General features: G+C 45.7%; 4 protein-coding genes across 5 annotated transcripts in view; all 4 read left to right on the top strand.

Annotated features, from left to right (window-relative positions):
- Positions 1 to 24,985: 24,985 nt before the first annotated feature.
- Positions 24,986 to 89,674, top strand: LOC144688434 (Na(+)/dicarboxylate cotransporter 3-like). Its single transcript, XM_078554958.1, has 13 exons — positions 24,986 to 25,676; positions 31,037 to 31,302; positions 40,062 to 40,210; positions 42,118 to 42,184; positions 44,013 to 44,195; positions 49,261 to 49,386; positions 52,826 to 52,915; positions 55,355 to 55,459; positions 64,431 to 64,528; positions 66,423 to 66,535; positions 74,260 to 74,421; positions 87,190 to 87,327; positions 88,120 to 89,674. Exons 1-13 carry the CDS (start codon positions 25,575 to 25,577, stop codon positions 88,297 to 88,299), a joined length of 1,779 nt encoding a protein of 592 aa, XP_078411084.1. The 5' UTR covers positions 24,986 to 25,574; the 3' UTR covers positions 88,300 to 89,674.
- Positions 89,675 to 115,941: 26,267 nt separating this feature from the next.
- Positions 115,942 to 122,028, top strand: ocstamp (osteoclast stimulatory transmembrane protein). The gene is made up of 2 exons (XM_078556241.1): positions 115,942 to 116,955; positions 121,609 to 122,028. The coding sequence occupies exons 1-2, from the start codon at positions 115,942 to 115,944 to the stop codon at positions 121,972 to 121,974; spliced, it is 1,380 nt and encodes a 459-aa protein (XP_078412367.1). The 3' UTR covers positions 121,975 to 122,028.
- An 8,054-nt stretch (positions 122,029 to 130,082) lies between these two features.
- On the top strand, positions 130,083 to 135,747 carry tp53rk (TP53 regulating kinase). Of its 2 annotated transcripts, none has more exons than XM_078554955.1 (3): positions 130,083 to 130,282; positions 133,575 to 133,849; positions 135,156 to 135,747. In XM_078554955.1, exons 1-3 carry the CDS (start codon positions 130,092 to 130,094, stop codon positions 135,632 to 135,634), a joined length of 945 nt encoding a protein of 314 aa, XP_078411081.1. In that variant the 5' UTR covers positions 130,083 to 130,091; the 3' UTR covers positions 135,635 to 135,747. The 2 variants fall into 2 exon arrangements, with proteins under 2 accessions (XP_078411081.1, XP_078411082.1); XM_078554956.1 differs by lacking the exon at positions 130,083 to 130,282 and adding an exon at positions 131,015 to 133,454.
- A 5,697-nt stretch (positions 135,748 to 141,444) lies between these two features.
- rab5if (RAB5 interacting factor) overlaps positions 141,445 to 144,179 on the top strand; it is a 15,165-nt gene continuing 12,430 nt past the window's right edge. Inside the window, exon 1 of the mRNA XM_078554957.1 lies at positions 141,445 to 141,662. Within this exon, the coding sequence (XP_078411083.1) occupies positions 141,456 to 141,662 (207 nt within the window). The 5' untranslated portion in view covers positions 141,445 to 141,455. The remainder of the gene's footprint in view (positions 141,663 to 144,179) is intronic.

The raw sequence follows: 144,179 nt of genomic DNA, 5'->3' as shown, positions 1-144,179 counted from the left end.
GGCCAAGCTCCTGCAGAGTCCGAGACAGATGACGAGCCTCTGGACCCAGCCTGAGCACAGATGTTGAATCTGCAAAGGCAGACACGGGAACATCAGGCAGGTTTGTCAGATACAGTCAGCTGATTACAACAGATGATGGAGGTGTCGGTCCGTGCCCAATCTGATGTCATTGCACTGACATGCCAATGCTCCAAAGTCAATACTGGTAGGATGGTGACCACCATGGAGACCTTGGTCCAGGGCATAGGGCCGGATGTGCACCAGGATTTGCACTCCGTCACTGTAGGCTTGGGTGGGATCCATCAGTTGCTGAGCAAGAGGGGAACGGAGCAACTCGACCTCACTCCAGTCGCCCCTTCTCCTCAGGGATTCAGCCAGGGGCCCTCGAGCACCTATAGGGACGAGGACCGACAGCTGGACGCCCAGGCGCCATCCACCCAGGTGACTCTGAGAGCGTCCTGCCGATCCCAATCCCCTCTGCCTGTGATCTCATCAGCTGCAGCTCCACAGGCCGAGGAGGGTGCACCTGGCCCTAGGCAGGAGACCACAAGCAGGCCGGGGCCCCTCCAGGCCTCAGCCCTCCACAGCACGCAAGCCAAGGTCATCGCAGAACAACAGGGCGCAGCAGGCAGCAGGCTGTCTCCACCTCTGCTGTGGATGTCGGAGAGGCGCCAAGATGTAGCGGTAGAGTACAGAAAATTAAGAAATACAAGGAGCACAAAGGTTGCACGGGTGTTCACAATCTGTCGGAAGTTTGCGGAAATGTAAGTACATTTCCATTCATTCCACTTCTCATGTTGTGTATGCCTCTTCTTTCTGGTGACATGCCCCGTGGTCATTCAAGTGTCTCATATTCCACCCCCCCACTCCCCACCACCCCCACCAACAGGTTTTCCATCATGTGCCTCAGCTCTATGGTGTGTAGAACCATCTCGTAACAGTCTCTGTCCATTCTCTGCTCAGTACCGACATGTCTGAAGTGTCAGCCTCAAAGATCTTTGTGGGTGGTCAAGGCGTCTCTGAGGGCTGCATCTGATGTTGAGTCTAGAGCCTGGGAGGCTGCTTTATTCCCCCGATGCTTCTGCATTGTAATGTGCTCGAGTGTGTAGTGTGTCCCAGATGATGAAACGTTGACGCACAAGGAGACAGGGCATCTATAATTGTCCTCACTGTACTTGCCGTCAGCCTTGAGTGTACTTTACACATGAACCCAAACTCTGAGCTATTACGCGCTCCTGTCTGCCTCCAGTGTTATCTCAGGCCTGCACGCACATCTGCACATCACCCCAAGATCAATGCCCACCTCCCCACCTCAATATTTTTGAGCTTTCAACACATGTTGGTCCTCGCATTACCTGCTAGAAGGTTAAAAGTGTGTGACCTAGGAGTTGGGCGCAGAAGCCCCAGATGGCTGCCATGGACATGGGCGGATGCAGTGCTGGGCCATAAGGCCTGGCTAGCATCCCCTGACATTAACCCTCTGCCAGCTCTCAGATGGTCAATCAAGATGTTTATGTGCAATTAACAATGGCATCGGTGTGCCTGGTTTCATGTGCACACGTCAAACTGTTGAGATGAAAATGTGTAGCCCTGAAATGATGTCGGGTGTGCGCCCCAACATTATCGCGCACGCACAAGCAATGTCGAGGTGGGCCTGGCACGCGCGTCGGAGTCGGAGCTGCGCCCGCCGACAGTTAAGGCCATTAAAAACCCTATTATCCACGATTTTACGTTGCCTGTGCGATTTCACGCTCATTGCACGGGCAGGCGAGCGGCCTGTTTTTAATGAAACCTCATCCAATGGCGGGATTGAAATGTCTGGGTTGAAATATGGTAAAAGGATATATCTGGGGATTGATGTTTTTTGAGCTCTGCTGTCAGGTGTTTGAATGTGCTGTGTAGACTCAGTGTGATGCATTTTTTTCCTTGTTGTTTAATCTGTCCCAGCCTGCAGCTCCCTGAGGCAGCTCCGCAGCAGCTATCTGCCTTCAGGGAGCTCGCTAGAAGCGCCCACCAGCACCATCACTTTTGCTGGCACCCGCCCTCTTCCCACCCCCTGAGGCGTTCTCAGCGCACGTTTTACGTTAGTTGGCCAGCCAGCATGAAACTGCCTTCAGGGACATTTCGCATCCACTTCTGGGCTCACCAACTTGGCGTGCACGCCAAGCATGAAATTCAGGCCTAAGAATACATAAATATGTGAAAAAGGATAGAAAAATACCTTGTAATCCATCAGGCCTGTCCACATCTAGCTATAAAGCAGCATCATAAACCATTCGCCCTGTGATCACACGACCTTGCCGGGGAAACAGAGGCAAAACACAGAAAAAGCTGTGGCCAATTTAGGAAAGCATTTCTGATAACTCCTTCCCACTCTTCACCGCATTAAAGCTAGCTCCAGCTACTCCTTAAGCGATCTTTCATGACTCAAGATATCCTCTTCCCTCATGAACTTACCCAGATTCCCTTGCGAAAGCAGACAGGAAACCCGTGCCACACTATAAACTATTCTAGTGGAAAATGACATTCTGTGGAAAACCACTTCCTGGCATCTTAACCCCTTTACTTACACATTTTGTACCCATGACATCTATTTCTCCAATCTATTAAACAAGCACAACTGGACAAAACCTATTCTTTTTAATAGTTTAAAACCCTGAAATCATATTTCCTTTCAAATGTGCCCTTATAATGAGAAAGGCCCCAACTCCTACAGCCCATTTTGATCATTAAGTGCCCCAAGCCTCGAGGCCAGGTTGGTAGCCTCTTATGTACTTTCTCTTGGGCCTCAATGTCTCCAACCTTGTGTGGGGACTAATACTCGACACATTACTCTGATTACAACCATTTCAAGGCTTTGTGCAGCAGAGGTTGTAGTATTCCTAGTTTTGTACTATATGTCCTAGCAATACAACATTCAAGCCTATTTGCTCCCCAAATGACCTCGTCAAATGACTTGGAGACTTTCAATGTTTTATCCAGTGTGATCTCTTAATCCCTTTCCTGTTCTGCAATTTTTAGTGCGCACCTTTACTTGATAACGATGTTTAAGAGATTGCATTGATTGGTTTCACCTACACTGAGAACCAAATAATATTCATGGGTCCATTCCTGTCAAAAACATTCTGTGCCCGAGTAATTTGACCTAAATTCCCAATCTGTGTGCACACTTTTATCTGTGACTCGTTCAATTAACCGTGGGTGATGAAGATGGTGAACTTGCTGTTCCATTTTACAAAATGGCCTACGCTTAAGAGAATTATTGGAGTGTACAGCGATCAGACAGGATCAGAGGATGGGATTAGGGCACTGGGGAGGGTAAGGCAGCATGAAATGAGGACTGGCTGTTGTAGTGGATAGAAAAGGGGGCATCAAAAAGGAACAGCGCACTCCTTCCAATATGTGCCCAACATTCAGAGACACTCCACTGTAAACTTTTGCAGTATAGATGCATAACGGGACAACATAGTGGCAGAAGCACATATTGCCAAGATTCGAGAGGATAGAATTATCAATGCATTATCTCCCTGCATGTAGAAGGAAAAATTACAACAGGATATTATTGTTAGATCTTTTTCCTGTAACCTCTAGTGTCCAGCCAAGCAGGGCACTGACAAAGGTCCCTTCAGAACAGATTCAAGAACAAGGCAGGAGGCAAGAACAACAGAAAGAAAATAAAGAAACCCATCCTTCTGAGGAGATTAAACACGACAACAACAAAATTAAGAATTTGCAGAGCGGCTTCCCAATATTACAATGGGTAAGTATACAATGTCGAGTGTGTCGCTGAGCCCTGGAGACCAGAAGGGTCCTAGGTTTAATCCCCAGTTTAATAGCATTAACTAATTTCAGTCAAGGTGATGGGAGGAGCACTATGGTTGGCCTCTAACCCTGATCCCTACCGCAGTGTGTGCATGCATAATTGTGTATGAGGTTCTTGCCAGTGTTTATGCTTCCGACAAGTTTCGTCCATCCCTCTTTGTCTAACTCCATCAACATAGCCTTCTATTCCTTTTTCCCTCATATTCTTGATCCATCTTGCCCTTCTCTGATTACAAATGCCAGTCTTCAGCCAATACAATTCACTCCACATGATATCAAGAAATGGCTGATGGCACTGGATACTGCAAAGGCTATGGGCCCTGACAATATTCCAGCAATAGTGCTGAAGACTTGTGCTCCAGAACTTGCTGCGCCTCTAGCCAAGCTGTTCCAGTACAGTTACAACACTGGCATCCACCCGGCAATGTGGAAAATTGCCTAGATATGTCCCGTTCACAAAAGACAGGCCAAATCCAACCAGGCAAATTACCGCCACATCAGTCTGCTCTCAATCATTAGTAAAGTGATGGAAGGGGTCATCAACAGTGCTATCAAGTGACACTTGCTTAGAAATAACCTACTCACTGATGCTCAGTTTGGGTTCCACCAGGGCCACTCAGCTTCTGACCTCATTACAGCCTTGGTTCAAATGGACAAAAGAGTTGAACTCAACGAGGTGAGGTGAGAGTGACTGCCCTTGACATCAAGACAGCGTTTGACCGAGTGTGGTATCAAGGAGCCCTAGCAAAACTGGAGTCAATGGGAATCGGGGGGAACGCCCTCTGCTGATTGGAGGTGGTTGTGGTTGTTGGAGGTCAATCATCTCAGTTCCAGGACATCACTGCAGGAGTTTTTCAGGGTAGTGTCCTAGGCCCAACCATCTTCAGCTGCTCCATCAAAGACTTTCCTTCCATCATAAGGTCAGAAGTGGAGATGTTCGCTGATAACTGCACAATGTTCAGCACCATTCACGACTCCTCAGATACTGAAGCAGTCCTTGTCCAAATGCAGCAAGACCTGGACAATATCCAGGCTTGGGCTGACAACTGGCAAGTAACATTCGTGCCACACAAGTGCCAGGCAATGACCACCTCCAACAAGACAGAATCCAACCTTTGGCCCTTCACATTCAATAGCATTACCATGGCTGAATTTCCCACTATCAACATCCTGGCGGTTACCATTAACCAGAAACGAACTGGACCAGCCATATAAATAATGTGGCTACAAGAGCAGGTCAGGAATCCTGTGGCGAGTAACTCACCTCCTGACTCCCCAAAGCATATCCACCATCTACAAGGCACAAAGTCAGGAGTATGATGGAATAGTCTCCACTTGCCTGGATGAATGCAGCTCCAACAACACTCCAGAAGCTCAACAAAATCCAGGACAAAGCAGTCCGCTTGATTAGCACCCCATCCACGAACATTCGCTCCCTCCACCACCAATGCGCAGTAGCAGCAGTGTGTACCATCTAAAAGATGCACTGCAGGAACTCACCAAGGCTCCTCAGACAGCACCTTCCAAAACCATGACCGCTACCATCGAGAAAGATAAGAGCAGCTGATGCATGGGCACACCACCACTTGGAAGTTCCTCTCCAAGCCACTCACCATTCTGACTTGGAAATATATCACCATTCCTTCATTGTCTCTGGGTCAAAATCCTGGAAATCCCTCCCTAACAACATTGTGGGTGTACCTACCACGTGAACTGCAGGAGTTCAAGAAGGCAGCTCACCACCACCTTCTCCAGGGCAATTAGGGATGGCCAATAAATTCTGGCCTAGCCAGCGATGCCCACATCCCATGAATGAATACAAAAAACTTATACTAGACTTCCCTTAAAGGCAACCATGTTATTCACCTCAACTAGTTCCTTTGATAGCGAGTTCCACATTGTTGCTGTTCTCTGGGTAAAGGAGTTTCTCCTAAATTCCTGATTGGATTTATTAGTGGCTATCTTATACTTTGGCCCCCCGTTCTGGCCTAGTGGAAAGAAACATCTCTCAATCTACCCTATCAAACTCTTTCATATTCTTAAGGACCTCAGTATGATTGAGGTCTTTTGTGATGCCCTTCCTCTTCCCCATGATAGAATCATTGAATCACAGAATGGTTATAGAAGGAGACCATTCAGCCTGTCAATCCCATGCCAGCTCTTTGGAAGAGCAGCACTGGTAGTCCTACTCACCCGTGGACCTGTAATTTTTTTCCCATCAGGGTTTTACCTAATTCCCTTTTGGAAGCCGCAGTTGAATGTGCCTCCACTACCCATTCAGGCATTCCAAATCATAAGCATTTGCTGCATAAACAGGGGTTCCATTATCGTCTTTGGTTCTTTTGCCAATCACCTTCAATCTATGCCCCCTGGTTATTGACCCTTCCGCTGTTGGAAGCGGTTTCTCTCTATCCACACTACCTAGGCCCCTAATGATTTTGAACACCTCAATCTAATCTCCTCTCAACCTTCTCTTTAAGAAGAACAGCTTCAGCTTATCCAGTCCATCCATGTAACTGAAGCCCTTTATCCTGGAATCATTCTTGTAAATCTTTTCTGCATTGTCCCTAAAGTCTTCACATTCTTTCTAAAGTGGAGGGCCCAGAATTGGACGTGATACTCCAGATGAGGCTAAATCAGTGTTTTCGAAATGTCCATCATAACCTCCTTGCTTTTGTACTCTATGCGTCTATCTTCAAAGCTAGAATCCCAAATGCCTTTTAAATCATCTTTTCAAACTGCCCTGCCACCATCAATGATTTGTGCATACTGTTATGGTAGTATAATTTTTATAATATTTTTCTGGTTTAGTGTGAAGTAGGTTTATGGGGGGGGGGGGGGGGGGGCGAGGGGGGGAAGGGGGGTTGTGTTGTTCTGCCTGTGTGGGCGATTTAATTACATCTTGTAGCCAAGCAGAAATTGAAGTTGAAGTTGAAGTTATCAAAAGAAGTGAGGTGTAGAAGTGTCTTTAATATGCTAATGAGTAATCATGGTTGGGGTCTTAGCTTGCAGGGTGTAAAGGGAACTTGCATTTTTAGATAAAAGGGGGGATTTGGTTTTCAAAGGCAACTCAGTCTGTTTACAAATAGCCAGAACAGCAAGTTAAGAAAGGTGTTAGTTTTCTGAAGGGTTATTGACAATATAGTGGTAACATGAAAAGATTTATAATATGAGAAAGGTAAAGTTCCAAAGAGATATGGACAATGGAATTTACACATTAAAGGAAGAAACAGGTATACAGGTGGAAGGCATTGTAAGATTTAACAGGAGCGTGAGATGTCTCCTGCTGTCTACAGAAACCGAAGCTGGGAAAAGACACTTTGAATTCCACTGTCCAGGGTATTGTGTTTAACTTGCTGGATCTGTTTAAAATCTATTTTCTTCTACTGTTGACTTAACGGGGGTGTAACTGGAAGTCAGATTAATTAGGGGTTTTAGGAGTTATTATAGTATTCTTGATGGGCATGAGTACCCAGGAATATGGATCAATGGAAGTGAGGTACACATTAGGTATGGTCAGACTGAATGATGGAGAAGCTTTGGAGGTTGACTGGCCTAGTCTTGTTCCTAATGTTCCTGGGCCACATTATCCTATTTTCTTTCACTGCCTGCCTAGAATCTCCCGCAAAACAGAGATGAGGAGAATTTTTTTTCTCTCAGAGGGTTGTTAACCTGTGGAATTCTCTTCCCCAGAGATCAGTGGAGGCTGGGTCGTTGAATTTATTCAAGACTGAGATTTTTCATCAACAAGGAGTCAAGGGTTTTGGGGAAGAGACAGGAGAGTGGAGTTGAGACCACAATCGGATTAGCCATGATCTTATCGAATGGCATAGAAAAGTCAGTTGCCACCAGTTGGGAAATCAAATTGCTCATATCTGATTTTTACCGGAATAACAGGTCACGACCGGCTTTAACTAAAATAATTGGGAACTATAACTGCACGCCAGCTGATCCCACTAATTGTCCAGTTGGATGTAACGTGGACATTGGAATCTTACTGGCACCAGTTGACTTGTTTAACTGCATACAACTGGAATAACTGGCATGTACAATGGAAAGCCTGTTGTGATTCCACTTGTGCAATTGATTTCAACAGTAACCATTTGAATCTTACTGGGACAAGTTGACGGGCATATTGGAACCCAGTGGAATTAAGTGGAGCCAGTTGCCATGTGGCTGTTTCAATAATTCTTTGTACTGGAAACCATACCAGTTGAAGCCAACTGGATTGACTTAAAAGACTACCTGACTAAGGCAAAAAGGCATTGGTGTGTAAGTACACATTTTCACATCAAGTTTTCAACGTCACAATGGCACAAAGAGCATAATAATATTTATGTCTTCACCTCACATATATGAATGCATTACACGTTGCAAGTTTATTAATGCTGTGCATTTAACCATTTCAAGATTTTTGATTCTTTTGAGTACAGTCACACACAAAGGGCCACAGAACAGCAGAACAAAAACTGTTTTATACTGAAAGCTTCTCAGGATAGGGGAAAAAAAAATCAAAAGAATTTTTCTCAATGAGGAGCATGAAAAAAGCCATTTTGGGAGTAACCATTGCCATAAGTACTTTGTTGTCATGATATAGCATCAATTATAACTCAGTGGTAGCATTCCTTACAACAAAGTGATTAGGAAATAACCTCACATTCTCCAACAAGCCCTGTCAAGAATGGATAATGGTAAAACCTACATGAACATCAATTAAGAACAAGTTGAAAAAGCAGCAGAGACATGTGGAACAATGTCTCCCCAGTACTCAATTTCTCCTTCCTGTTCCCGGCCACCCCAGTACTTATCTCACCCTCCCGAGTACTCAATGCCTACTTCTCCTCTTCATAATGGTTGCCTCCTGGCTGCCCCAATACACCCCTCAGCCTCCCGGCATTCGATGCCATGCTCCTGTCGCTTGCCGACCTGGCTGCGGTCATTGAATATCTTGTTGGGGTCATTCACGTTCCTTCTGATCACACCTCCCGAGCCCTGAGTGAGAATGAGCGGCTCGGGAGGTGCAATCGGAAGGAGGCCCAGTGGCCTCAACAAGAGGTATTTTTAAAAAATTTATTTACAGGATGTGGGTGTCGCTGGCTGGGCCAACATTTATTGCCCATCCCTAATTGCCCTTGAGAAGGCGGTGGTGAGCTGCCTTCTTGAACCACTGTAGGCCATGTGACCGGAGGTCAGGAAGCAGGGGGGGAGGGTGAGGCGAATACCAGGGCGGGTGGGGATGACCATAATGGAGAGCAGTAAGGAAGCATTCTGAGCTGGGGCGGGTAGGAGCGGCCATTACTGGGGAGGAGGAGAGAGCAGCTCTGAAGCTCCCTGGAGCCAGTGCAGGCAATAATGTGACCCACAGAAAGGAAGACGGAATGAAACCGGAGGAGGCTCCTCCAACTGCACCCTGATTGGCCATCTTTAACAAAAGCATTTTCTGATTGGCCGCAGTGTTTGTCAATCAGTAGTATGTATCCCAGCCTCTGTTGCACTCTGGGTGATTTGAATTTTCTCAATCGGGGGAGAGGGGAGTTGTGGGGTGTGAGGATTTGACAATTCCCCTGGAGACAGGTCTGAGGCTTAGGACAACAAAAACAGAAAATGCTGGAAAAACACAGCAGGTCTAACAATATCTGTGGAGGGAAAGACAGAGTTAATGTTTTGAGTCTGTATGGCTCTTCTTCAGAGACGTTATATCAGGCTCTAAGGAAGAGTCATACGGCTCGAAACGTTAACTCTGTCTTGCTGAGTTTTTCTAGCGTTTTCTGTTTTTGTTTCAGATTTCCAGCATCCGCAGTATTTTGCTTTTATCTGAGGCTAAAGAGCTGGTTCAATATCATTGCTTTAAACATTCAAATAACATCTTTGCTCTTTTTTTTACAGGTAATTCGCTTTTCTCGCTTAATTCTTCAATGCCTGTCAGAGCTTGCTTTAATTGTCTCCTTGATCAACAGTACATCTGTTTGAATTGTACAGCATCACATGAGCAACTTAAATCCCTTATGGTGCGATGGATCGTATCAAACAGCAGTGGACTACAAGAAGTAGAGTAGACAGCGCATTGCGAGTTCACAGCTCATCCTCATGCAGCCAATTGTTAATTCTCCTTGGAGTTTCACTCAATACTTTAGCAGAGAGGTCAGTGACTAGGGAGAATGATTGGAAGAATGATTAGAGGGGAGATGAGAAAATATTTTTCACCCAGAGGGCTGTGGGGGTCTGGAACTCTCTGCCTGAAAGGGGTGGTACAGGCAGAAGCTCTCAACCCATTTAAAAGTTGTCTGAATATTCATCTCAAGTGCTGTAACCTGCACGGCTATGGACCAAATACTGGAAAGTGGGGTTAGGCTGGGTGGCTTGTTTTTCAGCCAGCGCAGATACGATGGGCCAAGTGGCCTTTTTCTGTGCCATAAACTTCCTATGATTCTCACAGGTAGATTTCAAAGATACAAGGAAACTTTCTTTTCATCAAAAAGGGGCGAAGAGATTTGTGAATCATGGAAACCATTTGCCTGATATCATGTCCCAAACAACTAGACAGGTAAATCTAAAATGTGCCGTGTAGTGCTATTAAATTGTTCTTGATTCATAGACAGCTGTGAAGAGATTAGACGGAGAGTACAGAAAGGCCCAACACTTAGGGTGCCCAAGATTGTAAACAGCCCTGTCCAGGACAACAGCAGCGGTGGCAATACAGCCGTACTGGACAAAGAGAGCACTCAAAGATTAGCCAGGTTAAATAGCCTTTCTTCCATCATAAGGTCAGAAGTGGGGATGTTCACTAATGATTGCACAATGTTCAGCACCATTCGTGACCCCTCAGATACTGAAACAGTCCATGTCCAAATGCAGCAAGATCCAGGCAATGTCCAGGCTTTGGATGACAAGTGGCAAGTAACATTTGCGCCACACAAGCGCCAGTCAATGACCATTTCCAACAAGAGAGAATCTAACCATTACCTCATGACATTCAGTAGCATTACTATCGCTGTATCCCCCACTACCAACATCCTGGAGGTTACCATTGACCAGAAACTGAATTGGACTAGCCATACAAATACTGTGGCTACAAGAGCAAGTCAGAGGCTAGGAATCCTGCGGTGAATAACCCACCTCCTGACTCTCCAAAGCCTGTTCATCATCTACAAGGCACAAGTCAGGAGTGTAATGGAATACTCTCCACTTGCCTGGATGACTGCAGCTCCAACAACACTCAAGAAGCTTGACACCATCCAGGACAAAGCAGCCCACTTGATTGGCACCACATCCACAAACATTCACTTCCTCCGCCACCGATGAACCGTGGCAGCAGTGTGTACCATCTACAAGATGCACTGCAGAAACTCACCAAGGCTCCTTCGGCAGAACCTTCCAAGCCCACAATCGCTACCATTTAGAAGGACAAGGGCAGCAGATACCTGGGAACACTACCATCTGGAAGTTCCCCTTCAAGCCACACACCATCCTGACTTGGGAAATATATCACCGTTCCTTCACTGTCGCTGGGTCAAAATCCTAGAACTTCCTCCCTAACAGCACTGTGGGTGTACCTACACCACAGCGGTTCAAAAAGGCAGCTCACCACCAACTTCTCAAAGTCAATTGGGGATAGGTAATTAATGCTGGCCTAGCCAGCAAAATCCACATTCCATAAATGAATTTAAAAAAACCTTCTCATTGATTTCCGTTGCATATGTTTTATGAGACCTCAAATCAAAGCTAAATGATTTCAAACATAACTTCTCTCTGGCGGGATTAAGGAGAAGCCTGCCTGTGACAAAGGCCTGAGAACAACAATGGAAGAGAGAATGGCTGCAAAGAAGATCTGACAGTCTCCCAGTACAAGAAAAAGCAGCTGGAGGCTATGAGCCACAAGCTACAGGAAGAATCTGTGGAACTGTCAAATATAGGTGAGATAAAAATTTTATTTTAACGTTACATAGTACACCTCTTTCTGTGAGTAATGTAGCCCTGTTTAGTCAGAAACAGATGAAAGAGTGAATTGGATTTGTGCAATAGTCCCCCAGCATCATGAATGATGCAAATTATTTTTCATCATTTTGCTAATCGAGGTGATGCACCAGCAGTACACAAGGAAGGAGTGACGGAGACGCAACACCCAGGCAGAGTCAGCAAGCCCCCTGTATGAAGCACGAAGGGGCCAGTGAGCAGCTGCACGTTGTAGTAGATGGCAAGGTAATGATCCTTAGAATTAATTTTCAAAACATTTGATAATCAATGCTGCTTTCAGCAAAAAGTGATAGTTCATTAATGACGGTAGGCGCAATGTTAACTTTTTCCCATCGCTAATGATTTGCCATTCATTGAGACTGAATTGTTGAATAACCTCATGCAGAGTCTGTAGTTAATCTACCTTACCTGTGGGATATTGAGTATGTCCCTGATTTTACTTACAGATAAAACTGCCAGGTAGTATTGAGATGTGGGAGGGAACACAGCCAAAGGACGGATTCGTGGTTTGTCAAGTCTTTGACTGTTGGCACCTGTGAGTCCAATGAACAGGCCGGCTGTTTTATTGTAGGCAACATAGTGGATCCAACTTCTTGCAGCAGGCGGTTAGCTTGGAGACCTTTCGTCACCTGTTTTGGAAGTCCCCAACTAATTTCAAGCGTAAACTTCTTCTCTTACTTTACAGCATGTTTTACCCCACCACCCCCAGACCTCAGGGAAGAGGTTTTCAAGAACAGGGTTATATCCAAGAAGATTCAGGACCCCAATAAGAGATAAAACTCCAGTGAAGCATTCGACATATCAATGTAAACGCATAAGTTCAGTATTTTGATTAACTATTGCAATTTAACATTTCTGTGCTCTTAACTGTGTTTCTTTTTTACTCCTGCACTGTTCATTTGGTTTTTGTATCACGTGTTTTGTGTTTTTATGCATCACCATAAAATTTGAAACTTAGGATGGCATTTTCTGCACCCGCCCAGCGCTGGGATCTTCCAGTTCCCGCCACAAGTCAATGGGCTTCTGGCTGGGGGTCCACCTCACCCACAGGGGGTCCCGCCCATGACAAGGCCAGAAAATCCTGGCCTTCAAGTGCAGTCCAATCAAGTTATATTTCACTACAACACACATAGACACAGAATTGGTAGTTGTTTTCATTTTTAAGTGGTATTTATATGAATGGAATGAATTACTTTCCTAGATATTCCCGTTCGCAAGTTTTGAATACTGAGCTGCAGGGTGACTGGCTGTCCCATATTTTAAGGGATTGGCCATTAAAATGTTTGCCCCATAAGGGACGCGCCTTGCATCCTGTTTTTTTTCTAGGCTGGCCTGTGGAGACAGATCCTGGGACTCCGCAGGGTGAGTTTGAGTGATTCAAGTGGCACTGAAATTGAGTGGGTTGGCCAGCAGAAGGTTGTGGTCCCCACCCCTGGTCTCAATTAAAAGAACCCCCACCCCCCCTCCCCATACTTACCGAACCCCCATCCCCTGCTCTCAGGGTCAACAACACCCAGTCCCACTGTCAAATCGATCCTTTAAAAGAGTTGATCAACAAGGGCAGTTTACCCAGGCTTACTGGACACCACTAGAACCAGCTTGATGACTCAAGTGGAAATAATTCAATCGGGAGCACCTCAACTGACAACTACATTTTTTTATGCATTCGCAGGATGTGGGCTTTGCTGGCTGGGCCATCATTTATTGCCCATCCCTAGTTGCCCTTAAAAAGGTGGTGGTGAGCTGCCTTCTTGAACTGCTGTGGTTCTGATGGAGTGTAGCTCAACTGGACACCTGGGAGCAGCTCAACTGGCCAACTGGGAGCTGGTGGGCTGGGAATAGCTCAACTGGCTGACTGGGAGTAGCTCGACTGGCCAACTGGGAGCTGTTGGCTGGGAATAGCTCAACTGGCTGACTGGGAGTAGCTCGACTGGGACCTGTTCCAATTCCCATTTAAAGCTGGGCCCATTGACAACTGACTTTTCCACGAGACTCTAAGGGCCGAATGGCCTACTTCTGCTCTTAAGTCCAATGTTCCTAAAACAGGAGGAAAATCAAGGCCATCACTACAAAAGGAAGACTTGCATCCATATAGTACTTTACTCATCCTCAGGGCATCCCAGCATTTCATAACCAGTGAACTGAAAAGCCCAACACCTAACTCATGCACAACAGGATGGTAGAAACAATAATGAAGTGAATGACCAGTTAATCTGTTTTAGTGGCATTGGTTGAGGGATGAATATTGTTCAGGGCACTGGCTCTCTCTGCTCTTCTTTGAGACGGTATCAGGGGATCTTTTACGTCTGCTTCAATAGGCAAACAGGCCCTACTATCATCAGTAAACAAAAGGGAAGAAGTAGATAAACCTGCAGGGCTGTAGTAATATAGAAAATGCTTATCAAGTCCAGTGCACTTGGCGTCGTAGTGGGTGAGCTGCATGCCTGTGCAAGTTCGGAATACAAATTGCCATTGTTCATGCCATCCATTTTTTAAGTCCATGCCAATTGCACTTCCAGTACCTTGGCAGATCAGCAGATACTGCAAAGTTGTGTTGCATGAGATTTAGGTCCATGAAGGGAGGGCTCAGCACAAAATCTATAAGTAGTTTTTCTGCACATTTTATATCAATTTATAACTGAGTGCACTCGTTTACACATTCATGCACAGACATAACACCAAGGTCACAGTGGTGAAAGTAAAATACTGCAGATGCTGGAAATCTGAAATAAAAACAGAAAATGTTGGAAAAATTCAGCAGGTCTGGCAGCCTCTGAGGAGAGCGAATGGGGAGAGAGTCATATGGGCTCGAAATATTATCTCTGTTTCTCTCTCCACAGATGCTGCCAGACCGGCTGAGTTTTTCCAGCATTTTCTGTTTTTATTTCCAAGGCCACAATGATTCATAAGCTTCTTAAATGAAGGGAGTCGATGTATAAAAGTCTACTGAGCAATGCATCCTGTCAAATTCTATTGTTGTACCTCATAATTTCACTTTTTTTCTTCTGGTTTATATTAAAACAAAAGGATAAAAATAATAAATTTGTAACGTCTGACAGAAATTGTAGTGCGCTGCATCAATACTTATTGTTCTTCGTTCGAACAGGGCCCAGAGATGCATAAACCTCATCATCAAGGCAGCGAAAACTTGCATTTATATAGTGCCTTTAACATAGGAAAACATCTCAAAGTGCTTCGCGGGGTGTAATCAGACAAGAATAGACAACAAGCCAAAGAAGGAAACATTAGAATCGGTGACTAAAACCTTGGTTCAGAGGTATGCGTTAAGGAGGGTCTTGAAAGATGAGAGTGAGGCGGACACTGGAAGGTTTAGGAAGAATGAGGAATTCCAGACTTTTGGGCCTACATAGCTCAAGATACAGCCACCAATGGCAAGGTAAAGGAAGTGGGAGATGCACAAGGGACCAGAGTTGGAGGGACACAGAGTTCTTGTATGGCTGTAAGTCTGGACAAAGTTACAGTGACAGGGAGGGGCGAGGCCACAAAGTGACTTGAAGATATGAGAATGAGAACTTTGAAATCAAGGCATTGATGGATCAGGAACCAATGTAAGTCAGCGAGTACAAGGGAATAGATAAGTCATGTGATAATGTACTTGTTAATATGTAAAATATACTCATTTAAATATTTGATTATGTAAATAGTTATACTATTGCAGGGAGTGATACATTGCCATGTATACATTGCAACAGCCTTCTTAGTTAATCTCAGCCAAAGTTAATACAGAACAAGTCAGATCCCAGAGTGAAACCTGGCTTGGTAGCTCCTAACCTTATTTTTTTCAGAAACAATGGAGGTAAGTTACTGAACAAATTCACAGGAATCTGCTGATGAACTTTTAACACAAAGAATAAAATATTTATTAAACAAGAAAAATGAATTATATTAATCCAGACAAAAAGGTTGAAAAGATCTCAATACAAACACAAGAAAATGAATCAAATATTCACGATTCCTTCACCCCAGCTATCTCTTTCCAGACACATACAAATTTGAGAAGGTAAAACAATTCACCATATCTATCTGATACTTTAATATTCAGGGTAAGAATGCAGTACATGTGAATCAACTGTTGAACTGCGGACAGACACACCACACTCCAAAGTAAATGACAGATGCGACCAAAGCAGATTCTATGGGTTCATCAAGAACTCCCTCAGAAGCTTGTCACACCGTGAACCAACCAGTCTCACTGAAACTCTCTCTTTCTCACAAGGGTTTCCAATCTCCACATTTGAAGAACTCGCCTTGGAATTCTCTCCAAACATTGCTCCCACTCGGACAGCTTCAACAAAAATCCACCTCCAGGGTACCAATCTCGCCTTCCAAGATTCCCTCCCCCTGGATCTCCAAGTACACTCAAGCTCCACCTTCCAAGCACAATTTCAGATTTTCGGCAGTGCCACGCAGAGCTGCTCCAAAAGGAGTCACCAATCTTCAGCTGCCCTCTCGGATCTTCCGATAAAGATCTGTGTCCAATCTCTCTGGCTGCCTTCAGTTTCGTTTGTATTAGTCTAGAAAGAAATAAGGCAATAAATGGGACTTCATGCTGAATTTTAGATGAATTCAACGTGGAAGATGCAAAATAGGAGGCAGGCCGGGAAAGAATTTGGATAATCAAATTTGGAGGTATCAGGTCCATGGACATGGGTTTCAGCAGGAGATGGGATGAGGCAGGGTGGAAACAGGTGATGTTACAGAGGTGGAAATAGGCAGCTCTTTATAATGGTGAGCATATGAGATTGGAAGCTCAGCTCAGGGTCAAATAGAAAGCAACGGTTACAAACAATCTTGTTCAGCTTGAGACAGTAATCAGGTAGTGGGATGGAAATTTTTTTTATTCTTTCATGGGACGTGGGCATTACTGGTTACGTCAGCATTGTTATTGCCCATCCCTGACTGCACTTGAGAAGGTGGTGGTGAGCCGATTTCTTGAACTGCTGCAGTGCACCCGCAACGTTGTTTGGGAAGGAGTTCCAGGATTTTGACCCAGCGACAGTGAAGGAATGGTGATATACTTTCAAGTCAGGGTGTTGAGTGACTTGGGGGGGATCTTCCAGCTAGTGGGGTTCCCATGAATCTGCTGCCCTTGTTCTTCTAGGTGGTAGAGGTTACAGGTTTGGAAGGTGCTGTTGAAGGAGCCTTGGTGAGTTCCTGCAGTGCATCTTGTAGATGGTACACACTGCTGCTACTGTGCATCGTTGGTGGAGGGAACGGATGTTGGAGGTGGTGGATGGGGTGCCAATCAAGCGGGTTGCTTTATCTTGGATACTGTCGAGCTTCTTGGGTGCTTTTGGAGCTGCATTCATCTACGCAAGTGGAGAGTATTTCATCACACTCCTAACTTGTGCTTTGTAGAGGCTTTGGGGAGTAAGGAGGTGAGTCACTCGCTGCAGGATTCCTACCCTCTGACCTGCTGTTGTAGCTACAGGGTTTATATGGCAAGTCTAGTTCAGTTTCTGGTCAATGGTAACCCCCAGGATGTTGTTGTGGGGGGATTCAGTGATGGCAATGCCATTGAACATCAAGGTTCTCTCTTTTTGAAGATGGTCATTGCCTGGCATTTGTATGGCGCGAATGTTACTTGACACTTGTCAGCCCAAGCCTGGATATTGTCCAGGTCTTGCTGCATTTGGACACAGACTGCTTCAGTATCTGAGGAGTCCTGAATGGTGCTAAACATTGTGCAATCATCAGTGAACATCCCCACTTCTCACCTTGTGATGGAAGGAAAGGTTATTGATGAAGCAGCTGAAGATGGTTGGGCCTAGGACACTACCCTGAGGAACTCCTGCAATGATGTCCTGGAGCTGAGATGACTGACCTCCAACAACCACAGCCATTTTCCTTTGTGCTAGGTGTGACTCCAACCAACGGAGAATTTTCCCCCTGATTCCCATTGACTTCAGTTTTGCTAGGGCGTCTTGATGCCACACTTGGTCAAATGCTGCCTTGACTTCAAGGGCAGTCACTCTCACCTCACATCTTGAGTTCAACCCTTTTGTCCATGTTTGAACTAAGGCTGTAATGAGGTCAAGCGCTGAGTTGCCCTGGCGAAACCCAAACTGGCTGTCAGTGAGCAGGTTATTGAGGAGTGAATACACCTTCATAGCATTGCCGGTGACTTTTCTGTCACCTTGCTGATGGTCGAGAGTAGACTGATGGGGCGGTAATTGGCAGGGTTGGATTTATCCTGGTTTTTATGGATAGGGCATGCCTGGGCAGTTTTCCACATTACCAGTTGGATGCCAGTGTTGTAGCTGTACTAGAACAGCTTGGCTCCAGCTAGTTCTGGAGCACAAGTCTTCAGTACTATTGCTGGAATATTGTCAGGGCCCATAGCCTTTGCAGTATCCAGTGCCTTCAGCCATTTCTTGATATCATGTGGAGTGAATCAAACTGGCTGGAGACTGGCATCTGTGATGCTGGGGACCCCTGGAGGAGGATGATGAGGATAATGAATTTTGTGGTGGGAGCCACAAAGCTGAAGCCTTGGTCTTCCCAGTGCTTTACTGCAGAAAATTATAGCTCCTTCAGGACTAGGCAACACTGAGGCAGTGAAGGGATTAAGAGAGATGGTGTGAGTTACTGCTGGGTGTCACCAGTGCACAAGTGGAACCTAATGTCATGCCTTGGGATGATAGGGCTGAGGGGCAGGGTGTAGATGAGAAATAGACAGGGGCCAAGGGTAGATCCTTGAGGATTACAGGTGTAGAGGTGCGGAGGCGTGAAGAGAAGTCATTGCAGAAGATTCTCTGGCTACAACTGGACAGTTAAGAATGCAATGAGACAAAGGCAATCCCAGTCAGCTGGACGATGGAGGAGAGACAATGGAGGAGATGTCTAACTAGGAGTGGTTAAATAGCTTAGCTGAGCACAGATTACAATGGGGTAGTTAGAATATGGAATCCATTAGCTGAGCAGGTGGACATGTATAAATAATTACATTTTTCTGACACAGTGCAGATGGGAGAAGGACCCTTCAGCAAACCAGTTAGAAAAGAAAGATACAACTAAGGAAGCAAAAGTAGAAGAGAACTTGGCAGTCTATGATAAAGGGGAATCCCAAAGTCTTCTATAGGCACATAAATAGTGAAAGTGTGGTAAAAGAAGGAGTAGGGGTGATTAGTGGCCATAAAGATAATTTACATATGGACGAGGAGCCATGGCTGAGGTGTCAAATTAATATTTTTCATCCGCCTTTACCAAGCAGGTAGATGCTACCCAGGCCATGGTGACAGACGAGGAAACTCTGTCACTAGAAGGGTTCAAAATTGATCAGGAGGAAGTGTTGAATAGACTGTCGGTACTTAAAGCTGACAAGGCACTGTGACCGGATGAGGTGAATTCAAGGATATTGAAGGAAGTGAGAGTAGAAATTGCAGGGGCACTGGCCATAATTTTTCTGTCTTCCCTAGACTCGGGGGTGGTGCCAGAGGACTGGAGAATTGCAAACATTGTGCCCTTATTCAAAAAAGGTTGTAAGGATAAGCCCAGCAATTACAAACCAGTCAGTTTAACTTCAGTGGTGGGCAAGATTCTAGAAACAATTATTTGGGATAGATTAATAGTCACATGGAAAAATATGAGTCGATAAGGAAGAGTCAGCATGGATTTCTAAAGGGGAAATTGTGTTTAGCTAACTTGCTGGAGTTTTTTGAAGAGGTAACAGAAAAGGTCGATGAGGGTGATGTTGTTGATTTAGTGTACATGGACTTTGAAAAGGCATTTGACACAGTGCCACACAACCAGCTTGTGAGAAAAGTTATTGTTCATGGAATAAAAGGGACAGTAGCAACGTGGATACAAAATTGGCTGAAAAATAGGAAGCAGAGAGTAATGGTCAATGGATATTTTTCGGGCTGGAGGAAGGTTTGTAGTGGAGATCTTCAGGGGTCAGTATTGGGACCCTTGCTTTTTCTGATATATATTAATGATCTAGATCTTGGTGTGCAGGGGACAATTTCAAAGTTTGCGGATGATACGAAGATTAGGAGTGTTGTGAACTGCGAGGAGGATGGCGTGGAACTTCAAGAGGACATAGACAAGTTGGTGGAGTGGGCAGTTAGGTGGCAGATGAAGTTCAATGCAGAGAAGTGTGAGGTGATGCATTTTGGTAGGGAGAACATAGACAGACAATATAAAATGAGAGGTGAAATTTTGAAGGGGGTGCAGGAGCAGAAAGACTTGGATGTATATGTGCATAGATCATAAAAGTTGGCAGGACAGGTGGAGAGAACAGTTAATAAAACATATAGTATCCTGGGCTTTATCAATAGGGGTATAGAGTACAAGAGCAAGGAGGTTATGCTGAATTTATATAAGACCCTCGTTAGACCTCAGCTGGAATATTGTGTATAGTTCTGGGCACCATATTATAGGAAGGATGTGAACACATTGGAGAGAGTGCGGAAGAGGTTTACAAGAATGGTCCCAGGGATGAGAAACTTAAGCTATGAGGATAGATTGGAGAGGTTGGGACTGTTCTCCTTGGAGAGAAGAATGCTAAGAGGAGATATGATAGATATTTTCAAAATCATGAGGGGGCTGGAAGGAGTAGATAGGGAGAAGCTGTTCCCACTCATAAAAGAACGAGAGGGCACAGATTTAAAGTGATTTGCGAAAGAGGCAAGTATGACGTGAGAAAAAACTTTTTCACACACCGACTGGTTTGGGTCTGGAATGCACTGCCTGGAAGTGTGATGGAGGCAGGTTCAATCGAGGCTTTCAAGTGGACATTAGATGATTATTTGAATAGAAACAATGAGCAGGGGTACGGGGAAAAGGCAGGGAAATGGCACTAGGTCATAATGCTCATTTGGAGAGCCGGTGCAGACAGGATGGGCCGAGTGGCTTCTTTCTGTGCCGTTACGATTCTGTGATGATTAGACAAAATGTAAACTAAAGGTGGAATCATCCCAGATTCGCTCTAAGTGCGGTAGGGAGAGGGAGAAAGAACGTTTAACCTGCCAGCCGCAATGGCAGCTTTTCACACCGTATTCTCCCAATCCCGCCTCATTAATCATGCATTCCAGCGGAACACACCGTAACGATGGCAGGCTCCTTCGATTCGCTCACCTCGCCACTTCCTCACGCTGGGCGCCATTTTAAAGTGCAGCCGCATGCACATCTATCATTGTTTCCAGGGCTGCTGCCCAGAAGACATGGCCCTGAAAGGCAAAAAGACTGCAGCCCCCCCCAATTCAGTGATGCTTCCCTGGAACGTTTTTTGGACGCAGTGGAGGCCAGCTGTGCTGTCCTCTGCCCAGGCTCTGGTCACAGGAGGGGCAGCGACATCACTAATCCGGCTTGGGAAGCGGCGGCAGCGGTGGTCAGCGCCAACGCCCTGCAAAAGAGGACATCCACCCAGTGCTGAAAGAGGATGAATGATCTCCTCTTTTCTGCCAGGGTAAGTGACACTTCTCATCACTCTCAACTCTTACACTCACAAACCCATCGCTATATTGCGGGGCTCCACCAGACCGGTCCAGGCACCGGAGCCTCATTTTCAACATTCTGATGGTTTGCTCCACCAAGTTGCGAGTTGCAGCTTGAGCCTCGTTGTACCTTCTCTCTGCTGCTGTCTGAGGCCACTGCACGGGTGTCATCAGCCACGTCCTCTGCGGGTAGTGCTTCTCCCTGAGGAGCCAACCCTGCAGCCTCTGTGGACCCTGAAAGACGTCAGGGATCTGAGACCTACTGAGAATGTAGGAGTGGCGGACACTCCCTGGGAATCATGCACAGACCTGCAGGATGTCTTTGTGGTGGTTGCACACCAGCAGAGCATTCAGCGAATGGAAGCTCTTGGAGTTGACGTAGTTGACCACTTGTTGCCGCGGAGATCTGAGCGCCACGTGAGTGCAGTTGATGGCACCCTGCACCTGTGGAAAACCAGAGATCTGGACAAATCCCAGTGCTCTTGCATCCTCGCTTTCCTGATCCCGGGCGAAATGCACAAAGTTGACCTCAAAGATGCATTTATGCGTGGAGGCTTGCAATATCCCACAGAGGTCACTTATGGAGCCCTGAAAGGAGCCACTGGCATGAAGATTGAGCGCCGCAGTCACTTTCACAGCCACTGGCAGTGGATGCCCTCCATGTCCCCGTGGCACCAAATCCTGCAGCAGGTGGCAGATGTGACCAACCAGTTTCTTGGATACGCGCAGTCTTCGGCGACACTGGTTGTCGGTCATCTGCAGGTCAACAACAATGCCTCCACAACATCCTCCAGATTGAACGGGAGAACCATCGTACAAAGGCTAGTGTCTTTCTGGAAGCCAGGTGCACAAGCATTCAGGCAAAACTCGTCAAAACCAACTTTGATGGACTGGACATTATGTCCAGATGGCTGAAAAGCATCTCCCCCTTGAGGTCCTGTTTTCTCAATCTCAAATAGCTAACATTCCAGGGCAGGACAAAGAAAACACTTCAAAGACACTTGGAAGCTCTCCTTAAAGCCAGGCATCATTGGCATTAGTGACTGGGTTGAGCTTGCTACCAATCATTCAAAATGGTGACAACTTGTCAATCAAGCTGCAACATGAGTCACTAACACCTTAACGATGAGGCAGAGCGGCAGCAGAGAAGGAAAGAAAAGGAAGCAAATCCTGCACCCCGGATCCCACTACCTCGTGGGGCGTCCTGCCCCACCTGACCAAAGATCTGTGGGTCCGCAATTGGCCTGTTCAGTTACATGAAGACCCCATGGCAGAAACTCGCGACCCTGTGGAGACGTCATCCTCGAATCAAGAGGCAGCCGACAACGACAGCGGTGGTCAGTTTCAGGGCGAATTTGTCACCTGAGTGATGAGAGTCCTAAATTAAGACACGCTGTTACATCCTAGGCTTTGAGTTTCGGGAAGCTGCAATCGGTTAGGCCTGTAAAAGGAAAAGGTCTAGGCCTATATCAGCTCTTAAGTTGATTTTTTATTATAGGTACAGGAGATTAATTGGTGCAGAGTAATATAGAATCAAAAACAGACCTACAATTAAAGGGTTCACCTGTTGTAATAAAAATTTCCTTTAACACAAGCAAAACTTTTGATAATATAATAAAGCGAGAGAGTTACTTTGACCACGTTATCCCCATGGGAAAAGAATTTGTTAAGTGATGAAGCTAGTTTATCAATTAACCTTATTAAAAAGAGACAATTTCAATTAAATTCTCCTTATATGGAGTTTCATTTTGCCTATTGCATAACTATATAGTGCAGGAGCATGTGGCATGTCATATAGAGAATGAATCGAGAATAGAACGCGTACACGGTTTGGACTGAAATCTTGGATTTGAAATGTCAGATAACAGTTTGTATTTATATTTATGTACGTGCATATACAATGCAGTGTTATGTTCCAAGGTGATTCACAGAAACCTAGAAAAGTTACGGCACAGAAAGAGGCCATTCAGCCCATCGTGTCTGCGTTGGCCAAAAAAGGGAAAATAAAAAACTAGCCGTCCATTCTAATCCCACCTCCCAGCAGCTGGTTGCGGTTTACAGCACATCAGGTGCGTTACCAAACAAATCTGATATCGAGTCACGTCAGGAGATTTAAGGTCAGATGACCAAAAATACCTGATCCCAGGAGGTACGTTTTAAGGAGTAATTTAAAGGAGGAAAGAGAGGTAGAGAGATGGAGAGGTTTAGCAAGGGAATTCCAGAGCTTAGGGCCCAGGCAACTAAAAGTGCAGCCAACAATGGTGGAGCAAATATAATTGGGAATGCTCAAAAAGCCAGAACTAGAGGAGCGCAGGTCTCCTGGGGGGTTTTTTGGGGCAGGCTGAGATTACAGAGATAGGGAGGGTGATGAGGTCACGGAGGGATTTGAAAACAAGGAAAATAAATTTCAAAACCATGGGTGTTGTTTAACCGGGAGTCAATGCGGGTCAGTGAGCACAGGGGTGACGGTGAATGGGACTCGGTGTGAGTTGGCACACAGGCAGCAGAGTTTTAGATGAGCTCACGCTAATGGGAGGTAGAAAGTGGGAAACTAGCCAGGAGTGCTTTGGAATAGTCAGCGGATTAGCAGGGTCAGAGGCTGAGTCGGGCAAGATAGGGAGGTGGAAATAGGTGTCATAGTGATGGCACAGATAGGTGCCAGGATATATTAGCCTATATACCATGCTTGCAGCTGTAAAACGTTTGAGTCCCCTACCTGAGATTGCCCAGTGTTGTTAGCATGTGGGACTCACTATTGTATGGAGTAGTTCAGGCAAATAGTGTCGATGCATTTAAGGGGAATCTAGGTAAATAAATGAGGGATAAAGGAATAACAAGATATGCTGATAGGTTTAAATAATGTAGGTTTGGAGGAGGCTCACGTGGAGCACAGACAACTGGACAGACCGGCTTGTCCAATGGTCTGTTTCGTTCCTGTAATTTCTGTTGTAATTCTGCGAAACCTATCTATGCCCTGGCACGGGGGTTGTAAGTACTATTTGTTCAATACTTAGACTTAATAAATCATGATTTCTGAACTCAAAGGGCAAGAACCTTATTGATTTGTGTGGTTAGAACATCTAACCCTAAATTAAAAATACCTTCTAACCGAGGGTTGCCCTAGCATTGCGCAAATGCCAATCGCGTCGGTGGAAAAAAAAAGCAGGCAGCCCCAAAACCAACTCAATCGACACAAAGTGACTGAGTCCTTTATCCTCTGAAAGTGAAAAAAAACGAGACGGGGTAAACAGAAAATCTATCGAAGTGACATCAAACACATCACCCCCCCACCCCACCCCACCCCACTCCCTCCCCTGTCAGGATTCTGAAGGGATTGTTCCCTCCATGATGTCCTGGTCCACTTGTCACTCAACCCCCTTCCCATGTGATCTGAGGAGATGCAGCACCTGCCCTTTTACCCCACACCGCCCCCCCGCCGACTCTCTCTTCACCATCCAAGGCCCCGAAGACTCCTTTCAAGGTGAAGCAGTACTTCTTCCCATCTCTCTTCCACATTCGCTCCTTTCAATCTCTTCGTTCTACGCGCTGCTCTCAAATCCGCCCACTGGGCAAGAACGCCCGCGTTCAGTCCACGAGGCCCTTACCCCGAGTTTCCGTTGGCCGGGCCCACCTCAACTGCAGCTCTCGCGCCGACTCGACGTTGAGTTGAAGAATTTCGGACCCGTTTACCTCCGCCTGCCCCATTTTGCTTCCATTTCTTTGTACGTTTCGGTTTTTTTTCTCTCTCTCTCTCTCTCTCTCTCTGTCACGTGTTTTTTTTTTGTTTGTTGTTGGCTGGCGGTTGAAAGCACACCTGCTCTGGGCACACCTTTTGTTTCTTTGTTTCTTTTACCTCATCACCACTCCCTCTATCCCTGGAAGACAGAACTCTCTCCTGTCACTCAACCTCCACCGCCTTCCACCCCATCACGGGCCTCCCTTTTGCCCTTGTCCCACCCCACCCCCCACCCCGCTCAAAACCTATTACCCTCCCTAACCTTCTCCCCCCCCCCCCCCCCCCCGCCCAGCTCCGATGAGAGGTGGCAGGCCTGAGAATATCAACTCTTGTTTTCTCTTTTTCCCCCCACAGAGGCGGCCATAACTTGACGATTATTTTCGGCATTTTCTCCTTTTTTCTGTCGTTCATCGCAAAAGACGGTTGACAAGGTTTGTCGACCCTGTACCCGGGTCACAACTTTAGCGTCGGGAAGGGGCAACTTCTCCCTCACATCGGCAAAAAAAAAAGGGATCGGCCTGCCCGTGGAGTGAGTTGTTCATGTAGGAGTATTTGAGGGGACCTCACTCCTACTAACTGGGGTCATGATTGACGTCCTCCTAAGGTTATGGCTCCTTCGGCAACCACTCATCCTGATTTTAACGCCCCTTGTGTGTTTACCCGTCGTGTTTCTACTGCCTCCTAAGGTAGGTTCAGGTCTTCTATAAAAACAAAAAGCTACTGCGGATGCTGGAAATCCAAAACAAAAACAGAATTACCTGGAAAAACTCAGCAGGTCTGGCAGCATCTGCCGATGCTGCCAGACCTGCTGAGTTTTTCCAGGTAATTCTGTTTTTGTTCAGGTCTTCTATTCATTTTATGACGTCGGGGGGGGATGTTTGCTGGTCTTACAAATGTTGGCCGAGGGAGATTTAAGTCGGACATAAGAGCGAATTCACTGAAACTTAGAGCCATCCTCAACAGGGGCGATGTGTGATTTTTTTTTAAAAAAATAATATGCCCAAACTGTAAGGACAGAAAGTAGAATAGAATCACTAGGTAGAGGCCGGACTGTCAGGCAGAATTGCACAACCATTCAGCGGCTGGACCTCACGCCGTAAGGAGTCTGGAGCTACCGCACCCACTGCTCTTTGCTGTTTCTCCAGTGTCGCCTCTTCAGGCGTAAACCTCGCTGGGGTGTCCGGTTTTCTTGGGCAGGACCCCACCCTGGGCGACTGCTCTTTGCACCTTTTTGCTCTTAGACCCTTACACATGTAGCTACGGAGAGGAAAGAAAACGGCTAACATCTGAGTTACATTGGGGACTTCTGGCCGTTTTGGCCCCACCTCTAACCCAAACTACATGGAAAAAAAATTTGCTAAGGTTCCCTGGCTGATCTAGATATTTCTTTCTGCGCCTACAGCATTATTGCATTTACATTATGAAAACGTTGGTTCCCCCCCCCCCCCCCCCCCCGTGGTTGAGTATCTTTGTTTAGGGGAGTAATTTGCAGGGGGGGTGGAAACCAGGGGCTTGAAGAACTTTGGTTCCACTCACTGAACCTGCACCGATAACCAACAGTAATATTGGTAACACTCAGATTCCCTTCAATCAACAGTAACGCAGCAATAACCTATATGTAGCTGGTAGCAATAGAGGCAATATCTTCTTATCCTATCGAACTAGCCCCAATCTTATAACCCGCTGGTATTCATCCTGTAACTACAGCCAGAATCAACCAACACCACATGGTCCCAGTTTGCAGTTGAGCTGAGTGAAGCTCCCTGCAGTGAAAATTCAGGAATATCCAGGCTTGGGCTGACAAGTGGCAAGTAACACTTGCACCGCGCAAGTGCCAGGCAATGACCACCTCCAACTAGAGAGAATCCAACCATCGCCCCTTGATGTTCAATGGCATTACCATCACTGAATCCCCCACTATCAACATCCTGGAGGTTACCATTGACCCGAAACTGAACTGGACTAGTCACATAAATACTGTGGCTACAAGAGCAGGTCAGAGGCTAGGAATCCTACAGCAAGTGACTCACCTCCTGACTCCCCAAAGCCTTTCCACTATCTACAAAGCACAAGTCAGGAGTGTGGTGGAATACTCCCCACTTGCCTGGATGAGTGCAGCTCCCACAACAGTCAAGAAGTTTGACGCCAGCCAGGACAAAGCAGCCCTCTTGATTGGTACTATATCCACAAACATTCACTCCCTCCACCACCGATGCACTGTAGCAGCAGTGAGTACCATCCACAAGATGCACTGCAGGGATTCACCAAGGCTCCTTCGACAGCACCTTCCAAACCCACAACCACTACCATCTAGAAGGACAAGGGCAGCAGGTAGATGGGAACACCACTATCTGGAAGTTCCCCTCCAAGTGACTCAACATCCTGACTTGGAAATGTATCATTGTATGTTCCTTCACTGTCATTGGGTCAAAATCCTGGAACTCCCTCCCTAACAGCACTGTGGGTGTACTTACACCACATGGACTGCAGCGATTCAAGAAAGCAGCTCACCACCGCCTTCTCAAGGGCAACTAGGGATGGGCAATAAATGCTGGCCCAGCCAGCGAAGCCCACATCCCGTGAATGAATTTTTAAAAATTCATCCATGTGATGCCCTCCATGGTGAAATAGCTTCCTGACGTTCACTTCTCTGTTTCATTCTTATATAATGGTCGCCAGGGCACGCTAACCCCCAGCTTGGAGACTGTGTCGCAGTGTTAGGGTCAGCAGCTCCAAAGAGGAAGTGAGGGGAAAAATTGGAGAGTAGATTAGAAAAATGATTTCTTTTAGGACTGCAGGTTGGAACACAGAGCAATGAGGGATCAGTTCACACCCACAATGCTAATCTCAGTTGCCTCAATACAGGGTGGAACTGAATGGGACCTTGGAACAGAGGAGATGTAGAGAAGTTGGTGAATCGCCATTCAATTGTTTCCTGAAAGCTGCTTCAAAGGAACAGTCAAAGGGTGAAATTTACCAGTTCGGTCTCCTGGCTGTATATGTTGTACAGCCTAGGTTGACTTCCAAGGAGGAGAAAGTAGATTGGAAAGAAGGGAAGGGATCTATATCCATCCTTTATAATTCATGATCGTTGCTGAATAGGTGGTGGACATAGTTCAAGCACTGTATAAACAAGTAAATGGCTAGGCAGCTGAAGACAAGTCTACCAATGGTGGCACTCATCAACACACATTATTATTATTGTTATATTTGAGAGACTGAGCAATTTAGAGGTATTGGATTTTGGATTGCCTCTGTATTTTACTGTGTTTCTATATTGCTTAGTTACAGGAACCTTAAGGCAGATTTCCCGAGACCTCACTAAGGATGGGGTACCCGGTCTGCTATGAGTGCCATTCAGAAAATCAGGAGTCGCTCATCGCAATGTTTGTCAGGCAAGGGTATTAAGAATTTCAAAACCAAGGTGGGCAAATGGAGTTCTGATGCAGATCAGCATGGCATAATAGAATGGCAGAACATGGTGATAAACCTGCTGCTGCCCCTCTGTCCTGATCCACACTCAAGACGGGCCAGTTTTTATTCTATTATTCTTTCTTGGCATGTGGGTACCCACTGGCAAGGCCCACATTCATTGCCCATCCCTTGTTGCCATGAGAAGAGGGTGGGATGGTGGCAGAAGACGAGGGGTCCCCTCCTTGAACCTCTGCAGTCCTGTGGTCTTGTTATTTTTTTTTTGGTAGATGCTTAATGCAACGGAGTGGCTTGCTAAGCCATTTCAGAGGGCCATAAAAACTGGCATGGAATATCTAGCCTTGTATTAATACTCAAATTGAAATGAAAAATGACTTTTGTAACAATTTCCAAAATTTCTGAGTGAACACCCATGATGTCAACAAGAACCCAGCCACACTACATTACACTGAGTGTAACAGTGAGATCGTGACAGGGTCAGGTTATTGTTATCGATGTCACAATTACCCCCATTGTATCACCAGGAACACCCGCATGTCTTTGGGGAAAATTGCCCTTCATAAATGAATGGGAAGAAAGAATTTTCATTTAGCCTTTCACAAGCTTAGGATGTTCCAAAGCATTTTAGAGCCAACGAGGTACACTTGAGGTGCATCCACCGTCGTAATGCAGGAGACACAGCAGTCAATTTTCCAGCCGCTGTTCTTTCTTTATCTATTCATTACTGGGCGTCGCTGGCAAAGTCATCATTTATTGCCCATCCCTAGTTAATTGGGAAGATGGCAGTGTGTCTTCTTGATTTGACATGAAAGCGTGACTTGCTAAGCTGCTTCAGAGGGAAATCGGTAGTCGATCAAATTGATGTGCAACTGGAGTCACATTATAGGCCAGGCTGGATGAGGAGGGTTGGTTCAATTCCATACAGGACACCAGTGAACAAGTTGGGTTTCTACAACAATCAGACAGCTTAATGGTCACTTTTACTAATGCCAGCTTTTTATTTCTAGATTTTTTTTTTTTAAAAACTGAATTCAAATTCTCAGATGGCCATGATTGAATTCAACGTTCTCTGGATTAATAGTTATTATGGTCCAGATCACAGATTAACCATGAACAACACCACAGGTAGAACCACTGGCATTTTATTGTTAAACACTCCATAGTAATGTATTTCAGTGCATCTTGGCTGAATAAGAGGTCAGTTGGCATTCAGATACCATTGAAGTTTACAGTGCCATAAGACCATAAGATATAGGAGCAGAAGTAGGCCATTCGGCCCACCAAGTCTGCTCCATTATTCAATGAGATCATGGCTGATCTGATGACCCTCAACTCCACTTTCCTGTCTTTTCCCATAACCCTTGATTCCCTTACTGATTAAAAATCTGTCTATCTCAGCCTTGAATATACTTAACGAACCAGCCTCTACAGCCCTCGGTGGTAAAGAATTCCACAGATTCACTACCCTCTGAGAGGAGAAATTCCTCATTATCTCTGTCTTAAAGGGGTGATCCTTACTCTGAGATTATGCCCTCTGGTCCTAGACTGTCCCACAAGGGCAATCAACCTCTCAATATCTACCCTGTCAAGCCCCCTAAGAATCTTATATTTTTCAATAAGGTCACCTCTCATTCTTCTAAATTCCAATGAGTACAAACCCAATCCACTCAATCTCTCCTCATAAGATCTTCCCTCCATACCCAGCATCAACCTAGTGAACCTTCTCTGCCTCCAATGCCAGTATATCTTTCCTTTGATAAGGGAACCAAAACTATTCACAGTATTCTAGCTGTGGTCTAATTAGTGCCTCATATAGTTTTAGCAAGACTTCCCTATTTTTATATTCCATTCCCTTTGAAATAAAGGCCAACATTCCATTTGCCTTCCCTATTATCTGCTGAACTCGTATGCTAACTTTTTGTGATTCATGCACGAGGACTCCCAAATCCCTCTGTGCTGCAACTTTCTTCAGTCTTTCTCCATTAAATAATATTCAGCTCCTCTATTCTTCCTGCCAAAGTGCATAGCCTCACATTTTCCCACATTATATTCTATCTGTCATGTTTTTGCCCACTCACTTAACCTGTCTATATCCCTCTGTAGACTCTTTGTGTCAACCTCACCACTTGCCTTCCCGCCTGTTTTTGTGTCATTCGTAAATTTGACGATAGTACATTCAATTCCCTCACCCAAATCATCAATATATATTGTAAATAACTGTGGTCCCAACACTGATCCCTGTGGCACTTCAGTAGTTACAGGTTGCCATCCTGAAAATGACCGACCCCCTTATTCCAACTCTCTGTCTTCTATTAGTCAGCCAATCCTCTATCCATGCTAATATACTACCCCCAAGACCATGGGCTCTTATCTTATTAGGTAGCCTTATGTGCGGTACCTTATTGAACACCTTTTGGAAATCCAAATATATTATATCTGTGCCATTTTGAACCCTTCAGTGTGTTCCACTCTTGGGCAGTCTTTGTACAAAGTGTCTTGCTGTTCAATATCTAAGAGTACATGGACATCAATATTGAAATAAATCCTGGTAATTAGCCTAACTGACCTGCTTTATTGGTGTGTGCTTTTAAATTGATCTCTTTTTTTCCACCAGGAGGGAAAATGTCTCTATATAATTCTGATTATGGCTATACTCTGGTGCACCGAAGCATTGCCGATCGCAATAACTGCACTGCTCCCCATGAGCCTCTTCCCGCTTTTTGGAATTCTGCCTTCGTCAATGACCTGCCCTATGTATTTTCTTGACACGAGTGCTTTTTTCTTTGGTGGTTTGATCATGGCCATGACGATTGAAGATTGGAAGCTGCATCACAGAATAGCGCTCAACATCCTCAGATGTTTGGGGGTTAATCCTTTCATGTAAGCACAGAACAATGCAGCAACTTACCACTCTTCTGGAATTGAGTCTATAGGAAATAATCATTCAGGACCTAGCCAACTGGAAATAGCCCCCTATTGTTTTCCAAGGCATGTCTGTTCGTGAGTTATGTGGTACTAAGTTTCAGTCAATAATAGCCTTCAAAACCATTGCCATGTTGGCATTTAATATATCATGCCCCAAAGCATTTCTGAGAGGGTGAAACTGGATGCTGATCAGTCAAGGGAGATGAGTAATGCTCAAAGATGTGATCAGAGACGTAGTTTTAGACTAGGCTTTTGAAGGCAGATAGAGAGGTAGCAAAGCGGAGGGGTTTGGGATAAGGGCAGGGACTGATAGCACAGAACTTAATAACTGGAACTACAATGGAAAGGGAAAATTGCAGAAAAGTCAGAAGTGTGGACTGTGGTCACTGACACCTATAGCTTCAAAGGCTTTGATGCTTGTGGAACCATCTGCAAGGCTAATTTCAGAAATGTAGGGGAGAGAAACAAGAAATCAGAGGTTAGAAACAAAAAACAAAAATACCTGGAAAAACTCAGCAGGTCTGACAGCATCCACGGAGAGGAACACAGTTAACGTTTCGAGTCCGTATGACTCTTCACCAGAACTGTTCTGGTGAAGAGTCATACGGACCCGAAACGTTAACTGTGTTCCGCTCCGCAGATGCTGTCAGACCTGCTGAGTTTTTCCAGGTATTTTTGTTTTTGGTTTGGATTTCCAGCGTCCGCAGTTTTTTTGCTTTTAGTCAGAGGTTAGGCTCACACAACCATGGAAGCTGGCAACACAGGAGGCTATTCAGCTGATTGTTATTACGATGGCTCTTTGCTGGATCATTCTAAGGTTGCTCCCACTACCCTGCGCTCTCCCTGCAGACCTCTAGCCTCCTTTGATTCAAATAATTATCCAATTTTTCCTTAAAAGATGCAAATCTTTGGCTCAACCATTCCCTCTGACAATGCTCCAAACGAAAATCAGTCTTTGTGCTCAAATCCCTCCATGACCTCAGCTTCATCTCTGTGACTATCTCCAGTGCTGCGACCCTCCAAGAAATCTGTGTTCCGCTATTCTGGACTCTTGTGCATCCGCAATTTCTTTTGCCCCAACAACGATGACCGTGCATTCAGCTGACTGGACTCTAAGACTAGAATTTGCTCCATAGAACTTTCTGCCTCTCCAGCTTCCCTCTCCTCCTCTTAGAATGCACCTTAAAGCCCAGGACTTTGACATATGCCCTAATATCTCCTTAATTGGCTGGGTGTCAAATCTCATTTGATACCCTTCTGTGAAGCGCATGGGGGCATTTTACTATGTTAAAATATAAATGCAAGTTATCGTTGGCCTGAATATTTAGGATGGTGGGGGTTCGGAACACATGCCCGCCGACTCCAAAAGCCCCACTGCCATTTTACACTCTAACGCGCATTGATTGGCGTAAGGCGGGACTTCCGCCCCTCACTCGGAAGGAAGTCCCGCCTTGGAGAGCTGTTAGCCAATCAGATTGGCCGGCAGCTGTCCAGTCTCTCCAGCAACAGTGCTGCAGTGGCCGGAGGTGGCACTGCACGGAGCTGCCTGAGACTTAAAGGCAGAATTTTACACTGATCGGGCGGGTGGGTGCCCGAACCGATCGGAAGTGAAATCGCGTGAGATGACGTAGGCTGAGCATCCTGACGTCATCCAATGCTTGCACGATATTTCGGTCGGCAGGCGTGTGCGGGGGTTGGAGCTGCATCCGCCATCAAGGCCAGTTAAGGCCATTAAAAAGGCAGTTGACCAAGATTTCATGTTGCCTTTGCGATTTTGTGCTCTTCGCACGGGCAAAATGGGCAGGCGGGCAGCCAACATTTTGCAAAACCTCATCCAAGGGCAGGATAAAAAGGGTCTGCAGCATTGCCAGTGTGAGTAATGAGGAATCTTGGAGATAGTTGGCAGCCGGTTGCTTTTTGGTACTTGGCTTCATCTCTGTTTGGGGCTTCATTGTTAGCATTTCCAGCCTTCATTTCAGGACTCATTAGTGTCCCCAAGGACCCCAGAGGATTCAGATCGTATGGACCCATCCAGGTATCAGACAGCCTACTGTAACTCTGGTAATGGGGATTGTGGTCTCTGCTGAAGGCACCTCCTCTGAGGGGGAAGAGAGGGCAGGAGGGAGAGGAGGCCACGTGTTCCAATGCAGCTTCCAGGAGAGAGGCGCAAGCACAAGGGGCGCAGGGCCAGTAGGTACCCCAAGGTGGCAGGGGCCGGAGAAGATGCCACTATCCTGCTGCCAGGGTTTACATGTGGCGATGCAGCTACCTCAATATTTCTGAGGTCAATGCCGAAGGGGACTCCGCCTCTCCAGGGAGACTGTGACCTCCATTTGTCAGATGATTGGGCCTAAGATCAGCTCCAACTGTGTGGGTGGACACCCCATACCACTGGCTCTGAAGGTCACAGTGGCCCTCAACTTCTATTCAGTGAGGGATCTGTGTGGAATCTCCCAATCAGCTGTCCACAGTTGCGTCAAGAATGTGACAGAAGCTCTGTTCAGGTGGGTAATGACGTTTATTCATTTCCATATGGACGAGGCCAGCCAGGCAGAGTGAGTCAGAGGCTTTGCAGCGATTGCTGGGTTTCCCTGCATCCAGGGTGCAATCAACTGTACACATGTGGCCATCAAGGCGCCAGTGGGTCAGCCCAGTGCCTTCGTCAACAGGAAGGGATTCACTTCATGATAGTGTGTGATCAGAGGATGCAGATTCTGCAAGTCTGTGCAAGATACCCTGGCACCTCCCATGATGCTTACATCCTGAGACACTCCCAGGTGCTGAGGCTCTTCAGTGCTCCAACCCAACTGGATGGGTGGCTGCTGGGTTTTAAAGGCTATTCATTGAAAAGGTGGCTTGTGATGCCTCTCCGCCACCCAAGAACAGAGGCTGAGCAGTGTTATAATAGGAGCCATGCCTCCACAAGGGCGGTGGTAGAGAGGAGCATAGGTCTTCTGAAGATGCGCTTCCGATGCCAGAGGGTGCACTACAATACCCCCCAGAGCGGGTGTCACTGATGTGGTTGCATGCTGCATTCTCCACAACCTGGCACTGACAAAGGGGGGACCTACATGAGGAGGAGGATCTTGACACAGCTCCACAGGCCACAGAGGATGAATCCAGTAGTGTGTCAGAAGAGGAGCACGGTGAGGAGAACGCTGAGGGCGTGGAGGCAGACCTCTGTGACCTCCAGGGAGGCAGGGACACCAGGAACACCATGATCCAACGCTCCTTCAGCTAGGCTGCCAAAAAACAGCTCCCGCCTCATGCCAGGGCTAACGCCTCCATCCAGGATGTCCAAAATGCCCCTGTCATGTGAACCCAAAGTCCACTCAGTGCCTGTGCAATAAAGTTTAGAGCCACTCACATCCAGCATTACATACTGGCGTACCCTGCACCAAAAGTAAAAGGTGAAGCATACTCAGGCCATCACAACAAAAGCAACTTTAATGTTATTGTCACATTGAAATCACATTGACATGACCATTACTGGTGTTGATGTCTACACCAGTAGCCATATAAACCAAACATAACTGAACAGAAGATCACCCGTGAACAGACCCTCTTCTGCTCATGGTGCCTTAAACTTATGTTTGCGAGTGCTACATCATGGTGCCCCCCACCTATAGTTCACTGGCACCGGCATTGGAGCCAGCCTGCTGACTCTGCTGTCTTGTTGGCCTTGATGATCTTGGCGGTTGTCCTCTGGCCAGTGTAGCCTGTGTTGGTCCCGCCTGGGAGGGAGCAGCCAGTGCCACGGCTGGCATCTCCCCAGTGAGATGAGAGTGACTGCTCTTGACGTCAAGGCAGCATTTGACCGAGGAGCCCTAGCAAAACTGGAGTGAATGGGAATCAGGGCAAATTCTCCGCTGGTTGGAGTCATACCTAGCACAAAGGAAGATGGTTGTGGTTGTTCGAGGTCAGTCATCTCAGCTCCAGGACATCATTGCAGGAGTTCCTCAGGGTAGTGTCCCAGGTCCAACCATCTTCAGCTGCTTCATCAATGACCTTCCTTCCATCATAAGGTCAGAAGTGGGGATGTTTGCTGGTGATTGCACAATGTTCAGCACCATTCGTGACTCCTCAGATACTGGGGCAGTCCATGTCCAAATGCAACAAGACCTGGACAATATCCAGACTTGGCCTGACAAGTGGCAAGTAACATTCGTGCCACACGAGTGCCAGGCAATGACCATCTCCAACAAGAGAGAATCCAACTATCGCCCATTGATGTTCAATGGCATTACCATCACTGAATCCCCCACTATCAACATCCTGGGGGTTACCATTGACCAGAAACTGAACTGGTCTAGCCATATAAATACTGTGGCTACAAGAGCAGGACAGAGGCTAGGAATCGTGTGACGAGTAACTCACCTGACTCCCCAAAGCCTGTCCACCATCTACAAGGCACAAGTCAGGAATGTGATGGAATACTCTCCACTTGCCTGGATTGGTGCAGCTCCTACAACACTGAAGAAGCTGGACTCTATCCAGGACAAAGCAGCCCACTTGATTGGCACCACATCCACAAACATTCACTGCCTCCACCACTGATTCACAGTGGCAGCAGTGTGTACCATCTACAAGATGCACTGCAGGAATTCACCAAGGCTTCTCAGACAGCACCTTCCAAACCCACGACCACTACCACCTAGAAGGACAAGGGCAGTAGATAGATAGGAACGCCACCACCTGGAAGTTCCCCTCCAAGTCACACACCATCCTGACTTGGAAATATATCGCCGTTCCTTCACTGTCGTTGGGTCAACATCCAGGAACTCCCTTTCTAACAACACGGCGGGTGCACCTACACCACATGGACTGCAGCAGTTCAAGAAGGCAGCTCACCATCACCTTCTCAAGGGCAACTAGGGATGGGCAATAAATGCTAGCCCAGCTGGTGAAGCCAACACCCTGTGAATGAATTAAAAAAGCCATCGTAGCCTCATCAGATGCCATGGTCACTGGCAGAGGGGCGGAGGAGCTGCTGCCATCATCTACAGTGCCCTGAGATGAGCCCACAGAGAGGACAACCAACTAGTGTGCCAACGTGAGGTCACTCTGGATTTCCCTGTTCGCCACTGATGGATGGGCTAGGATATTGGGTGTCTCATCCAAATCGCACATTGGCACTGACCACCTGAGCTCAGTGCCTGTGTGAGGGCTTGCAGATCCAAGTGCAACCCCAGGAACCCCTGATTCAGTCCCTGGAGCTGCCACCACTCTCTCAGTGGAGGAAGCAGTACGCTCGGCCATGGGGGTCAACGCAGTGTTAATGCTCCACATGGACTCTTCCACAACAGAGACCATGGCACGCAGACCCTCATGGATCTCTGTCAGATTCTCCCACACATCTCACTGGACGTCCAGCATCTGCCGCCCAATGGATGACCCCGGAGGCTCATCATCTGTCTGCGACCCAGCATCGCCCTGGTCTCCAGCAGTCCTCCGACTGCTGGCGCCCTGGGCACTCTCTGCTTCCACCTGCACCTCAAGCGAGTGTGAAGTGCCCTTACCAATATACACTGACAATGTAACCGATGATCTAATGCCCACTGAGGTGCTGGTGTCTGCGCTGGTGTCTGGCTCATGGTGCAGGTGTGACGCAGATGCAAATGAAGCCTGGCAGTCCTCTGGCATCAGGGGTGGTCTTTTGGGGTCCTGCGATTGAGTGCGAGCTGGCGACTCTAAGGGAGAACAAGGACATGTCATTAGTTAAAGTCGTTGCACTGTCACTGTGAATGCCAGGCACCCTGGTGAGACAATGGAGATTTGCATCATGGTGCCATCGTCTTTCAATGATCAATGGGGACTCCAGGTTTGAGGCTCCCATCAATGAAGAGACTACATAGAATTGTTGCACGATAAACTCTCACCTCTGTGCACTGCGCTGTTACCTTCATCTGACGCCCCTCTCTCTCCGCGCCCTGTTGCATGGGGACCGTGTCGGCTCTCCAGCTCAAGGGCGTCCTGCTCGAACCTGGTCAGCAGCAGCAGGTTGGGCAGGTCTCCCCCTGTCTGTGACCTCTCCATTGGCTTATGACTTGTCTTCTCCGGAATGGATAGAGGAGCATTGATTAGTCCACTCTCTACCTACAGCAGCATTGCAGCCTGGCTGACTCCACCTTAAAAACACCTCGCAGGACACATCCGACTCGTGGCCCTCGAGCCACAAGGCACTCAGTCCAAGTGGCCAGGGCTCACCCACTTGGCCAGCTCTGGCGTCATTGACAGTTGGCACTCAGACTCTAACACCCCTGAGGTCCATGGGGGGATGGCCACACCTTAACACTTCTGCACACTGACCCATGCCAACACGGTACTCACCCTTCCTGAGTGCAGCAGGTCATTGAACCTCTTCCGGCACTGCACCCACGTGCGCCGCACCACGCCACGGCTGCTAACCTGTGCTGCCACCTCCCAGGCTTTCTTCCTCAGGTGTGTGTGGTGGCCTCCTCCTTCCATCCCTTGGTACGAGGGTGTCCCTCCTGGTAGCCACCTCCTCCGCGAGCACGTCGAGGCACTCGTCCGAAAAGCAGGGGGGGGGATGCCGAGTGCCCACCCGGCCTGCCCTCCCCATGGCGTCTCCAGCCGCTGCTGAGGCCATAGGTACCCTCTCCACAATGCAGACTGTGTGCTTCTTCGCCGGCGGCCTTCGAGGGACTGCCAGTGCTTCCCGACCATTGGGGATGCCGCGCTTAACGCTGGACGGGCCTCAATTGGCCAATCCCGGGCCCGCCGACCTGAAAATTCTGCCCTAAGCCCTGGGAACAGGGGAGAAAGGTCAGTGTCAGGCGATCCAAGGGTGGGGAGGCTGGGGAAGGCCTGTGGGATCACGAAGGGGTTTGGGGGGGTGGGGGTGGGGGGGGGGGGGGGCAATCGAGGTCCAGGGGGGATATTCTGGTGTGGGGGGAAGGAGGTCCAGGGGTCTTAAGAGAAGCATGCCCCCCAGTCAAAAGGGAGCTTCTGATGGAGGCGCCACCCCCCCACCTCACAACCCCGCCACCCCCCCACCAACCCAACAACCCACCCCTGCCCCCTCCTTCCTGCCTGAGATCCAACTACCTTTATTTCCAGGTTTCCGCCCCCTGAACTTTCATCCGCCAACCAGCCTAAAAATTGAGGCTGGGCGGGAGACGGCCCTTAAGTAGTCATTAATTGACCACTTAAGGAGGGCCTCAATCGGGGGGGGGCTTCCCACCCAAGGCCCTGCCCACCCCAGCGTAAAATTGTTGCGAGGTTGGGGCGAGCCATAACCCAGAGGAAATTCCGTCCGTGCAATTTCACGCTCCTCCCCCCCCCCCCACTCCGGGGAGTGGGAACAGCGTAAAATTCTGGCCACGTTCGGTTGTTTCTCTTAACTCGCGGAAGCTGCCTGCCCTCTTTTGTCCTGTTTCCTACCTCTGGCATTTACTGTCTTTGTTTCAGGTTTTCGGCACTGACGGTTCTGATGTTAGCGCAGTTGTTGTTTAGCCAATCAGTGCTGAGTGACCCGATACGGGTTTGCAGTTTAGGAGCTACAGCACAGATCCCCGCTCTCTGCAATTTCAGATGGGCCAGCGGGCGGGGGAACCGAATGGCTTCCTCCCTCAGGGCAGGAAAGGAAGCATCGATGTGAGCCACTCGGGTGCTTTTCTAACCTTCAAAAAGGGGAGAGGGAATGTTTCACCAGAGTTTTTTGTCATTGTTTCCTGGGATGCACACATCACTGGCCAGGCCAGCACTTATTGTCCTGGTTCAGAGAGCATGCTGTGGGTCTGGAGTTACAAGTAGGCCAGACTGGGTAAGGACAGCATGGCAAATTTCCTTCCCTAGAGGACATTAGTGAACCAGATGGGTTTTTACAACAGTCAACAATGGTTTCATGGCCATCACTAGACTTTTAATTCCGCATTTTTCATTGAATTCAAATTTCACTATCTGCCATGGTGGAATTTGTACCCAGGTCCCCAGAGCACTACCCTGGGTCTCTGGAATACCAGTCCAGTGACAATACCACTATGCCGCCCCCCTGATTTTGGGAGAGGTGGAAAAAAGAGGAAATGGGCACAATTGCCGCTCACCTTTCTCTGCAATGGACAATGCACCGTCTGACATGCTCGAGTGTACGTGGAAATGCTGTCATTTTTCTACCACTGAGAAGTTTGAGGTTGATCATCACTGTGCGTATTGCCAGATCGAGAGAAGGGAAAAATCATTCCGTGGTTTGAGAAAGCAGAAAGAAAGATGTAAAAAGAAATTGCTTAAGAGATTTGGGGTGGGGGAGGCTAGAGAAGTGAGCTTGTTCCCCTTATGGCAGAAAAGGTTAAGGCGGTGGGGGGGTGGGTAGTCATGAAGTATTTTGAAACAACAAATAAGGAGAAAGTCTTTCCAGTGGCAAAAATGTCATTAAGCAGAAGACTCAAGATTTAAGGTAATTGTCGAAAGAACCAGAGGCAAAATGAGGAAGATAAATTACACAGTGAGTTATGATGATCGGGAATGCAGTGCATGAAAGGTTGTTAGGAGCCGATTCAATAATAACTTTCAAAAGGAAATTGGATAAGTACTTGAAGGAGAAGAACCTGCAGGGCTGGGGGTGAAGGGCAGTGAAGTGGGACTAATTGGATAGCTCTTTCAAAGTGCCAGCTCAGACTCGATGGGCCGAATGGCTTTCTTCTGTGCTATATTGTTCCATGATTGGAATCCTAATATTTCGCTGTGTTCTTTAGGATTATACTGGGATTGATGCTGACCACTTCCCTCCTGTCTATGTGGCTGAGTAACACAGCCACTACCACCATGATGCTGCCTATAGCCTCTGCCATCCTTAAGAAGCTGCAAGGTGATGTTGAGGAAAAGGATGGGACCACTAACACAGGTACTCTTAAGCTCAATCCAATTTCAAATTTAAATGCTCTTTCTGTTCTACACATTGAAAATACAAAAAAAAGGCAGTAATACTGGAAAATAGAAAGGCTTCCATTGTCAGTAATTGGTTAACTGAAATGCAGAGAGGAAGCAAAACATTTTTGTTAAATAATTTTAGACTGGAAGCAGCTGTAATGCGTCCTGTCCAGTCTGAAGAAGGGCCACGGGTGACTGGTAACAGGAGAAGCAATGCGAAGGGAGGCGAGCGTCTGCACAGACTATTACAGCCTGAAAAAAGAAATGACCTCTGAAAAATCACTGCATCCTCCAAATGATCTTTGAGCCATAGGAATAGCTGGCTTGATCTTTATTTAGTTTGGCTGACATCAAACCAAAATGGTCACTTCTGATTTCTCATATTCCCTCCCCCTTAATAAAATGTAACTATATAGACCCGGTGCTTTGCATGTGTAGTTCAAAAGCTTTAAGCTCTATTTTCTTATGTTGCAGCTCCATTTGATCAAACTCCTAATTTCCTGATGAGTTCCAAATTTGGCCTAGTTCATTGCACCTGCTTATGCGTAGCTGATGATAAACCCTAATTTAATACAATGTGAAAGATCAAGAGGGAGGGGATGAGTAATAAATGAGTAATAAATAAATAAGTAATAATTAGCAAATTTAATAGATCACAATGATTCAGGGCACAGTGTGTCAGTTTGCGAGTGTTTTATTTCAAAGATTGTTATAAAATTGGCTCACCTCCATATATCATTGTCCGGTCATCCAGAGAAGTTCAGATCAGGGATGTGGCTACCGGCCACAGAATTGGGAAATTGGACGATGAGCTTCCATTTCCCGTTCCTGGTAAGTTATGTGATGACTATCACTTTAAGATCAGTTCAACCGAGCAGGGGTCACGTGATTTGTTCAACCAATGTGTGGCTAGCGTGGGGGAATAAATTCTAGGGCGGGGTTTCCTAGGGACAGAAGATGGCTGTTTGAAGGGCTGACTGGGTACAAGCAACCATGGAAGCTCTCATTTTGTTTGACTAAGAAGCCTCCCAGAGCGTGTTCCTACAAGTTGCATGTTAATTTTGTCAAGATGCAGGAAAAGTCTGACAGAATATATTACTTAAAAGCAAGACTGTTGAGGACCTATCACTGATCAGGACATTTAAAACAGATACTAGGAAGAACTTCTTCACTCAAAGAGTAGGGAAATGTTTTTAATAATCTACCAGTCAAGGTAGTAGACACAAAAATTGAGATTTTCCAATCAACCTTATTTTAATGGGCTACTATCATCCATGATAATAACACCAATAAGAACATTTGAGTTTAGGTATTGAATGATAGGGTGGGACAGTTAGGATATTTTTGAAGTTTATTCTTTCATGGGATGTGGGCACCACTGGCAAGGCCAGTGCCGCCGACCTGCTCTTGCCTTTGATGTCCTTCTTTCTGAGGGAGTACTGAGAGAGTGCTGAACCGTTGGAGATGCCATTCTCCAGCTGGTATGTTAAACCATTGTCCCATATGCCGTTTTAGCTGGAGGTAGAAGATCTCACACAACTACTAATCTAACAAGAACAGAGGGGTGCTCCCGATGCCCTTGTTAACATTTACCCCTCAAACCACAATGAAAACAAATGATCGAGGCATTCATTGCATTGCAGTCTATGGGATCTTTGCTGTGCACAAGTTAGCTGCCGTGCTTTCTACATATCAAAAACAGCGGTGACGCTTCATAAGGACTGAATTGGGGTAAAGCACTTTGGGACGTCTTGTGAAAGATGTTATATAAATGATAGTCTCTCTTTCTTTTTTAAGTTGTATATGTCATCTAAAGAGGCAGTGAGAGTACGAACTTTAAAACAAGGAAATAAATAATGATGAGGATTCTTTTCTTCTCAGAGGAACCACAAGACAAAGAATCAGCTGCCGAGGAGATTAATGATAATCAAGAAACAGAGGGTGAAAGGTAGGAATTAAGGAGCACTTTAAGGAGTGCTTAAAAAAAGGGAGCAAAATTCCTTTGATCACAGTGTGTTGTGACATTGTATATTTATGAAGATTTCCTTTTGCTACTGGCTAATGCCATGCTAAGCTGGGTAAGGCAAATCCAAAACAATACCTTGTGAGACCACATGGCAGCGAGACAAGAGGTTAGCGTCGTGAAGAACAAGCTTAAGACAAATGTCGTCAAGATGGCAATCAACAGCTGGGACAGGTTTTCAGAAAGTTTGGTGAAGGATACCAGACTCATTTGTGAAAAGACCAACTGCTGCAGCAAAGAAAATTTAGAATTATTCAGAAAGAATAAAATCAATGGGCTGCGTGAGTAAGAGTAAGCATCCAGCGGAAACCGTCAAACCTGTATCGCACCATTCATCGGCCCTGCCGTTTTTCACCATTGCGTCTCTTTGCAGCTTTTTGTTTCAGAGTTTGAAGGTTGATCATTGTTGTTGTATTTTCTGTAGAATTTATATTTAAGGGGTGAGAAAGGAAAATTGTTTCACAAGGTTGTAATATGCCCTCTCCGATGCGTGGTGTGACAGTGTAACTTACTAGGCCACGTGCGCTGGGAACTGAGCCTCTATCCTGACTTTAACTCCTGCTGCTACATGGGGACAGTTGCGCATGCCCACTCAGCACCCACTCCATCCACCAGCTTATGCGGTTCCTCCACTAGTTGTGCCCCGTTGTGAACCTCCGCTCACCTCCTCCCTGCTGGACCCTTTCCACCCCGCTCGCCACCTCCCTCCCAGCCCCCTCGCCGTCCCCCACTTGCCACGTTCTTCCCAGCCCCACCGGGTGCCAAGCGGGGTGCCGAGGCTGCCAGGAGAGGGATGGCGAGTGGGGTGGGTGAGGAGTCAGGCGAGCGGGATGCCTAACGAGGGGAGCTGGAGGGAGCAAGGCGGTGTGTGTTCCTTTCGGTCTTTGATAGACTTGCACCATGTTTGATGCAGGCATCTTGCCTGAGACATCACTGTCAGTGATCTGCATCCGCCATCCAATTGAGGATGTCAGGCCCAATCAGAGGCAGCACCACTAGCCTTGGCTGTGGCACCACTGATCCTGTGGCTCTGTTGAGGGAGGGAGGAACTAGAAGAGGCCTCGTGGAACACCCCACCACCTGACCCCCGACTTGCCCCCAGTTTGCCACCTTCAGACACCTGCCGGGCTTCAGCCTTAGCGAGGCTTCCCCAGCAGCATGCCCACAAATAGCCACTTAATTATTCAAATTGGCTATCCAGCTGGGTGGCCTTTGCCCATTTGACTCCGCCTCTGGTGAGATTGGCTGGGGGTGGGAGCGTGTCAGCCCGTCAGCCTTACACTGTCCTTAAACTTTCCTCCCAATTCCGCTTTCAAGCCAGTCTCCGGGGATGGGAAGATTCCGCCCAATGTAGGTGTCATACCGTTAGTGTCTCGCTGTCAAATTTGGTTTGATAATGCTCCGGTGAAGTGCTTTAGGACATTTTGCTACATTAAAGGCGCTATATAAATGCAATTTCCTGTTGTTGATAGTGGAGTATTATAAACTGAGTACCTTATGCTAGGGCTGGTAGCCATAATAATGTCAGCCCTATGCTAGGGTGAAATATAAAACTGGGAATGTTCATTTTTTTTAAGCAGCTTACACTGTTGGTTGGGCTATAAAGCTTAGTGTTATGACCAAGAGTCTTCTTATACAGAGATGAAGTATATCATTTAGGCAGTATTAGGTCTGAGGACCTGTCGCCAACTCCACAGAAGCCCTTGACTTCTGCAGGAAAAGGTAACGATATTTACTCTTTTTTTTACCCCAGGAAGAACGAGGTACAGGAACCTGAACCTGAAGGTCCAGCTCAGACAACTGAATGTGACGTGGTGCATGACAAGGACTTCGCCAAGGGTTTGCTTATTTCCGTCCCATATTCTGCCACTATCGGAGGGATAGCCACCTTAACAGGGACACCACCAAACATTATCCTTAAAGGTCAGGTGAAAAGGTAACAATACATTTCTAATGCTTGGGTTCAAAATAAGAGTCTTCAAATCGTTCAGAGTTTAAAATGGCGTAGGCGCAAAAACAGAGGCCCAGGCTCCCGGGACCAGGAATATCCCACATTTGAAGCCTGGTTTGTGTGGAGTGAACTACGTTCGGTTGAAGTGAACAGAAGGAGGGGGAAGAAATGAGCTAAGATTCCAATTCCGGATCGCTGTCCGGTGAAGCCTGTGTGCAAAGAGGCGGATTGAGGCCAGGATAGGGTTTTACTCTGATGTCCGAATTTTTTTTAATTCGCTCACGGGATGTGGGCTTCGCTGGCTGGGCCAGCATTTATTGCCCATCCCTAGTTGCCCTTGAGAAGGTGGTGGTGAGCTGCCTTCTTGAACCGCTGCAGCCCATGTGGTGCAGGTACACCCACAGTGCTATTAGGGAGGGAGTTCCAGGATGATCTGAGCCTTCCAGATGGTGGACATGCTTTGGGGAGTCAGGAGGTGGGATACTCGTTGCAGGATTCCTAGCCTCTGACCTGCTCTTATAGCCACAGTATTTATATGGCTAGACCAGTTCAGTTTCTGATCAATGGTAACCCCCAGGATTTTGATAGTGGGGGATTCAGTGATGGTAATGCCATTGAACATCAAGGGGTGATAGTTAGATTCTCTCTTGTTAGAGATGGTCATTGCCTGGCACTTGTGTGGCACGAATGTTACTTGCCACTTGTCAGCCCAAGCCTGGATATTGTCCAGGTTTGCTGCAATTGAACATGGATTGCATCAGCAAATGGTGCTGAACATTGAGCGATCATCAATGAACATCCCCACTTCTGACCTTATGAGGGAAGGAAGATCATTGATGAAGCAGCTGAAGATGGTTGGGCTGAGGACACGACCCTGAGGAACTCCTGCAGTGATATCCTGGAGCTGAGATGACTGACCTCCAACAACCACAACCATCTTCCTTTGTACTAGATATGACTCCAACCAGTGGAGAGTTTTTCCCCTGATTCCCATTGACTCCAGTTTTGCTAGGGTTCCTTGATGGTCAAATGCTACCTAGATAGGAGAACATAAGAACTAGGAGCAGGAGTAGGCAATTCAACCCCTCGAGCCTGCCCCACCATTCAATACGATCATGGCTGATCTCATTTCGGCCTCAACTCCAATTTCCCGCCCTCTCCCCATAACCTTTCAACCTGTTACTAATTAAAAATCTGTCTATCTCCTCCTTAAATTTATTCAGCGTCCCGGCATCCACTGCACTCTGAGGTAGTGAATTCCACAGATTCATGACCCTTTGAGAAAAGTAATTCCTCCTCATCTCTGATTTAAATCTACCACCCCTTAGCCTAAAACTATGGCCCCTCATTCTAGGATGTCCCACAAGGAGAAACATCCGCTCCACGTCTACTTTGTCTGTCCCCTTTGGCATCTTATATACCTCAATTAGATCTCCTCTCATCCTTCTAAACTTTAGTGAGTATAGGCCTAAACTGCTCAATCTCTCCTCATAAGACAAGCCCCGCATCTCTGGAATCAATCTAGTGAACCTCCTCTGAACCGCCTCCAGTGCAACTACATCCTTCCTCAAATAAGGGGACCAAAACTGTGCACAGTACTCCAGGTGCAGTCTCACCAATGCCTTGTACAATTGCAACAACACTTCCCTATTTTTATACTCTATTCCTTTAGCAATAAATGCCAAAATTCCATTTGCCTTCCTTATTACCTGCTGTACCTGCATTCTAGTTTTCAGTGATTCATGCAGAAGGACACCCAGATCCCTCTGCACTGAAGCATTCTGAAGTTTCTCTCCATTTAAATAATAAGTCACCTTTCTATTCTTCCGGCCAAAATGGATAACCTCACACTTATCTATGCTAAGCTCCATCTGCCAAATTTTGGCCCATTCACCTAACCTTCCATATCCATTTGTAATTTTTTTCTTTTTTCATTGCAATTTACTTTTCCACCTATTTTGGTGTCACCTGCAAATTTAGCTATAGTACCTTCCATCCCTGAATCCAAGTCATTAATATAGATTGTAAATAGTTGGGGCCCAAGAACCAAACCCTGTGGCACCCCACTAGTTACAGCTTGCCATCCAGAAAAAGACCCATTTGTCCCGACTCTCTGCTTTCTGCTGGTTAGCCAATCCTCTATCCAAGCTAATATGTTATCCCTAACTCCATGTGATCTTATCTTGTGTATTAATCTTTTGTGCGGCACCTTATCAAAGACCTTCTGGAAGTCCAGATATACTACATCTGCAGGATCCCCATTATCTACTTTGCTTGTCACATCTTCAAAGAATTCAAATTAGTCAAACATGATTTACTCTTCATAAAACCATGCTGACTCTGATGAATTGCATTTTGACTTTCCAAATGCCCCATTACTACTTCCTTAATAATGGATTCCAACAATTTCCCAACGACAGATGTTAAACTAACTGGTCTATAGTTTCCTACTTTCTGCCTCCACCCCCACCCCCCCCCCCCCCCCCTTTTTTTTTGAATATTAACATTTTTCCAATCCACTGGAACATTTCTAGAATCCAGGAAATTTTGGAATATTGTAGCCAATGCATCCACTATCTCCGCTGCCACTTCCTTTAAGACCCTGGGATGTAGGCCATCACGCCCTGGAGACTTGTCACCCTTTAATCCCAATAGTTTGCTCAGTACTTTTTCTCTAGTGATGGCGATTGTTCTAAGCTCCTCCTTCTCTGTCACTCTCACCTCGTCTCAGGGGTTCAGCTCTTTTGTCCATGTTTGAACCAAGGCTGTAATGAGGTCAGGAGCTGATTGGCTCTGGTGGAACCCAAACTGGGTGTCAGTGAGCAGGTTATTGCTAAGCAAATGCCGCTTGATAGCACTGTTGATGACCCCTCCCATTACTTTACTGATGATAGAGAGTAGATTGACGAGGCGGTAATTGGCTGGGTTGGATTTGTCCTGCTTTTTGTGTACAGGACATACTGGCCAATCTTCCACATTGCCAGGCAGATGCCTGTGTTGTAGCTGAGGCAGCTTGCCTAGGGGCGCGGCAAGATCTGGAGCACAAGCCTTCAGTACTATTGCCGAAATATTGTCAGGGCCCAAAGCCTTTTCAGTATCCAGTGCCTTCAGCCATTTCTTGATATCATGTGGCATGAATCGAATTGGCAGGAGACTGGCGTCTGTGATGCTGGGGACCTCTGGAGAAGGCCGAGATGGATCAACCACTCAGCACTTCTGGCTGAAGATTGTACCAAATGCTTCAGCCTTATCTTTTGCAGTGACGTGCTGGGCTCCCCCATCATTGAGGATGGGGATATTTGTGGAGCCTCCTCCTCCAGTGAGTTGTTTAATTGTCCACCACCATTCACAACTGGATGTGGCAGGACTGCAGAGCTTAGACTTGATCCTTTGGCTGTGGGATCACTTAGCTCTATCTATCACTTGCTGCTTATGCTGTTTGGCACGCAAGTAGTCCTGTTTTATAGCTTCACCAGGTTGACACCTCATTTTTAGGTGTGCCTGGTGCTGCTCCTGACATGCCCTCCTGCACTCTTCATTGAACCAGGGCTGATCCCCTGGCTTGATGGTAATGGTAGAGTGGGGGATGTGCTGGGCCATGAAGTTACAGATTGTGGTTGAGTACAATTCAGCTGCTGCTGATGGCCCACAGCACCTCATGGTTGCCCTGTCTTAAGTTGCTAGATCTGTTCGAAATCTATCCCATTTAGCACGGTGGTAGTGTCACACAACACGACTAATAATTGCATAACTGGCCAACATGTCATGTCCACAGCCTTATAGTTAGGCCATTCAGGAGTGAAATCAGGAAGCACTTTTTCACACAAAAATGGGTAGCAAAAATGCAGAATTCTCACCTCTCTCCACCTCAAACAGCCTGTGGACGGTGAAACAATTTGAGCTTTCCAGATTCTGATAGATTTTTATGAGGTAAAGGGTTATAAATCAAAGGTGGAGAAATCGAGTTGAGGTACAGATCAGCCTTGATCTAATTGAATGGTGGAACAGGCTTGAGATATTGAATGACCCACTGTTGTTTTTAATATAAGAATGGCTAGCTGTGGAGTAGCTGGCATTAATTAAAGAGCCTGCCTTTAGAGAATGAGATAAGAGAAGCGGTTAAATTGACAGAGTGGAAGAGAAACTCACTGAAGTATGCTGTATTACCTGACAGTAAAATAATTTAAGGTAAATGTCCAGCTACCTTATCCAACTCCTATTCAGAGGAGACAAAAGCAAAACGCTACAGATGCTGGAAATCCAAAATAAAAGCAGAAAATGCGGGAAATGCTCTGTGGGCCAGACAGCATCTGTGAAGAGAGTAACAGAACTAATGTTTCAGGTTGATGAGCTCTTGGGTGAAGAGATGAGATGAAACAGAGCTAATGTTTCAGGTTGATGAACTCTTGGGACCTGAGGACATTAACTCTGTTTCTCCTTCCACCGATACTGCCTGACCTGCTGAATGATTCCAGCATTTTCTGCTTTTATTTCCTATTCAGAGGAGCCTGATCGTCCGACATCCATAAAGCCAATGGAAATAGCGATTGAGGGAGATGTAAAGCAGGCTGGTAACTCGTTATTGCATGTTGCAAACAAGCGCTCGACGTTAGGATCGAACACAATGGCCGGGATTATCCGGCCCTAACCAGAAGCCCATTGACCTGCGGCGGGAACAGGAAGATCCCGGCAGCAGGCAGGTGTGGATAATCCCACCGAATGTTTTTTCCTGTCCTTCAATTTTTTTTTAAGTTTACAATTCTAGCGTGACGACCTTCGAGGTATGAGATTAGGTAGCCTCCCTAGCCTGAGTTTACACAATGGGCTGGGGTGGCGGTGGGGGGGTGGTAAGATGGGCAAAGAGAGGTAGTGGCACTAGGAAAATGCAAGAAAATGGATTTCCAGGATCACATCCTTATTTCTGCATGTGAGGAGTCTAAAATGAGTGGTCAGCAATTAAATGGTCTGCTCCTGTGCTGTAAATGCTATGTAATTAATCCTGAATAATTCTATCTTGTTGACGTATTTACAATTTGAGTTCTTTCGTCAGCACTTTCCCTGATTCGGACGATTTGAATTTTGGCTCCTGGTTCCTGTTTGCCTTCCCTATCTTTTTGGTATTCCTGGTACTTGCATGGCTCTGGATTTCCATCCTGTACGGAGGACTCAACCTAAGGTACAAGGTGGGATAGTGCACGCAGAACATCAATGTAGTAAACAACAAGTTTTACTTTTGCTATGTCTAATGAAATCGTGAATACATTCGGCAAGAACACATTTACAATTTTGCTTGAGGTGGCAATCATAGGGAATTTTTCTGCTCTGTTTATATTGCTATCCTGTCCAAGTAGAGGAAATGTTCCCCTCTCCCAAAAGACTAAATTCTCCTTTCCACAAGGTTCTGGTATTTAATTATGCTGCTTTCTGTCTTTGCCTCCAGATATTACCTGCCAACACTTAAATGTACATGTACACATTTGTGTATTTAAGGCAGTACAACATGAAAATCTGTAATGTTGGAATCATTAATTTCAAGTTATCAACTGTATAAGTCCTAGATAGAGCTCATGACAACAACAACAACAAAACTTAACATTTATATGGCATCTTTAACTGAGACTCTCCATTACGGTTGTCTTCATGGCCTCTGTCAATATTGCCGTGGAGTTGACAGTAGACCATTTCTGCACTTTCTCTCTGCTTTTCGAGTCTTCATGGAAGCTAGGTTGGAGATGGAGTCAGTTTGCAATGGCAGAGGGGTCCAATGCATTTTTTTTTGGGAAGGGGATGATGGTGCTAATTTTGAATGGAAGAGAGGGACAGTATCTGAGGAGAGGGAATAGGGTTCCGGATGGGAAACTGGGTGGTTAGTAGTAGCTTAGGAATGGGAAGTGGACAAAATGAGCTCATAGAGGACAATGGGTGATAGCAGGTTCAAGGCTAGGGCAGTGGGTGGGATGGAGGGGTAGGGGGGCACCCGAGGGCAGAATCCAGTTGAATGGGAAAGGGGGAAGAACAGTAAAGGCAGTTGAACGAATGATCTCAATCATGATAGAGCTACACAAGTTTCTCATGGTAATGCTCTGGGGACCTGGGTACAAATCCCACCACAGCAGATGGTGAAATTTGTATTCAATAAAAATCTGGAATTAAAAGTCTGATGATGACCACAAAACCATTGCCGATTGCCGTAAAAACCCATCTGGTTCACTAACGTCCTTTAGGGAAGGAAATCTGCTGACCTTACCTCGTCTGGCTTACATGTGACTCCAGACCCACAGCAACGTGGTTGTCTCTTAAATACCCTCTGAACACGGGCAATTAGGGATGGGTAGTAAATTCTGGCCTAGCCAGCGACCCCCACATCCCATGAATGAATACAAAAAAATCTCCAGGATGATCCTGCAGCACTAAACAGCTTTGGCAGAGGAAGGTGAGGCTTGATAGTGATTGATATGGTCCAGTCAGATCTGGTCATGAATGGCTAAACCAGTTGTACACCAGGTAAGCTGAAATTCCTGTACTGATTAAGCTTTATAATGTTAAATAAAAAGATAATAAAACATTTTTTTGAATGAGGGAAGCAGTTGTTGAGGGGCACCTAGCATTAGAAAATAAAGAAAGAACTTACATTTCTATAGCACCTTTAACAACTTTAGGACATCCCAAAGTGCACTGAGGTACAGCTGTTGAGATACTTTCGAAGTATAGTCATGTTGTAATGTAGGAAATACAGAAGCCAATTTGCGCACAGCAACCTCCCACAAACAGCAATGCAATAATGTCCAAATAATTTTTTTTGGCATTGTTGAAGCGATAAACATTGCCCATGACGGCAAGGATAACTCCCCTATTTTTCTTCAAAATAACGCCATGAGATCTTTCTCATTCACCTGAGAAGGAAGGCAGAGCCTCAATTTAATATTCCATCTGACAGTGCAGCACTGCTCCCTCAGTATAAGATTGGAGGGTTAGCCTGGATTTTTTGTGCTTAAGTCCTGGAGTGGGCTTGAACCCACAACCCTGTGATTCAGAGGTGAAAGTGCTAACAATCAAGCCACAGCTGACACCTTTTATCTGTGCCCCTTTTCTCTAATTTTGCCTCTCTTATGATGGTGAATCTACTGGTCTCCTCTGAGCACCTTTCCATAGACACATGGCTAAGGTTAGAAGTTCAGAATCATGGTGGGAGTTGGTGGGGAGCAGTGGTGAGGGTGTGGGAGTTAAATGCCCCACCACTCCTTGGCATGTTGGTACAACTAGCTCATTGCACAACCTCAAACTCAAAATAAAATAACACAAAATAAAAATATGTAAACAACTCATGTGTGCATCCAAAACCAAAGCGTTCAGAGTCCCAGACACTCAGAGAACCTTTTAATAAAATGGAAACACACGTTAGGCCTTTCATCACCTGAAAAACAAAGCAAAACGTACTAGCTGATGTTTCAGAACCTAGAGGTCTAATGAAAGGCACTCTTTCTTCATGCTGCGGCTTGTAGCTACTCCTGCCAGGAGATCTGCTGTCATGGTCTGTCACACTCGTCTGTCTTGCACCACCCTCACACACCCACTGTAGCTCGTTTGCGACCACAAACGAAGGAAATCTGCCATCCTTACCTGGTCTGACCTACATGTGACTCCAGACCCACAGCAATGTGGTTGACTCTTAACTGCCCTCTGAAATCACCTAGCAAGTCACTCAGTTCAAGGGCAATTAGGGATTGGCAATAAATACTGACCATGCCAGCGATGCCCACATCCCAAGAAAGATTTTTTTTAAAAACCTAATTCCATTTTCCATCTGTTGGCATAGGTTATGGCACTTCAGATGCATGAGTAGGTAGATAATTAGCTATTGTCCACAAGGGATCATGGTCATCTCTCTCTATTAGAGAGGAACAATTGATTATACAGCTTGAGGGACCCCCACCCTGCATTGAGCATGGGGTAGGCAAGGAGGCAGGCCCCATGTCTACCTCAGCTGGGACAGGAATTGAACTCAAGCTGTTGGTGTTATTCTGCGCCATGTGCTATCCAACTAAGATAACTGGCCCCCCTTTTAAATACATATCCACATCTTTTTCAAATGTGATGTGAGTTTTTACCTCAACCGCCTTTCAGGCAGTGAGTTCCAGATTCCCACCACTCTCAGGGTGAAAATTGTTCTCGTCAATTCCTACCATTTTTTTTTCAAATCTATGCCCCCTTTCTATTAACCTCTCTGCTAAGGGAAGTAGATTCTTCCTATTGACTCTACCTAGGCAGCTCATAATTTTATACATGGTAATTAAATCACCCCTCAGCCTCCTCTGCTTCAAAGAAAACATCCACAGGCTATCCAATCTTTCTTCATAGCTAAAATTCTCCAGTCTGGGCAACACCCTCATTATTCTCCCCTGCACCCTTTTGGGTGTGAGCACATCCTCCCTGTCATGTGAGTGACCAGAACTGTACGTAGTACTCTATCTGCAGTCTAACTAGCGTTTTATACAGTTCTGGCATAACATTTTCTCTTGTGCATTTCCAAAATGTTATATTTTAATTTCGGTTTTCTTAAATGGCCAACCACTTTTTGTTTGTAATCTCAATTTCAATGTTTTTTTATTCCTTAGATCATTGAAGAAGAGAAGAAAAAATAAGGAGGCAGAGGCTAGATTGAAGGCTGCAATCCATTCAGAATATACACAGCTGGGTCCTATGACGTGCGTATTTACTGCAGTGAATGTGCTTCAGCATTGGCTGTAGTAGTATGTGGCAATAAAGCAAAGACAGTAAAGCCAGCTGGCAACTGTTATATTTGGCAGTCCTTTTAGATCTAGGACTGCATAACTTGGGGGACTGCACCTCAAATACTGTGTGCAGTTTAGGAAGGATGTAAATGTGTTGGAGGTAGTTCAGAGGTGGTTTCTAGATTGATACCTGGAATGAGTGGGTTGTCTTTTGAGGAAAGGTTGGACAGACTGGGCCTGTTCACTTTGGCAGGAAGAATGAGTCAACCACATTGTTGTGGGTCTGGAGTCACATGTAGGTCAGACCAGGTAAAGATGGCAGATTTCCTTCCCTAAAGAGCATTAGTGAACCAGATGGGTTTTTACTACAGTCAGTGATAGTTGTTATGGTCACCATCACTGAGACCAGCTTTACAATTCCAGATGTATTAATTGATTCAATGTGCTTTAACCCACAATTTCAAATGAAAAGAAAAAAAAGGCCTTGCATTTATATGGCGCCTCTCATGATCATTAGACGTCCCAAAGCCCTTTACAGCCAATGAAGTATCTTTGAAGACTAGTCACTGTTGTAATGTGGGTAACACAGCAACAAATTTGTGCACAGCAATATCCCACAAACAGCAAGGTGATAATGTCCAGATAATCTCTTTAGTGTTGTTGGTTGTTACATTGAATGTCTGAATATTTGTGTCTGGAAAGCTCACCAGCTCACACAGTCTGGCCTCATACTGGGCCTTGAATGAGGTAATGGTAAGTTCCTAGTGCGTATTGAACCACACAGTGGGCAGAAACTTTTCTCACCCCAACTCCACTTTTTTCACAAATATCACCCCTCCTCCTCTATTGAGGCTGCTGACCTCTTCACGGAGCAGTTTCCTACTCGCTCATCACCTTCAGAAAGTGGCCACCATCACGATTAGCCAGGCAGTGAGTGTTAGCAGGCTATTGAACTATAGGTGGAGCCAAAATCAAGCCTAAGCCTACTCTCACCAACAGCCATACACACATGAACTTCCTGCAGGGGTTGTTTGAAACACAATCACGAACTGGAACCTAAGTCGACTCCCTTCACTCAATTTAGGGGGAAAAGAGACCAATGATAATACTATTGCCGTTGTCCCACCTAAGATAACCCAACTCAGCACAGACCAGGAATCAAGCTTAGATCTATCCTGTGTGCCTCTACTAGCTTTAAGTTAAGCCACGTAGGGGACAGGGAATGCAGTAAGTTATAAAGCAAAGCCTGATCATTGAAAAATTGCAATATTTGATTTTGTACCTCCACCCCATACCCTTGCCCCCACCACCGCCGCCCCGCCCACCCTCATCTCTGCAAAGGTGGAGCATGAAGTAACATGTAACTGGGCAAATGTAAAAGTTGTTCACTTTGACAGGAAGAATAAAAAAGCAGAGCATTACTAAAGAGGAGAACGGCTGCAGAATTCCGAGATGCAGAGGGATCTAGGTGTTCTAGTGCATGAGTCACAAAAAAGTTAGTATGCAGGTACAGCAAGTAATCAAGAAGGCTAATGGAACACTATTCTTTATTACGAGAGGAATTGGCCATAAAGTAAGGATGTTATGCTTCAATTATACAGGGCATTGGTGAGACCGCACCTCGAATACTGTGTGCAGTTTTGGTCTCCTTATTTAAGGAAGGTTGCAAATGTGTTGGAGGTAGTTCAGAGGTGGTTTCTATATTGATACCTGGAATGAGTGGGTTGTCTTATGAGGAAAGGTTGGACTGACTGGGCCTGTTTCCACTGGAGATTAGAAGAGTGAGGGGTGACTTGACTGAAATATGTAAGATCCTGAATGGTCTCGACAAGGTGGCTGTGGAAAGGATGTTTCCTCTTGTAGGTGAGTCCAGAACTAGAGGGCACTGTTTTAAAATTAGGGGTCACCCTTTTAGGACAGAGATGAGGAGAAATTTTTTTCTCTCACAGGGCTGTGCGACTTTGGAACTCTCTGCCTCAGAAGGCAGCGAAAGTCGGGTCACTAGATATTTTTAAGGCGGAGGTAGATAGATTCCTGTTAGGCAAGGGAATAGAAGGTTATCGGTGGTAGATGGGAATGTGGAACTGGAAACACAAAGAGATCAACCGCGATCTTATTGAATGACAGAGCAGGCTTGAGGGGCCGAATGGCCTACTTCTGCTCCTATTGCGTATGTTCGTAACATTCGGTTAGGCTGACAACTAGTGGGAAAACTTAATCTTTTGAGTATGAAAGGAAATTGAATCGCCTCATGTGATAGGCAGCCCTGGAACTTGAAAAGTGGCGACCAAGCTATTTGGGACTGTTGCCAGGTCATGTTGTTGAACCATTTGTTGTCTTCTTGCGTTTTCTGCTGGCCACTTGCATTTCACTCCTCAATATGTCGCTTACTGCCTCCAATTGTCTTTCCAGATTTGCTGAGGTTGCTGTGACTATATTCTTCTGCCTGTTTGTGATTCTTCTCTTCACAAGGGACCCCAAGCTCATACCAGGTTGGGCGCGAGGCTTTCAACCCAAGTAAGCTATAAGTTCTGGGCCGCGCTCCCGTACATTAAAGGCGGTATATAAATATAAGTTGTTGTTGTGAGCCCCAGTGGTGAAAGGGAATGCACCCCACCCCCCCGTCCCCAGGGCCTTGTTATCAGAATATTCTCGGCGTTCCTTTGAAGTACTTTCTCCAACACCCAATTGGATTCATTGTTTTGAAGAGAAAATGTTTTTGTCCTGGTACGTTATTAAAAAATCCCATGATCAGTGGTGGAAAAATGACAAGGGACCAAGGCAAAAAAATTAATCCTCGCTTGGTGTGTAAGCGTGGGTGAATAGTCAGCAGCTAGCGTAAGCATTTGTTGACAGTCCTTCAGGCCTGACTAAGCTCATTGTGCTCTTTGATGAAGTAACAGATGGTTTATTGAACGTTAATGTTGCACCCAAGGACTTTCACAAGGACTGGGATTTTCCAGTCCCAATATCGCCGTGAGACCGGAAATTCCCGCCCGGAGTCAAACCGCCCTTTGCCTGGTCCGTCAAATTTTCTGCCTTGCCCATGATGATTCCCACCACAGGCAGGACTGGAAAATCCCAGCCAAGGTGTTTGATAAAGTATCTCATAGCAGATTTATTTGGAATGTAGAGGCACGTGGGATTAAAGGAATGATAGGGTAACTTAGATATATAATCGTTGGGGGGTATTTAACGGAAGTGACAAGGTTGTCACCCACCTCCTGGAGAGCCGGTGAGAGTCCCACGCAGTCTCCTTTGGGGAAGGCCCACCGAATTAACTTAATTAGGGTCTTAAAAGAGATAGCTAATGAGGTAGTAGATACATTGGTGTTAATTTTCCAAAATTCCCTAGATTCTGGGAAGGTTCCATCAGATTGGAAAGTAGCAAATATAGTCCCTCTCTTCAAGAAGGGGGGAAGGCAGAAAACAGGGCACTATGGGCCAGTTAGCTTGACATCTGTCGTGGAGAAGGTGATGGAATCGATCATTAAGGAGGTTATAACTGGGCACTTAGAAAAACTCAAGGTAATTGGGAAGAGTCAGCATGGTTTTGTGAAAGGGAAATCATGTTTAACCAATTTTCGGCACAGACTAGAAGGGCCGAATGGCCTGTTTTCTGTGCTGTAGTGTTCTATGGTTCTAATTTATTGGAGTTCTTTGAAGGAGTAACATGTGCTGTGGATAAAGGAGAGCCTGTAGACGTGCTGTACTTAGATTTCCAGAAGGCATTTGATAAGGTGCCACATCAAAGGTTATTGCAGAAAATAAAAGCTCATAATGTAGGGGGTAACATATTAGCATGGATAGAAGATTGGCTGGCTGGCAGTAAACAGAGAGTATTGTTAATTGGTCTTTTTCTGATTGACAGGATGTGATGAGTGGAGTCCCGCAGGGGCCTGTGCTGGGGCTTCAACTTTTTACAATTTATCTCAATGACTTAGATGAGGGGAGTGAAGGCATGATAGCTAAATTTGCAGGTGACACAAAGATAGGTAGGAAAGTGTGTTGTGAAGAGGACATGAGGAGGTTGCAGACTAGTATAGATAGGGTGAGGGAGTGGGCAAAAATCTGGCAGATGGAGTATAATGTGGGAAAATGTGAAGTTGTTCATTTTGGCAGGAAAAATAAAAAAACAAAGTATTACTTAAACAGAGAACAGCTGCAGAATTCTGAGGGATCTAGATGTTCTAGTATATGAGTCACCAAAAGTTAGTATGCAGGTACAGCAAGTAATTAAGGAGGCTAATAGAATGCTATTATTTATGATGAGAGGGATTGAACATAAAAGTAAGGATGTTATGCTTCAGTTATACAGGGCATTGGTGAGACCACATCTCAAATACTGTGTGCAGTTTTGGTCTCCTTATTTAAGGAAGGATGTAAATGCGTTGGAGGTGGTTCAAAGGAGGTTTACTAAATTGATACCTGGAATGAGCGGGTTGTCTTATGAGGAAAGGTTGAACAGGCTGGACTTGTTTCCACTGGAGATTAGAAGAGTGAGGGGTGGTATATAAGATCCTGAATGGTCTCGACAAGGTGGATGTGGAATAGATGTTTCCTCTTGTAGGTGAGCCCAGAATTAGGGGGCACCATTTTAAAATTAAGGTCGTCCTTTTAGGATAGAGATGAGGAGAAATTTTTTCTCTCTGAGGGTCATGCTGCAACTGTGGAATTCTCTGCCTCAGAAGGCAGTGGAAGCAAGGTTGTTGAATACTTTTAAGGCAGAGGTAGATAGATTCTTGTTAGGTAAGGGAATCAAAGGTTATCAGGGGTAGATGGGAATGTAGAACTCGAAACACAAACAGATCAGACATGATCTTATTCATTGGCGGAGCAGACTCAAGGGGCCGAATGGCCTACTTCTGCTCCTATTTCGTATATTCGTATGTACTCAGGCACTTAGCTGGACAGCAGTGGGCCTAACCCAGGATCAAGAACTGCGGGGTCTGAAGCCCCGCCTGCCAAGAGCTGCCTTGAGCGTCAGCACTAACGGGTGACCGCTTCCATTACGACACCCACCTAAGGCCTAATGTCATCACTGGATTCCAGGCCACAGGTGAGCGATGGTGGGAGTGGGGTGGGGGGAGGTCGTGAGAAGTGGAAGTTGTGGGTAGAGGGGTGTAAGGGAGTTGACAGCGAGGTCAGGGGGGGGAGGCTCTCAGCAGCCCTCCATCTTCCCGATGCCCGTTCCCTCAATCAGGCAGGGTGCCCACTGAAAGAGAGACCATCACCACCCCTCTTTCCAGGAGCCTACAAGCAACCCACACGAGTTTGTTTGTTGTACTCCCCGCATGGCAAGGCCCCCTTCCCCCACCCAAACCGGGTTAATACTACTGGCAGCAGGATGAGGCCTTAAATGGGCATTGTTTAGCCACTTACCGGCCTCAATTGGCAGCGGGGCAGGAAAGCTGTCCACGGGCCTTCTCTCCTTGGACTTAATTGGGATGGAGGCAGGAACGTGGCGAAGTCCCCACCCACCACCCTCCCGCCCAATTAAATGCTCCCGCCACCAAACTCGCCATGGGGGAGGGCTTTAAATTCCACCCTGTTTTTCTTACTGTAGAGAAGTAAATAGCCGGGTTCCCCCGGGGTCAGTATTAGGACCGTTGCTTCTTTCGTTATAACTAAATGTCCCGCACTTCGGCACAGGGTGTACAATTTCAAAGTTGGCAATACCAAACTTGAATGACGGAAGAGTTAGTCTCCCAGGGAGAGGGAATGGTTTTTTTTGGGGCAAAAAAAAGTAACCAGGGCACAAAAGATGTGCCCAGAGCAGGTGTGCAGCTGACTGAATGGGTTGACATCTCTGTCTCTGGCTTGCTGCGCTGTCCCACTGAAGCTCAATGTAAACTCGAGGAACAACACATCTTTTGATTAGGCACATTACAGCCTTCCAAACTCAACACTGAGTTCAACAATTTCAGGCTATAATCTCCGCTCCATTTTGTTTCCTTTTCTTGGCTTCTTTCAGTATTTTTCATTCAGTCGGCTGCACACCTGCTCTGGGCACCTTTTGTATCTCTGTTACTTTTTTTTTTTGCCCCAACACCATTCCATCTCTCTGGAAGACTAACTGTCCCGTCATTCAATCTCCCCCTGTCCTCCACCCTATCACAGACCTTCCTTTGGTCCTTGTCCCATCCGCCCATTGCTCAAGACCTATTACACCTCTAACCTTTCCCAGCTCTGACCAAAGGTCACAGACCTGAAACGTTAACTCTGTTTCTGTCTTCACAAACGTTGCCAAAACCTGCTGAGTATTTCCGGCATTTTCTGCTTTTATTTCAGATTTCCACCCTCTGCTCCCCCATTAATCCAAACGGTTCTGTTTTGTCAGAGGTGCAAGAGCAGGAGGGACCTGGAGTTGCATATTCACAAGCCTTTGAGTGCGGCAGAGCAAGTTGATAATGCTGTTAAGAAAGCGTTTTTTAAATAGAGGCATGAATGCAAAAACAAGGAAGTCGTGGTAAATTTTACAAATCACTGGTTAGGCCTCAGTTAAGGGTTGTGTACAGTTATGGGCTCCACACTCCAGGAGGAATGTCAAGTCTTCGGAAAAGGTACGTAGGATGTTTACTAGGATGTACCAGACATGAGGGGCTTTGACCAATCAGGGCCGAGTTGCCAACCAATCAGCACCCTTTCCTCACGCAGGGTAAATTGTTGCTCCCTTTGAAATTTGGTATTCTTGCATCTGTCCTAACGAATGCAAGTCTCATCTCAGCAATATTCAAGATTGAAACTCTCTGGCATAAAATCTAGAGGGGAGGTGAGGAGAATTTTTTTCCACTCAGAGAACCGTTTGAGTCTGAGATTCTGTGCTGATGGTGGGAAGCTGATTCCATGAATAATATCAAAAGGGAGCGGAGAATAAGGAACTTAGAGGGTTGCGAACAAAGTGCAAGTGGGAGGTGATGGTGAAGCTGAACATGATCTTCCAAAAGCAAACAGAGGCATGATGGGCTGAACGGCCTCCTTTTTGTGCTGCAAGTTTCAACGACCCCTGTGATATCTCTTCTGAAATGGAACTTCTCGGAGGCATCTTTAGCAAGGAGATTGGAGTGAGGTCGCAAATAACAATACGTGGGAGGAAGACTAAACGTAGGAGGTGGCGGCTGTTGTTTGGACGTGAGAAAACCGTGGGCGGAATTTTCTGCTCTGGAGGCCAAGGGCAGCGGTGGGCGGGCAAGTCCCCACGGCTCCCGCTGTCTGGCGGGGCGGGTTGCCCCAGCAGACCGTCCACTTGTCAGCTCATTACGTATGCATAAACATATTGTCGTACCTCAAGGCGGGGCAGGCTGGAATTCTTCCTCCCCGCCGTGACCTCATCGGGTCAAAGTTCTGGGCGCCACCTTTAAACGGCACCCGGGCGCACAGTCACCCCCTCCAGCCCAGGACTTGTTATGGCGAGTGATGCCCCTTCCCCGCCTCCCCCCCCCCCCCCCCCCCCCCCTCCTCCCCCGACATCCCGGAAGAGACAAGCGCTCTGCACCAAGGTTCAGCGCCAGGTGGCTGGACAGACCCTCCCGGGCAGCCGAGGACCGGCGAGAGGTCCTCTACCCCCGTGATGGGAGCCTGTGGCCCACCGACCTCGCTGCATCGACTGGGCAGGAGGTTGCCAGGGTCGCCAGGCGGGCCAGCGCCCGCAGACCTCAGAAGAGGACAAGCCCTCCAGTGCCGAAAAAGGATGAATGATCTCATCCACTCCACCAGAGTAAGTCGACCTTCTCCCCACTCTCAACTCACTCTCACTAGGCCATCAGGCATTTGGAGGTTAGAGTCCACAGGGCTCTCACACACTACCAGCCCAAGGGACATCGTCACTGACTCTCTCACACACCTTTTAACATCTTCATCTCTTGTGACATCCGGCACAAGTTGCGTCTTCAGCCCTCACATAGGCCCATTCGGCGCACACCACAGGGTCACCGCCTGCTTTTACACCCATCCTGCTCACGGTCTGTCCATCTGTCTTTACGCGGGACAGCACCTCCCACAACAAGAGAGAGAGAGATCCCAGTCGGTAGAAGGGATGCCAGAGCTGAGGCCACTCACCCACTTTGAGGAGCAGGCAGGAGAGCTGGCTGGCAAGGACAGGGACCATTCCTGCACCGAAGGCGAGATCGGCCTCTCCCAAAAGCCAGTGAGGATCCACCCAGTAGTCTTCTCTCATCTGCCGAAACTGTGAGGGCTCTTTAACGTAGGTGACTCTCCAGCCAATCACTAATTATCTCTTCTCTCTATCACAGCCACCAGCAAGAAAAGGCAGAGGGACACAGCCAGCCAGCCCATCAGCGCCCCCACAGCACCTTGGACGAGGATCCTGAGGAAGCATCTGAAGAAGACCCGTCACTGCGTTCACCTCCACCCTCCGCCAGCGCAGGGCCACATGCCTCGGTGGGGCCTAGTTCTAGATAGAGCAAGCTCAGGGTCACCAGCTGGTGAGCACAGCGCAGAAATGGGTCTGCAGCAGGCGGGAGCAGTGACAGCCAAGTTTACCTCGGAGGACAGCTAGAGGGCAGGCCCCTGCTGAGTCCCGAGTCCGAGGACGAGCCTCTGGAGTCGGCCCTCAGAGAGATGTTGGAGCTCCAAAGACAGGCAGGGGTACAGCAGGCAGGGCTGTCAGAGGCTGTCACCAGATTAGAATGGATGATGGAGGACTCCGTTCGCATTCTGTCTGACGACGTGGCAGTGACATGCGAGCGCACCAAGGTCACCATGGGAAGAGTGGCGTCTGCCATGGAGACCCTGGTCCAATTGTGCTGGATATGCGTTCAGATCTGCACACCATCACTCCAACCATGAGTGGGATCCATCAGTGGCTAGGCGAGAGGGGGACGGGGCACCTCGATCTCCCTCCAGGAGACCCTTCTCCTCAAGGTATCAGGGAGGACCCTCAGGTACCCCACAGGGTTAAGGAGTGTCAGCTAAACACCCCAGGACAACATCCAGGAGCCTCCAAGACTGCCCAGCCACTCCAAATCCCCTCTGCCTGTGACCTCAGCAACTCCAGGCCAGAGTGCACCTTCCCCACAACAGGAGACCCTAAGCAGGCTGGGGCCCTCGGGGCCTCGGCCCTCAGTGGACACCCGCCAAGGCAATCACAGACAACAGGGTATAGCAGTCAGCGGGCTGCCTCTGCCTGTGATGTGAATGTCAGGGACACACCTGGGCATCGCGGTAGGGTAAGGAAAATGAAGAAGCAGTCAGAGCACAATGGTGGCACGGGTGCTCACACACTGGATGTAAATATATTTTGCTTTTACAAAAGCCTCATCTAGTGAATGGCTCTTCTATCTGAGGATGAGGGTTTCAGCCACAGTTGCGCAGAGGTGTTTTTTTTTTGTCCAGTCATAGGATTGAGATGGATACAGGTAGAAGAAGGTGACTCTACAGAGCTGGATGTTGGCAAGTTTTGTGATGGAGAGGGTATGGAGTCGGAAACTCAGCTTAGGGTTGAAAAAGACACCAAGACTGGAAACAATATGGTTCAACCTGAAACGATGGTGGGAAAGAGAGATGAAATTGGTGGCAACAGTACAGAGTTTGTGGCAGAGATCAAAAACAATGGCCCCGATGTTATCGCTTTTCAAGTGGGTGGTTTCGAAAGGGTTAAAACTGGGTCCAGTGCCTTTATCCATGCCAGTATTTAGCTGGCAGAAACTCTGGTTCATTCAGCGCTGTATGTTAAGCAAACAACACAGAGGCAGCGCAGGACCTGACAGACACATCGGAGAGGTAGAGCCATCTCTCATTAGTCTATATGTGGAAGCTGACCTTATAAGTGTGGATGAATTCACCAAAGCATGACATGTGGAGGAATATGGGGAGCCAAGGATAGACCCTTGGGGGACTATGAGGTAATGGTGCAGGTTCTAGAAGCGAACCATTGCATTTAGTTTAGGTTATATAAACAGCAATTTTATCTACCGGCGGAATGGTCCCAGATTTGCACTAAGTGTGGTAGCAGGCGGGTAAAACAACGTTTTACCTGCCGGCCGCGATGGCAGATTTTCACGCCGTATCGCCCACATCCGTCTAATTGCTCATACATTCCTGGGAAACACGCCATCTCCATGGCAGTGGGCTCTCATTCGCCCACCACGCCATCAACTCACCACTTCATTATGCCAGGCACCACATTTAAAGTACAGCCGCGCTCAGTGCTTCCAGCCCAAGATTGCAGCAAAGAAGACATGGCCCCGAAGAGCAAGAAGACTGCAGCCCTCGAGCACCTTTTGGACACCATGGAGGCTCACCGTGATGTCCTCTAACCCCGCTCTGGCCGCAGGATGGGCAGAAACATTACCACTCCAGCTGTGGTGATCAGCACCAGTATTGCACAGAAGAGGTTGGCCATTCAGGGCAGATAGAGGATGAATGATCTCATCCATGCAGCCAGGGTATGGCAACCATCTCATCACTCTAAACTCTCACACTCAAGCCCATCACACATTCACTGGCATCTCACTCACTGCCAGCTCAAGGGACATCACCACTCACTCTCTCACACACACATACCCTCACATGTCCATCTGGCCTCATCTCCTCCGGAGATCGCCTCCTCAGCCCTCAACATCATGAGGCCACTTGCACAGGTCAACATGTGCCCCCACACACACACACCCTGGGATACCCTCCTTCCCCAGTACAGCTCTCATCCTGCAGCCTCTTCCCTTGCTTGAGGCCACTTCTCCCCCTTCTCCAAGTAAGACCTTGCCCTAGCAGTCGTTGAAAAGCCTCCCACATGTGGCTGGTCTGGTAGGTAGAGACCTACCATGAGCCCCCCCTAAAAGTGATGTGGTGCTGTCTGTGAAGCCTGGCAGTGATGACTGCGAGTGCTGCCCGAAGCAAGGTAGGCAAACGGACCTTTAAGTCCTGAGTGAATTGCAGCCCGCCAGGTGGATGCCTTGTATATGCTGTTGTGAAACACGTCGGCGTGGTGGACGATCCAGCTCGGGGGTGGGGGGGCGGGGGGGAATGAGTCCGGCGGGCTGGCCTTATTACGATATGCTGATGTGTTACAATGAGGTTCCCGATGTCTGATGGCGGGGAACGCAGCCTGCCATCAGCGGGCATGGCGGACAATTGCAAGCAGGTTTCACAACATTGTGAAACTGATTTTTAGCCTTCTCGCCATATTGTCCAAATACGGCCGACGCCAGCGGGCACGGAAAATCCCAGCCTACGTCTTCATCAATCGTGCCTCTTAACCTTTAGGCCATTCACTGCTCAGGTTATCCTCTAGAGAGTTGCCTTAGAACCTAAGAAATAGGAGCAGGAGTAGACCATACGGCCCCTTGAGACAGCCCCACTGTCCCATGCGGCCATCGCTGAGCCCCAACTCCACTTTCCCGCCCCACTCCCCATACCCCTTGATTCCCTAAGAGCCATTAAAAGCTGCTAAAAGTTCAAATCTTTCTGTAAAATTAAAGGTACGTGAAATTATAAAGCAAATTTGTTTTTTTTTTGTGCTGGCTCTTAGGCATGTCACCGATGCTGTGGTTGCAATAACAATCGTTATTTTGATGTTCATCTTCCCCTCACGGAAACCTTCGTTCAAATGGAAGACAAATCCTGAAGGTACGTTCATTCACTTATTGATAATGTGCGGCATATATACCTATTGTATTGAATCTCTTGATGAGATTCTTCCAATTCCTACTCAACTGATCGGATGAAGAGTCAGCCAGGGGTTCTGCCCCTGATCGTTTTATGAATAATGTAGGGTGTACATACAAGGAATTTGCCACTAAGTGACCAGCCCACATGTCAAAGGAAGAGATAAAATAACACTAGAAAGAAAGATACAATTTTAGTCACACTTATTTACCAATATATATTTTTTAAATTTGTGGCAGATTTTGAAAGTAAATACGGTTATAAACAATTTCAAAAGATCAACCATGTTCGAAGTCACGAGAAAAAAAAAACAAGAGGAGGGGAGGGGACAAGCTGGTTATATTATTGCTCTATAACTCCTCGTCAAAGCTAGTTGTCTTACTATGCATGACCTCCCTTTACCCTGGTATTGGCCTTCAGCTGTCCTGACCCGATACTCTAGAATTCCCTCCCTATGACCCTCTCCCTCCCTCTCCTCCTTTAAAATCCTATTTAAAACCTTCTTCTTTGACCAAAGCCTTTTGTCATCACTCTTAATCTCTCCTTTTTCGGCTCCGTCCATTGTAGTCCCTTACCCCAGAGAGTGGTGAATCTATGGAATTCATTGCCACAGAAGGCTGTGGAGGCCAGGTCCTTGAGTGTATTTAAGACCGAGATAGATAGGTTCTTGATTGGTAAGGGGATCAAAGGTTACGGGGAGAAGGTGGGGGAATGGGGTTGAGAAACTTATCAGCCATGATTGAATGGCGGAGCAGACTCGATGGGCCGAATGGCCTAATTTCTGCTCCTATGTCTTATGGTCTTACGTTAATTGATTATAAATTGTGTTTAATTGTATGTAGGTGATGGACATTAACTGGGTATTCACTTGAGCCCCCCTATAAATAAGCACAGACAAAAATGTAGTTGTTGGGTTAGGAGGTGCATGCTTGTAGCATGTAATTCTGTAAACAAATATAGAAGTGTGGAAAGATTAGCACCAGTTCTATCCTTCACAACTGGCTTGCTGGAGTAACTCATGTGAAGCGAATTTTCCAAGTTGAAAACGCCAAATCAGCATAAATTGTTTGCCGTTGATGATGACCATGAAACTTAATGGAAAATATCAGCTTGTGTCTTGAAACTTGTCATAAACATATCAGTCATGAGTTTTTTTTTAAATTCATTCATGGGGTGTGGGAATTGCTGGTAAAGTCAGCATTTATTGACCATCCTTAATTGCCCTTGAGAATATGATGATCAGTCACCTTCATGAACAGCTACAGTCCATGCATTGAAGCTACTCCTACAGTGCTGTTAGGCAGGAGGTTCCAGGATTTTGACTCAGTGACAATAAAGGAATGTAAATAAATTTCCAAGTCACAATGTTGCATGACCTGGGGGAGAATTGCAGGTGGTGGTGTTCCCATGCGCCTGCTGTTCTTGTCCTTATAGTTGGTGGAGATCATGGGTTTAGTCATTGTCTTCCAGATGAGACATTAAACCTAGGCCCTGCCTGCACTCTCAGGTGGACATGAAAGATCCCATGGCCACTGTTTTGAAGAAGAGCAGAGGAGTTATCTCTGGTGTCCTGGCCAATATTTATCTCTCAATCAATGTCATGACAACTGGTCATTATCACATCACAGTTTGTGGGAGCTTGCTGTGTGCAAATTGGCTACCTTACAACAGTGACTTCACTTGAAAAGTACTTCATTAGCTGTAAAGCATATTGGGTCATCCTGTGGGTCGTGAAAGGTGCTGTATAAATGCTGGTCTTCGTTTTCAGTGAAATCATTATCAATGAGTATTAATCCTCAGCTGAATGAACCAGTTTTTCTTTTGGAAATTTTAATTCTCTCCTTCTCGTTACCAGAGCTAATTACTCCGAACCAGCCACTGTTGAATTGGCGAAGGGTTCAACGCAAGGTACCTTGGAATGTATTATTACTGCTGGGTGGAGGATTTGCGATCGCAAAAGCAACTGTGGTAATTGTTGTAAGATCATCGACATTTAAGCAAAAGAAGCCAACTTCAGCCACTCATTGCTAGCTCAACACTCAAGTCCTTGCATCTAGTCCCATTTCCCCCTCACAATTTAATAGCTTTCTTCAAATTTTCAACACCCTCTTAAACATTTCGAGACTTAACTTCAATGGTAACTTGTGGCATTCTGTTCCATATTCTAATCATCTTCTGTGTGGAAAATGTGTTTGAATAAATTATGCCCCTTGTTACTGTTATGACCTTGATAGAGACCAGTAACCTTTTTTTAAACAAAGAAGAAATACGAAATCCTGGTTACTTACTAAAAGAATGAAGCCACAAGATTCCATGGTTTAAAACAGAACAAAAACTACACAAGTGTCATCAAAGCAAACACTAAATACCTACCTATCCTATGCTCTAACATCCAGAATTAACAGCAGTTAAACATGAATTAACAGGCAAAGTGTGTTTGAATATAAACTATAAGTTGCACATTTTAGGGTGGCTAAGACAGATCTTATGAATTGACTCAGCAGTCTACTCAGACTTTGGTGATCACACTCAGTCACAATGTCCATCAAAAACTCTGCCTTCCTTACGAAGGATTTCAGCCCCTCCTCTTCTGGGAGCTAGACTGATCCCCAGCCAACAGCACCACACAACCCACCCGAGTTCCACAGGTACGGGCTTCACCATAAATGGCACACATCTGCAAAGCTCGCTCAGCTCGGTCTGGATGGTATAGATCCACCTGTGTTATCTTCCAAATACAGAAACAATTGCAGCAACTTGTTCTCAGCTACTGAACCTGGTCATGGCCTTCTTCAGTCTTCTCCAGCTTGCCTGTATTGTACCAGTGGACTCATTAACTTGCACTGCCCAGCTTGGACTGATGTGCGTCTTTTTATATATTTCGACCAGGGTCAGTTTGCCCAGAAGTTTTGGTTTCCAAACCTCAGCTTGTTTTTGAACTGCTGAAGAGTCATTCGGACTCGAAACGTTAACTGTGCTCCTCTCCGCAGATGCTGTCAGACCTGCTGAGTTTTTCCAGGTATTTTTGTTTTTGTTTTTGTCTCCGGGGAGGTCAGTTTCCTTTCTTACGTTTACCTGTTCTGTTTCTCTTTCTGTTCCCTTTTCAGTTCAGCTTCTCTTTTAGCTAGGGTCTGCCTCAAAAAATACAAATAAATTTAAGAACATGGATTCCCAACATCACTGACCGCTGGAAATATCCTTTTATAGTTCACCCTCTTTAAAACCCTTTTATAATCCTGAATACTCCTATCAGATCTCTCCCCTTCAACTTCTCATGGTGAGCATGGCCCTAGCCTTTTCAAGTGTTTCATTGTAACTGCATCTCTTTATCCCTGGCAACTTTTTCAGTGGTTCCAATATCCTTTCTACAATGAGGTGCCCAAAGTGACACACAGTGCACTAATTTTGACACAGATTCTTGCTTCTGTGTTATTTGCTTCTATATATAGAACCCAGAACCGAATTCTCCTTCTAAAGCAGGAATGCAGCTGGAAAAAAATTGTATTTGATTTATAACTGCGACAACTTTACATCCATTTACTGCACATGTAAATTTCCAATAGGCACCCTGCTGCATGAAGCTCCTCACCAAGAGAACTAAATCATTAGCCTGAATTTTCAGGTCGGTGGGCGGGGGCGTGCACCGGGCCTGGGGTCAGCCGGGAAACAGGCTGCTGCCCTCAATCGGCCCACCACCACGATTTCACGCTGGCTGACCAATTAAGGCCCGCCCAGCGTGAAACGCGGCTCCCCATTGGTCAGGAAGGGCCGGGCAGGGGCGTGTCATGCGTCTGGTCCAATGGCGACCCAGGGGGCAATTTAAAAATGGCACAGGCAGCCCCTTGAAGACCGCCGGTGAAGAAGCACACAGTCTGCGTTGTGGAGATGGCACTTATGGCCTCGGAAACAGCTGGAGACGCCAGGGGGAGGGCAGCTTAGGTGGGCACTCGGCCCCCCCTGCTTTTCAGACAAGTGCCTTACCGTGCTTTTGGAGGAGGTGGTTGCCGGGAGGGACACCCTTGTACCAAGGGACGAAAGGAGGAGGCCACCACACCTGAGGAAGAAAGCCTGGGAGGAGGTGGCAGCACAGGTCAGCAGCCATGACGTGGTGCAGCGCACACGGGTGGAGCGCCACAAGAGGTTCAATGACCTGCTGTACTCAGGAAGGGTGAGTACTATGTTGGCATGGATCAGTGTGCAGAAGTGTTAAGGGCTGGCTGTCTCCCTGTGGAGCTCAGGGCTGTTAAAGTCCGAGTGCCAACTGTCAGTGATGCCAGAGCTGGCCAAGGGGGTGAGCCCTGGCTGCTTGGACTAAGTGCCTTGCGGCTCGAGGGCCACGAGTCGGATGTGCCCTGCGAGGTGTTCCTCGGGTGGGGTTGGCCAGGCTGCAATGGCGCCGCAGGTAGAGAGTGGACTAATCAATGCTCCTCTGCCATTTCAGGAGAAGACAGACCATAACCAATTGGAGAGGTCACGGACAGGCGGGGACCCAAGCAACCTGCTGCTGCTGACCAAGTTCTAGCAGGACATCCTTAAGCTGAAGAGCCAGCACACTCCCCATGCAATCGGTCATGGAGAGGCTGGGGTGCCAGACGAAGATAAGAGCGCAGTGCACAGAGGTAAGATTTTTGGATTGTGCAACCATTCTAGTGCAGTCTCTTCATTGATGGAAGCCTCAAACCTGGAGTCCCCATTGATCATTGGAAGGCGATGGCACCGTGATGCAGATCTCCATTGTCTCACCAGGGTGCCTGGCATGCACAATGACAGTGCGACGACTTTAACTAATGACATGTCCTTGTTCTCCCTTAGATGTGTCAGCACACGCTTAATCGCAGGACACCTGGAGGGCCACCCCTGATGCCAAAGGCCCGCTGGGCATCATCTGCACCTGCATCACACCTGCACTCTGAACAACGCACCAGCACAGATACCAGCACATCACTGGGCATTAGATCATCAGCTACATTGTCGGTGCACATTGGTGAAGCCACTTCAAGGCAGATAGTGAGCGCCTGGAGTCATCCATAAGGCAGCAGATGCTGGATATCCAACAGGATGTGCGGGAGGATCTGGCGGAGATCCATGAGGGTCTGCAAGCCTCTGTTGTGGAGGAGTCCATGTGGAGCATAAGCATGGCGTTGACCCTCATGGCCGTTGAGAGAGTGGCAACTCTCATGGAGAGGCAGATCCAGGGACAGAATCAGGGGTTCCTGGGGTTGCACCTGGACCTGCAAGTCTTCACACATGCAATGACCTCAGGTGGCCAATGCCTGTGTGGGAGAGGGATGAGGCACCCAGTATCCCAGCTAGGTGCCTGTCCATCAATGGCGAACAGGGAGGTCCATAGCAACCTCACTTTAGCGCACAAACTGCCTGTCGTCTCTGCCGGCTTCTCTAAGAGCCTTCTGGATGACGGCAGCAGCTCCTCTGCCCCTCTGCCAGTGACCGTGGCATCTGATGAGGCTGCAATGATTGGGGAGATGCCAACCGTGGCACTGGCCGCTCCCTCCCAGGTGAGGCCAATACAGGCTTCACGGGTCAGAGGACAACCACCAAAGTCATCAAAGCCAATAGGACAGCAGAGTCAGCAGGCTGTCTCCAAAGCCACTGCTAGAGTGCGGGGTGCGGTGGGGGGCACCATGATGTAGCACTCTCAAATGTAAGTTTAAGGCGCCATGAGCAGAAGAGGGACTGTTCACGGGTGATCTTCTGTTCAGTTATGTTTGGTTTATATGGCTACTGGTGTAGACATCAACACCAGTAATGGTCATGTCAATGTGATTTCAATGTGACAGTAACATTAAAGTTGCTTTTGTTGTGATGGCCTGAGTATGCTTCACCTTTTATTTTTGGTGCAGGGTACACCAGTATGTAATGCTGGATGTGAGTGGCTCTAAACTTTATTGCACAGGCACTGAGTGGACTTTGGGTTCACATGACAGGGGCATTTTGGATGTCCAGGATGGAGGTGGTAGCCCTGGCATGAGGCGGGAGCAGTTCTTTGGCAGCCTAGCTGAAGGAGCGTTGGATCAAGGTGTTCCTGGTGTCCCTGCCTTCCTAGAGGTTAGTGAGGTCTGCCTCCAAGCCCTCAGCGTTCTCCTCACTGTGCTCCTCTTCTGATACACTACTGGATTCATCATCTGTGGCCTGTGGAGCTGTGTCAAGATCCTCCTCCTCCAGTGGGTCCTCCCTTGTCAGTGCCAGATTGTGGAGAACACAGCAGCAACCACGGTCAGTGACACCTGCTCTGGAGGGTATTGTGGTGCTCCCCCTGAATGGTCCAGGCATCGGGAGCGCACCTTCAGAAGACCTATGGTCCTCTCTTTCACCGCCCCTGTGGAGGCATGACTCCTATTATAACACTGCTCTGCCTCTGTTCTTGGGTGGTGGAGAGGCATCATAAGCCACCTTTTCAATGGATAGCCCTTGTCACCCAGCAGCCATCCATCCAGTCGGACTGGAGCACTGAAGAGCCTCAGCACCTGGGAGTGTCTCAGGGTGTAAGTGTCATGGGAGCTGCCTGGGTGCCTCGCACAGACTTGCAGAATCTGCATCCTGTGGTCACACACTATCTGCACGTTCATGGAGTGGAATCCCTTCCTGTTCACGAAGGCACCCGGCTGACCCACTGGTGCCTTGATGGCCACATGTGTAGAGTCGTTGCACCCTGGATGCGGGGGAACCCAGCAATTGCTGCAAAGCCTCTGGCTCGCTCTGCCTGGCTGGCCTCGCCCCTATGGAAATGAATGAAAGTCAATACCTGCCTAAGCAGAGCTTCTGTCACCAGCTTGACACAACTGTGGACAGCTGATTGGGAGACTCCACACAGATCCCTCACTGAGCCCTGGAAAGAGCCGGATGCATAGAAGTTGAGGGCCACTGTGACCTTCAGAGCCACTGGCATGGTGTGTCCACCCACACAGTCAGAGCTGATCTCAGGCCCGATCATCTAACAAATGGAGGTCACAGTCACCCAGGAGAGGCGGAGTCCCCTTCGGCATTGACCTCAGACATATTGAGGTAGCTGCATTACTGCCTGCAAACCCTGGCAGCAGGATAGTGGCGTTTTCTGCAGCCCCCTTCACCTTGGACTTCCTGCTGTTCCTGCGCCCCTTGTGCCTGCACCTCTCCTCCCACAGGTCCCTCCCGTGGAAGCTGCATTGGGACACCTGGCCTCCTCTCCCTTCTGCCCCTCTCTTCCTCCTCTGAGGAGATGCCACCAGCGGAGACCACAATCCCCATTACCAGAGTTACAGTAGGCTGCCTGATACTTGGAAGGGTCCACACGGTCTGAATCCTCCAGGGGCGTTGAAGACACCAATAAGTCCTGAAATGAAGCCAGGAAATGCTAAGGATGAAGCCCCAAACAGAGATGAAGCTGCCAAGTACCAGTAAGCAACCAGCAGCGAACTATCTCCGAAGCTCCTCACTGCTCACACCGGCAATGCTGCTGATCCTTCTTATCTCTCCCTTGGATGAGATTTGGCAAAATGCCGGCTGCCCGCCTGCCCTTTTGGCCTGCGCGACGAGTGTGAAATCACACGGGCAATGTGAAATCTTGGTCAACCGCCTTAACTGGCCTCTTAATTGATGATGGCACGGCTTGGATACCCGCGTGCGCGCCGATCGAAATATCGCGACAGCGTGGGACTCTCGCCCGAAGTCATCTCACGTCCAATCAGATCAGGTGTGCACCCGCCCGATCAGCATAAAATTCTGCCCATAAAAATTAACCTACTAGCCCCTATCCACATTCCTTGTGGGAGCAGGTAGTGGCACAGTGGTAAATGTCACTGGGCTAGTAATCCAGAGGTCCAGGCTAATGCTCACCAGGCAACAGGTTCAAATGACAATTGGTCGAATCAAAATTCGATTGGCGGGACACCGGGATGCTAAGGGGAAAACCAGGACTGTCCCTCCCAAACTGGGACGTCTGGCCACCCTAAATGTGGTCGACCCGTACATGCCCTCTGAAATAGCCTATCAATCGCCTATCAGCTGTACCAAGCCGCTACAAAGTCAAGAAGGAACAAAACTCCCTCCCTAACAGCACCATGGGTGTACCTACACCACATGGACTGCAGCGGTTCAACAAGGCGGCTCACCACCACCTTCCCAAGGGCAATTAGGGATGGGCAATAAATGTTGGCCTTGCCAGCAACGCCCACATCCCGTGAAAGAATAAAACAAATGGAGAGATCCCAAAGCAGTCACCTTCTGAGAACTACCCACTGACTTCTGTTTTCTGTTTTCTATCCTTAAGCCACCTCTCTGTTGACTTTTGTTCAACACTATGTCACTTATTCTTCGAAGTTTCTTTTGTAGGACATTATCAAGACATATTTTTTGAAAGACTAAAACACCCATTGCTCCCCTTTGTTAATTTCCTTGGTAACGTCCTTGAGTAATTTGGCCCTGAGGTACAAAATTCCGTATCCTGTTTTTTTTTATTCTTGACCAGGCAACATGGCTGATTCTCGTCCCCATTTTTCGGTGAGTTAGAATGGTTACAGTGCAGGGTAAAAAACAGTTGTATGTGACTTAGCGCCCTTCTTGCCACTGCCAGTGCTGGTGTTGCCATTTCCATCCGGTTTTGGAATGGACAGGGCTCGCCAATGCAATTTTCGAGGACCAATGGATGACGAGTGCACTGTGCACAATCCACCATTTTTACATGCCGTGGAGCAGCTAAATCAGCCGCCCTTAAAAGAATCACGACAGGAGGGCCGTTTAAAACATGGCAAATAAAGATGAACGTGTTTGAAAAGATTTTTGCAGGGCCAGGAAGAGTGTTAATGCAAAGATCGTCCCATCCGTTGGTGATCTCTTGTCCCCACCCTCCCCCCCACCTACCTCCCTTCTGTCCTCGGATTGCTTCCCCCGCCCCCCCCCCGCAGCCTTAAAGCCGTACTTAGCTTTCAATTATCTGAAATCTGTATCCTCTGGTTACCGATTCTCCTGCCAGTGGAGACAGTTTCTCTCTATTGACCCAATCAAACATCCCTATTAAATCTTCCCTTAACCTCCTCTGCACAGGTGCCAGTTGTGACTCAGTGGGTAAGTCAAAAGGTTGTGGATTTGTGTCCCCCTTGCAGATACTTAAGCACATAATGTAAGCAGACATTTCAGTACTGGAGAGTACTGCACTGTCAATGAGTGCCATCTTTCAGATGAGCTGATAAACCTGTTCCTCTGGTGGATATAAGAGATCGGATCATTTTAATTTAAAGAAGAGCAGGGCAATTCTCTCTGGTGTCACGGTTAATATTTATCCTCAACCAATACCTAAAATAAACACGGCGTCTCACCACCACTGTGAGATCTTGCCGTGTACAAAACAGCTGCCATGTTTTCTACATTATATCAGTAAATACACTTAGCACTTCATCAGCTTTGCTAAAGCAGTTTGGGATCTCCCGAGGTTGTGAAAGGTGCTATATAAATGCATGTCGTTCATATTCTTCCTGATGGAGAACAGTCCAGCCTCTCCAGAAAACTGAAGTCCTTCATTCATTGTATCTCATGGCATTAATGCACTTGGTCCCTCACGGCTGTATCTCCTTTTCAGTTAGCACTTATTGTTGCGCTTTTTGAGAGTACACTGATCTAACGTGATATCAAAATACCAATTCAAGTGCTTGTGTGTTTAAAAGCAACTTTTGGATTTTCTTCTTTTTCATTGTTGCTAGGAATCAGGGCTGTCTAACTGGATTGGAACCCGTCTGCATCCTCTTGGTTCTGTCTCACCTTCTGTGGCTGTCCTGTTTATCTGCCTGGTCGTTGCCACATTCACTGAATTGGCCAGCAACACTTCCTCAAGTGTAATCTTCCTGCCTGTTTTGGCTGAACTGGTAAGCTGCCTGCTTATTTTTTTCCGGGTTACAGGTTAAACTTTCAGATCAAGCTGTGACAATTCCAGTACACGAAACTTTTCTTTGCTGTTTGGTATCCCCGAGTTTCAAACACCAAGAAAAGGGATGGAAACCATTTTAGTTATTCCTAGTTCCTAGTTCTAGTTATCCCGTTCTGTTGAAGGGTCATGTGGACTCGAAACGTCGACTCTTTTCTTCTCCACCGATGCTGCCAGACCTGCTGAGTTTTTCCAGGTAATTCTGTTTTTGTTTTAGTTATTCCTATGCTGCTTGCTCTTTGTGCGTTCTCACTAAATGAATGTAAAGAAGCTCTTTGAATCGATGATGCCATTTAACTGCGGGTAATTTTATAAATCCACTCTACTTATAAGGCGCTTATGTCAGGAACGTGGGTGTGTGTTCCTCTTGGCTAGGTCCGTAATGAATGGAAAATCATGGAAAGCGAGTATGCAAGTTCCTAATACGTACTCCTGGAAGACAAAAATCTGTATCGGACACTTTGGATGGAATTTTCCGTTTTTGAAACTAAGTGCGGTGGCGGGCGGGTTTCAGGATGCGCATCCCACTGCTCGGAATGGTGGGAAATCACGGCCAATTCCACACTTGGGAGCTCATTAGTTATGCACAGGCGGGTATCTCTCCAAATCGGGAAGGTCGGGAAGCTGATTCATCCACCCCGCCATTACCTGCTGACGGGTTGAAGGTCTAGACAGTCTAATCAAACACCGCTGGAGCACACACACGTCTCACTCTCTCCAGCCCACCTGCCTCCAGGCCACTATTCCAGATGCCTTGGAGCCAAAAGAAGAAGGCTGCACCCAGTTTCACCCACCAGGCCCTCGAGGCCTTGATCAGAGGAGTGGGGGCTCACAGGGATATCCTGTATCCCAGCGATGATTCCAGGAAACACCCCAGCCTCACCTCTCTGGCCTGGGAGACCATCGCAGAGGACGTCAGCATGACTGGCATCCATGCCCGAAATACCATCCAATGCAGGAGGAGGATGAATGATCTCATCTGCTCTGCCAGGGTGAGTTATCCTTCAACACCCTCCAATATCAAAGTCTCATCATGGCATCCTGTAATCAAAGGGCCAATCTCTTCAGGGATCTCACACAACCATTAGCAGGGGTCACGTCACCACTGATTGTCTCACGGAAACTTTCAATCACCACCATCCCATCCATCATGCTGCTCACACTCCACCCTCAACCCCTTCTGGGGAGGGCTCACCACACACAGGGGGCATGTATCTTTCCCAAACTCTGCTCAATCCCTTCTCATCATGCGCCTTACTTTTGTCTTCATCCAGGGCAAGCTTTCCCACAACAGACGGGAAAGATCCCGGACCAGGGGAGGGAGGGCCAACGCCATTGCCCTCAGTGAATTTGAGGAGGATGCCACTGAGATCACTGAGGAGGACAGGGATCGTTCCTGTGGGGGAGGGGAGATCAGAATGTCTCAACAACCCAGGATGGATCACACCTCCATCAGTTCATCACATCCTGACAACCACAGTGGGTGACATGCAGTCTTACATTCCTCTTGCTTATCAACTAAAACTCTATTCTCTATCTTATAGGCACCAGCAGATCATCATAAGTCCGAGTCCCCAGACCACATTAGAAGAGGAAGAACCGTCACTGCACTCACCCACTCCCACCACCAGTGCAGAGACACACACCTTGTTGGGATATAGCTCTAGATTAGGCTTGGGATCACCCACTGGGGAACACCTCACTGAAACGTCCCCGCAGCAGTCAGAGACAGGGACAGCCCAGGTCTCCATCGCTTGGGGGGCTGCTGGAGACCAGCCACCCGCTCAGCCTGAGTCAGATGATGAGCGTCTGCGAGCAGCCGCCAACTCAATGCTGGAGATGCAGCAACAAGCAGCAGACGTCAGACAGAGATTCGCAGTCACTCAGCAGACTAGAGTGAAGGATGGAGGAGTCTGTCCACATACTCTCTGATGTAATGGCTCCAACATGCGAGCGCCTCAAGGTCACCATGGGAAAGTTGGCGACTACCATGGACACCTTGGTCCAACAGGTTTTGCGCGATTTGCACTCGACCCTGGACTCCATGGCCACACACCCTGAAGGGCACCGTCATGATGAGAGGTGAGAGGGGGGGGCGCGAGGGACCTTGACCTCCCTCCAGGTGCAGCATCTCCACAAGGAGTCAGGGCGGGACCCTTGGGCGCCCACTGGGAGGATGAACCAAGGAGCCTCCTCTCAGGACACTCCGAGGGTGTCCAGCTTCTCAGAATCCCCCGTGCCTGTGACCCCCCTCCACTCCAGCTGCTCAGGCCAATAAGGGTGCATCTGCCCCGGAGCAGGAGACCTTGATCAGGCCGGGGCCCTCCAGGCCTCAGGCCACCAGAGGACGTCCGCCAAGGTCATTGCAGACATCAGGACGTAGCAGTCAGCAGGCTGCCTGCAACCAGACTTAGTGCAGGGTTAGGAAAATTAAATATTTAATTCACTTTTGAGTCGCGGGTGTGCATCAATGTGAAAATGTTGCACTTCTGTGAGTACATTTGATGTTTATGTGAATGGTTTGCACAACTGAAGGCGTTGTGATTATGTACATTTGAATCCTCTTATTTCGAGGTTTATCCATCCTCCCACTCGGTGACAGTCTTCCTCTGTGAGATTCACATTCATGTGATGTCAACATCACTGAAGATAGTCTCCACACCCTTGCCTGATGTCAGGGAGGTGTGATAAAAATCTTTATTGGAAGTGTGTGATTTATGCGCTGCTAACACTTTTTCCTCAGTGTGTGAGGGCAGCCACGTCAGCCTTGAGTTATTAGCGGCACATGTGTGTCAGAAGTGTAGTGGCAAAGGACGAGATATGGACGGGAGGAGAAGATCACTGACCATGTCCTCACCTCACCGGCAGCTGTAGTTTCTCATTTATGTGGCGATGACTCTCTTCAAGTCAATTTTCGCACTGCTCTCGTTGTTGGGTGGACTCTCACTTCCCCGAGCGAATGCATTCAAAGGGCAATGCGGACCTGCTTGGAGATCATGGCCTGGTAAATCATGAGGCTAGAAGGTCTAAGTGTGAATCTGGACTTGTTATCGATGTGGCTTTAAAGTGTTTGGACATCTCTTGAGATGAAAGGGAATGGCATTGAGGGCCAGGAGAACTGTAGCCATCTCCCCCTGCCTTCACTTTACTCCTTCTGGAATCTGGTGCCGATTAAAGTGTCACGGGTATGTCTCCCACGTCTTGCTTCCTCTATGGAATTGTCGCATTGCAACTGACCCTCATCACACTCTTGAGATTCCTGGGCCTCCTGCCCTCCATCCTCCGAAGAGCTCTCATCCTCCTCCATTTCACCCTCTGGCAAGGGATCACCTCTTTGCAGTGCCAGATTGTGAAGGGCGCAACACACAGCGATGATGCGTGAAACCCTATTGGGGGTGTACTGTAGTGCACCACCTGAACGGTCCAAACATCTGAAGTGCATCTTCAGAATCCCAATGCTCTGCTCTATTAGGGAGAGTGTGCAGCTGTGAGCAGCATTGTACCTCTCCTCGGAACGACTCTGAGGGTGACACACCAATGTCATCAGCCAGTGTTTTAATGGGTAGCCCTTATCCCCATGCAGTAATCCCTGCAGACATTCAGGCTCTTCAAAAACCTCAGACACCTGGGAGTGGCTCAGAATGTATGAATCATGGCAACTCCCAGGGCTGCACAAACCTGCATCATGTTATCCGGTGATCACACACCAATTGTACATTGATGGAATGGTAGCCTTTGGGGTTTATAAACTTTAGGGGCTGCTGCCATGGAATCCTTAAAGCCACAATGATACAGTCGATTGCGCCCTGCACCCTTGGGAAGCCTGGATGGCTGCGAAGCCCGAATCTCACAGCCTGGCTATCGTAATCCAGAGCGAACCTCACATAGTGATGTCCCTTCCTGTAAAGAGCACCTATGACCTCCTTTATGCATCTATGTGTTGTGGACTGCAAGATGCTGCAGAGGTCCCCTGTTGATCCCTGGAATGACCCACAGGCAAAGAAATTGAGCACAGCGGTCACCTTTAAAGCCATTGGCAGGAGATATCCTCCAACTCCGCGGGACATCAGGTCTTCACGAAGAATGTGGCAGATGTGATCTACCAGAGCTCGGGACAAGGGCAGATATGCCTGGCATTGTCTCTCACTCATTTGTAGATAGAAGAGTCCTCTTCAGTACACCCTTGGTCTGGCAACTCGCCTCTGTTGTCTGAGTCTCTCCTCCTGACCCTCTTGTTCATTCGCTGGACCCCCTTGACCCTGGACCTAAGGCCAGGCCTCCTCCTGGAGCTGCACTCTGCATCACCTCCCCCACTTTCACCTCCTGCATTACATTAGGACCCTCAAAAAGGCAACATTCAGCCCTGGATCCATTTTTGCTTTTACTGTCTCTCTGAAATGAAAGATTGAAGACATTAATGATTAATGGAGATAATCAAAATATTGAAGCTCACAACCTGTCACCTTTGGCAACTGTAATGGTCTATAGTGGTTTCTGCCCTACTTGCATTGTCGCTGATGCTGTCTTGTCTTTGAGGCATCACCACCCACACCGAGGTGTCCAAGGTGCCACCCCAGAAACGTGACATCAGAATCCCTGATTGCTATGAGAAGGTTTGAATGACAAGCGCTACCTAACCCAGTTCAGTGACCCAATCTCTGATCTGACATTCTAATGAACAATAAGTTGCTGATGATTAACGACTGGAGGTCCTTTGGCCCATTAGGAATGCCAATCCCGGAGAGCACGTGACTGGCCTCCATTAACGGAATGCCATATATGCTGCACCTGTGCCTCCTCCCCAATTTCCTGCATTCCCAAATTATACATTCCGATGTGTTAATGTTGAGATGCAGCGAATGTAATGTTAAGCCATTGACTTCTGAGTATCCCTGTTACAGCGCTGATAAAGGCATTGGCTCCCAATGGCTTTCTTCCCAAAGAGCTCTTCCTCCTTTCTCTCCAGTCAGACTCCAGTTCATTCTTGCAGTACCAGCTAGTTAGAGGGCGCCCCCAGAAAGGGCCCCTTAGTGCAGCGATGTGCTCCTCCCACACAGCCTCAGACCCCTCCCGTTCAGGATTGCTTCCACTTTCAATTTATAACTGCGCCATAACTCGGGTAGGGCAAGATGGTGGTTCTGATACTATTATTTCAAAAGGAGCTTCGATCCTCTCACTGTCCGTGTCCCAGAAATCAACCTGGAACCTCACAATGTGAAGATAGAGCTCCCTCCTGTTATTCTCCAGCCTACCCAAATAATACTGGATCCCATAGTTGTTGTGGTGGACATTCCTACCCTCCCCCCAAGCCCATCACTACTGAAGGGCCCATGGCCCATGTGGACCTGTACCCTCCCCATCTAGCGGCTGTGTGCACTGTCACCTACTGAGGTGAACCCCCCACCCCAGCAGAAAAACTTCACATACTCTCCCCTTTTATTGTGCTCCCCAAATACAAGCTGCAGATGCCTCCCATTACCATCACCATACCATCTGCAGCCCAGTACAGAGACAGGTAAGTCCATGGACAGCGACTGGAAGACAGCCCTACACACCAAGCTGTGCATTATTCCTACAGAGCACATAGCCCTTGCCCCTCCCTGGAGTACAACGTGCTCCCAGTGAACACTTCTGCAGCATGGCCACTGCACCCCATGACTGTCTCCACTATTTGACTGTTGACTGTGAGATGCACAGAGCCCAGGACTGTCTCTGCTCTCTGACATCTTTCCACAGAGCCCCAGGAATGCATCTACTCTCTGAGTCCTGACCGCAAGCCCCAGACCAAGAACTTTGATCTTCGCATCATTCCCCATTGCCCTCTTGACTGAAGATTACGCTGTCACCCTTCCCAACCCCCCGCCCAACTTATGAGTCTCCGTGTGACCCATCCCTCTTGTGCCACACTAACAGCCCCCCTCCACCCTTTCCTATTTGATAACCTGCGTGCATCCCCTCCTATTCATACACGTGGGTATCCCTTTCACCCCCCATGTTAGTCAGCGTTTCAGTTACCCTTGTCAGGCTCCAGCTTCCAACCCCTCGGTCTACCCTCTGCCTCCCATCGTACCCCTTTCTCCTCCACCTCCTCGCAAAACCTTCCTGTCCCTCTGCCTCCCATCATGCCCCAAACCCCTTGCAAAGCCTTCCTTCCCCATTGTCCCACCCCCCACACAACCCCTTCTCCGGGTCGAAACGCTGGTTTCGGAATGCTCCGCCCTGTCTTGAGTACCAGGGCACAGTGCTGTCGTTCTGGATGATGGTTGGCACCGCACGGGGAGCAGACCAGCCCTACACCTGGTCGCAATACTGGTCAGTGTGTGAAAATTGATCCCTGTGTGAGTACCGCCGCACAGTGCTGTCCTTGTGACTACGGAGGCAGACCAACCCAACAGCCCCAGCAGTGTGGCGTATCCATTAGCATCGCGACGACGTTGGCGCAGTGCTGTGGAAGGTAGGCTGTTTGCGTTGCGCTCACCTCAGAGTAGCGAGCCAAACGAGGTCCAACCTGTGCACCCTTTCCTCAAACAAGATTCAGAGCGACGTGATTTCCCTCTGGCGTGACACAAGCTTGGGAAGGCAGCGCGTGATTCTGGCGAGAAGCTAATTTGACGAGCGTTCAGGGGGATGGTAATGAATGCAAATGGCGCTCAGGCCATTGCTCAGCAGGATATCCGACCCGCCGTCGGGAGAATCGCAAGCTGTTTTTACGTCTTACGGGTTTCTGATTTTTGGCCTTCCCGCTACATTTTCTCTCCCGCCCACCACAAACCTCGCTGCAGGCCAGGATGGGGAAATTGCGCCCTTTACTTCTCATACTTACCTGCAGACATTGAAACAGGAGCAGGTCATTTTTAACCCATTAAACTGGTTCCTTCGCCGTTCAGTGAAATCATGGCTAATCTGCAGCCTAACTCCATCTTCCTGCCTTTGCCCTTTAATACCTTTGGCTAACAAAAACCTATAAATCTCCATTTTAAAATTTACAATTGATCTAGCATCAGTTGCCATTTGCGAAAGAGTATCAAATTTCTACCACCCTCTGTATGTAAAAGTGTGTTTTAATTTCACTCCTGAAGAGTCTGGCTCTACTTTTTAGACTATATCCCATAGACTCCCAACCAGCAGAAATACTTTCTATCTACCCTATCTGTTCCCCTTCATACTTTGAAAACTTGGATCAAATCGCCCCTTAACCTTTTAAATTCCAAGGAATACAACCCTAGTTTGTGTAATTTTTCCAAAAAAGTTTAACCACTGGAGTCCAGTTATCATTCAGGTAAAGCTACACTGCACTCCCTCCCTTGGCCATTACACCCTCCCTATGGTATGGTTTCCAGAGCTGCTTATAGTACATCAGATATGGTCCAGTCAGGACTTTGTATAGCTAAAACAAGACTTCAAACCCCATTGTATTTGGGATATAAAGATCAGAGGCCAGATTTTCATGGAGGAGCTAGGAAAGTTGAGTTGGGAAACTTGCTGATCTAGCAGACCCACCTCCTTTAAAAAGACCCCCGCCCGCCATATTTTCATTCCTTTGGAGGTGGGGACGGGATGGAGATGGGCCCACCGCCTCCAGAGGGAGGCCTGAGGCAGTAACAGAGGTGGGAAGATGGCAAAGCCAGCAGGGTAGAGCACCCAACTCTGTTTACTGGCACATTGGCCCAATTGTAATGTTGAAGCTCCCCTCATGCACCCCATGCCCCCTCCATGCCTGTCTCCCATGTATCCTCCATAGCCACTCACCCAGCATCCATGGTAGGCAGACCTCAGGAGCCATGTCTTTGAAATGGACATGGAAAGAATTAAACTTTTAACATCTAATAGAGCTCTCACTCAAACACATTGAGTGAAAGAAAAACACTCCAGACCCATTCAAAAATGTTAAGCCCCCTCAAGTGGCCAATCTGTTGTAAAAATAAACAAACATCTATTCAGTAACCACATCCAAGACAGATAATCCTTTAGTACATGTTAAAACTATCACTCAAACTGTCTACACAACCCTTTGCTGAGATAAGCGATTCTGTAGCCCAGCATTCATAATGGGCTTAGCTATAAAAACAAACCATTACTGCCTCAATCATCAAAGCCTGTTGAAACTGCAAGAAACAGATGGCTTTTTTTTTCTGAGCTACACCAAGGGAAGAATTTTCCCCCCATCGGGGGGAAAGTTCAGGAGCGGGCGCGTGCGGGCACGCCTCTGATCAGCGCCCCTGATTGGGGAAGTGCCGCCATTTTACATGGGCGGGCCGATTAAGGCCTGCCCAGCGTGACATCCACCAGGAAGCGCTGAACGCTCCCTGTGCGGGCGGAGGGGGGAAGAGAGATTCCCTCAGCCGGGAGTGTGTTCTTTCGTGCAATATTCATCTCCCTGAGGCTAAGTGCTGCCTCAGGGACATCAGCGCCAAATTCAAAAATGGTCAATGCACAAAAATAAAATTTCCCTGACATGTCCCCTCATGTGACACTGTCACATGAGTTGGGACATGCCCATCACTTTTAATTAAATTTTTATTAAATTTTTACAAACCTACATGAAACCTCATCCCGCCGATGGATGAGGTTTTATGCTTTTTCTGAAGCCCGCCAGGGCTCCCGGCCTGCCCCCCCCAACCTTAAGGTTGGACAGGCAGGTCCATTAACTAGCTGAATTAGTTTTTAAATGGCCTCAATTGATCGTTGACAGGTCGGCGGGTGCACAGCTGATTCGGCTGCGCCCCCATCGACCTGAAAATTGAGATGACGCAGGGTGACCTCGGGAGTTCTGCCCGACATCATCCTGCATCAGTTAATGCGTCGGCGAGCGGACCCCACCCCCTGTTCGCTGATCTCAATATCCTTCCCCAAGTGTCCTATCAATCACAGTAGTGCAGGAGCAGATGACTGTTTCTTTTCTCGAGGTGAAAGCTTCAGACCAGTTTTTGTTGTCAAATATAAAGCACTGTGGACATTTAAATTGCTTCAGATCATGTCACTGGAGCTTCCAAGCACTGTTGTTTTCCATTTTGAAAGCATAATATTTTCCCAATTTGAAAATTACTCTAAAGCATCTCAACGCTTAACACAAGGCTGATCAATGTAATGGTCAACTTACCTTTTCAGGACAGAGCCCTATAACCAATCACTGCAGTAAAAACACATCTAACTATTGAAATTAAAAGAACAGATTTCTTTTTATATTGGAACTAAGTTTCCCCCCGGGGTTCATGACTCCTCCGAGATGCCTTGAACCACATATATTCACTGAAGCGGCCCAACTCCTCAAAAATAATAGGCTGGGGGGGGGCAGTGGTGCATGGTTTGAACTGTCCATTCCCCACAATGGAGCCAGCAAGGGCAGGGGTGCTGCATGGGACTTGCTATCCACATCCTTCTCCCACGTCAGTAAAAATTGCCAGAAATGGGAATGGGGAAAAATTGGATCCCACCCACCATTCTTAAAGGACCCCTGAGTCGACCCGACTCAGCAAAAATTCAGGCTGAGCATCCCATCAGTTGAGCAAAATTTGAGCAACAGGTGAAGCAAGCTGTTTCTCACTGCTACTATGCAATAGCAACACGAGTGGTATTTGTCACTAACAGGATGCTGCTGTCAAGCCAAAAAGATGTTCTACCTTTCACACAAATGAGTAATGTGGTGTGTGAATTTCAGTGCCAGTGTGATGCTAGGTATGTAGGCCGCACGTCCCAAAGACTGTTGGATCGTATCAAATAGCATGTCCCAGCTTCTGTTAGCAACTGTCAAGGTTCAGACTGTACCCAACCAGCCCGTGCTTGCAAAACTCAAAAGCACAGCGTCCAACATTAGATGTGATTCCCTGATTGGATAACATTTTCTAAATAATCCTCTAATGTGCTAAAAATTATGCTGACAACCAATTTAAGATTGTCAGCCAGGCTCGCAATGTGGCACATTCGTGTGTACCGGAAGCTACATATATTAATGCACAGGGCCCTGTTCTTTGCAGACAGAAAGAACGTGTACACACATTGCGCCTGTTTCAGCTAAAGAAAATAAGTGACAGCCATTCGCTGGTTCATTCCTCAGGGCAATGTCTTGACGAATCAGAGTCAAGCTGCCTGGTTTAAATTTCAAACAATGTTTGGCAGTTTACTGCCAGTCACCTTTAACTGGTGCATTCTCCATGCCATGCCTCAGATCAATCAGAGTCCACTTGCCAACCAATCAGCACTCTCTTCTCATACGGTTTAAAGTTGTTGCTTCCCCTGACATTGGTATTCTTTGTGTTTGCCCTGATGAGTGCAAGACGAAAAACTTCGACAAAATGTCTTTCTTCAGCAATATTCCATTAGACTTTTATTCCCTTTACCCGTCACTGACATTGATTGCTATACCTGGACCCCAAGTCTCTTTTGACCCATACTGCTTCATGTTCCTATTTCTTGCACCTGCTTGTTTTACCTGCTAAATAAATCTTCCTACCTTGCTAAAGTTTTCCTTGTTCTCTTCATCCGCTTCCCACGATGTAACTGCTGCTGTTACACCGTGAGGTTAAGTGCAAGACGCACATTCAAGAAAACACAAGCATTCCTATGTTCAAATTCGACAGCAACACCAATGCTTACAATCCAGGCGGTGACATTTGGTTGTCTCTTCTGAATGCGCTCTCCAGGAGCAGAGCCCAGCCCCTCACCATCAGGAAGTGACAAGGAACTCTTGACTTGCATAGATACATGTAGGTACAACAATTAACCCTAATGTATAAAATTACCAAATAAATTTACACAGCTATCTGCTTCTATTTCAATCATTTTGATGGTGAAGTATCACTACATAGGTCAGGTTTATACAGGATTTAGAGGAAGATGTGCAGATGTTTAAAAACACGATCGGATATGAAATCCAGACCTTAATCAGAAATCTTCTTGGGAATCCTCAACCTCATCATTGTCTACAGTTGGAAAAGACTCTCTTGATTTTAAAGATGCCGACACTTCAATAAACTATTCCAGTTTTGTTACCCACTTTCTTGAGGTTTCTTCTCATATTGTATTTAATGCCTGTTTATGATACAGAGTTTTTCCTTCAGACAGATTGCAAGATGAAATGGTCTGCTGAGCAGCTCAGCTTTAAGTTCTATTTTCTCTCCCTCCACAGAGTGACGATTATCGGATCAATATTATTTGGCACGTGTCAAAGACCACAAAACTTGCAATTTCTTTTGCGAAAGGCAAACAACCTTATTGCAGTGATGTGGCAAACTAGGCACTCAGTTTAAAGCACAGTGAGTGAGTAAGATACTCCCCGGTAGGGAGGTGTTAAAGAGACATCGCCTGATTTCTGCAGATATGACAAGATAATCCTCTAAGTAACAGCTATGCACTAAAAAATTTAAATATTTCAGTCTTCCTTATTCAAACAAAAATATTCCAATTGGTTCTCTATGAAAAAGCACTGTCCTATTTCTTATACAAGACCTGAGCTTACTAACTCCTTCATTGCAGTATATATTGTCAGAGGTGCCAACTTTCAAATGAGACATTCGACCTTTACTGAGTGTTGCAGTCCCTCTTCTGTTATTTGAGGGAGCGGCTCCTCTATTTCTGGCTGCAGTTCAATCCCACAATTCCTGGTCTTTGGCCACCTGACCCCAGTGGCGGGTGGGTAGGTCAGAGGACCTCTTTATAGTCCTGCTCCTGGGCCTGGTGATTAACAGGCTCTGGTGCAACATGGTTGATGGGGGGTGGTTTTTTTTCTCCAGCTACCTATACTCCTCTTCTGTGGCTTCATCCACACTCTCTTGTCCCTGGAGAGGGAGAACGCAGTGTCCACTTGAGCTTTTCTGCAACCGATATGAGCAGTGGTGTTGTGGATAAGGAGGAGCAAAATTATCATTTGGTTAAGTTTTCATTTTAAGTTAGTTTTGTTGTACTTTGAAAGTTATGCCATGCCGCTCTTTACAGGGAGCACTGATGATTTAAGTGTTCCCATTTGATAATTTTATCACTTTTTATCAATTGAGTTAAAAGGGGTTGGATTGAGGTCCCGTTGTCCCCATCAGGTGAACGTGGAATATTTCACACCGCTATTCAAAGAGGAAACAGCAACCTCTCCTCGTGGTCGGCTCTTTAGATTTTACAAGCTCCTCACTTCCTTCACGGCAACCCCGAAACACAGGAGCACACACCAAAACTCCTGGCCCCCAGCGCTGCTGTAGGGGCCCTTATACATTGTCCAAACGCACTCACTTCACTGTATCTTATCAAGGGCAGAAAATATTCTATATAAAAACAAAAAACTACTGCGGATGCTGGAAATCCAAAACAGAAACAGAATTACCTGGAAAAACTCAGCAGGTTATGCTTTCAGGTGCTTGGTTGTGCTGCATGGACACGTTTTGCAGCATTGTTGGCGTGTCCTTTATCCTGTCGGTTGGGGGGGGGGGGGGTCTGCAGCTCCCCCAGGGGTCAGGGAGCTCACTCGAATCGATCACCCGCTTCCCTAGGTTACAGCGCTGAGCATTTCAGCGCGCGTTTCACGCTGGCTGCCCATTAATTGGCTGGCCAGCGTGAAATCGTGCTCGGTGTGGGGGCTAGTCACAGCCGGCGGCCCACTTCCCGTCCACTCCCAGGCCCAACGACTGAGAAACCCAGGCCGTGGCGTCACTCAACTTCACCTCTGCCATTTTCCATCAAAGGTTTTGCAGTCGACACACTTGTAACCTGTAACCCTTTCCTGTAGGCTGTTCAGAGCAAGCAGCACCCTTTGTATCTGATGATCCCGGGGACAGTAAGCTGCTCATTTGCCTTCATGCTGCCAATTGCAACAGCTCCGAACGCCATTGCCTTCAGCACAGGGCATTTACAAGTCAAGGACATGGTACGTGAAAACTGACGTTTTAAAATATCTATTGTCATTAATAAGATAGGTAAGGGTGTAAAGTACTCCAGATACCGCACTATTATAAGCAGGGCCGAGCGGTTTGTTCTGACCAGATGCAGTTTTATTTTGAGGGAGTGCAATATTTTGGACATTACACCCAGCCATTCTCTCCCTTCTCCCATGGAAAAAAAAATAGCATTGCCTTTAACGTGCCAAGGAAGATTCTCCTTTAATTGTGCGATTCAGGGATTCTAATCGGCGCTTTGATAATTATATTCCAAAGTAACGTTATAGAGTCACAAAACTATAGGTTAAAATTGTTTCGGACTGATTTTGATTTTTGTTCTGGTAATCATAATGAAAATCCTGATAAGACACCGAATGTGTTTTCAGTAGAAATTTGTGCTGTCACCTGATGGGGAGGTTCAATCAGTTACACTTGGGTGACTCAGCCTCTGAGTTTTATGTCCCAATTATGGGGAGAGTGCCCGACTTCTGATCAGAGCCTCTTCTTGACGATGTGGTATCAACGTCATGGTAGATAAAAATTTCAACACAGGAATTAATCACCAAAAGCTAAAAAAAAGGTTTTATTTTTAAAAAAATCCGGGGGTTATTTTACAAATCCACATATTCAACAGGCAAAGCTCCTCACTGGGGAATATATTCAGGCTCGGGGGAAGTCATTAACAATGCCACCTGCATTTTCGACATGAGCCCTGTCCACTTTGCAGATAGTGCAAACCCTCTCCCTCCGAAGGGAAACTAAAGCTGGTTTTGTCTCACCAGTTGAAGGCGGGATTGTTGATGAATATCCTGGGAATCATCCTAGTTAACATCGCCATCAACACGTGGGGCCAGCTCATCTTCAAGTTCTCGACATTTCCTAAGTGGGCGGAGACGTACATAAACAACACCAACAGAGCAGCAGTAAGCGTGAAGCTGGTTCTTATGACTACATCAGATTGATTGGACCCATGTGTTGCCTTGGCATGGCTGATGCCCTTTCTCCAGCCAGCCTTCAAAGACTGTTCAGATCAGCAATGAGACCCAGTTTCAATGGGCCACACTCTTAAACAGCTGATGTTTCTTTAAACAATTTGTGTTGGTTTCATTGGCGGGGAAGAACAAACATGAGTATTTTGCGAAAACTTGCGTATTCAACCTATTGAAGTTCACTTACACTAGGACAGAAGTGAGAGAGTGAACCCACATTTTTGAGGATGTTATTTTACACTTGCCGACGCTGGCTTTGTTGAAAGTCATTTGCTATTTCTTCCACATTTCCTCTCCCTGTGTCCCACCTGGTCACGCACAACATCTTGGCAAGTGATCAGCTTGCTCACAATCCTACTTTACAACAAGTGACAAGCCCCTAAGAATTATGGAAGAGCTGTCTACCCTCTCTTCAATTTTTCAATGCCAGTGAAACAAAGTCTAACATTTCAGTATAGGAGACATTCCAAAGTTGGGGGTATCTTTATTGCTGTAATAATAATACAGTAGTGCAAAAATAAACATATTTGTAAAACTATTTTTAGAAAATACATAACTTTTTCTTATCCTGTCTCTCTTGCCATTATTCTTTACTTCCTCTTGTTTTTATTTTCGGCTTCACCAACATTTCTAGTTAATATACTTCGTTGCTACATTTTATTTTCTTAAGAGCAAATGCTAATTCCATACTTTTTCTTCCCGGCGGCATGCCATTCTTTTGTAGGTGCACGCAATGTTAAAGCATGGCTGCATTCCGGAAAACCAGATCTAAGTGTGATCTAGCAGGCAGCCTGTCCTAGAACCGCTGAGACACAACCAACAAGGTTCAAATTGCGTGGGTTTGAATTTCTAGGCCAAGACTTGCACTTGGTGAAATCAGTGGACGTTGGCATTGGTTCCCCTTTATACTCTCACTTCTGTCTCTCCCTGTATTGTGACCTGAATGCAACTGGCCAGCAGCAGTGAAAATTAACTTCTCGCTTGTAACTTTTCTTAAATCATCATTTTAGTTCAAGAATATAAAAGAGCCATTTCTTAAGTGCAAAATAACATGCATTTAGAATTGAACCCTCATGGGCAATCAGGGATGAGCAACAAATGCTGGCCTTGCCAGTAATGTTCACATCCCGCCAAAGAATAAAAAAGATACCTACACTTGAGGGTTGACCTACTAAGATGAAACGCACCAGTGTAATGCGATGAGTTCTTGTATCTTGTATTTATCCTAAAGCTCATGTACATAATACATTTTGCTTTGTTGACCCTAAGATTTACAAAAACAGATACATTAAATGTTTTTTTAAGTGTAGTACTCCCATTATTCCGTAAGAAAATAGAAATCTGTTGTAACGTTTCTATGTAATGTCTCAGAAAATGAGTTAATCCAGAACAGAGAAGGTTTGATAGAGGCGATCGAAATCATAAATTGTTTTGATAGAGTAAAATAAGGAGAAACTATTTCCAGTGGTACAAGGTTTAGTAATCAGAGGACATTGATTTAAGATGATTGACAGAAGAGATTTCTTTTGTTTGCAGAGTGAATTGTTGCGATCTCTAGCCTGAAAGGGTGGTGAAATCTGATTCACTATCAACTTCCAAATAAGAACTGGATACATTCTTGAAGCAAAAAATTTACAGTAATATGGTGAAAGTTGCAGAGGATTGGAATTAACTTGATAGCTCTTTCAAAGGGCTCGCACTGGCACGATGGGCTGAATGGCCTCCACCTATCATCGTATAAATCTCTGATCCACGATTAGATTCAATGTTGATGGCCATAGTCAGCCTCCCGTGTTCTAGTGCAATGAGGCCATTGTAGATACGTGCCAAATTATACCTTTTTGGAACAGAAAAAAAACATAACACAACAATAACGATAATATGCATTTTATAATTTGCATAACAAAATATCCCAAGGTGCTTCACAGCAGAAAATATCAAACAACATTAGGCCACAAGTCACACATGGAGATGAGGACAGATAACCAAAAACTTATTCAGAGGTAGGTTTTACAGAGCGTCTTAAAGGAAGAAAGAGAGGGGTTTAGAAAGGGAATAAAGGCATGCATAGAATATGTACGTGAATTGCTAAGGATATTGAGTAAAAACTTAAAAATTCTTTTCATTTATAATCTGTCATTGCAGCTCTGTGGTGTCATAGGATCAGGAAAGAGAGAGTTAGTATGCATAAATATGTATGGAGGGCAGAAACCTCAGAATCTCAATTCAGAAAGAGAGGTAGAATTGCATTTGCACCTTTTACATCCTCAGGACATCCCAAAGTGCTTTACAGGCAATTAAGCACTTTCAAAATGTAGTCACTGTTGTAACATCGGAAATTTGTGCACAGCAAGCTCCCAGAAACAGCAATATACTTGATAATGATCAGAGAACCGAGTGGTTTAGCGATGTTGATGGAAGGACAGATATTGGCTAGGACACCAGGGAGAACTCCCCTACTTTTCTTCAAAAATCGTGACATGGGAATCTTTTACATCTACCTCAGAGGCAGGCTGAGGACTATATTAAATGCCTCATTTAAAACACAGCACCCCCCTCAGTAATGCACTGGGGTCGAGGCTTGAGTTCACAACATTGTGACTCAGAAACGAGAGTGCTACCAAGTAAGCCCATGGCTAATACCTGGGGTGACAGTATCACACAGACAACGGGAGGGAGTCAACCAGGGACCTGAGCTCTGCCCTTCCCCCACCTCCATTTACCCGCCACAGGCGGCGAAGAAGCAGCCAGTCAGTCCTGAGGAGTGCAGTGGACGAAGGGGGATATACAGTTTGGGACACCATTCAGGTTTTCTATCGTACCCCACTGTAATAGCGGCGTTCAAAAGGATGAAGTGTTTCGGTAGAATAAATAAGGAGAAACTGTTTCCACTGACAGGAGGATTGCTGACCAGAGGATGCCTGAAGAGGAAAAAAGGTGTGGTGCTACAGGGAAAAGGCAGAGGGTCAGCACAGGCTTATAATGGGCTGAATGGCCTTCTGTGTTGTGACCATTCAAGTATTTTATCCCATTGGCATTGGGCAAGAAGCACAATGAAGACCTATTTGTAACAGAGAAGCCAATCTGCAGTTACAAGCACCTCACCATGAGGTGGTGCTCTGGCATTACTTACCCTCATCTAGTTTATTTTTCACAATTTCTGGGTGCTTTTTGCCGTTTAATTGGGGTTGAAGGGTTTAGAGATTTTCACCTTAAGAAACTGGCTGCAAGATGCACTGCAGCAACTTGCCAAGACTGCTTCAACAGCACCTTCCAAACCCATGACCCCCACCGCCTGGAAGGGCAAGGGCAGCAGACGCATGGTAACGCCACCACCTGCAAGTTTTTTTTTGCAAAAATATACTTTATTCATAAAATACTTTCAACCACATTCCAAACCATTTCAAAATCACCATCACCAAGGTGCAATCAGGTTCAACTTTCACAACATGTATCACAAGGTGCATCAGTACAAACAATGAATATTACAATTCTTTACAGACATTCATTTTGAGCTGTACAGCCCGAGGGGCTCTAAACAGTTCCCAGTCCCTCGGTGCACTGTGGCAGGAAGGTCTTAGACAGTGACCCTTCCCCATTGCGCCTTTGCGGCAGTTGCCCCAAGCTTTAGTGCGTCCCTCAGCACGTAGTCCTGGGCTTTGGAATGTGCCAGTCTGCAACACTCGGCCGGGGACAACTCTTTCCGCTGGAAGACCAACAAGTTTCGGGCAGACCAAAGAGCGTCTTTCACCGAGTTGATGATCCTCCAGCTGCAGTTGATGTTTGTCTCGGTGTGTGTCCCTGGGAACAGCCCGTAGAGCACAGAGTGCTGTGTCACGGAACTGCTCGGGATGAACCTCGACAGCAACCACTGCATCTCTCTCCAGACCTTCTTTGCAAAGGCACAATCCACCAGGAGGTGAACAACGGTCTCTTCCCCACCACAGCCACCTCGAGGGCAACGTGCTGAGGTGGTTGAGACTCCTGGCATGTAGGAAGGATCTGACGGGGAGGGGGCCTTTCTCACCACCAGCCAAGCTACGTCTTGGTGCTTGTTGGAAAGTTCTGGCGATGAGGCATTCTGCCAAATGACTTTGACAGTCTGCTCGGGGAACCATCCCACAGGATCCACCCTCTCCTTTTCCCTCAGGGCCTCGAAGACGTTACGTGCAGACTGTAACGCCACCACCTGCAAGTTCCCCTCCAAGTCACACGCCACCCGACATGGAGCGATATCACCGTTCCTTCGGTGTTACAGGGTCAAACCCCTGGAACCCCCTTTCCAAAAAGGTGTAAATGAACCAGAGACTGTGGCAGTTCAAGAAGGCAGCTCACCTCCACCTTCTCAAGGGCAATTAGGGGTGGGCAAGAAATGCTGGCCCAGCCAGCGACGCCCTCATCCCGTGAATGAATATAAATAAGGTGACCCACTTGCCTATTTGTCAGTCTCCTCCTATCTGCTCTGCAATTATGCAAAATGCCACCAACGAATTGTTGGACAAGAAATCTTTACAAGCACCTAAACCCATTATACTGGCAAAATAAAAAACAGGGTTGCATATTGTTGTGACCCGGAATGCTCTGCTTATTTATTATTCATTCACGGGATGAGGGCGTCGCTGGCTGGGCCAGCATTTCTTGCCCACTCCTAATTGCCCTTGAGAAGGTGGAGGTGAGCTGCCTGAAAGGGTGGTGAGGGCGGGCTCAATAATACCTTTCAAAAGAGAACCGGATAAATATTTGAGGGAAAAAAATACATAAGAGCATGGTAAATGGGACTAATTGGACAGTTCTTTCAAAGAGTCAGCACTCACATGATGAGCCACATGACTTCCTTCTGTGATGCTCATGCTACGTTTTATTATAAAAATATATTGCACTAACTGTTTAACTGCCATGCCAAAGAAAATATTAAAGAGGTCTCTGTTTCTTTTACTTTCTTCTCATTTTAGTGTGAGCAGTGGAATCGACCGTGAGAGAGGAACCAGACACTGGAAACGATCCAACAGTAGCCATCAAAGCAGAGTTAGATATACCCTTGAAAAGAAGAAATTTCTAAGGCTATGGGAACGGAGACCAATAGGAGAGTTTTTTTTCCCCAAAAGAAATAAAACCAGAAATAGCGGGTCGGGCAGCACCTCTGGAAAGAGAAATCAAGTTAGCGTTTCAGATCTCTTCGCCAGAACTGAAAAAGCTTAGGGCGGGATTTTGACCTCGGCGGGCGGGCGCGTGCCCAATCTGCTCGAGCGTGAAATGACGCGCGTTGACGTTGGGCGAGCGTCCCGACATCAACGCGCACTCGCGCGATATTTCGGTCAGCAGGCGCACGTGGGAGACAGAGCCGCCCCCGCCATTAATTAAGAGGCCAGTTAAGGCCCTTGACGCCCCAATTGTCAGCGATTTAACATTGCCCGTGCGATTACTCACACATCGCACGGGCAAAACAGGCAGGCGGGCAGCTACAATTTGAAAAAGCTCATCCACGTGCTGAATAAGATGGGTCAGCGGCATTGTCAATGTGAGTAGTGAGGAGTTTTGGAGATCGTGTGCTGCTGGTTGCTTATTTGAACTGGACAGCTTCACCTCGGTTCAGAGCTTCATTCTGAGCATTTCTAGGCTTCATTTCAGGACTCATTGGTGTCTTCCAGGCCCCTGGAGGATTCAGACTGTGTGGGCTTTTCCAGGTATCAGACAGCCTTCCATAACCCTGGGAATGGGGATTGTGGTCTCCACTGGGGGCACCTCCTCTGAGGAGGAACAGAGGGGTAATAGGGAGAGGAGGCCAGGTGTCCCTATGCAGCTTCCAGGAGAGGGGCCTGTGGGAGGAGAGGCACAGGCACAAGGGGCGCAGGGCAAGCAGGAAGTCCAAGGCAGAAGGGGTCGCCGAAGATGGCACTATCCTGCTGCCAGGGTTTGCAGGCAGTAATGCAGCTACCTCAATATGTCTGAGGTGCAATGCCGAAGGAGGCTCTGCCTCTCCAGAGAGACCATTAACTCCATCTGTCAGAGGATCGGCCCTGAGATCAGCTCTGACTGTGGGTGGACACCCCATGCCAGCAGCTCTGAAGGTCACAGTGGCCCTCAACTTCTATGCCTCCGGCTCTTTCCAAGGCTCAATGGGGGGAGTCTCCCAATCAGCTGTCCTCATTGTGTCAAACTGGTGACAGAAGCTCTGTTCAGGCGTGCATTGACTTTCATTCATTTCTGTATGGACGAGGCCAGCCAGGTTGAGCGAGCCAGAGTCTTTGCAGCGATTGCTGGGTTCCGCCACGTCCAGGGTGCCATCAAATGTACACATGCAGCCATCAAGGCGCCAGCAGGTGAGCCCGGTGCCTTCATCAACAGGAAGGGCTTCCACTCCATGAACGTGCAGATAGTGTGTGATCACAGGATGCAGATTCTGCAAGTCTGTGCGAGGTGCCCAGGCAGCTCCCACGATGCTTACATCCTGAGACACTCCCAGGTGCCGAGGCTCTTCAGTGCTCCAGCCCGACTGGGTGGATGGCTGCTGGGTCACAAGGGCTGTCCCCTCAAAAGGTGGCTCATGACATCTCTCCCCCACCCAAGAACAGAGGCTGAGCAGCAATACAACAGGAGCCACGCCTCCACAAGGGCTGTGGCAGAGAGAACCATCGGTCTTCTCAAGATGCGCTTCCGATGCCTGGACCATTCAGGGGCGCACTCCAATGCCCCCCAGATCGTGTGTCACTGATAGTGGTTGCCTGCTGCACTCTCCACAATCCGGCACTGGCAAGGGGGGACCCAGTGGAGGAAGAGGATGTTGAATCAGACGCCAGATCACCATCGGAACTGGCGGACAACAGGCTCCCGCCCCCACCTGTCCCTCCTCAGAGGTTCCCTAGCTGGCTTTCACGCTGGGCGGGCCTTAATTGGCCCACCAGCGTGTAATTACCTTCCAGCCTCGATCGCAGGCGGTGGTCGGCTTCCTGAATGCCACCGCCCACCCCCACTGAGCCCACCCGTCAAGGTCAAAATTCTGCCCTTAGAGATGTAATAAGTTTAAAGTACAGTTTTGAATACAATTCTCATTATGTATGCTTGGCTGAGAGCCCAGACATCCATTACTCTTGTTGAAACAGCTGTGCCCCAGGGAACACATTGCTTGACTGAACATTTTGCTCTCTATCTCCGCTATCAATTTCTCAATATTTATTTACACAAGGTTAAGTAATTGAAAGGGATTTTGCCCTTTTAACATGGCGGAAAGTAATGAATGAATTACTTTTTTAAAGCTTTTTTTTAACGCGTCCTACTGTCACTACAGGGTTCGTTGGTTCTATACAGTATATAGTGGGTCAATGGGAATGGAAGTGCCATAGCTTAGCATAGGGGAGTGAAGGGCGATAGGGGGTGGGTGAAGGGGCTGGGCTTGGCACTGGGGGCATGAGGGACAATAGGGGTGGCTGGCGGGGCATACGGTGGCATTAGGGGCATGAGGAGTCCAAGGAGGTGGGTGGGAGGCATGAGGTGGCATGGATGGAGCACGCAGGGTGTGTGAGGGTGAGGAAAGGGTGTGAGCCGGAGGGCCTTTGTGTTTTTATTTTAACTGGGACGAAGCTCCACAGCACTGAGGCAAGCCTTTTAAACAGCCCGCCTTGGCACGGGTCAGCCCCTCTGGCTGCCCTCAACCTCTTTCCCTGGCCGGCTGACCTGTCTCCAGTCCGCACCTTCACGGACGACTCTCACTATCTGCCTCGGTGATGAAAATCCAGGCCCTTGTGTTTTCTAGGAACTCTCTCGTTTCTGCAGGACTTATTCAAAATAACAATCCACAAGGACAGCTCGTGTGACTAGAGGGCACAAAGAGCCTTCGCTTTGCTTAACAAGATGCAGAGAATGTTGGGAGCGTTGAAGGCTTGATGAAGGTTATCTCTCTGCCCAGGGAATTACCCAGTGATTGCAGTTATTTCTCTATATATGCCTACTAGTTAGTGGCATTGCATACGTTAAAAACTGGTGAAATCCAATTAACAGTTTAGGCTGGCGACCATATTAGGTTTGTCAAATCCAAGTTTGCCTACAGAAGGAGCTCTCCATTTAATTCCATCCCAAAGCCTCTTCCCCATAACTTTGTACTGGTTTTAGACACCACTCATCTGCATAATCCCTCTAAAAGTCTTTAATCAGAATTTAGTCAAAATTCAACAATAGATGTTCTTGCCGGGTAAAAGTTTGATGATTAGTCAGTTCAGTGTGGCTGAGGCTGAGTCCCTTACACCCACTCAGCCACACCCCAGTGAGTATCCCTCTGCTACCACTATCCACTCCCTTTCAAACTCACAGCCACATGATCGACAGCGTGCCTTAATTAGTGGAGTTTTTAACGGCATTGGTTTCCAAGAGTTAGCAGTCACTTTGGCCATTTCGGGTCAGGCGCAGCAATTAATCACCCTTTGGAAACTTAAGGAGTTTTCATTGCTAAACTCGCGGGCCTGAATCTTGTGTTCCAAGGTCGGGCACGCGGCCCGGCCCGAGCACACGTTAAAATTGCACGAAATGAGTCGGGCGCGCGTCCCGACGTCATCGCGCGCAACATTCCGGGACTCAGAGGCGCGCCTGCTGACCATTCAGCGGGCAATTAGGCCCACGAGGGAGGCCACTGCCAGCGATTTTACACGGCCCGTCCACTTTTACGGTTGGCCGGCTGACGGGCCTAACAGCCAGGAAGGCCTTCGCCTTTTCGCTACAAGCTCCATCCAGGGCAGGATGAAATGCCCGGGGTTCAGTAAAATAAAAGGAGACGTTGGGAGGAATGATATCTGCTACGTAGCCCGCTGCCGGGTGCTTGCGTTTACAGCATTGTCACAGTTTGCAGCAGTTTATTGAGCTCATTTCATCTTTAAATTAACTGCAGCTCCCCGAGGCAGCCATCAGCCTTCAGGGGGCCCGCGGGCCAAAACATTCCCTTCTCTCCGGGCCCACCCTCTTCCCGCACCTGAAGTGTGATTGTGCTTCGATTAAGTCAAATAATTAATCAATAGTAGTGAGTAGTGATATTATCAACTGTGGACTTGTTTTTTTTTTCTCAAGGCTTAGTTTTCCTGCTTGCTCAAGGCAGGCCATGTTCACAGCTGTTGTCTTGACTAAACTACTGTTTTTCGTTTTTGTGCTAGACTCACTAAAATAAAAGTTGTTTTCTATTGTTTAACGGGAATCGATTCTTATTGCAATCGATGACCCCTGGAATACAAACCGCACCAATGGATCACCTTGCACATGGTGGGGGCCAACTATGGTGCGGAATCAGCAGATAGGGTTTGACTGAATGACAATGTAACCGGGTTGATGATGGGCGGGAAACACCATCAAAAAGATGTGTAAACTGCCCGAGTACTGCTGAATCCTGTGAAGTCAGCAAGCCCCTCAATGCCTGTGAGAAGAATTTGATGAGGACTCATGCTCATGGTTGTTAGACTATTGTTTTGAGAAAGTCTGGATGGGGGCCAAGGAAGGCTGGAATGGAGTCAGAAATTGGACTTAAAGATACCCAGCATTCAGGGCTGCAGCCAGAGTGGAATAACCAACCATGGAAGACTACAGAGGAAGGAATGTCGACAGAATGACTCGAGTGTCCACCCCCATGCAAGGTTATTTGGAGACTTGGTGATACATTTACCAAGGGGAACTCCACCATTTTGGGGAACTGTCCTGAACAGACTAATTTGAGGTTACCATTTGTGCTACAATAAATTTGTCTTTCTTTTTATATATTTATATATAATATATACAGAGTGTTTTTTCTTTTTAATAAACTTATCTTTCTTTCCTATTTATAGCTAATAATTATTTAATAATTGTGAAATAAATACTGTTGTTTTCGCACATTATTTGGTATTGAGTCACTCATTCCTGTTACATCCAGAGCACAACTCCGAGCCTAAGTGAGACTCCGCAAGGAACTCTCACACCCCTATAACACCCTTGAGAGTTGTACCCTTTATTTATATTGTCTTTCCATATTCTTCCTAGCAAAATGAATCATTTCACAATTCTTTGCATTGAATTTCGTCTGTCACTTGCCTGCTCATTCCATTAACTTGTCCATGTCCTTTCGAAGTTCCACAAAATCCTCCTCACAGTTCACAATGCTTCCAAGTTTTGTATCATTCGTAAATTTTGAAATTTTGCCCTGCACACCAAGGTCTGGGTCATTAATATATATCAGGAAGAGTGAGGATCCCAACACCGACCCCTGGGAACTCTACTACAAACTCCTCCAGTCCGAAAAACATCCATTAACCACTACTCTCTTTTTTCTGTCACTCGGCCAATTTCGTATCCATGTTGCTACTGTCCCTTTTATTCCATGAGCTATAACTTTGCTCACAAGTCTGTTGTGTGACACTGATTCATAGGCCTTTTGGCAGTCCAAACACACCAACATCAACAGCCTCTTCAACACTCTCGGTTAGCTCTTCAAAAAATTACAGCATGTTAGCTGAACACAATTTTCCTTTAACAAATCCATGCTGGTTTTCCTTAATTAACCAACATTTGTCCAAGTGAGCATTAATTTTGTCCCGGATTATTGTTTCTAGAAGCTTCCTAGCCACCAAATTTACAAACAGGCCTGTGGTGGTGCTGTTAGCTGTATTGCTGCCAGTGAATTTTCGTCTGAACTTTTTTGGCTTACTCCTAATTTTTTTTGCGTGGTATTTTGCATAAAACTGATTGTAAAGTTTGCTTCAACTTAGGCTGCAACGGGAATTGACTTTAATAAACTATTAATAATAATTCAATCATGCCATTTTTATATAATTATATAAATTGGTACAAAGATTTGTGCGGAAGTGGAATTTGAAAACTTCAGAATCTGTTTGTTGAATTAAATAAAAGTTAGAATTTTCCCACACACCCCATTCAAAATGGAATACCACAGAAGAGTCCACTGGGTAGGGGGCTTCAATGTCCATCACCAAGACCAGCTCAGTAGCACTACTACTGATTGAGCTTGTCTTGTCCTGACAGACATAACATCCAGACTGGGCTTGTGGTTACAGAACAACACAAGGGGAAAATCTACTTGGATTTGTCCTATCTAATGTACTTTCACAGATGCACTGTTCATGACATTATTGGTAGGAATGAGCACAACACAGTCCTTGTGGAGGCAAAGTCCTGTCTTCACATTGAGGATACCCTCCATCAAGTTACATGACACTATCACTGCGTTAAATCAGATATAAAAGATAATACCAGCAAGCATCAGTTTGTGAAAATTACCACCTTGGTAAAAATGGAAACTAGTTCTATGATAGAGGTTCAAAACGAAAAGCATAAGGTGCTATGTGTTAAAAGAAAAGAAAATAAGACATAGGGTTACTTAATGAACAACATTAAATAGGCCGAAAGTAATGCCAATGTGAAGTGGAAGTGACAATGACTCAATACTTGCAATGTCAAGTCATCATGGGGCAGCAATTATGAAAGCAAACAGAGCGTTGAGTTGCATTGCCAAATAAGTAGAGTATAGTTGAAGTCCAAAAAACTGAAGCTGTTGGGTGCTGCAGTCAGCCCACACATTAAGAATTGTATTCAGTTCTGGTCATCAAGGCACAAGCAAATCCAAGCCCAGTCTAAAGAAGGGCTACATGGTTAATCTCTTAGAGTTAGAGAAATAACGTCTTCCCTGAACTCCCAACCTCCACCCTTCTTAAACTCCAACTTGTCCAAAAACTCTGACACATGTGTTTTGTCTCACACTCATCCCCTCTTACCCATCACATCAACCTCATTGACCTACATTGGCTCACTGTCTCCCCAACAAGCAGTCTGTGTCCATGTGCAGCAAGATCTGGACAATATTCAGGCTTAGGCTAATAAGTGGCAAGTAACATTCATGCCACACAAGTGCCAGGCTATGACCATCTTCAACAAGAGAGAATCCAACCATCACCCCTTGATGTTCAATGGCATTACCAACACTGAATCCCCCACTATCAACACCCTAGGGGCTACCATTGGCTGGAAAATGAATTGGACCAGCCATATAAGTACTGTGGCTACAAGAGCAGGTCAGAGGCTGGGAATTCTACTGCAAGTAACTCACCTCCTGAATCCCCAAAGCCTGACCACCATTTATAAGGCACAAGTAAGGAATGTGATAGGATACTCTAGGCTTGCCTGGATGATTGCAGCTCCAACAATACTCAAGAAGTTTGACACCATCCAGGACAAAGCAGCACACTTGATTGGCACCACATCCACCACATTCAACATTCACTCCCTTCAAGACTGATGCGCAGTGGCAACAGTGTGTACCACCTACAAGGTGCACTGCAGCAACTAACCAAGGCTCCTTTGACAGCACCTTCCAAACCCGTGACTTCTACCACCAAGAAGGACAAGGGCAGCAGATATATGGGAACACCACCACCTGAAAGTTTCCCTCCAAGCTACACACCATTCTGACTTGGAAATATATTGCCGTTCCTTCACTGTCGTTGGGTCAAAATCCTGGAACTCCTTCCCTAACAGCACTGTGGGTGTACCTACACCACAGAGACTGCAGCAGTTCAAGAAGCCAGCTCACCACCACCTTCTCAAAGGCAAACAGGGATGGGCAATTAAAATGATGGCCTAGCTAGCAATGCCCACATCCCGTGAATGAATTTTTAAAAAGTGTTACATATAATACTTTGTCCTTATCTATAAATCCTTCCACCTCTAATCTCGTACAGCCCTATACACCAGCCCAAATACTCAGCTCCTCTGACTCCAGCTTTCAATGCATAGTCTTCATTCTACTCTTGGTGGGAAACCAATTGGCTCCACTAGTCCCAAAATTAGGAATTCCTTACAGCAATATCTCAGCCTCTCTCCCTCTGACACCACATTTAAAAATCTCATCAATCTCTTCAGCTCTGTAAGGAGGTAAATAAACGGGAACCTTATAGAGATGTAAATGCTACTAAGGAGGGTGGAAAGGATGAAGCTGATGTACTATTTCAAGTGAAACCATGATTGAAGAACATTGGTGCAAACTTGCAAAGGCAAAATCCAGGATATGAAAGGATTGCATTCTCTCGCAAATACCAACCCAGTAAACTGGAAAAACTTAACCAAGAGCTTCAGAAGAGTTGGCTTCACTTCCATGGGTCACCATGAAGGTCAAAAGGATCATTTTGGCTGGTTCATGCTACACTACAGCAACAACTTGCATTTATTTGATGTTTTTAATGCGGTAAAATCCCATGACATTCCACAGATCCATTATCAGACAAAATTTGACGTTGAGCTACATAAAAAGATATTAGGTCAGGTGACCGAAAGCTCGGACAAAATGGCAGGTTTTAAGGGGCATCTTAACGGATGAAAGGGAGGCTGAGAGGTCTAGTGTTTGCAGCCGCTCTGTTTCTTCTTGGTGATGTTGCTTGATATATAGAATGATAGAACGGTTACAGCACAGAAAGAAGCCATCCGGCCTGTCTTGTTTGTGCTGGCCCTTTGAAGGAGCAGTTCATCCAGTTCCACTCCCCTTGCCCTTTGCTTGTAGCCCTGCAAATGTTTCGTTTTCAGATAATGGTCCAATTCCCTTTTGAAAGCCTCAATTCACCCTGCCTCCGCCACACTCTTGTGCAGTGCATGTCATTTCCTAACTACTCGTTGTGTATATGTCCTATTTTTGAGGTTGGCCTATGTGCTACCGCAGTGACAAGAATACATGAGACTCCTGGGTGCTCTTCCGAGGTTGTCAGAAAGATGCATTATTGCAGGGTGAAGAAGATGATTTAGTTAACATGCAAGGACTCAGTGTTGGCAAAATGGTTCTACTTAACAATGTAAATATCTCTTATCTTAATGAGCATAAAGCTTTCTCCACTTACTTAGACCAGCCCACGGTGAGGATCATTGTGGGCAGGATGGAAAACTTTGACGCATGAGCCAAACGCCCGTTGGCTTTGGGCAGGAATTCCCTGGCCTGTTATTTTCAATGGCTGTTATTATGAACTGAATCCATATAAGGTAGCAAAGTCAATGATACATTATATTTTCAAAAAAAGAGGAAACAATGAAATGTTGAAATGATCAAAATGGGGAAGTTGTGAAGTTCCTTTATGATAGTAAGCATGCCAAGATATATATGTAATAGCTGAGCTGAGCAGAGGAGCTTAAAGGTAGGAACCTCTGTTCCTTTTCCACGCAATCATTCACCTGGAGGGTGTAATAACCACAAACTTGTGGAAATTACATCCAAAATTATGACACAGGACAAGAAACAGTGTGGATGCACTGGCTGCAACATATTCAAGTAAGTAGCTCTTGTTGGGTTTTTTTTTGTGCGTGTGATTTATTTTCCATGCTAAACAAATGCAGGATAGCTGTGAACGATTTTGATTACCATTTGTTATTGTCATCGCCATTCAAAAAATAAATTTTACACCATTTATTTAGTCGTTTCACTGGGTGGTCCTGAGTCACAGGCCATCTCAGGCAGAATGTTAGGGGAAACTCTAATTGGAGTGCTTCTAGGGATGAGGTAAAATTAACAGGGCCCCTGCTCCTGGTCACTATGAGATGGCTGCAGCGGAGTTGACTCAAAAAGGATGCTTCAATGCTCCTCATTTTAGAATAACTGGATAGCATTTACTCTCTTGGTGCACATATGAAGCACGAGGACTTGAATAAGAAACCGGGTGCATCTATTGACCTTGCACCAGATCACGTTTCGCCCCCAATCTCCACAACCATCGCCATCACTCTCAGGAGAAGATGTAGGTGAAAGAATCAAGAGAGAGAGCCAGAAGAAAAAAAGTGTCGCCATCGCAGAGTGGAACAGCTACACAAAGAATTATGATTAGCCCAAAAAAACATCCAATTGGCGCTTTTGGAAATAGATTGTTGAAATAGTAAATGGCATCTCCATAGATAGTCTTCTATCGTACTAAGCCGTGTTAATCATAAATCCCAGGTTCAATTCCTGCTTTGTTGCTGGACTACAAGTGCACTCCCAGTCAATGTCCCTGGGCTAGGGGCAGGATAAACATCAGGCTGAGTTCTCACTTTTGATTGCGATCTATTGCCTCCTGCTGCAATGTTTTCATCTATGGGAGGATTGGAAAAACGTGAGCAATGGTGATCTCCATGGTTGAATATTCCACAACTACAACTTGTATTTATATAACACCTTTGACTTAATAAGGTGCTTCAAAGAAGCATTATAAAACATTGCACATCCCAAGCCACGTGAGGAGTTATTGCGTCCAATGGTCAATAGCTTGGTTAAAGAAATCTTGCCTTAAAGGAGGAAAGGGAGGTGGAGATGTGGAGAGGTTTAGGGTGGGAATTCCAGAGCTTAAGGCTTTGGCAGCTGCAGATGTTATCACCCATGGTAGACTAATTAAAATCGGGGATGCTCTGGAGGCCGCAGATATTTCGGAAGGTCGTAAGTCTGGAGGAAATTATAGAGATAGGGAGGAACCTTAGACAGATTTGAAATCAGGGATGAGGATTTTAAAATTGAGGCATTACTTAATCGGAAGCCAAATTTGGTCAGCAAGCGCGAGGGTGATTGGTGAACAGGACTTGGTGCAAGTCAGGACACGGGCAGCAGGATTTTCAATTACCTTAAATTTGCGGAGGGTAGAACGTGGGAGACCAGCCATGAGTGCATTGCAATAGTCAAATCTAGTGGTCACAAAGGCATGAATGAGGGTTCAGCAACAACTGAGATGAGGCAGGGGCTATGTCGGACAGTGTTACGGACAACAGGTACTTGCCGTCTGTAAAGTTACATGCCAGCAGGAGACAGAAATTTTAAGGAGTCCAGGGGCAGAAAATGGAAATAAATGAACTGTGAATGCTGATAACACTATTGAGATAATGGATTAAAGTGTCCTGATGTGCAAATCCATCAGTGACCTGCCAGAATGCACAGCTGATACTGAGAATTCCTTAGTGTATCCTAACTCTACTAAAAGTGACAGGAATGTACAGAACACAACCAACCAAAAAATGTTTCTTTTTAATGTTTGGATTTCTAAGGTGGTTATGAAGTGAAATCTTGGGGAATTTAAGCTATTCTGTGACCCTATGACTTTACAGATGCAGCTGATAGCTCCAGATCACCTGCCAGAGATAGACTGCTGGACTGGTAATCCAGAGGTTGTGACTCCAAATATGCCAAGCCTGTAACACCAGATCAAAGCTGAGAAAGTTGTTGTAACAATCAAGTAACTCACTCATGTTCTGAAAACTCAGCCTCAGTTGCATTCTGTGGAGAGGCTCCTGATGCATTGGGATATATAACTTGTGGCAGGTAAAACAAAAACAAAAGAACGGTTTGATAAATCTTCCCCCAGTATGAAGTTAGTACTTTGAATCAAAATGTTATCTTCCTCTTTAATTGGATACTTTTTACTCCAGTATGTTTCAGCCCAGTGACGACGCCCAGATTCTGTTTGAACGTGTTGCATGTTGCTTCTGCTATTTCCACAAACTATCAAAGAACGGTCACTTAAAATTAGTGTGGTAATCTGGGGTGTAATACTCCTTTAAGAGAATGTGAGCAGATTGACCACGTAACTGTAAGACCCAATAGCTGTGTAGCGTGGGCTATCGTGTTAATGTTAGTCTAGAGTAGGGTCTGGTTGGAGAAGCACACATCATGTTAGTGCTCTGTTGTCTGTGTAAATAAATAGTACATGCTTCATTTCATATTGGTCTCTGCGTCTGCAGTATATTGTAATTGACTCACCTGCCAACAGATAAGCGTGCAAATGGTTCATGAGCAAAGCGACCCCAAAGTAAAACGTAACAATTAGTAACCACATAAATTGGTTCACACTTCTGTAAATCTTCTGTTACTTTGACTAACATAGAGAAAACTGGAGCACAAAATTCTTAGTAATGCTTGGTATGGTGGCAAATTCAGAGTCAGAAAATTGGGGGTTCATGTTTCATTCCTCTAGATGGAGGTAACATGAGGGAGATGTTGGTGACGCTGTCTCCTGGATAAAAGTTAAACCAATGCTAAGGTATTGGGGATCATTGTCGTGTGCTCCAACGCTGCACAACATAGCCTTACAAAGAGGCTGCCTCATGGTGAAGGAAGAAGCAGGTGATGCAGCGAGATATCTTCACTCTATCATGGCCCTAAGACAGCCGTGTAACAGCAACTCGTACAGCATACAAATCAGAATCCTTTGTTGGTTGCCAATCTGACATGGATGAGGTAAGTAAGTGGCACTGAACCAACAGTCCAGAGGTTCTGACTTCAAACCCTGCCATGTCAAGTTGTGAAACTGAATTCAATATATCTGCTGATTTATAAAACCAGATTTAAGCCTAGAAAGCTGCTCCAGCTATTAAATAATTCACTAATAGCCTTTTGGAAGCAAGACCTGCCACCTCTATCGAATCTGGCCTTCACAGTACCCACACTATGGGCTGGATTTACACGTGGCGGGTGGGAGCCAAGGGTAGACACCGTTTCCGGGTCCTGAACCCATTCCCCAGGATGAACCTTCCAGCTTGACAGGACCAGTGGGCTGCAGTAGAGGGTGAGTAATTGAGAGCTTTCTTCAACATGAAGGCACCCTCTCATTGGTGGCCACGGCCTTTTGGGCAGGAAAGTGGAGTTGAAGCTGAAGATCAGCCATGATTTTATCGAATGGCGGGACAGGCTTGACAAGGCCGTGCGGTCTAATCCTGCTCCTATTTTGTGTGATCTTATGTTGACCCATTGCCAGGCAGGCAGAGAGGGCCTAATGGACTGCCTGGAGCGCTGCACCCGCCAACCTGCCACTGGGTGCCTGCCTCTAGGCAGTTAAGCACACCCCTGTCTCTTCGGGAAACTGAAAGCCAACTGGACAATCTCAGTTGGCCTCCTTCTAGGGCCCTTAGCAGGATTCTTAGTGAGCCCAATTGGCTGCCTGCCTCGTGGGATAGGGCATCCCTGCCAGCCCTGAACCCACCTCAGCCACAGCGGCTGACGCCTAAAAAGGGGTCGGGAAACCAGCACGCAGTCCAGCACTGGTACTTTGGGGCCCCGTCTAACTCTGTTCTCAACCTTGGCAGAGTCTGAAAACCCTTCCCTATGTATCTGATACCAGCAAGTCAACTTGATGAGGGCCAATTTTACTTGAATTTTTTTTTCAAAAAAACCAATAAGGGGTGAAACCACACCATGAATGGATTGCAAGACGGCAGACGAAGGAGACCGATGGCTGCTCCTAAAAATAAAGTCCTGTGATTTTAGACTGGGGATCGACCCTAGAGCCCATGGGGTGGAGGGCCGGGTCTTGAAGGGGTGTGGGAGGAAGATGGATGGATATCTTGCGATGGGGGCAGGGGGGAGGCAGTGACCCCAATGTATGCAGGGCAACCCCTGAATGCAGTGATCCCCTTCCTTTCATCTAGGCCTTAAAAAAAATGGCCTTCCCACCCCTGCTCACCTGCCCATGCGAGCTGTATTATGGCAGCGTATTATCCAGGTCACTAGGCTTGCTAACAAGGCTAATTGACCTTTAACTATTTATTTACATATGGTGGGCAGGCTCATGATTTTGGTGTCTGCCCTCCTGGCATATTATGGGGGTCAGGTCAGGAGGGCCACCCCACACCCCCCCCCCCACCCCCACCCCCCCGCCAGTTTTACATATATGCCCGGGGGGAGCACATAAAATTCAGCCCTAGCCTTACAGTTACCCTGTCCATGCCCCTCATAATCTTGTACACCTCGATCAGGTCGCCCCTCAGTCTTCTCTGCGCCAACAAAAACAACCCAAGTCTATCCAGCCTCTCTTCATAACTTAAATGTTTCATCCCAGGCAACATCCTGGTGAATCTCCTCTGCACCCCATCCAGTGCAATCACATTCTTCCTATAATGTGGTGACCAGAACTGCACACTGTACTCCAGCTGTGGCCTCACCAAGATTCTATACAACTCCAACATGACCTCCCTACTTTTGTAATCTATGCCTCGATTGATAAAGGCAAGTGTCCCATATGCCTTTTTCACCACCCCACTAACGTGCCCCTCCACCTTCAGAGATCTATAGACACACATGCCAAGGTCCCTTTGTTCCTCAGAACTTCCTAGTGTCATGCCGTTCATTGAATACTTCCTTGTCAAATTACTCCTTCTAAAGTGTATCACCTCACACTTTTCAGGGCTAAATTCCATCTGCCACTTATCTGCCCATTTGACCATCCCATCTATATCTTCCTGTAGCCCAAGACACTCAACCTCACTGTTAACCACCCAGACAATTTTTGTGTCATCCGCAAACTTACTAATTCTACCCCCCACATAGTCATCTATGTCATTTATATAAATAACAAATAATAGGGGACCGAGCACAGATCCCTGTGGTATGCCACTGGACACTGGCTTCCAGTCACTAAAGTATCCTTCTGTCATCACCCTCTATCTCCTACAACTAAGACAATTTTGAATCCACCTTATCAAATTATCCTGTATCCCATGTGCATTTGCCTTCTTTATAAGTCTCTCATGTGGGACCTTGTCAAAGGCTTTGCTGAAATCCATATAAACTACATCAACTACACTACCCTCATCTACACACCTGGTCACCTCCTCAAAAAATTCAATCAAATTTGTTAGGCATGATCTCCCTCTGACAAAGCCATGCTGACTATCCCTGATCAAACCGTGTCTCTCCAAGTGGAGATAGATTATCTCCTTCAGAATTTTCTCCAATAGTTTCCCTACCACTGACGTGAGACTCACTGGCCTGTAGTTCCCTGGCTTATCTCTACATCCCTTCTTAAATAGCGGAACCACTTTAGCTGTTCTCCAGTCCTCTAGCACCTCCCCTATGGCCAGAGAGGAATTAAAGATTTGGGTCAGAGTCCCTGCAATCTCCTCCTTTGTCTCCCTCAGCAGTCTGGGACACAAATTACCTGGACCTGGAGATTTGTCCACTTTTAAGCCTGCCAACGCCTCCAATACCTTGTCACTATAGCTTCATCCTCATTCTCTTGGGTGAAGGTGGATGTGAAGTATTCATTCAACACTCTAACGATGTCCTCTGGCTCCACCCATAGATTGCCCCCTTGGTCCCTTATGGGCCCTACTCTTTCCCTAGTTATCCTCTTCCTATTGATATACTTATAGAATATCTTGTGATTTTCCCTACTTTTACCAACCAGAGCTTTCTCATATCCCCTCTTTGCTCTCCTAATTGCTTTCTTAAGCTCCACCCTGCACTTTCTGTACTCCACTAATACCTCCGCTGATTTGCTTCCCTTGTACCTGCTAAAAGCCTTCCTTCTCATCGTATCCTGAATATCTCTGGTCATCCATGGTTATCTGGGCTTGTTACTCCTTCCTATCACCCTAGAGGGAACATGTTGAGCCTGTACCCTCCCCATTTCCTTTTTGAACGCCCCCCACTGCTCTTCTGTATATTTCCCCACAAGTAGCTGTTCCCAGTCTACCTTGGCCAGATCCTGCCTTATTTTACTAAAATCTACTCTCCCCCCAATCCAAAATATTTTTTTGCAACCTGTCTATTTCTTTGTCCATAACAAACTTAAAGTGTACCATGTTGTGGTCGCTATCACTAAAATGCTCCCCCACCACCACCTCAGCCACCTGTCCGGCTTCATTCCCCAGAATTAGGTCCAGCAATGCTCCACCCCTTGTTGGACCCTCTACATATTGACCTAAAAGGTTCTCCTGTACACATTTCAAGAAATCCACTCCATCCAAGCCCTTAACAATATGTCTTTCCCAATTAATGTTGGGAAAGTTGAAATCAGCTAATATAATTACCCTATTGTTATTGTTTTTACACACCTCCGCTAATTGTGCACATATTTGCTCCTCAATTTCCCGCTGACTATCTGGGGGTCTATAATAAACACCTAACAATGTGGCTGCCCCTTTTTTATTCCTAAACTCTACCCACAAAGCTTCATTTGATGCCCCCTCCAAGATATCATCTCTCCTTACTGCAGTAACTGACTCCTTAACTAATAATGCAATACTTCCTCCTCTTTTACCCCCTCCCCTGTCTCGCCTGAAGATTCTATATCCCGGAATATTGAGCTGCCAATCCTGCCCCTCCCTCACCCACATCTCAGTGATGACAATTCCACGTGTCAATCCTCACCCTTAACTCATCCGTTTTACCTGTAATACTCCTGCAGAGCATTCAGCACCAATAATATATCTGAAATTCAACACAATCTGCTCCAGCAATATGCTCTATTCATAACTTCAAACAAGTGTTTCCAACTGCACTATTTATCTATTTAGACATCAGAGATGAAATGGGATTCAGCAGTACTGCAAAATAGGTTATAGTAAATCAGCAACTCATTTACCCTGTACTTAATAGACTTTTCCACAGTAGCTACTGCCTAAGCCAATTTCACACGTGCTCTTTTATTGCTAGGCACTACAGTGTCTTTGATGTAATTTTTTTTTTATTCGTTCATGGGATGTGGGCTGGGCCAGCATCTATTGCCAATCCCTGGTTGCTCTTCAGAAGGTGGTGGTGAGCTGCCTTCTTGAACTGTGCACCACAGTGCTGTTAGGGAGAGAATTCCAGGATTTTGACCCAGCGACAGTGAAGGAACGGCGATATATTTCCAAGTCAGGATGGTGAGTGACTTGGAGGGGAACTTCCAGGTGGTGGTGTTTCCATCTATCTGCTGCCTCTGTCCTTCTAAATGGCAGTGGTCATGGGTTTGGAAGGTGCTGTCGAAGGAGCCTTGGTGAATTCCTGCAGTGCACCTTGTAGATGGTACACACTGCTGCTACTGTGCATCGATGGTGGAGGAAGTGAATGTTTGTGGAGGTGGTGCCAATCAAGCGGGCTGCTTTGTCCTGGATGGTGTCAAGCTTCTTGAGTATTATGGGAGCTGCACTCATCCAGGCAAGTGGGGAATATTCCATCACACTCCTGACTTGTGCCTTGTAGATAGTGGACAGGCTTTGGGGAGTCAGGAGGTGGGTTACTCGTCGCACGATTCCTAGCCTCTGTCCTGCTCTTGTAGCCACAGTATTTATATGGCTAGTCCAGTTCAGTTTCTGGTCACTGGTAACCGCCAGGATGTTGATAGTGAGGGATTCAGTGATGGTAATGCCATTGAACATCAAGGGGCAATGGTTGGATTCTTGCTTGTTAGAGATGGTCATTGCCTGACACTTGTGTGGCGCGAATGTTACTTGCCACTTGTCAGCCCAAGCCTGGATATTGTCCAGGCCTTGCTGCATTTGGACATGGACTGCTTCAGTACCTGAGGAGTTGCCAGTGGTGCTGAACATTGTGCAATCAGCAGCGAACATCCCCACTTCTGATCTTATGATGGAAGGAAGGTCATTGATGAAGCAGCATTGATGATTGGGCCAAGGACACTATCCTGAGGAATTCCTGCAGTGATATCCTGGAGCTGAGATGACTGACCTCCAACAACCACAACCATTTTCTTTTGTGCTAGGTATGACTCCAACCAGCAGAGAGTTTTCTCCCTGATTTCCATTGACTCCAGTTTTGCTAGGGCTCCTTAATGCCACACTCGGTCAAATGCAGCCTTGATGTCAAGGGCAGTCACTCGCACTTCACCTCGGGAGTTCAGCTTTTTGTCCATATTTGAACCAATGCTGTAACGAGGTCAGGGACTGAGTGGCCCTGGCAGAACCCAAACTGCACATCAGTGAGCAGGTTATTGCTAAGCAAGTGCCGCTTGATAGCACTGTTGATGACCCCTTCCATTACTTTATTGATGACGGTGAGTAGACTAATGGGGTGGTAATTACCCAGGTTGAATTTGTCCTGCTTTTTGTGTACAGGACATACCTGCGCAATTTTTCACATTGCTGGGTAGATGCCAGTGTTATAGTTGTACTGGAACAGCTTGGCTAGGGGTACAGCAAGTTCTGGAGCACAAGTCTTCAGTACTATTGCCGGAATATTGTCAGGGCCCATAGCCTTTGCACTATCTAGTGCCTTCAGCCATTTATTGACATCACATGGAGTGAATCGGATTGGCTAAAGACTGGCATCTGTGATGCTAGGGACCTCTGGAAGACGCCGAGATAGATCATCCACTCAGCACTTCTGACTGAAGATTGTAGCAATTGCATCAGCCTTATCTTTTGCACTGATGTGCTGAGCTCCTCCATCATTGATGATGGGAATATTTATGGAGCCTCCTCCTCCAGTGAGTTGTTTAGTTGTCTACCACCATTTATGACTGGATGTGGCAGGACTGCAGAGCTTTGATCTGACCCGTTGGTTGTGGGATCGCTTAGCTCTGTCTATCACTTGCTGCTTATGCTGTTTGGCATGCAAGTAGTCCTGTGTTATAGTTTCACCAGGTTGCCACCTCATTTTTAGGTATGCCTGGTGCTGCTCCTGGCATGCCCTCCTGCATTCTTCCAGGGTTGATCCCCTGGCTTGATGGTGATGGGAGATATGCCAGACTATGAGGTTACAGATTGTGTTCTGCTGCTACTGATGGCCCAGTCTTGCGTTGCTAGATCTGTTCGAAATCTATCCCATTTAGCACAGTGGTAGTGCCACACAACACGATGGAGGGTATCCTCAATGTGAAGGCAGGACTCCGTCTCCACAACGACTGTGCGGTGGTCACTCCTACCGATACTGTCATGGACAGATGTATCTGCGGCAGGCGGGTTGATGAGGATGAGGTCAAGTATGTTTTTCCCTCTTGTTGGTTCCCTCACCACCTGCTGCAGACCCAGTCTAGAAGTTATGTCCTTGAGGACTCGGCCAGCCCATTCAGCAGCGGTGCGACTGAGCCACTGTTGGTGATGGAGATTGAAGTCCCCCACCCAGAGTACATTCTGTGCCTTTGCCACCCTCAGTGCTTCCTCCAAGTGGTGTTCAACATGGAGGAGCACTGATTCATCAGCTGAGTGCTCCTCCAAATTGCTATTGATAAGGGTCAATATATGAACTAATTTTTCAGGTTAGCAGGGGAGGAGGAAGTAATAGAACTATTAACGCCCACTAGTGGGCTCTGATGCTGCCAGGATCCGCCCCCAGCGTGTTATAGCTGCGGGGCAGACGTCTCCCTGGCGTGCTGACTTTCAGCTGACTTTTCCAAGCCATCGTCCCCACATCCACCTCATACACTGCAGCCCATAGACCGTGGAAGTTTATAATCTTTGGTGCGGTACCATTTGCAAAGTATGCTGTTGATACTATTTAATGGGGATGTGGTTTAACAGGGACATCTTTTAAAGAGGATGTAGTTTTCAATACTAACTGATTCATTTGTCATTTGAATCCGTTTTGATCAAAAAGTATGTTCAATCTTTTTTTCAGGGCACGGGCAATACCGGAAAAATCCTATTTCTTTCCCATATATATGTGGTAAAGTGGAGTGCTCTGTACCTTTAACAGAATGTAGTTAGTTGACCATGTGACTGTGTTGGCCAATCACTACACAGCGCGGGCTTCTTGGGTGACTGTAAGTCTAGAGCTGGATGTGATTGAAGAAGCACACATGGTGTTAGTGCTCTGTTCTTAGTTCCAATAAATTACCACTGTTTGTTCATTTAATCGGTCTCTCTGCCTATATTGTTTCAAGCACCAACTAATGTGTTAATACCAAGGGCGCAACTAGTGTTCACCGGACAAAGCGAACCAAAAACATACCTATTTTATTGACCTTTATTTTAATCTATTTTGTTTGTCTGAAGAAGGCGATGATGGCTCTTCTCCTTGAATCAATGCGGTACTTGTGATGACGGTGGTCTGATCAATAGGTAGCCAAAATGTTACCCTTATCCAGGTCTCCACCCACATAATGATGTTTGGGAAATTCTCCCTAGGGAGGTAAGGACTGCTCACTCAAAATTGCCTTGAGCAAAAAGCAGATATGCTAATGAGATGGGAGGAGGAATATAAGTTCTCTTGTTTCAGTTTGATGTTAACTCAAGGACATCAATTTTCAGCGACACCAGTAGAATTGGGCCTTTAGAAAGTAGGGGCCAATTAAATAATTCTGAATGAATGCCCTTCCTTCTTTCATTGACTATAGGGAGATGGTGGAGAGTCAGTGCTGCAGCCTGCTGACTGTTCTGCCCTCTCTCGGGCTGATCCAACTCCACACCATAAAGCCATGCCAAGGGGCAGACTTGGAACTGAGCCATGACCGGGGCTCAGCTGAATGATCTCAACTTGCAAATGCATGTCTAGGTTCAGGGCAAATCCGGCAGAATGCACCTTGGATATACCTTGTCCGACAAGCAGCAGGCAAGAGGTAGGGGAGGAAAATCGGCCCCATACATTCCATTATAGAATAGAATATGTAACAACATTGAACAAGGTCTCTTACCTGCTTGCCCAAGTCTTTTGATCTTTGCTTTACACCCATGTTGTTGTGGAGGAGGTAACCAATGTACCTTGCCTACTGAAAAATTGGAAACCTTGCATTGATTGTACATCCCAGGATATTAGCTGAATTGCCACATAACCTATGGATTACGGTCTGTTTCCCAGGGAGAATGCCTAAGCTCTGCTCTCTGATGCACTCATTATTGTTGGGCTTGACTCCTTTCTGATGCTGCTGCTTCACTGTAAACTGCAAACTCCAGTTGAGAAGTTCTGGTATGGCAATGCTTTTGGCCAAATCCTGTCAGCAGTGATAGATACCTCGCCTGACACAGAAATTTTTGAAAAAATGTACTCTTTCATGGGATATAGGCACAGCATTTGCTGACCATTTCTATTTGCCCTTAAGTGACTTAGTAGGTCATTTGCTGTGGATCTGGAGTTACATGTAGGCCAGACCAGGTAAGGATGGCAGATTTCCTTCCTTAAAGGGCATCAGTGAACCAGATGGGTTTTTACAATAACTAGTGATAGTTGTCATCCATTACTACTGAGACAAGCCTTCAATTTCAGTGATTGAATTTAAATTCTACCAGCAGTTGTGGTAGGATTTGAACCCATGCCCCCCCCAGAACATTAGCTTGGGCCTCTGGTCCAGTAACATTACCGTTACCATTACACCACCATCTCCTCTGAATGTTGGTACACCACCATCTCCTCTGAATGTTGGTACATCACCATCTCCTCTGAATGTTGGTACACCACCATCTCCTCTGAATGTTGGTACACCACCATCTCCTCTGAATGTTGGTACACCACCATCTCCTCTGAATGTTGGTACACCACCATCTCCTCTGAATGTTGGTACATCACCATCTCCTCTGAATGTTGGCAGTGTGGAACCCATCTATCTCTGCGACCAGAGAGGAGGAGAATGTGTCTCCATGAAGAGGGCAAGAGGGAGAAACAGCCCCTGTGAAGGGGAGAGAAATGTGCCTCTACGAAGGGAGACTTGGAAGAGAGAGGTGGAATGGGAATGAGGAGGGATGTAGAGGAAGAAAAATAAAAGAGATCTAAAAATATACATATGGTAAAATGTAAAGATCTGATAACATACCAGTGATAAAGAGCAAATGCTCACTTTCTTATTAAATTTTGCAAGAAACAACTTTCTCAGTCCCTGCACTTTGATGACTTTTTAAGTAGTTTTTGAGGGAGAGATGATCAGTCTGTTTATTATGGATAAAACCAAAGGTGATCGAATTTTCTTATCAATTATTTTAAATGACAAATTAAAAATCGTGAAGCAAAGAGTGTTTAAAATTAACAAAGAAGTACTAGCTAAAAAAGAAAGAACTTGCATTTATGAAGTGCCTTTCACGGCTGAAAGGATTTCTCAAATCACTTCACAGCCAATGAATTACTTTAGAAGTTCAAAACAAAAATCGAATTACCTGGAAAAACTCAGCAGGTCTGGCAGCATCGGTGGAGAAGAAAAGAGTCGACGTTTCGGGTCCACACGACCCTTCAACAGAACTGAAGTATAGTTAGGAGAGGGGTGAAATATAAGCTGGTTTAAGGTGGGGGGTGGGGGGAGAGAAGTTGAGGGTGGGGTGGTTGTAGGGACAAGCAAGCAGTGATAGGAGCAGATAATCAAAAGATGTCACAGATAAAAGGATCAAAGAGGTGTTGAAGATGCTGATATTATCTAAGAAAAGTGCCAATTAAGAATGGATGGCAGGACACTCAAGGTACAGCTCTAGTGGGGGCGGGGTGGAAAGATTGACAAGGTATTAGTTGTAGATTTAAAAATAATGGAAATAGATGGGAAAAGAAAAATCTATATAAATTATTGAAAACAAAAAAAAACAAAAGGGAGGGGAGGAAACGGGGTGGGGATGGGGGGAGGGGGAGTTTAAGAACTAAAGTTGTTGAATTCAATATTCAGCAGTTCAGTCACTGTAACAGCCAATTTTACACACAGCATCATCTCGCACACAACAACTGAATGAATATCCAGATTACTGGTTTATGGGAATGTTGGTTAAGGGAGCAATATTGGATTACAGAGTGTGAATCTCATGCTCAGGATCTCCACAGAATTGCACAGGTTGCGAGACTGAAGCAGAGTTTAAATTCTGAATTTATTGCCTCCTGTAAGTGTGGCCTTACCATTTATAATCTTTATGGATTCATATTTAATGGTTCTGTGTAATCACCTTTAAATTTTAGCTGGCTAAATATTCATTTCTTTCCCCCGCAGGTTCTTTAAATCGGAGGCCTCCATTTTTTGCGGGAATAAATGGGCCGAAAAAATGAAGAAAGTCATGCAGTTCTCGTGGGCTGCTTACTCTAAACCTACTCCAGCCTGCTGGAAAGAATTACTGGTCCTCTTCCTGTTATGTTCGACTATATGTGCGATCAGCAGTGGCCTGTTGCACAACTGGATGTTTTCATCTCTGAAGTACGGAGCATTCTTGTGCACTGCAATAACCTGTGTGTTCACGGGCACCATGTTCCTGCTCCTCTTCCTGGCCCATCCTGTACGTTGCGTGTTCACTATGGTGATCCCCACGTTAGGCACAAAACAAGGCCGTGATTTGCTCCTTTCCGCGTGCTTCATGCTTGTTGCCATCAACATAATCCCCAATATTATGGGAAATATCAAGGTTGTTCTCAAAGTGCTTCACAGTGTTGCTCTGACCTCAACCCAAAGCCTCCTGAACTTGACTAATATCATAAGCGAGGTTAAAAATGTGCTGGACGAAGATCTAACCACGCTGGTAGACAAAATCTCAGAGAGCAACGTGGTTACAAGATCGAAAGTGGAATGGAACTTTAATTCAGACATCAGCCAGTCAGCAATCAAGACCCGTCTGCAAGTTGTTGGCAAAGAAATCCAAAGCAACTTTCTTACAGTGCAGACCATACTCAACAAGATCAATTTGAACACCAACAGAGTACTTGCTGGCTTTGTTTTCTTCTATCTGACCCTAACATCAGCTTGGTATCTCAAGGGCTACCTGACGAATTTGCAGTTTGACAACGTATATATAACTAGCAGGCTGGCTCAGTTGATGCAGACAAGCAAGGGGGCGCCCGTACTATGCCGGACCTCCAGTAAAAAACTAATCCGATCCACAGGGCTGAAGATGTCCTCAGATGAAACAGCCTCATGTGTGAAACAAATGGTGATTAGCACAGCATACTTAGCCCTGTCTGCAGTTATCATAGCAACAGATTTTGTTGTCTTCAGCCTTACCTCACAGATCTTGCTTTGGATTGCCGATATTCCACCTGTACCGATCACTTTGGAACTTACATACAATGTAAACATGACTTTACTTTCTCTTTAGTTCTGTTTTCCTCCCAGAGACGATGAAACTCTGGTTGACATTCAGGTTAATAAGGCCACTAAAAAAATAAACATAGAAATGGGATTAATTTCCAGAGGGACAAAGTTCAAAAGCAGAGAAGTTATGTTAAGCTTCTATAGAACCTTGGTTAGATTATGCTTGGAGTACTGTGAACCGTTCTGGTCTCCATATTATAAAAAGGATTTAGTGTCACTGGAGAAGGTGCAAAACAGATTTATCAAAATGAGAGTATATACCTCTTTCCAAAGTTTAAACAGGCTGGGCTCTTTCCTCTAGATAAGAGAAAACTGAGCGGTGATTTGATAGGGGTCTTTAAGGCTAGGAAATAACTTGATAGACTAGACGTAGAGAAGATGTTTCCACTTTGGGCAGGGAGGCTAGAGCTTGGGGCCATAAATAAAAGATGTCACTAATTAATCCAATAGGGAATTCTGGAGAAGTGTCTTTACCCAGAGAGTGGTTAGAATATTGAACTTGCCACCACAAGGACTAGTTGAGGCAAACAGCCTCAATATATTTAAAAGGAAGCTAGCTAAGGGAGGGAGAAAGGTATAGGTTATGCTGATGTGATTAGATGGAGAAAGTTGAAAGAAGGCTCTTGTGGAGCCTAGATATCAGGATGGAACCATTGGGCTGAATGGCCTGTTTAGATATTACGGAGGACTACATAAGATATGCATAACTATAATATAAGTGGGCTAACAAAGGTTTACTGATTTTTTTAATGAAGCTGTAAGTTAGCTCTAAGAGAAAATATTTATGATCTTGCTGGACAAACAGATCAGAGAAAATGTTCACAAGTATAGCTACCATTGCTCACATTTAGACAAATTCTTACCACTCCCTGATTTTTTATTTCGTAAGTTATGTTTCCTTTGCTTCCTCAGGTCTCTCTCATGCGCTGTTGAGACGAGAAGGCGGGTGGCTATTTTTAAGGACTCTCTGCTTCTGCTATGCTGGGAACGTGTGTGAAGCTAAAGGGATTACTTTAACAATACAGTTTGCAACTGGGGAAAATTAATTCTTACCCTCCGCAATTCTAGGATGACTTGACTGTTCTTGTTTCTTGTTGTGATGCATCCTGAAACGCAGCGCCCCTCTCCGCTTCATCTCTTTGTCTGGCTTCTGCTCCAGATAACACTTACAAAGAAAAGAAAGTTGCGCATTCATATAGTACCTTCCATGAGCTTTACAGCCAATGAAGTGTAATCACTGTTGTGATGTGGGAAACGCTGCAGCCAATTTGCGCACAGCAAGCTCCCACAAAGAGCAATGAGCTAATGATCAGGCACTATGTTACTTTAAGTAATGCTAGTTGAGGGACAAATATTGGCCAGAATATGGTGTGGTGTTTCCTAATAATTAATGTCAATATGGGCAATATCATTTTCTTCGAAATTCTTGCAAACAACCACTCTATGAATAAAGCTAATGATGTGTAATTGCATAAAGCATTTTGGGATGCCCAGTGCTCGTAAAAGGTGGTATATAAATGCAACTCTTTCTTTGTTGTGTTGCTAGGATTGTTTTTGTTACATTGCTGGGTGGAGTTCTAACTGCAGCAGATTCTACAATGCCATAGAAGTTCCCTTTCTGGGAGCCAAGAGTTTCATAACATGGGAGAATATTAAAGCAGAGACACAGGCTATCTCAAGGCAGGAATTAAAAAGAGAGTTGATATACAGCAGCCAACCCTCTGAATGGTTGAAGCATGTTAAAAAAAAAGTGATAGCAAAATAGCGTTACAAATATAAACTTCAATGTAGATAAATGCGAGGCAGCACATTTTGGTCGGAGGAAAGAAGCCACTTGTGTGCATATATGTATGGATTCTACCAGCCCTCCAGAGATGGCTGGAAGGTGGGGGGCGAGGGTGGAGTGCCTGTTGTCTTCTTGCCGTCATGGGATTTTACCATTGGCAGGGAAGGTGGAGGATGGCCTTCCCCCCAGAGGCCAATTGAGCCACTTAAGTGGCCAATTATGGGCGTCTTCCCACTGCCACTTTACCAGTAGCAAGTGGGCTCTCTGCTACATAGGGAGACCTACTGGTGAACCCTGGGCCTCCCTGCGGGCTCAGGGTGGGGTTACCTTCTTATTTCCCCCCTACACCCCCAGCCCTTACAAACACCCCTCGCTACCAGCCCTCCAATTGGTTTTCAGCTGTTGGGGGCGGGCAAACCGACGGCAACTAATTAATTGCCAGGCGGCAGGAAAATGCAGCCAGGGATCCCAAAAACAGCCAAGGCGGGGTTGTCCTAGCTTTTGGGCTAGTCATTGGGACCCCCACTGCACCAACAAAATTCAGGCCACTCTTTGGAACATATGTGTCTCAATGCATTTGAGGAACAGAGGGATCTGGAGGTGGAAGTATACAAATCAATAAAGGGAGCGATGTAGGTTAATAAGGCAATAAAGAAAGCAAACAAAAAACTGGAGTTCATTTATAAAGGGATAGAATTGAAAAGCAGAGAAGTTATGTTGTGTAGACATATGGTTAGACCACATATGAAATATTGTGAAGCGTTCTGGGCTCTATATTATGGGAAGGATATGGAGACTCTGGAGGATGTGCAAAAAGACTCAAAGGGTTATAAATGTTAGGAAAGATTGAACAGCCTGAAGCTTTTTCCTCTAGGAAAGAGAAAACCTGGGGAGAGTGGTTTTGGGGGAGGGGTGACCTGATAAAGGTCCTTAAGCTAATGAAAGGGGCAATGGGGCTGATGTGAAAAAAAATGTTTCCACTTGCAGGTGAGACCAGAACTACAGGCTGCAAACATAAGATAGTCAGTAAAAATCCAATATAGAACTCAGGAGGAATTTCTTTACCCAGAGAGTGGTTGAAATGTCAAATACAAGAAATAGTTGGGGTGATGCGTGGAGATGCATTTTAGGGAAAACATGAAGGATGAAAAATAAAAGATATGTTGACTACTGGATTAGATGAAGGATGGTGGGAGGAGGCTCAGGTGGAGCATAAACACTGGTAGGGACTTGTTGGGCTGAATGGCCTGTTCCTGTGCTGCAAATTCAATACAATTCCATGTAAATCAATGGCTAAAGGCAAGACTCGCCAGCAGCAGAACTTAGGAGATCGGTCCTATAGCATAACAGAAACCTGAGACTGCGTCTCTTATTTAATTGAGGGTTTCAGATTTTTCTACAGGGTCTCATTTTTCTCCTGCGGTATGAACTTAAGAACAAAATGATATCCTGAAACTCCATGAGGCTTCTACGGTTTTCCATTCCTGCCGTTGCCTTGAGGGGCTTTTGTTTATCTTCCGCTGGGAAATTGATAGAACTCCTTTCTGTGACCGTACATCGACTTGTATCTCACTCACAGATCCTTTGTGTCTTCCTTCTACTATAATTCTATTTGCTCCCTGCACATCAGAATATTTAGACAATTCAAAATGGCTACAACCATTAATAATAATTTCACTTCCTCTCCACTTGGTACTGTAACCAGGATATCAGCTGGTTGGATTAATATGTCAAAATGGAAGTGGGTCATCGGACAAAATAGAGGAGTAACTTCAGGCAAATAATAAATCTTTTAAAGATTGGAAGTGACTGGAAACAAGGAGTTGTTTAGAAATAGAAAATCTGACAAATGAAATGTTATACCCGTAGCTTAAATAATTTAATACGGATAATTACAAACATGGAACTTTTCTCAAGGAAGCGAGTGACTCAGTTCAAGGCTTGGTCACTGTTTGTTGCCTATCCAATGGATTAAACAGGCTGCTCAATAGCAATACACAGAAGTAATAAATAGGCCTTTAATTTTCTTCATATATACTTAACGTACAGCTGGGAGTGGCTTAAAGGATGAAGTTTGAGGGGTTCAGGTGGTTTATCTATAGAACAGTGAATACCTATGTAACTCTTTCAAAGAGCTGGCACAGGCATGATGGTCCAAATGGCCTCATTCCATGAAGTGACTTTGAATTACAGCTGTAATTTAACTAATAGATGTAGATGGTTTATCTTTTTTTTTTAATTCATCATGCGATCTGGAAGTCAGTATTGCCCATCCCTAATTGCCCTTGAGAACAGTTAAGAGTCAACAACATTGATGTGGGTCTGGCGTCACATTTAGGCCAGATATGTAAAGATGGCAGATTTCTTTCCCTAAAGGAGACCAGTGAACCCATTGGGTTTTTAATGACAATCAGTGATAGTTTTGTGGTCACCATTAGTAAGGCTAGCCTTCAAATCCAGATTTTTGAATTAACTGAATTTGAATTCCCCCGGCTGCTATGGTGAATCTTGAACCCTATGTCCCCAGAGCATTGGCCTGGGCCACTGCATGATTGATCCAGCAACATTGCCATTACACCACTACCGCCACTGCCATTATGGTGTTAGCCATCATAGCCTGCACGGTAGAGATTTACAGTCACTGGAATTGTTAATTCCCAAGTACAATTAATCCTCTCCTATCGCCATAAGGTAGTTATTTTAATATGACAATTAATTGTAACATAGTAACTTGGGATAAAGAGGATCTTAGCATTTTCTTGTCGTTTATATTGTTTCCATATATATATATAGTTGACGTTCTTATTTGTGATAGAATTTTAAAATGAATTGGTCTTTTTTCAGGTACATATGTTGGTAATCCCTGGATTATCTGTGCCCCTAATAAATCGGCAAGCTTACTTCCCCAGGAATTTCATCTTTATGCCTGATGGTTGCATGTTCCAGCCATCTCACCCAAACGTCAAAGTCATCTGCATTGTCTGCCTGCTCTACGCGATTGCTTACACAACAGTGTTTTTGGAAACCTATGCTTTGCGTGTACGAAGGAAAATTTCTGCAACCTTCTTCGAGCAACGGGAAGATGAAAGGATCAACTATCTCCACCAAAAGATGCTGAGAGATTCAGAACATCAATTTGAAAACAAAATAGTTCTCTTCACTGTGTCGGAGCAATGCAACGTGACCTTCGAAAAACAATGCAAGATGTGACTGTAACCTACTGACTGGCTTGGCTTTTTAGGATGTATTTTAAAATATCAGAGCAGAAACAAAATGTTAAAAAAAAAAATCCAAGTGAATATTGACACCGCTGTCTGACCAATAATGCAACCACCTCTGGCATCACTCAAGGCCAGCCCTGTGTTAGTAATGTGTTGTGCACTGTTCATTGCAGTAGAGTACATCCATGCAGAACATCCCACAGAATTGCAATGGGAGAGCCCCAGAGTTGTACCCCTTGTACAGCCTCATTTGGTAGTGTTGACGGTAGCAAATTACACACTACTGGCAAAATGTTCAGTGATTATTGTTCCCCTTATTTCCTGGAGGTGCAACCACAAATCTTTTTTAATTACCCCGATTGCGGTCACTGAAGACAGTCAAAAAACTTACCACAAACTCACTGACAAAAATTAGGTTCAATGCGTACACAAGGTTACTTTTCCACTCCACATTATTCACTGATGGCCATTGTGGACTGGATTGGCCACATGGGAAATCTGGAGATTTCTGGAGTGCCCCAAGAACGGTTCCATTGCACCAAATTATGGGTCCCCCTTTGAGAATCAGTAAGAATCCCGCATCTCATCAGAGGAGCCATTCTTCCCACGCTATCATAAGAAAACAGGTAGCAAGAGAGCTCATTGAGCCTACCCCTTCCAGTCAGCTATTTATAATATGCACTAGCCCAATTTATTTAAGCTCCTGAGAAAGACAAATCACAATGAGCAAATTTTCCAAGAGTCTCTCCTCTCATTCCTAAAGATAACTGAGAGCAATCTCCAGTATTTAACAATAGAATATCCGCAGCCTACATTATTCAACCCCGAACAACTAGGCCAACTATTTGTTGCTCCATCGGTGTCAGATTAATTTTTTTTAAAGAGCGCAAAACTATTAAAATATGTGTTGGATGTTCAAAGAATATTAAGCAGTTGCCAAAAGTGTTTTCTGTACTTTTATGCTTAGATTATGTAAAATCTGGAATAGCAACAGAAAATCCATAGCTGACTGATAGAAAAAAAACCAGGCAATGTTCTTGTGTTAAAGATTTTGTCATATTCAGTGCAGTGCAGAAGATTGGAGTTCTGCACTATTTAATATCACAAGAAGCCCTGTGTTATGCTTTCTTTTTATTCATAAGTAGTTTGGGACTTGCTATAGAAAACAAACTTAATTTGATCGCTGCTTGCTGAAAGCTGCCTGTGTAAGTGCATGTGAAAACAATATTGCCTGTGTTATGCCAAAAGCAGCAAAGTTACTGATTTCTGGATGAACTTTTTAATGGAAATTAGATGTAAATTGTATTAGAAATTGAACACTTGGTTATTATTAGACTACGTTTGTCCATAGCATTTGCCATTGTCCTTTAGGAGTTCCTTGGCTTTGTCATGTAATTAGCAGGAATTGCCAACTACCAGCAAGGAACAATACCACTCTTTCCATAATAAACGGTATAGTAGTGTAGTGGGCATGTCATTAGACTAGAGAGCCAGGTTAGTTAATCCAGAGAGTTCAAATCCTTCTAGAGCAGTTTAAGTATTAGAATGCAGTTTTTAAAATGTGATAATAAAAAGTTGACACCATTAACAGAGCCCACAAAGATGTTGGATTATCAGATAAATGGGCTATTTTGGCTAGTATTGTGCAATGAAAAAGGGCTAATTGTAATCTTGTTGTAAAGCAGCCTTTAGGAAAGAGTGACCATAATATGATAGAATTTTACATTAAGTTTGAAAGTGATGTTGTTCAATCAAAGACTAGGTTCTTAAATCTAAACAAAGGAAACTATAAAGGTATGAGGGGCAAATTGGCTATAGTAGATAGGGAAACTACTTTGAAAATTGGCAGATGAAATACAATGTGGAGAAATGTGAAACTTTGGTAGGAAAAACAGAAATATGGAGTATTTCTTAAATGGTGAAAGCCTGGGAAGTGTTGAATTTCACAGGGACTTGATTGTCCTTGTTCATGAGTCACTGAGTCACTAACATGCAGGTACAGCAAGCAATTAAGAAGGCAAATGGTACATGGCCTTTATTACAAGAGGATTTGAGTACTGAAGTAAAGATGTCTTACTGCAATTATATAGAGCCTTGATGAGACCATACCTGGAGTATTGTGTGCAGTTTTGGTCTCCTTACCTAAGGAAAAATATACCTGCCATAGAGGGAGTGCAATGAAGGTTCACTAAATTAATTCCTAAATTGGAGGGATTGTTCTATGAGGAAAGATTAAATAGACTGGGCCTTTATTCTATGGAGTTTAGAAGAATGAGAGGTAATCTCATTCAAGCATACAAAATTCTTACCAGGCTTGACAGAGTAGATGCAGGGAGGATGTTTCACCTGGCTGGGAGGTCTAGAATCAGGGGACACAGTCTTAGAATAAGGGGCAGGCCATTTAGGGCCAAGATGAGGGAGAATGTCTTCATTCAGAGGATGGTGAATCTTTGGAAGTCTCTGCCCTAGAGGGCTGTGGAAGCTCAGTCATGAGTATGTTCAAGACTAAGACTGATAGATTTCAACATATTAAAAACATCAAGGGATATGGAGATAGTGCAGGGAAATGGTGTTGAAGTAGAAGATCAGTCATGATCTCATTGAATGGTGGAGCGGGTTCAAAGGGCTGAATGGCCTACTCCAGTTCCTATTTCTTATGTCCTTAAGCCCAACTGGTCCACAAATGACTTTAAGAGAGAAAAAAAACTGCTGCCCTTTTGGACACTAAGGGAATCAAGGATCTGGGAATAGGGTGGGAGAGTTTTGAGATAGAAAATCAGCCAAGATCCTATTGAATGGTAAAGCAGGCTTGAGGGGCAGTATGACCTAATCCTGCCCTTATTTCTTGTGTCCTTACCTTGTCTGGGCTATATATGACTCCAGTTCCACATCAATGTGGTTGAGTCTTAACTGTCTTCTGAATTGGCCAAGCATCGACATCAGATGAGTCAAACTGCCATTAAGAAAATCCCCTACAGACACCTAGGGATGGTCAATAAACACCAGTCTTGTCAGCAATGCCCACAAACTGAGAATGAACTATTTAAAACAGGAATAGCTTTGTTTCATTAACATTATAGGGGGAAAACCAGTCAGGCAATTGCTTTGTGCCTTTGAAACCTGTAAGTCACTGACAGCTCAAGTAGGAGTAGTTAAAGCAAATTGGGATATAATTCTTGAAACTTTCTTCACACAACCCTTTCTTTATCAGGCAACCAACAATCTGAGGCTAATTGAACACTTTGTGATTATTGGATTTTATATTTAACTTTGAACGACAAACATTGGGCAAAAATAAAAGTGTGATATTGCAAAGAACAGCTATAACTTTTAGACATCTTATCATTTGAAACAGGGACTGTAAGTTAATTTCTGTAATGTAATGTAATCTACAGTGTTTGCATTTTCTTCTGCTTAATTTTACTTTTTAATAAAACTTTATGCGTGGTTGTAACCTGGGACATACAGTTGTGAATTTTATTTAACAGACCGTTGGAGGGACCTGCAGCATAATCTATTATTCCAAATGTGTATCCTGTCAGTATGAGGGTGAACTACTCACTCTGTTGTACACTATTCCAAATTAATTTGTGCAAAGGGTCATGTTTCACTTCATAAAGCACATATGGAAAGATGCATTCAAACTAGGTATGAGTTTGCCTTAAGTTTAGAAGGTTGAGGGGTAATCTATTTAACGTGTTTAAAATTATAAAGATTTTTGACGGGGCTGATACGGAAAAACTATTTCTTCTGATGGGAGAATCCAGAACAAGAGAATATAGGATTGCCGATTGGCATTGAAATTTAAAAACTTTTTTTTCACACAAAGGTTAGTAGAAATCTGAAACTCTCCCCCCTAGCAGACTACTGCAGTCCTGGATCAAATGAAATTCTTAAGGTTGAGATTCATAGGTTTGTGTTAAATAAGGGTATAAAAGGAGAAATAGAGGTAGAGTGGGTAAATAGAGTTGAGGCATAGATCAGATATATAGAGGCAGGTCAGAAGATTGGACAGAATATAAAGAACAGCAAAAAATGACAGAAGATTAACATGGAGGGAAAATTAGAGTTCGGGAGAAAGATAGCTAGAAATATAAAGACGGATAGTAAGAATTTCTATATATATAGATGGGGTTGCTTATGTAAGACAGAGGTGAAGAGAATTTTTTCTATCAGAGGGTCATGAGTCTTTGGAACTCTTTTCCTCAGGAGGCAGTGGAAGAAGAGTCTTTGAATATTTTTAAGGCAGAGCTAGACAGATTCTTGATAAACAACGGATTAAAAGGTTATCAGGGGTAGACAGGTGTGTGGTGTGGGGGTTACAATCAGATCAGCCATGATCTTGTTGAATGGTGGAGCAGACTCGAGGGGCTGAATGGTCTACTCTTGCTCCAGATTCATAGGTTCACATTGAAAGGCAGAACATGCTAAAAGTACTGAATGACTTACTCCTGTTACTGTGTCCTCAAAGCATCTAAAGCGCTTTGGCTGACAATTTTCAGATAAATTAGGAACACTATTCCCCAGCCTGAAAACACAGATATTTGGTTTAATGCTGTTGAGTGATGTCCATATCATTCTTTATTCACATGGTGGTTCTACCAGTTAGGGTGCAGAACATCAGCTTGTCCGTCTACAACTTAATTACGGTGTGCTCAAAATCTGGATACATGAGCACATGTTCTCATATTCAGCTTCCACATTACATTTCCCAGCAGTTGTCATCTCTAGTCTCAGAGTTTCCTCATCAACCATAGAACATAGTGCAACTTGTGAAGTGTCAGCCATCTTGATATCCTAGACGTCTAAATTGAATACCATCTATCAGGTTTACTCATCACCTACTCCTGCAACCAGCTTCTCAGGTGAAAGCCTTAGGCCAGGGTTAGGCAACCTCTATTCCCTGAAGAGCCTTTTTTAAAAAATTTCCAAAAATGAAAACTATCTGAAGCCGCAAGACAAAAAGTTGGCCAAAATTTCTAAACTAAATACTTGGCAAATTGCCCCATCTCTGACAGAATGCATAATTTGCATATATAATAATTAAAATACATGTAAGAATTTATGTATCAATGGTTCTCAATTAAAACAGAAATAGACCTAACCATGAATTTTTCACATTTTTGATGTTTTTGTATCTTATTTATCTTTTTCCTTCTTATCTCCATGGTTTTTATTCCCACAATAAAAACATGGCTGTTACTTCCCTTGACTTAATTTTGTTAGGCATCTTTTTCATGATAATGAGATCCAACTGAAAAAGATTGAGAGTGACAAATGAGACGTTAAAAAGCTGCACATGGCTCCAGAGCCCCCCATCCCCCCTCCAACCTACCTCCTCCCCCCCTCCCACCACCCCCCATTGCTGACCTCTGATCTAGGCAAACTGCTGTGCCCATTATAGGGTAGATTGTATTTCCAAAGTGACAGCTGTAGCCTGAAGCTCTTTCTCCCTACAACTGTAACGTACTAAAGTATTGACCTGTTTAGCAGATCGATTAGCCAGTAGATGGCAATGAGTAAGAATAATGGGTATGGATTCGAAGGAAGTGACTCATGGAGTCCTAGTAGGATCTGTACTGGGACCTCATCTATTCACCACACTCGTTAATGACTTAAATAACAAAATTGAGGGCCACACATTCAAGTTTGCTGATGATGCAGAGTGGTGGTATTGAAAGTAGTGTATCCAGGAATTACATGGAGACTTTGTTATATTAAATAAGTGGGCAAAACAGTAATAGATGGATTTCAATGCAGGTAAGTGTGAGGTCATCCATTTTGAGATAGATGTGAGTATTTTTTACTTGGCGAAAAGCCAGGAAGAGTAGAAGTCCAAAAAGATTTAGGAGTTCATGTGTACAGATCATTATGATGTCATATTCAGGTACAAAAAAAAACATACAAAACTAATGGAATGTCAATCTTTATATCGAGAGGACTAGAATATAATGGTGAGGAATAAAGACAGAAAGTACTGGAAAAACTCATCAGGTCTGGCAGCATTTGTGGAGAGAGAAACAGGGTAAACATTTAGAATCCATTATGACTCTTCTTCGGAACTATTCAAAGCCTTGCATATTTCTGGGTTCCACACCTTAGAAAGGATATATTGGCCTTGGAAAGAGTGCAGCACAGATTCATCAGAAGGGTACCAGGGCTCCAAGGTTTAAATTATGAGGGCAGATCACATAATCTGGGGGCCAGTTAGCTCAGTTGGCTAGACACTAGCTGTGGTTCAGGTTAATGCCAACAGCTATGGCTGAGGTAGACTTTCCAACTGCCTCTTCACCCTACCCCAGAGAATGGATGGCAATGGCAAACCACCACTGACTGAAACTGCCAAGAAAATGACTCAAGGTGAAGCATCAGCAAACAACATGCCTTTGAATAGAGAACACATGAATGAATGAATTACTTAATCTAGGCATGTCTTCACTAGCATATAGAAGGTTAAGGGGTGATTTGATTGAGGCTTTTAGAACACTGAAAGCAAGTGATAGGATAGCTAGAAACTTTTTCTGCTGATGTGGGAGTTAGGACAAGGGGACACAACCTTAAAATCAGAGCCAGGTCATTCCGGAGGGAAGTTAGGAAATACTCATTTACACAAAAGGGTTGTAGAAGTGTGGAATTTTGTAGCCAAATTATATTTTACCAATTTCTGAACAAGCTGCTCAAAAATGACAGTCCAACCAAAACCAAACAGTCAATGGTCTATTTTATTGATAAGGAGAGTAAAGAAAGAAAGAACTTATGATTATGTCCTTCAAAGCAACAGGATGTCCCAAAGCATTTTGCAGCCAGTGAGGTATTTTTTGAAGTATTGTCATGTTGTACTTAAGGGAAACATGGTAGTCAATTTGCCCACAACGAGCTAGCAGAACACCAATGTAATATTGACCAGGTAATGTGTTTTCTTGATATTGAATAATGCCAATGGGTTCTTTTAATTCGGTCTGAGTAGGCTGGCGTTTGTGTCTCATCTGACAGATAGCGCCTCCAGCAGTGCTGCACACACTTAGTACTTCGAGGTTAAAACAGAAAATGCTGGAAAAACTCAGAAGGTCTGGCAGCATCTGTGGAGAGAAAAACAGAGTTAACGTTTCGAGTCCATATGACCCTTCTTAATTTCATATTTCCAGCATCCACAGTGTTTTGCTTTTATCTTAGTACTTCGAGGTGTCAGCCTAAATTATGTGCTTAGGTGTCCGGAGCAGGCCTTGAATCCTGAACTTTCTGATTCAGAGGCAATAATCAATTATATCAACTGTTTGGACTCAAGAGGTGAGGCAAATATAATTTTGACACAAAGTTAAAATAAATCCAACTGTTCTTTTTAATTTTTAATAAAAAACATACATAGGCTTGGAAGTGTTTTATGGCTCATTTTTACCATCTACAAAAATAGCTTGCATTTATATAAAAGGAAAACACCATGGATGCTGGAAATCTGAAATAAAAACAAAAAATGCTGGGAAAACTCAACAGGTCTGGCTGCATCTGTGGAGAGAGAAACCAAGTTAATGTTGAGTCTGTATGACTCTTCTTCAGAGCTACAGCGAGGTAGAAATGTGATGGATTTTATATTGGTTAAGAGGGGGTGGAGCCAAATAGAAGGTGTGAAAATGGTGAAAGAGACAAATGGAAATCCCGTCAGAGAGAAGAGCAGTACTTCCTCAAGGTAGGCATTCCTGGAAGAGAGGTGGCAGTGAATTTAACACTAAGATATAAGCAAAATACTGCGGGTGCTGGAAATTTGAAATAAGAACAGAAAATGCCGGAAAAACTGAACTGGTAGCTTGCATTTATACTGTGCCTTTAACATGGAAAAACCTCACAGAAGAAGTAGATAAAATGTAAACTCCAAGACAATTAAGAAAGAAATATTAGGAAGGGCAGCTTGAAGAATTGGTCAAAGCTGCATTTTATGGTCTTAAGAGGGGAGATGGATATGGAGAAGTTTAGGAATGGAATTGCAGAGTTAGACCTGGTTTTATTCGTTAATCTTTAGGATATAACACAAGTTGATGAGTCGTGTAACTGAACTGCACATGGACCGATGCAAATTCCGAAACGATGCCAGGACTAAAGATGGCGGCCCCCATGTCAGCTTCACCTAGCCGCGCTGGGTGCCGGGATCCTGGAGGACCGCTGCGGGATATTTCTCCTCCCGATGAAGGCCGGGGAGTCTGTGCAGAACCAGCGGCTTCCGCTTTATTCCCCGCACCCCTGGCCGTTGGGAAAGTTTTCCTTTGGAATAAATTGGCACAGAAAGCGAGGCCTGGAAGGATAAGGTGGGGCCCGTGTGGCTGTTGAGAGATAGAGAGAGCGCGCGCGGGAGAGGGATGGCTGAAGAAGATGGGGGGGGGGGGGCGGTGGGGAAGAGGGGGAAAGGGGAGAGGGGGAAAAGGGGGGGAGAGGAAAAGGGGGGGGGGAAGGGGGGGGGAAGGGAGGGGGGAGGAAAGGAAGGGGGGGGAAGGGGGGGGGAAAGGGAGGGGGGGAAGGGAGGGGGGGAGGGAAGAGGGGGGAAAGGGGAGGGGGAAGAGGGGGGAAAGGGGAGGGGGGAGTGGGGAGGTGGTGGGGGGAGCGGGGAGGTGGTGGGGGGAGCGGGGAGGAGGGGGTGGGGGGGAGAGGAGAGTGGTGGGAGGTGGGGGAGGTAGTGGGGTTCAAGGGGAAAGAGGATGGGGGAGGGCAGAAATGCTGCATGGGAAGATGGTGGGGGGTGGAAGTGCACAAGGGGGGATTGGGGGAAGATGGGACAAGGAAAAGTGGGGAGGGGCAGAAGGGTGTGAAGAGGGGAGATGAGGGGCAAAGATTGTTGAGGGGTGGAGGGAGAAGGGGACAAGAGGGAAGGGGGTCTGGAGAGTGGTGATGAGTGGGTAAGGGGTGAAGGGGATGAGGGAGGGGAGAAGAGGGAAAGGGAGTGCTGGCGAGGAAGAGGCATGTGGTTCCAAGAGGGGTGGGGGAGGGGACAACAGGTGAGAAGATGGGACACGGGTACTGAGCGATGAAGGGGGTGGGGAGGATGCTACCAGGGTTGAGGGACTTTCAGTTATGTTGAGAGATTGGAGAAGCTGGGGTTGCTTTCCTTAGAGCAGAGAAAGTTAAGGGGAGTCCTAGTAGAGGTATTGGAAATGGGGGTGTTTTGATAGAGCAAATAGGGTGAAATTGTTCCTGCACAAGTGGGTCAGTAACAACAGATGATCGATTTAAAATAATTGGCAAAAAGAATTCTGAGGGAAATTGTTTCACATGACAGATTGATATAATCTGAAACATGCTCCCTGAAAAGTTGGAGGAATCAGATTTGATCGAGATTTTGAAAAGAATTACCGGGAGAAAGCTGGGACTAAGTTGGACAGCTCTTTCAAAGTGTCAACACAAGCACAATGAGCTGTATGACCCCCTTTTGACTTGTAAGATTCTATAAGGAGGAGGCGGCAAACATCAAGAGTCAAAATAGCTTGAATGTAAGGGATAGGGCTGCACCATCTTCACGAAAGAGTTTAGCTAGTTTTGATTTGCTTACAAATATGTAGATTTCAATAATGCTGAATTGCAGCATCTAACAAAAGTAATGTACCTGTTTTCAGGCTCTTCAAACAAAAATCATACTTTCCCATAGTTTTCTCTGATGAAGGCAATGGCTTCAACCAGGTTTGATTCTTGGTCTGTGCGCAAGTCAGCTGAGTTCAGCCAGAGTGACATTGAGAGTTCACACTTCACTCCAGTGGGTCTGTACTAGGGAAGAAGAACCCTTCTAGAAGCAAAGTGCTTCTGATTGCTGGCCAGTAACCCTTTGTTGAAATTGGACTTGTGTGTGGCGATTGGCAAGAACAGGATTGGGCTTGTGTGATTTTTTTTTTAAAGGTCAAAAAGGCTATTTCGCTAGTCGCATAACTGAAGAATGTCCACTTGGGTAATGTATTGGAATGTCACCTATAAATCCTGAGGTTGGGAAAGATGCTGTATAAATATATTCATGGATTCAATTCTGTGGAAAGCAATTGAATCAATTTTCAGGAGTCAGGCTGATTATCTGTGCAATTATAACTTAAATTTACATAGCATCTTTAATGTAGTTAAACATATCAAAATACTTCATAGGAGGGCTATCAAGTGAAATTTAACACCCAGCCACATAAGGAGATGTTAAGACTGGTGACCAAATGCTTGATCAGAGGTAGATTTTAAGCAGTGCCATAGCAGAGAAAAGAGATAGAGAGAGGTTCAAGGTGAGAATTTCAGAGCTTTGCGACTATGCAGCTGCAAACATGGCCGCCTGTGACAGAGCAATGAAAATCAGAAATGCACAAGAGGCCAGAATTATAGCAGCGCAGAAATTTCGGAGGGTTGTAGGGCTGGAGAAGGTTGCAGAGATGGGGAGGGGTGAGGCCCCTAACTTAGCAAACAGCAGAAAACGTGGGAAAGGTCCTGTCTGACCAACTTCCTTATGAAAGCGATCATCCAAGTGGACTGTGGAAAACCCCAAAAAGGAATGCACCTAGATTTCCAGACAAAGGTCTACGCAATTGGTTATTAATTAAACTCAAAGCTGGGGAGCAAGCGTGAATTCCTGGAGTGGATTAAAATATGAATTAAGTGTAGAAAACAACAGGTACTTCTGAGAAGAGGTATGTCAACACAAGAGGGAAGTACTGAATGGGATGATCTAGGGCAAGGTGTTGAGACTATAATTGTCCCTGATTCACATCAATGACTTTGATTCAGAAACTTGATGCAAATGTTGTTAAGTTTGCAAATGATTCTTAACTAGGAGGGGTGGTGGAGTTGGAGGAGGCAGCTCAACCATCTACAAGATGCACTGCAGGAATTCACCAAGGCTTCTAAGATAGCACCTTCCAAACCCACGACCACTGCCATTTGGAAGGACAAGGGCAGCAGATAGGTGGGAACACCACCACCTGGAAGTTCCCCTCCAAGTCACTCACCATCCTGACTTGGAAATATATCACCATTCCTTCACTGTCACTGGGTCAAAATCCTGGAACTCCCTTCCTAACAGCACTGTGGGTGTACCTACACCTCATGGACTGCAGCAGTTCAAGAAGGCAGCTCACCACCACCACCTCAAGGGTAACTAGGGATGGGCAAAAATGCTGGCCTAGTCAGCGAAGCCCACATCCCGTGAATGAATGAAAAAAAATTACAGAATTGGCCAAAACATCTAAGCAGTCAGAACAGCAATCGATAAAATTGAAATGTGGCGAGTCTAAAGCACTGCACATGGAAGAAAAAAAGCGGCATGTACTGCATGATGCAGGTGGAAATAGTTAATAGCAAAGTTGAAAATAACCTAGAATACTTGGATTCGACGCTCAACATGTCGGAATGCTTAATGTTATTACCTGGTGTCAGAAGTGGGAAAATATTCTATTTCACAGCACTTCCATCCTCATTTTGATCATAAGAATTCACAACATGTAAATTTGTGGATCATGTTGTGTAAGTAGCTTTGGATGAAAACCTTTGGTCCCCCATTTTGCAGCACAACTAAAGAACACTGCAGCACCTTCTATTATAGACTTGCTTCACTGTTTTCCTGTGGTCTGATTTTGACTGCAGGTTTTCCTTTGAGCTATCCACTACGATGGCAGAAACTCCGCAGCAGGATGACCTGGAAACGCTCGGGAGGCTGCGGGTGCAAGACTTTCTTCAGCATTTCCAGATGGTCAAACAAGGTGCCGAAGCCAAAATCTACAGGGGCGATTTCCTCGGCAAGCCAACCATTGTGAAGGAGCGATTTTCCAAGTCTTATCGACACGCTGCTCTGGACAAGAAGCTCACGCATCGCAGGACAACTCAGGAAGTACGTTCTATTCTCAGGTGCAAGAAAGCTGGTGAGTAGTTATTATAATGGATTTTTCTCCCAAATGAAATGTTGGAAGACCATCGACATCTTAAAAGTAATCGGTGGTCAACATTTCAAATGAAAACTCTGTTGGAAACTTTAATTTTAGACTTCTGGCGGTTCTTTCTATCACAAAAAGCCATACTTTAAGGATTATGTTTTCTCTAACTTTTTTGTCCCAAGTTCAGTACACTGCCTATTTCTCTCAAGTAAACATTGAAAAATCGGGATTCAAATTTTTGTTTTTCATTTTTGGGAATTCAGTTTTAGACTGGATGAGTCTAATCGGATATACAGAAAGAAAGACTTGATTATATATATATATATATATATATATATATATATATATATAACATCTTTCACAACCTCAAGGTGTCCCGAAGTGCTTTACAACCAAAAAAGTATTTTTTTGAAGTGTAGTCTCTGTTGTAATGTTGAATGAAGTAATGATTTTCCACCCATTCATTTACAATGGGAAGAAAATCATGGATTGAGCAATGCCATGGCAGAAAATCTCAGCCTTTGTCTCTAGAATCTGGAAACCAATGTAACCCATTTTAGTGGACAGACGCTTAATTCTTTTAACTTTTTGTTTAACATCTCTGTTAAAACACTTAGTGAGCAAAGAAGTCTCACATGAAAGCAGTGTGTTCATCTGCAAACATCCCTACCTTAATTTTGAGGCTTGGAAATCTTACTGTGCTTTGCAGATATGACCTGTGACTAGTTATAAAAGCACATAGATCTGTACTAATGTTGTTACAGTAATCCAGTTTTTTTTTTAATTATGTTGTTTGCATCTCTTCCTTCTAATCAAAATCTTAACTCATAATTCTTTGTAAGATGAGTCTAAAGCTCCTCCACTGACTCAGTTAGTCAGAGCAGTGTATAATTGGAACTATAATTGAGTCGGATTCAATCTTCAGCCTCTGCCAAGTCAGTTGATCTGCTACTATCACATCAAAGGCTCAACGACTGATCCTTAGGACCAGTGAAAGGAAAATTGTTCAGATTCATAGTCCTGATATCTAACCGCTAGAAAATGTGTGCAAGGGTTAATAATGGGTGGGAGAATGTTGGGGTCAGCTACGATACCCCATACAATCAAACAGCCTGCCTTCACTCGGCATGCAGATTTGCACATTAGCCACTTGGACACAGTAGCAGAGAGTGACCGAAAACTGTCAAACTTTATTCCGGCAGGAGTCAAACCTTCCATGAGATGAGAAGGAAGAAAACTGACCAAGCTAAAACAAAATATGTAGAAAGTCATTTTTTTCTTCTTTTATTTTTAGGTATTGCAACCCCAGTGGTGTATTTTGTGGACTACAATGCAAATTGCATCTACCTTGAAGATTTAGTTGGGGCTATAACTGTCCGTGACTATATAATTTCTGCTCAGAAGCCTGCAACAGATACAGCGAAGCTTTTTCCCTTGGCTGAAAGAATTGGTGAGATCCTGGCAAAAATGCACGATGAGGATGTCGTCCACGGGGACCTCACTACCTCAAACATGATGATCCGACAGCCGGAGGAAGAGTTGAGTTTGGTACTGATAGACTTTGGCCTGAGTTTTACCTCTGCTTTGCCGGAGGATAAAGGAGTCGACCTTTATGTTCTGGAAAAAGCTTTCCTGAGCAGTCACCCTAACACGGAAAGTGTGTTCAAAGTCTTCCTAAAGAGCTACTCGACTGCTTCTAAAAAGTCAGGCCCTGTGATAAAAAAACTTGATGAAGTTAGACAGAGAGGGAGAAAGAGATCGATGGTTGGATAGTGAAAATATTTTTATTTTAATTGAAACATTTTATTTTTTTCCCTAGCTTTTATTTTCAAAGGCTTTATGAAGATCTGTGACAAAATAAAGCCTGAATTTGTGATTGTATTCAATTTTGAGAGTTCAATTTTTTTTCAATCAATTGTTGTGGTTACTGATGGTGGGTTCAAAGGGGTCCATGTTGTTCTTGATTCTTAATTTGTCTTTCTCTGCCTTTTCCCTCCCCTTCGTTTGCTACAGATCATTCTGTGTGCAAGAGGACATGCCTGTAGGAAAGTATTCAAAAGAAACATCAAATTAAATGTTACTGGTTTCAGCACTATTTAAAAGCAGAAATTAAAGGGATCAAGGAAGAAAAGTTAAAGCTTAGTACTGTTGCAGATGTATTCAGAAGTGACAAAGTAAAATCAGGGTTGCTAAAACAGCAACAAGATTGCGAACCAAGAAACGCTTTATCAGTTGTCTAGGTAATCACAATTACTAGAGGTTTTTTTTTATTCCTTCACGGGATGTGGGCATTGCTGGCTAGACCAGCATTTATTGCCCTTCCCTAATTGCCCTTGAAGGTGGTGATGAGCCACCGCCTTGAACCATGTGATGTAGGGACAACCCACAGTGCTGTTAGGGAGGATTTTGGGGTACTAATCCAGCAGGCTGCTTTGTCCTGATTGGTATCATGCTTCCTGAGTGTTGTTGGAGCTGCCCTCATCCAGGCAAGTGGAGAGTATTCCATCACACTGCTGACTTGTGCCTTGTAGATGGTGGACAGGCTTTGGGTAGTCAGGAGGCGAGTTACTCCCCATAGAATTCCCAACCTCTGACCTGCTCTTATAGCCACAGTATTTATATAGCTGGTCCAGTTCAGTTTCTGGTCAATGGTAACCCCTCAGGCTGTTGATAGTGGGGGATTCAGCAATGGTAATACCGTTGAATGTTATGGGGAGATGGTTGGATTCTCTCTTGTTGGAATTGGTCACCCATTAAGTGGCAAGAATGTTACTTTCCACTTATCAGCCCAACCCTGAATGTTGTCCACGTCTTGCTGCATATGGACATGGACTGCTTCAGTATCTGAGGAGTTGCGAATGGTGCTGAGCATTGGGCAATCATTCGCGAACATTCCCATTTCTGCCTTAATGATGGAGGGAAGGTTGTTGATGAAACAACTGAAGTTGGTTGAGCCTAGGACACTACTTTGAGGGACTCCTGCAGCGATTTCCTGATGATTGACCTCCAACAACCACAACCATCTCCTTTTGTGGTAGGCACATCTTCAACCAGCGGAGAGTTTCCCCCAATTCCCATTTACTCCAGTTTTGTTAGGTCTCTGTGATGCCACACTCAATCAAGTGCTGCCTTGATGTCAAGGGCAGTCACTCTCACCTCACCTCTTGAATTCAGCTCTTTTGTCCATGTTCGAACCAAGGCTGTAATGAGGTTAGGAGCTGAGTGGCCCCAGCGGAACCCAAAATGAGTGTGTGAGCAGGTTATTGCTGAGCAAGTGCTGCTTGAAAGCACTGTCGACGACGTTATCATTTTGTCACGAATGACAAACCCATCTTTGGAATTAATTAACCATTGTTGGTGTATTGGATATCCATAGGTTCTTGTGCTTCAGTTGCAATTCAGATTGATGCTCCAGATCAATGTGACTACATTGAATTCCACCTACTGAGATGGACTGTATAGCTGTGTGGAGTACAGAAACAGACCATTTGCTCCAACTAGTTTGTGTTGGTGTTTATTTCTCCATATAAGCCTCCTCCACCTTACTTCACCTCTTTCTGTATAGCCTCCTGTTCCTTTCTCCTCTCAGGTACCTATCTAGTTGGCCCTTTAATGGCATGTCCACCTCTGCTATTCTATGTGGCAGTGCGTTCTACATTCTGACCACACTCAGTAATAAGAACGTAAGAAATAGGAACAGGAATAGACCATTCGGCCCCTCGAGCCTGCTCCACCATTCAATAAGATCGTGGCTGATCACCTTGTGTTTCGATTTCCACATTCCCACCTAACCCCGATAGCCTTTGATTCCCTTGCCTAACAAGAATCTATCTACCTCTGCCTTAAAAATATTCAATGACCCCGCCCCCACCGTCTTCTGAGGCAGAGTTCCAAAGTCGCACAACCCTCTGAGAGAAAAAAATTCTCGTCTCTGTCCTAAAAGGGCGACACCTAATTTTAAAACAGTGCCCCCTAGTTCTGGACTCACCCACAAGAGGAAACACCCTTTCAACATTCACCTTGTCATGGCTGTTCAGGATCTTGTATACTTAAATCAAATCACCCCTCGCTCTTCTAAACTCTAGCGGAAACAGGCCCAGTCTGTGCAAAGGTCAAGTTTTAATTCTTTTAAGATTCTATCTTGACATTTTTGTCTTTTAAATTTCCCATTTTCAAATCACTAATTGACTTTGTATAATCTGCTCTTATGTTTTTTAGTAAAATCTTCAAGCATGTTTGGGACTCTGCTCAGTATTCTGGGAATACAGCTTTATACTACAGGGCTCCTCATACAAGTTTTTTATATCAGTCATATGAGGCATATCAGATTGTAGCTACTGTCCCAGAGCTGGTTTTGCAACCCATGAGGACTGTCATTACAATGACTTGCTGTTATATAGCACCCTTGCTGTAATAAAATGTCCAAAGACGCTTCACTAGCATTGTAAAACAACATTTTGACACTGAACTGCATGAGATTTTAGGACAGATGACCAAATGCTTGATCAAAGAGATAGGTGCTTCTTAACCTTAAAGGAGGAAAATGAGGTGAGGGGTTTAGGGAAGAAATGCCAGCACTTAAGGCTTAGGCTGCTGAATGTATGGCTACCAATGGTGGAGTGATTAAAAAGGGGGATGCTTAGGAGGCCAGAATTAGAGAAGTGCAAATGTCCCTAAGAAATAATGGGGTAATATTTGTACAACAAAAACCCATCTTTTTCTCTTGAAATATTATATTGACATGGTCACTTACTGACTGAGGCTAATGTCAAAATTTGGGAGTGGAGGGGGCAGGAGATAAAAAAAGCATCAATAAGGAACTGTAATAAGGTGGAAAAGTAAACTGACATCTCCCATTAAAAGGAATTGTTTCTCAGAGCTACTAAGCAGGCACAGATTTAACCAGACCATCTTTTGCTAGAAAAGCATGTTTTTAAATTTTTAAAAGTATTTATAAGTGCCTGTATGTAACTCAGTCAATTCTTTTAATGGTAGGTATGTTAGTGCTGGGGATTATTTCAGGCAGCCCATTACCAGCACCCTTAGGTCAGGCTGACTATAGCATAGCCAAGTTCAATAATCCATTCACTTTACCCAAGCCACACATTATTGTGGATACTGGAGAACCCCCTACTGCATCAGTATCATTTTCCATTTCTCACACCAGCCGTACTGTGACTCTGAGAGATTACATGTTAGTATCAATATTGTAGTGCGGGCCGATACCCATTAAGAATTGCACTGTGGATTTGAGACTGCCCAAACTCATTTTTTGTAGGATTCTTGCACATAAACTTAGGTCGAGGAGTTGAAAGACCAATGGATACCCCACTACATCACCCAGATCCCCCATAATTTTTGTTTCAATGGAAAAAGTAGTTGGTTGACTTGCAAGAACTGGCATATCTGCAGACAAACCTCGTAAACCTGTTCCCATGGCCATGAGTGTACCACCCTTTCATCTCTGCAATTTAAGTTTGAATTTTACCAGGATTTAGTATAAGTTTTTTGTCTTTGACTGTAAGAGTTTTGATGGTTTCAACCAAGATGCTTATTGTGAGCATGACTCTGCAAAACACAAACTTGCCCTAATTTGTCTTTAAATTGGCTGCACTCACATTCACTGCAAGGATAGGGAGAAGGTGGTTTAGTGGTGATGTCACTGGACTAGTAATCCGGAGGCCCAGGCTGATGCTCTGTGGATGTGGGCTCAGATTTCACCGCAGCAACTGGTGTGAATTTAAATTCACTGCAAGGATGCTTTACTCTAAATCTGTTGCACGTTACATCTTATTTCTGCCAATTTTTTTGTATTCATAGCAAAAAGATAATTTCTAAAAACCAGACAAGCCGTTATGACCCAGCAACCTTATACATGATATGAATGGAACACCATGTCAGACACCTATTAGCCTTTACATACAGTTTGCCACACTGGAGACTACTTAGGTGCTTACCATGTTTCCTGTTTGAAAAGTGGTAAATACCACATTGTCAGACTGAAAGTATTCATATTTATTTCCAAGTAAATAACGTGCAAATTAGTAAAGCACAGGGAGATACTAATGCTTTAAAACAACATATAACATCAGTTAATGAGTTAAAATGCTATTTTCTAGAATGCACTTCTTGCAGATTATTATCCAACAATGTTTTTCAGGAAACAATTTTTGTAGAACTTCAATGATCCAATGCTATAAGTAGGTAACGTGATTTATGTTTCATGTCGTAGAGTATTTGTACTCTGCTGAAGTTATTGAGAAAACTTTGCAGTGTATTTCAAACAGAAGGTCTTTGAATCAGGAGCTGTCAACCAGTCCAATTTAAAGACACAATTCAAGGAGATGTTTTTATTCCATGTTGATCAAGTTGGCTGTCACCCAGGACTTGTTAATAATTTAAACAGTACATGCTTTGAATTTCTCCTACAAAGCTCCCATGATGTCCAGCTACTTAGGATGGCTGTAATATGTTTATATCTTTAATGAAAATCAAGTGACTGTGGAGGAGGATCACAGTGCTGGTTTACTTGAAACCTTCCAATAGTGGGCAATGCAGTTATCAATTGCTCCAGCCATCTAAATTACAACTTAAAAGATTTCACTGTGCATTTTGAGTTTAAACAGGCTGTTAATTATTTTTCAACAGTGTCTTCCTTCTAGGGGGACAGAGTGTTTGGAGTATTTCTTGAAGTACTGGGCTACTTTTATTAGCCTGAGCAAAAGACAACACATACCAGTAATAAACCATTCCTCTAACTGGAATCTGAAAAATACCCATTGTCCTTCATGGGTGCAATATTTTTGTCCTGAAGAATTGATTTCCGGTTCCTTGTTTTCATTTTCAAATCTCCTAATAGCTTCACACCATACTATCTGCTTCAGTTGATACCAAGTAAATAAATTGCATTTAACCATAACCAAAATAAAGGTTACGCTTTGTTCATGCTCCTCTACTGTCAATGGGTACCTTTTCAGGCCCTATAACTCCCTTCCCCATCCCCTGTCTTCTTAACCCCAATGCCAGTTTTAAAAGCTTCCTCACTATTGCACCACCCCTCCTCAAGATTTCTACCATTCCCTTCTGGTCAGTCTTCTTGGTCTATAGGAAAGCACCTTGTATTCTAGAAGCGTAAGTTATTGTAGATGGTGGTAAAATTTTAGCCAGGACACTGAGACTGTAACTAAACACAGACTAACAATTGCCCCAGGTCCTCAGGTTCCTAGTTGGCATTGTTCTGGCAAACCGTGGGATCCATTCACCTACTAAATTTGTCTTGTTTATTTTCTAATCACACTTTCCATTAAACATTTTTTAAACTCTTGATTAATGTGTATGGGGTATTCTATGGTATTCTACACCTTATGTCTTGTGAAGAGATGAAGAACTTGAATGAACCAAAAGATGGGGAAATATAAGAATTGGATGAGTCTCAGCACAAAGCCAAATGACAGCCGTCACGTGACCCCGGCCCCCCACCCCCCCCACACCGCTTCGGAAGAGAAAAGATGGCGGCGCCCATGGCAGCACCGTCGCCCAAGCCGCCGCCGGGAATGCCGGGATAGGGGAGGACTCCCTCCCTCGGTGGGCGCGCATGCGCCGATGCGGGCGCCCGCAGTTGGAGTGGAGTCGGCTTGGCTGGCGGAGCGCGGGACTGCTGGGGTGGGTTTTCGAGCGAGGCGCCGGGGGTGACAGGAGAATGAGCGGGGGCAAGTCGAGGGAGCACCTCCTGGCCAATGGCGGCGTGAAAGTATCCGTCTGGAGTAAAGTGCTGAAGAGTAACGCGGCCTGGGAAGACAAGGTGAGAGCCGACTGGGTGAAGTGATTGAGGTGGGAGAGAGCGTGGGGCAGGGCTGGGCTGGGGAGGGACAAGGCCCGAGCCAGCAGCGCCCTGTGTGTGTGTGAGTGACACTGTCAAGAGCCATTGAGTGCAGTCACTGCTGCCACTCTTATTTCAGCACCGAGTGAACCATACCTGTGGAGAATTTCCACCCTATGCCCATTGGAAAATCTCCTTGGACTACAGTGTTATCCCCTTCCAAACTTGGGCTGTGTCTAGGGGGAAAAAAAAGCTTAATTTTTTTCTCCCAACCACACACTAGGGAGTGAGAGGTCGCAGCAACTTGTGAGATGGTCATGATCCAGTATCTCAAGTGAAAAGAGTATTGCAAATCTCTGACAGTGGATTAAGACCAATATGCTAAACATGTCCAGTGACAATGTTAGCGATGGTAATGCAAGCTGAGCAGGCTTGTATGATAATCATGAATTACATTACAATTGGTTTGAGGGATTGGAAGCGAGTGCAAGGGGTGTTTTCATTTTCGTGAAAATATTTTTATTGTAGTAAAGTTCTTTTGCTTCCTTGTAAATGGACATTGCTCAGGAATTGAAATACTTCAAGTTTCAGAGACTGTGACCTTGCACATTAAAAGAGTATCAAGGTGTTGTAAGCATAGAGCAATTTGAAAATAAATGGAAGGTTTGTGTTGATAATAGTACTGCAAAGGAATACTTCCCAAAAATCCTATTTAATAAAGAGTTTACATATATGTGTATATAGTTTTACGTATATGTATATAACTATATAGCTTTATGCATCAGTATGCACATGAAACAGTCAAGAAACCCCAAAGGGCAATTGCGGCTGAAGTTTAGAACTCCTGACGAAAGTTTTGATGAAGGGTACACATCTGGAAAATCAACGCCCATCATTTTTCTTTCCATTGTTTCAACGTTGTTAATTTAGTTTAGATCTTTTGTTGAACCAGAGTTGGATTGAACGGGGTTAGTTAATGGCAAATTCAGATTAAGATTCTGAATAATACGATGTGATATTTGATTGTCCTTGGCCTAAAAAAGTGGCTGTTAAAATAATTGGATGCAGCAGGATAAGAGTTATAACTCACTATAGGTTTGTAACCTATTGTAAGCTTCAATTGCAACACTGTTAGTAGGTAGGCTATGTCAGAGATCATAGGAGTGTAATCACAGTTATGTGACAGGAAATGAAAGGTGGCTGATGAGCTACAGGGTGTGAGCTGTGTCCATCTTGTATCCTAGACCTTTCATTTCTATTTATGCCATACTTCATTAGTAATCGAGTGATCAAATGAATTGGTTATTATTTTATATGCAAACTTTTAAAAATAAAAATAATTTTAATTTTTATTGATGTAATTCAGTGATTGGCTTCAGTAAGCCCCCACCATCAAAATCCAGGGGGCTACTATTAACCAGAAACTGAACTGGAGCAGCCAAATGAATACTGTAGTTACATGATCAGGTCAGAGGCTGGGAATTATGTGGCGAGTAACTTGCCTCCTGACTGCAAGGCACAAGTAAAGATTGTGATGGAATGTTGTCCACTTGCCTGGATGAGCATGGCTCCAACAACACTCGAAGCATGGGACCATCTAGGGCAAAGCAACCCTCCTGATCAGCACCCAGTCCCACCTTAAATGTTCATCACTGTCACACACTGGCAGTAGTGTGTACCATATACAAGATGGATTGCAGCAACTCATCAGGCTCCTTCAGCACCTTCCAAACCCACACCCTCTACCATTTAGGACAAGGGTAGCAGTTGCATGGAAGCACTACTACCTGCATGTTCCCTTCCAAGTCACACACATCCTGGCTTGGAACTATATCATTGTTCCTTCACTGGGTCAAAACCCTGGAACTTCCTTCCTAATAGCACTGTAGATGTACCTACACAAGATGGACTACAGCGTTCAAGAAGGTGGTTCACCACCTTCTCAAGGGCAATTCGGAATAAGCAATAAATGCTTGCCTTGCCAGGGACACACTCATCCCATGAAAGAATAAAAAAATGTAATATTGTAGGGCGTTTATTGTGCCAGCTCTTAAGTACAATGCTATCTTGGTGAAATCAGAAACATTTTTAAGAAAATAATGCCCTTCCATGTGAACAAGTATGTGTAACAGTGCCCATGAGTTGAGAATACTGGATGGATGCTTTCATTTATTCAGGGTGAGGCTCAGTGTAGTGAAAGTGTTTGGGTCTACAAAGGCATGAGAGTTGTTATGAAATCCAGACTTACCTCAGAGGAGAGCGGGGGCCTGAAACTCTAAGACTCGACAGGCCTCTGGAGTTTCTGTGCATGCGCAGTCTTGGAGCGGGCTACATGTGCGCAGTACAGAATTTGAAGTTCTTTGGGCCAAGGACATGGGCCTGTGCAAAAAGAAAACGGGGTCATGTGTCCCAGGAGCAGAGTGCCACAATTGAGAGGAGTCCAGGCAGGGGACATGGGGAGGTCCCAGTTAAGTTAAAGAGAGAGCAGCAGAGAAAGAG

The sequence above is a fragment of the Cetorhinus maximus genome, chromosome 13 (genome assembly GCF_964194155.1).
Source record: "Cetorhinus maximus chromosome 13, sCetMax3.hap1.1, whole genome shotgun sequence".
Classification (NCBI taxonomy): Eukaryota; Metazoa; Chordata; class Chondrichthyes; order Lamniformes; family Cetorhinidae; genus Cetorhinus; species Cetorhinus maximus.
Note: the sequence above shows the minus strand (reverse complement) of the source record. Positions and strands in the feature narration are given on the sequence as shown.

What these genes read in the sequence shown, in the direction of transcription:
- tp53rk (XM_078554955.1), top strand. Translation starts at nt 130,092, where the DNA reads ATGTCAGCTTCACCTAGCCGCGCTGGGTGCCGGGATCCTGGAGGACCG. An exon ending in GCGAGGCCTGGAAGGATAAG is followed by an intron (nt 130,283 to 133,574) that starts GTGGGGCCCGTG and finishes TTTTGACTGCAG; the next exon opens with GTTTTCCTTTGAGCTATCCA. An exon ending in TCTCAGGTGCAAGAAAGCTG is followed by an intron (nt 133,850 to 135,155) that starts GTGAGTAGTTAT and finishes TTTTATTTTTAG; the next exon opens with GTATTGCAACCCCAGTGGTG.
- ocstamp (XM_078556241.1), top strand. Translation starts at nt 115,942, where the DNA reads ATGAAGAAAGTCATGCAGTTCTCGTGGGCTGCTTACTCTAAACCTACT. An exon ending in CTTTGGAACTTACATACAAT is followed by an intron (nt 116,956 to 121,608) that starts GTAAACATGACT and finishes GTCTTTTTTCAG; the next exon opens with GTACATATGTTGGTAATCCC.
- LOC144688434 (XM_078554958.1), top strand. Translation starts at nt 25,575, where the DNA reads ATGATTGACGTCCTCCTAAGGTTATGGCTCCTTCGGCAACCACTCATC. An exon ending in TGTTTCTACTGCCTCCTAAG is followed by an intron (nt 25,677 to 31,036) that starts GTAGGTTCAGGT and finishes TTTTTCCACCAG; the next exon opens with GAGGGAAAATGTCTCTATAT. An exon ending in ATTTACAAGTCAAGGACATG is followed by an intron (nt 87,328 to 88,119) that starts GTACGTGAAAAC and finishes TTGTCTCACCAG; the next exon opens with TTGAAGGCGGGATTGTTGAT.